Source organism: Pan troglodytes, chromosome 1 (genome assembly GCF_028858775.2).
Source record: "Pan troglodytes isolate AG18354 chromosome 1, NHGRI_mPanTro3-v2.0_pri, whole genome shotgun sequence".
In the NCBI taxonomy this organism is placed as follows: Eukaryota; Metazoa; Chordata; class Mammalia; order Primates; family Hominidae; genus Pan; species Pan troglodytes.
The window spans coordinates 75034615-75156510 of NC_072398.2; the positions used below are offsets into that span (position 1 = coordinate 75034615).

General features: G+C 39.2%; 1 protein-coding gene and 1 pseudogene across 20 annotated transcripts; both read left to right on the forward strand.

Moving 5' to 3' along the window:
• Positions 1-29815: 29815 nt before the first annotated feature.
• RC3H1 (ring finger and CCCH-type domains 1) lies at positions 29816-121671 on the forward strand. Of its 20 annotated transcripts, none has more exons than XM_054673455.2 (20): positions 29824-30189; positions 60420-60799; positions 68593-68713; positions 69556-69795; positions 70311-70486; positions 72204-72404; positions 74587-74719; positions 80262-80380; positions 82273-82385; positions 87766-88047; positions 88694-88908; positions 90785-91155; positions 91635-91802; positions 100737-100889; positions 105303-105516; positions 106049-106139; positions 106277-106409; positions 109254-109427; positions 111518-111633; positions 114023-121671. In XM_054673455.2, exons 2-20 carry the CDS (start codon positions 60569-60571, stop codon positions 114174-114176), a joined length of 3405 nt encoding a protein of 1134 aa, XP_054529430.1. In that variant the 5' UTR covers positions 29824-30189; positions 60420-60568; the 3' UTR covers positions 114177-121671. The 20 variants fall into 20 exon arrangements, with proteins under 20 accessions (XP_054529467.1, XP_054529430.1, XP_054529441.1 ...); XM_054673466.2 differs by having other exon boundaries at positions 109281-109427; XM_054673475.2 differs by having other exon boundaries at positions 109281-109427; positions 114026-121671.
• Positions 83450-83568, forward strand: LOC112207473 (5S ribosomal RNA; annotated as a pseudogene).
• Positions 121672-121896: the final 225 nt, after the last annotated feature.

The following is a 121896-nucleotide window of genomic DNA, read 5'->3' on the forward strand; positions in this document are numbered from 1 at the left end:
GGTCTCACTATGTTGCCCAGGCTGGTCTTGAACTCCTGGGCTCAAGCAATCCTCCTGTCTTGGCCTACCAAAGTGCTGGGATTACAGGGGTGAGCCACTGTGCCTGGCCACTTCATGAAATTAAAACAATATTTCCACACTATATTTAAATCTCTTGAGAACAAACCAAATTATCTACCAGATTCTGAAATTATTGAAGTGATCTCTGTAATTTTTTAAAAATTGGGAAAAATGGGCTAGGTAGTAGAAGGCTGGTGATAGATACACGTATTTGTGATTTTTAAGAAGAATGAACTGTATAATAAGGGGCCATACAACTATGTAGTTTAGTTGTACCATGTCTATAACAATCTTGGCATTTGAAATACCTTTAGACTAGGAACTTCAGTTTGTATATGACTCACCACTTCCAGTTGTCTTCTTCCAGACATTTTACGTTTCAATTTTCTGCCTGGCCTTCAGAGAAACTGCAATGTATAAGCCCTAAAAACTACAGAATTCTGTCCCAGGAGAAATTTGAGGACACACACATTGTTTAGAATCACTTTAAAAAGAAGTAGTAATCAATTGTTAAGCATCAGCAGAGGTTTATTATAAACTCATAAGACTAAATTCGTTTTCTAAAACAAAGCTATTATATATATATTGATTCTTAGAAGGTTGTGGCAGCAAAAATATAAAGTGTATATTTTAAAAACCTACACATTAGAATATTTTAGAGGCAAATAAATACTCCAGAAACTGGAAAAAACGTTTTCCTTAGGGAAAGGAACGGGGAAGTTGGAGGACAGAGGAGGAAGGCTTGTTTTTCATTGCCTATCCGAAAGTACCTTTTGAATTTTATCGGTCCAAGATTTCACAGTTGATGGATCTCTCTTTGATACAAAGACAGGAACAACTGAGCATACGGAATGGAATTCAACTGAATGAGCCTAATCTCCAGGAAAAGTTTTCTGAAGATTCTCTGAGATGATGCTGAAGCCACCCCGCTTCCCACACCATTTTGGAGCCTTTATTATGACACAGAGAAACCAGTTGCCTTTGTTCTCAATTCCCACATGACACTGAATCCAGCTGCCTGTTGGAAGTGAAGCTCAGTTGTTCCAATACATGACGCAGCCACTGCTTGGCTTCACAATGCGTCTTGTCATACTGAACCCAATTAAGTCACCACCAAACGAAAACTTGTTCCCTCCCTCTTTTTTTTTTTTTTTTTTTTTTTTTTTTTTTTTTTTTTTTGAGACGGAGTCTCGCTCTGTCGCCCATGCTGGAGTGCAGTGGCGCGATCTCGGCTCACTGCAAGCTCCGCCTCCCGGGTTCACGCCATTCTCCTGCCTCAGCCTCCCGAGTAGCTGGGACTACAGGCGCCCGCTACCAGGCCCGGCTAATTTTTTGTATGGTCAGGAGATCGAGACCATCCTGGCTAACACGGTGAAACCCCGTCTCTACTAAAAATACAAAAAAATCCCTCCCTCTTTAAACGTCTTGGGTTATTTGATGAATGTTCTTCAGTTTCCCAACAATGGAAAATTGATTCTTAGGCTGTGAAGTTCCTCTCTCTTCTTTTACCTTCTGTTTTCCACAGATTTTAAGCTTAAGAGAGCAGAATTAAAGTTTCAAATCATTGCTTCCCTTAGCTTTTTGTCTTGAATGACTTTTATATATCTTTGCTTAGAAAATATTAAATTGCTGACTTTTTATCAACAACAAAAGATATTAAAAGATGTTACTGCCGGGCGCAGTGGCTCATGCCTGTAATCCCAGCACGTTAGGGGGCCGAGGCTGGCGGATCACCTGAGATCAGGAGTTCAAGACCAGCCTGGCCAACGTGGTGAAACCTCGTCTCTACTAAAAATACAAAAAAAAAAAAAAAAAAAAAAATAGCAGGTGTGGTGGCACATGCTTGTAATCCCAGCTACTTAGGAGGCTGAGGCAGGAGAATTGTTTGAACCTGGGAGGTGGAGGTTGTAGTGAGCTGAGATTGTGCCACTGCACTCCAGCCTGGGCAACACAGCAAGACACCCCATCTGAAAAAAAAAAAAAAAAAAAAAAGATGTTACTAAATTTCCCTACCTTTTCCAAGAAATACAATGTAATCTTAGAGATAAAATAACATACATAAACCCTAAATTGGAGAGAGGGGGAGAATAAAAGAGAGAGAGAGAGAAAAAAAAAAAAAAACTGTGGGTCAGGTTGAAGGTGGAAACACTTTAATATACTAAAAAAAGTTTTGTTCTTCACGTTTGTTTATTTATTTATTTTTGAGACAGGGTCTTGCTATCTCTCAGGCTGGAGTGCAGTGGCTCACTGCAGCCTCAACCTTCTAGGGCTCAAGAGATCCTCCCACCTCACCCCCCTGAATAGTTAGGACTACAGGTGTGTGCCACCATGCCTGGCTAATTTTTTTTTTCTTTTCTTTTCTTTTTTTTTTATAGATAGAGGTTTCATTATGTTATCCAGGCTGGTCTTGAACTCCTGGACTCAAGTAATCCTTCCAAAGTGCTGGGATTACAGGAAGTTCGTGCCCAAACTTCTCTATATCTTTAAAGACTTAACTATTTTAGTATACTTACATCACTATTTTTCTCTTTCTCCTTAAATACAAAGCAAAAAATTAGAATTTTTGACTATTACTTTTCCATACCTGTTAACTGAAGTTAAAATACATGCCGAGTGTTTCTTTCTCCTGTAAATATTGAGAAAAATTTGAACTTCCCCCAACTTAGTACTATAAACCTAAACAAAATGACTTTGGCTTCATATTTAAAACTTAAGAATGATTGCTAAACAAAGGGAATACGCCCAAGATGCAAAAATAGCATGAAATAAAATAGTTAAACTCTTCAAAAGCTTATTCCATTCATTCTGTTTCTTGGATGCTAATTATCTAGTTTGCAGAGTAAACAGGTCTTTTGTTCCTTCTCAGTTCAAACATAGTTTGTTTTCTCCTCCTGTAGATATCTAGAAGAAATGAAAGAAAATACAATATTTCAGCTCATGAACTTTCAAGAGATCAGGTACTACTTTATGTAGTCTAGTGCTGCAGTCCCCAACATTTCTGGCACCAGGGACAAGTTTCATGAAGGCAATTTTTCCATGAACCTGTAGCAGGAGGGATGATTCAAGCACATTATATTAATTGTGCACCTTATTTCTATTAGTATTACATTGTAATATATAATGAAATGATTATACAACGCACCATAACGTAGAATCAGTGGGAGCCCTGAGCCTCTTTTCCCATCTGAGGGTGATGGGAGAAGTCCCATCTGGGGGTGTTCCCATCTGGGGTGATGGTCCCATCTGGGGGTGATGGTCAGTGGTCAGTGACAGATCATCAGGCATTAGATTCTCATAATAAGTGCACAACCTCGATCCCTCGCATGTGCAGTTCACAATAGGGTTCACGCTCTTAAGAGAATCTAATGCTGCCACTGATCTAACAGGAGGCAGAGCTCAGGCAGTAATTGGAGTAATGGGGAGTGGCTATAAATACAGATGAAGCTTCGCTCGCTTGCCCACCACTCACCTCCTGCTGTGTGGCCCAGTTCCTAACAGGCCATGGACCAGTACCAGTCTGTGGCCTGGGGGTTGGGGACCCCTGGTCTAGTGGATGCTGTGGTCTGGCACCCCAGCTGCCAGGTGTATTGATTGCTGGATCACAGCTGCAAAACTCTGGAGACTGCTGTCAGCTGAAGAGAGGCGCTTCACTGAAGTCCTGACCCCAGAAGGTCATGTCCTTTCTTGGGGATAGCTCTTATCCAACAACTGGTCAATGTGAGGTTAGAAAGTTCTGGCCTCTTGCCTCAAAGTGAGACAACTCTGAAGGAATTCCTAGTTCCAGAGCTTCTTGTGGGATCAGCTGAGGCCTCTGTTGTGATTGTGTCACAGGTCAACTTCTCCCCCTGCCCTTACTCCCTTGCGGGTGTTGTCCTTCAGAGCACTCCCCAATAAACCTTTCTCTTACAAACCAGGTGTGGTGACTTATGCCTATAATCCAAGTACTTTGGGAGGCTGAGGAGGGCAGATCATTTGAGGCCAGCAGTTCAAGACCAACCTGGCCAACATGGTGAAACCTGTCTCTACTAAAAATACAAAAATTATCCTGGTGTGGTGGCACACGCATAGTCCCAGCTACCGGGGAGGCTGAGGCAGAGAATTGCTTGAACCTGGGAGGTGGAGGTTGCAGTGAGCCAAGATCGTGCCACTGCACTCCAGCCTGGGCAACAGAGTGAGACTCTGTCTCAAAACAACAACATCAACAAAAAGACTTTCTCTTACCAATCTCCATCTAAAAGTCAGATTCTGGGGAAATGACCTAAGTAAGATAAATGGGCTGATTTTCTCCCCCAGCAGAAATAAATTGATGTATGGTGATATGTCTGTACTATTTTTCTCTCTCTTTTCCTTTAATTTGCCAGTATTTTTTGTTCCTTTTATGTTCCTGTAGTAACACGTAGAATTTCATTAGGACATAGGGTCCTAATAGCAGCAATAAAATGAAAGCTGGATTATTTTTTGCCTATAAAATTGACAAGAAATAATCCAGCTTTCATTTTACAGCTGCTGATAGCTACCCAAAATAACATTTATAGCTTCCCAAAATAGCATTCTTGACCTTCTCTGTGAGTTAGGGGAGAAGATGGAGTCCATGAAATTAAGTAAGTTTAATTAAACTCCATGGAGAGCAAACTCATAACCTTGACATTATTTTGCCATCCTCTGTCCAACTGGGCTAATAGGCTTAGATAGAAAGCTTATTAAAAAGTGAAATTTAAAGATTATTTCTATAAACCTTGCTACTCCTACTAATGACAATCATCAAGAGGAATCTAAAGATTGTATATGTGAAAGCCTTTCTATTTCTCTCGTAGATTCTGGTTGAAGATGGCAGTTGATCACATGAAATTATCTCCTCTCCCACCTAAGACCCCACTAAAATTAAAAGATAACTTATTCCACAGAGCAAAAACTGAAGAACCCCTGAAAAAAGATGGCCCTCAAGTGAAACAGCTGGTTCCCACCTAATCATCCTAAACTAAATAAACAGAACAAAAGGACCCAGGGAAGACAGCAGTAACATAGAAAGAAGAAACTCTTTTTAAAACTCTAAAATTTTCTGAGAAGTAAGAGATTATATGATACCCATTTTAAAACAAAAACAGGATGCTGTTAAAAAAATAAGCAGAGAGCACAAAAGATATCTTAGAAATTAAAAATGTGATCCCTTAAAGTAGCAGTCACCAGGGACTGGTTTTGTGGAAGAGTTTTTCCATGGACGGCGGTTGGGGGGTTGGGGGGATGGTTTGGGGATGAAACTGTTCCACCTCAGATCATCAGGCATTAGATTCTCATAAGGAGCACACAACCTAGATCCCTCACATGCGCAGTTCACAGTAGGGTTCACGCTTCTATGAGAATCGAATGCTGCCACTGATCTGAGCTCAGGCAGTAATGCTTGCTTGCCAGCCACTCACCTCCTGCTGTGCAGCCTGGTTCCCAGCAGGCCACAGACCAGTACCAGTCCATGGCCTGGGGCTTGGGGACCCTTGTAAAGAATAATATGGTTAGAAGGATTAAAAGAGAAAGTGAAATCTCTCAGAAAACAGATAGTAGAGAATAGAAAATAAAAGAGATGTAAAGGATCAATCTAGAAAGGCCAACATCCAAGCTATAAATTTCTGAAAAAGTAAAGAGTAAATAGAGAGGAACTATCAAAGAAATAATACTAGAAATTGCCCTGACCCACAAGACAGTAGTCTACAAATGGGGAAAAAAAAAAACCCAAATACCTTGAGCAATGACTGAAAAAAGTAATTCACACAAGGATTTGTCATTGTGAAATTTTAAAACTCCATAGATAAAGAGAAGATTCTAAAGCTTCCAGAGAGGAAAAATGGATCCTATTCGAAAGAGAACAGTATCAGAATTCTGTCGTCAATACTGAATGCTAGAAGGTAATTGAAGCAATGCTTTCAGAATTCTGAGAAAAAAAAATACCTTTCAAACTGGAAGATAGATTTAAAGACATTTTCATGTATTCGAGGACCCAGAAAATTTATTTCTATCTTTCTCTGACTTTCATTAAAAATACACTTCAATAAAAATAGGATATAGATCAAGACAGAGAAAAACATAGAATCTAGGAAATAGTACAATGCAATAGCAAAGAAGCAGGCCTAGAGAGCAATCAATACAGACAGAAACAAAACAGCAGTTTCCACATATGAGGCTCTAGGAAAATAAGAAAATTGACTGCAGCCAGGTGCGGTGGCATGTGCCTATAGTCCTAGCAATTAAGGAGGTGGAGGCAGAAGGATAGGAGTAGTTAGAGGCTGCAGTGAGCTATGAATGCTCCTATGAATAGCCAGTGCACTCCAGCCTAGGCAACATAGCAAGAACCCACCTCAAAAAAAGAAAAAAAAAAAAGACTACTTTTCTGAGATGTATGAACATTTGGGGGTAAACTAGTGAAAAAATGGATTGGGATTCTAATTAGGTTGTTAACAACCTGCTATAGTCTGAATGTGTTGCCCAAAATTCATGTTGAAACTTAATTTCCAACGCGATAATATTAAGAGGTGGGGCCTTTGGGAGGCAATTAGGTCTTGAAGGCACCTCCTTTGTGAATGGGATTAGGGTCTTATAAAAAAGAAGTTTCACACAGAGTTCAGCTCTTTTTGCCCTTCTGCCTTCCTTCTGCCATGTGAGGATGCAGCAAGAAGGCCTTCACAAGATGCTGAATGCCTTGATCTTGATCTTCCAGCCTCCAGAACTGTGAGAGAGAAATATCTACTGTTCATAAATTACTCAGGCTGTGGTATTTTGTTATAGCAGCACAAATGGTCTAAGGTATTCAAGAGTTGCAGAAAGAAGAAATATGATTATAGTACAGTTTAGAGCACCACAGTGAACAATATCTACACAAACACACACAGATGATTAATTTAACTAAAATTATTATATAATTATAACAGAACTATGGGAAATGGATGGAAGGATTGTAAAAGGGTCTAATCCACTTGACTGCAAGTTCCACAAAATCAAGGCGTTGTCTGTTTTGTGCCTCTGGCACCCCCAGCACATAGAGCAGAATTTGTCATATAGTAGTTGTTCAATTAATATTTGTTGAACAAGTAAACTCTTTCTACTATGCCAGGAAGTCAACTGATAATTTCTAAAAGTGATAAACCAAGAGGCAGTTTTATAAAGATATTATCAAGAATATGGGCATAAGTCATAAAGAAACAGGTAAAATGGAAAAAAAAAAGAGGGGAGATTGTTTCTAGGACAAATATTGGAAAGTAATTTGGAGGAATAGGTCAACAAATTATTGTTTGTTGACCAGGCGGAGTGGCTCACACCAATAATCCCAGTACTTTGGGAAGTTGAAGCAGGTGGATCACTTGAGGTCAGAAGTCCAAGACCAGCCTGGCCAACATGGTAAAACCCCATCTCTACTAAAAATACAAAAGTTAGCCAGTGTGATGTTGCACACCTGTAATCCCAGCTACTCAGGTGGCTGAAGCACAAGAATCACTTGAACTCCTGAGGCGGAGGTTGCAGTGAGTTGAGACTGCACCACTGCACTCCAGCCTGGGTGACAGAGCAAGACTCTGTCTGAAAAAATAATAATAAATAAAAATAAAAATAAAATTTAGCTTTCAGGATTCCATGTGACCCTTTGAGATAACTGTGCTGTTGTCAAACCAAGGGACTGGGAATTTCTGCAGTGTACATTACATGACAATGTTTGAGTAAGAGGAGCTGAGATAACTGCTAGAGGTGGGTGGTGGGTACTTGAGGTTTTTATTAATTCTTTTTTTTTTTTTTTTTTGAGACAGAGTCTTATTCTATTGCCCAGGTAGAGTGCAGTGGTGCAAAATCAGCTCACTGCAACCTCTGCCTCTCGGGTTCAAGCAATTCTCGTGCCTCAGCCTCCTGAGTAGCTGGGATTGCAGGCATGCGTCACCACACCTGTCTAATTTTTCTATGTTTAGTAGAGATGGGGTTTCTCCATGTTGACCAGGCTGGTCTTGAACTCCTGACTTCAGGTGATCTGCCCGCCTTGGCCTCCCAAAGTGCTGGGATTACAGGCGTGAGCCACTGTGTCCGGCTCTGAGGTTTTTATTATATAATTCTATCTACTTTATGTGTACTTGAAAATTTCTAAATAAAAAGCTAGAATAAAGATGAGCTCCCAATAAAAGAAAAGGTGTTAAATCAGTTTCCCTGAGCAAAGCATTTGTTGGTACATATTCTTGATGTTTCAGTGAGTCAACTTAGAAAAGAAGGAAACCATTTTCTTGTAAATATTTTCCTTTATAAATTATATTTCTAATTTTGTTTTTGTTAAAGAGAGTGGCCTAAAACACAATAATGATTTCATCTCTTTTCTGCTAAATAGGCCTTGGCCTGCTACGCACCTGAGTGAGAGAAACTCAGGGGAATCTAGGTAGGAAGCAGAGTGTTGATGAGTCAGCCTGTGGCACACTTTCTTTGACTGATACTAAATCAAAGCTGCAGTTAATGACTAGGCCTGCTTCCTTTTTGCCGAAGTGCTTGTTCTGGGAGTAACAATAAGATTGAAGGTGTAGCTATTAATAGACTCTAACGCCTCCTTCTTTTTCTGATAATGTTTGTTTCTAAACTCCAAGTTTTGCTTGTGGACACTTAGATAAGTCATAATTTGGATAATCATTTTCTTATTGAAACTCCATTTGTGGTTTCAGTTAAATGAAAAATGATGTCTTCTTTCCTGACCTAAACTATTTGAATAGGTTGTTTATATATTAAGTTGTGCCAAGCCTAGTCTTCCCTCACAAAGGCTGTGCTTTGCTGGTCTTTGGGTGATTCATTTACTATATGCACATAAAAATTATAGTTCACAAAGTTGTTGTAAGAATTAATTAATGTTTGCTGTGCAGTTTATGATCCTCAGATGAAAGGCACTAAGGAAGTGCAGTGTGTCTACATAAAATAATAAGACCAGTATACATTATAGAGAACGTTGTGATCTTTCTGAAAGGTACAGCATTAAATCTAAGTAACTCTAGATAATTCTAAAGTTATCTTTGTTAGTGTTTGCGGAAGAATCAAACAATATTTGGGGGAATATAATGAAACTCAAGAGATTTTCAGGTGTACAGGTAACTAGCAAAAAAAAAAAAGTAGTATCCACAGTGGCTCATGTCTGTAATCCCAGCACTTTGGGGGGCTGGGGATTGCTTAAGGCCAGAGGTTCAAAACCAGCCTGGTCAACACAGTGAGACCCTGTCTCTACAAAAGAAAAAAATATATATATGTGTGTATATATACACATATATGTGTGTATATATGTGTATATATATATATACACACACGCATATATATATATATACACACACACACTTATGTGTATATATACACATATATATATATATCTTTGAGACGGAGACTTGCTCTGTTGCCCAGGCTGGAGTGCAGTGGCACAATCTTGGCTCACTGCAAGCTCCGCCTCCTGGGTTCACGCCATTCTCCTGCCTCAGCCTCCCAAGTACCTGAGACTACAGGCTCCCGCCACCATGCCCTGCTAATTTTTTTGTATTTTTAGTAGAGACTGGGTTTCACCATGTTAGCCAGGATGGTCTCGATCTCCTGACCTCGTGATCCGCCCTCCTCAGCCTCCCAAAGTGCTGGGATTATAGGTGTGAGCCACTGCTCCCGGCCAAGAAAAAAAAAATTTTAATTAGCCGGGTGTGGTGGTGTGCACCTGTAGTATCAGCTACTTAAGAAGCTGAGGTGGGAGGATTGTTTGAGCCCAGGAGTTCAAGAGGTCAAGGCTGCAGTGAGCTATGATTGTGCTACTGTACTCCAGCACCAGCCTGGGCAACAGAGCAAGACCAGGTCTCTGAAAAAAAAAAAAGGTAGTATCCAATAATTCTCTTATAGACTAATAAAATACATCCTTTTTGCTTTTGGACACCTAAATATCAAAAAGAAAAAAAGAAAGAAGTGAAAAAAGAAGTATATGCTCAATGTTCAAAGAATGCAGCCTAAAAACAATAACGAAGATTCTTGATTCTTGAGATTTTTTCCTATTGAGATATGCATTTATTAACTAGTCAAAAAGAGTTTATAGGAAGTATTTGAGCCAGACACGGTAGCTAATGTCTGTAATCCCAGTGCTTTGAAGGCTGAGGTGGGAGGATTGTTTGAGGCCAAGAGTTCAAGACTAGCCTGGGCAACATAGCAAGACCCCTCTCTACAAATAATAAAAAATTAACACCAAGCATGGTGGCTCATGCCTGTAATCCCAGAACTTTGGGAGGCCAAGTGGGGCGGATCACCTGAGGTCGGGAGTTCGAGACCAGCCTGACCAACATGGAGAAACTCTGTCTCTACTACAATTACAAAATTAGCCAGGCATGGTGGTGCATGCCTGTAATCCCAGCTACTCAGGAGGCTGAGGCAGGAGAATCACTTGAACGTGGGAGGTGGAGGCTGTGGAGAGCCGAGATCGCACCATTGCTCTCCAGCCTGAGCAACAAGAGCAAAACTCCATTTCAAACAAACAAACAAACAAAAACAAAAACAAAAACTTAGCCAGGCGTGGCATGCGACTGTAGTCCTTACTTGGGCATCTTAGGTAGGAGGATCATTTTAGCCCAGGAGCCCAGGAGGCTGCTGTGAGCCATGATCATGCCACTGTACTCCAGCGTGCGTGACAGAGTGAGGCACTGCCTCAAAAAAAAAAAAAAAAAAGAAATATTTGATCTGATTTCACTGCTGAAAGTTTTACATACGAGTTGGGGGAAGACAGTTCAATGAGAGGGGAGGAAGAGAGAATTGGGTCAACATGGCCAGCACGGTGGCTCATGCCTGTGATCTCAGCACTTTGGAGACTGAGGGGAGTGAATCACTTGAGGTCAGGAGTTCCAGACCAGCCTGGCCAACATGGTGAAACCCCATCTCTACTAAAAATACAAAAAAAATTAGCTGGGTGTGGTGGCATATGCCTGTAATCCCAGCTACTCGGGAGACTGAGACAGGAGAATCACTTGAACCCAAGAGGCGGAGATTGCAGTGAACTGAGATTGCACCACTGCACTCCAGCCTGGGCGACACAGGGAGACTCCATCTCAAAAACAAACAAACAAAAAACTGGAGACCAAAATGCTTGAGATTAGACTTTGGATTTTTTCTGGATTTTAAAATATTTGGGCCAGGCACAGTGGCTCACGCCTTTAATCCCAACACTTTGGGAGGCCGAGGCGGGCAGATCACCTGAGGTCAGGAGTTCGAGACCAGACTGACCAATATGGTGAAACCCCGTCTCTACTAAAAATACAAAAAATTAAGATCAGGCACGGTGGCTCACACTTGTAAACCTAGCACTTTGGGAAGCTGATGTGGGTGGATCACGAGGTCAGGAGTTCAAGACCAACTTGGCCAAGATGGTGAAATCTGTCTCTACCTAAAATACAAAAAATTAGCCAGGCATGGTGATGGATGCCTGTAATCTCAGCTACTCGGGAGGCTGAGACAGAGGATTGCTTGAACCTGGGAGGCAGAGGTTGTAGTGAGCCGAGATTGTGCCACTGCACTCCAGCCTGGGCAACAGAGTGAGACTCTGTCTCAAAAAAAAAAAAAAAATTGTGTATACATAATGAGATCTCTCAGGGATAAGACCTAAGACTAAATATGAAATTCATTTATGTTTCTTTTCTTTCTTCTTCTTTTTTTAGAGAAAAAAAAAAACCCTGTCAACCAGGCTGGAGTGTAATGGCTTGATCATTGCTCACTGCAGTCTTAATAGGCTCTTGGGCTCAAATGATCCTTCTGCCTTAGCCTCCCAGTAGCTAGAACTACAGGTACAAGCTGCCACACCTAGCTAATTTAAAAAATTTTTTACAGATGAGGTCTTGCTACGTTACCCAGGCTGACCTTGAACTCCTGGCCTCAAGCGATTTTCCCATCTCTGCCTCCTGAGTAACTGGGATTATAGGAGCTAGCCATGGTGCTCAGCTCATTTATGTTTCATACATACTTTATACACAGAGCCTGAAGTTAATTCTATACAGCATTTTAAATAATTTTGTGCATGAAACAAAGTTTGTGTACATTGAACTGTCAGAAAGCAAATGTGTCACTGTCTTGGTTACCCATGTGGACAATATGTGTTTGTTCGGCATCACCATCATTCCTGACTCAAAATTTATGTGCTATTGATAAACAATAATTTTCTGACACTTATTTACACAAAAGTGAATTCACACACAAGTGGGAGGGTCTTGTTTCCTTTGAGGATGCTGAATAAACTGTGTTGTGCATCTGCATTTTGACTACAATCCATTACATGAGATCAGGTGTAGGATTGTTCACTTGTGGCATCATGTCAGTACCGAAAATGTTTCAGATTTTGGAGGATTTTCGATTTTGGATTTTCAGATTAGGGATGCTCAACGTGTATTACCTCTCAAATTTTCTACTTCCTTTGCTACAATTCCATTCTCACTAGTAAACTCTGGTTTTCCAGGGCCCCTGATGGCAGGAAGAGAGAGCCCTAGAGAGCAGTAAGAGTTTCCAGATGCTGGAAAGAGAAATGCCTTATGACATTATGACCAGTATATAAGTGTCCTGAGTTTGGTCAGTGCGAATTGCCTTCAAGACACTATTCACATCTGGGTAATGGAGAAAATCCAGTTTACAAATCTCCAAAGCTGAGGAGCAGTCACCAGGCAGTGGTGATCTTGCCAAGTATTCTGCTAAGGAGAGCCTGCCAGAACAGTCAACCCTTAAGCCATACTTCCACTCAGTGCCCCAAATTGTTACACGCTTCCACTTGACAACCAGCTGTCCTGATGTGACCACACTAGAGAAGCCATATAGTGCAGTAGTCAAGAGAGTAGACTTCAGAGCTAGGCAGCTGCAGTTTGAATCATGACTCTGTTATTATTCATTGTCACCTTGGGCAAGTAGCCAACCCTTCTGTGCCTGTTTCCTCATATGAAATAGGATGCTAACTGTGCCTACCTCACAAGGATGTTATGAGGAGCTAGGATAAGTAAAATAGTTCAGACAGTGCCCAGCGTATAAGTGCTCAAAAAATAGCAATTATGCAAAAAGCAAGTTCCGGGTAGGACTATGATAAAACTAGTTTAGGCCCAGTCTATTAACTCATTTTGGTAAAATATTAGGAAAAAATTGTAGAACTTGTTTACATTTTGTGATTATTTGTTGCTTCCCCATTTTCATCTATTTCTTTTGCCTACAAATTTGTTTCCCCATAGCCATTAACAGTGATTCCTTAAAAAGGAAAAGGGCCTCCAGGCTTTTTTTCTAAGGTAATCGAGGATGGTTAGAGAAGGCTGAAGACATGGTTTCTCAGACAGCCTTGTGAGGAGAAACATAGATGGTGTGGTGGCAACTGTGTAGAACAAAGGAATGCAGGACAAATTACATAAACCCCTGAGGGAAGAAATAAGTGTCCAAAGGTGTTACTGGATCTCAAGATCTGTTTTTTTTTTTAGAGACAGGATCTCGCCACATTGCCCAGGCTGGTCTTGAACTCCTGGGCTCCAGTGATCCTCCCACCTTGGTCTCTCAAAGTGTTGGGATTACAGGTGTGAGCCAGCATCACACCCAGCCTTCATGATCTCCTTATGAACAAGAGCTGATTTAAGCTTGGCCCAATGCTTACTCTCAGCCTACAAAAAGACAGTCTCCAATTGTTCAGTAGATAAAGTTGTTTGTAATACAAGTAAACTCTTGGTTAATACCCAAGGATGTGCTTTTTTTGGTGGCTATTTTCCTAGGGTATCGAAATACATTGTATCCCATATATTCTTTGGGTGATTTAGAACACTGATGAATTTTTTAATTCGCTCTAACCTTCAATAAATTTCTATATTTTATTTAGTTTTTAGAGACAGAGTCTCACTCTGTCACCTAAGCTGCAGTGCAGTGGCACGATCATAGCTCACTGAAGCCTCAGTTCCTGGGTTCAAGTGATCCTCTTGCCTTAGCCTCCCGAGTAGCTAGGATTACAGGTATACACCACCACGCCTGGCTAATTTTTTTTTTATTTTTTGTAGAGACAGGGATCTCACTATGTTGTCCAAGCTGGTCTCAAACTCCTGGCCTCAAGCAATCCTCTGGCCTCAGCCTCTCAAATTGCTGGGATTATAGGCATGAGCCACTGCACTCAGCCCAGTAAATATTTCTGTGTCTTCAACCTCTTATGAAGGTCAAAACCAAACTGATCTCTTGGATTGATTCCAAAATCTCCATTGAGTATACTGGAAAATATGTTTTTGCATATTCAACAATATTGGGCAGTTTTTCCTCCTACTCTTTAGCAGGACGACTTCACAGTCCAGATCCTGCAGCAGATTGCCAAGCTCAATTTCCAGCTCTACCACAGTTTTGATGAGTGACTGCTGGGCGATAACTTAACCTTTCTCTTTCCTACATTTCCTCATTTGTAAAATGGTGATAATAATAATACCAATTTATAAAGCTGTTGTAAGAATTTAAATGAGTTATTACATTCAGAACAATGCCTGACACAACCTCAGCACTCAATTAAGATTAGCTGCTAGTTGGGCATTGTGGCTCACGCCAGTGATCCTAACACTTTGGGAGGCTGAGGTGGGCGTATCACTTGAGGTCAGGAGTTCGAGAACAGCCTGGCCAACATGATGAAACCCCATCTCTACTAAAAATTAGTAGGTCGTGGCTGGGTGCGGTGGCTCACGCCTTTAATCCCAGCCCTGTGGGAGGCCGAGGCAGGTGGATCACGAGGTCAGGAGTTCAAGCCCGACCAACATGGTGAAACCCCATCTATACTAAAAATGCAAAAATTAGCAGGGCGTGGCGGCATTCACCTGTAATCACAGCTACTCAGGAAGCTGAGGCAGGAGAATCGCTGGAACCCAGGAGGTGGAGGTTGCAGTGAGCCGAGATCACGCCACTACACTCCAGCCTGGGTGACAGAGCAAGACTCCATCTCAAAAAAATTAAAAAGAAAGAAAAAAAAGGATGGAAAAAATCTAAAGATGCCTTAAAAACTGTTTTAGGTTTTTATATCAGTTGCAGGAAACATAAGCACACTCAGATTATATCAAGTAGTAGACGGTTTACTAAAAAGATATTCAGGGAAATTTTAAAAAGAAAATAAAGACGAATCTTAGCCACAAATCTCAGCCAACCAGGAAAATAGGAAATGGCAAGATCACTGGATCACACAGGAATAATGTGAATCTGAATACAGCTGAACTAGACAGAGTCAATACTGTGGTTTCTGAACTAAAAACTTCTTCAGGATTCAGCACAAATAAAGCATCCCCTCTGCTGCAAGAACTTGCTGACATTTCCTGAGTGCTCAGCTATTGACATCGTATCTTTTCTCTACGATTCTGTTTCTCTCAGGGTGGGTGACTTTCTGCCCTTGCTCCTAATACCAACTAATTGACCCCCTAAATCTATAGATCAAATACCAGATAGATTGTTGCTAAGGACCTGATGACAAAGCTCTCACTCCAAGTTCTTTCATAGGAAGCCAGCCAGTCAATCGTTTGCTGTTCTTGGGCCAATGGCACTCACCTGGTCCAGTCAAGAGGAACAAACACATCCACTTATTCTGATACCCAAGGATATCGCATTGTTAAAGATTTCCTTAGAAAGAGGCTGTGGGTACAATTAGCACTTCCAGTGAAACAGACTGTTCTTTGAATATATATACATAAATATATGTATATGTATATATATCAAAACAGGGTCTCACTTGATCACCCAAGCTGGAGTGCAGTGGCACCATCTTGGCTAACTGCAGTCTTGACCTCCCAGATTTCAAGCAATCCTCCTGCCTCAGCCCCATAAGTAGCTGGTACTACAGGTGTGCGCCAACATGCCTGGCTAATTTTTGTGTTTTTTTGTAGAGGTGGTGTTTCACCATGTTGCTCAGACTGGTCTTGAACTCCTGAGCTCAAGCAATCCACCCTCCTCGGCCTCCCAAAGGGCTAGGATTATAGGCATGAGCTACCATGCCCAGCCCTGTTCTTTGATTATATTTGAAGCATGTAAAAATGTTTGGTGGTATTATCAATGACAGAATTCAAAGCTTTAAGCTAAAAATAAAAATAATAATAATATTTTTAGGCTCTCACCAGTAAGATTAGAGATTAACAGAATGAGAAGAGAGGTCTTTCAGTCCAAACTAGCAATATCCTATCCATGACACTGGCCAAGACAATGTCCATACCAGGGTCCTATCAGGCTTGTGGAAGATACTCTAAATATTTAAAACAGACAATGTTTGATGTACGGAGTTAGTTACATAGGTGTTAGGAGGGGCAATCCAGAGATTAGCCACCAACAACACTAGTTTAAAGGGACAAAGAGAGGAAAATGTTTTACAGGGGCCCAGGGACTAGGGTTACCTGGTGGAAGCCTGCTCAGCCTCAGGTGGGGCCATGAAGGAAACAGCTGTTGCCCAGGATTCCACCTGAAGCAAGAGGAAGAGAATCAGCAAGAAGTAACTTGGCTTCTTTTTCCTCCTTCTTAGCCAAACACACCAGCAAGGCAGCTGACACAGGAAGGCCAGTCCTTACTGTGATTCAGGGATCAAGTAAAGCAAGAAATGGATCTGGAGGTAAACAGTCTCAGGACCAGCCCTGTATCTCATCATTAACTGAGTCAAATTGGTTATTACTATCATTAAAAAGAGAAAGCCATTCAAGCTTTGGATTGGCTAAATTTACTTGAGATATCTAAGAGAGTCAGTACTGTTATAATATAGACTGAGTACATTGGAATGAGTATAACTGGCTTTGAATCCTAGTTCTGCTATTTACTCTGTTTTATTTGGAGTGAGTTATTGAACCATCCCAAACCTCAGTTTTTTATTCTGTAAAACGGCAGTAATAATATCCATCTTCTAGTATTGTAAAGATTCAATATAATGAGTATAAAGCTTCTAGATGTGGGGGATGCTTTCTTTTTATGATGGTGGTCTTAAATACCTGGGCTCAAGAGATCTGTCCTCCTCAGCCTCTCAAAATCCTAGGATTACAGGCATGAGCCACTGCGCCTGGCCAACAGGGAAATCTTGCCATGTCCCTCTTCAGCCTTTCAGACTTTGCTGTTAAAATAGAGAATAGCCCAGTGAGGTGGAGCTTGCCTGTAGTCCTAGCTACTAAAGAGGTTGAGACAAGAGGATCACTTAAGCCCAAGAGTTTGAGGTTACAGTGAGCTATGATCGTGCCACTGCACTCCAACCTGGAGTGAGACAGAGTGAGACCCTGTATCTCCTAAATAAATAAATAAAAATAATGGATAATTTTTTCAATTTATGTTCCATGCAATATTTGGGACATATACTAAAATACTGTTGTTTATTTAAAATATAAATTAGTTTAACATCCTGTATGCTATCTAGCAAACTTATCTTAAAATAAAGCTCAAATGATTTGAAGATATTGAAAAAATAAATTAAATAAAGCTTGAAATTCCTACTTTGGCTTCCAAGGTCTACCTGCTGGCCTCTGTGGCATCTTCTTTGTTTGCTAGGCTCCCTCTGAATCTGTATACTTTCTTCAGCCAAACTGGATTTCTGTTAGTTCCTTAAATATACCACACTTTTTCCTACCTCAGAGATACTGCACATGCTATCCTCTGCCCTGAAACATTTTACCCCTCATTTGCCTAGCTAATTCCTACTCATCTTTTCACTTCAGCTTAAACATCACTTTCTTGAGGAACCTTCTCTGTTCATCAGACTAGGTCAATTCTTACTGCTAAACATCCCCATGTACTTTGGCCTTCAGGACACTTAACATACTTGTGGTTATTTAATTATAAGTCTTCTATCTTCCACACTAAACTATAAGCTTCTGAGGGAGAGACCCTGTCTGTTTTGTTTACTGTTATATCAACATAGCACGGCCAGACGCAGTGGCTCATGCCTGTAATCCCAGCACTTTGGGAGGTTGAGGTGGGCGGATCACCTAAGGTCAGGAGTTCAAGACCAGCCTGGCCAACATGGTGAAACCCTGTCTCTACTAAAAATACAAAAATTAGCCAGTTGTGGTGGCAGGCGCCTGTAATCCCAGCTACTTGGGAGGCTGAGGCATGAGAATCATTTGAACTCGGGAGACAGAGGTTGCAGTGAGCCAAGATGGTGCCACTGCACTCCAGCCTGGGTGACAGGAAAAAAAAAAACAAAAAAAATAGCACGATGTCTGTGGTGTTATGTGGCACATAGGAGGTTACCGAATATTTGTTGTGGTTGTAATAAAGTGAATACGAATTAATTTTGTTCTGTGACTTTTATATCATCACTTGAGAACATTTGTGACTCAATTAGATGTTGCAGAAACAAGGTTAAGTATCTTTGCAGAAAAAAAAACCATAAATGAACATTTCAATTTTGGTAGTTAAAATATTTTTGCAAAAATGTAGAAAATAATTCTTTTTCCATGTAATTTCAGCAAGGAAGGTTTTGATTGCTTGATTGCCCCAGATGAAATGCTTGATTAGAAAAATTCTTCCGAGATCGCGCCACTGCACTCCAGCCTGGGTGACAGAGCGAGACTCCGTCTCAAAAAAGAAAGAAAAAGAAAAAAAGAAAAATTCTTGTTAGGAATTCAAGAAAAAAAACATTTATTTTTTGTAATAGCTTTTAGCCAAGGAAGAGATTATTTTATTCTTCTTTTTCTCCCCTAGGATATAAATCCTGACTAAGAGAGAAATTGATATGGACACTTTCCCCTTGAGAAATTAGTGCAATATTAGTTTTAAAGTAGACACTGAACATTCTTGACAGATGGGTAAAAAGTTCAAATCAAAAGCTTGAAAGGAGGGCTTATTATTTGGGAATAATAAATGAACTGAGTTAACAGAAGGAAACATGTCATTTAGGATACCTTCACTTCAATTTAAGTGAAATGGATATAGATGTACCTTGAAGTTTTGAGACTCTGACAACTGCAATCATAAAAATCAGGGCACAGAAAAAGAAAAAACATGGATAAGTCCTTTAAACTGAGTAAAGGGTGTCTATATGAGAAATAGAAAAATAGATTATTTCTGCAGTCCCTTGATTTCTACACTCTTCCTCCTATAGGTGAAACTATCTCAGTGGCTAACTTAAGCAGAATAGGAATTTACTAGGAGCCAACTGAGTAGCTCAAAGTTTTTTTGTTTTGTTTTGCTTTTTTGAGATGGCGTCTCACTCTGTCACCCAGGTTGGAGTGCAGTAGCCTGATCTTGGCTCACTGCAGCCACTGCCTCCCAGGCTCAAGTGATCCTCCCACCTCAGCCTCCTGAGTAGCTGGGACCACAGGCATGTACCACCATGCCTAGCTATTTTTTTTTTTTTTTTTTTTGGTAGAGAAGGGGTTTCGCTGTGCTGCCCTGACTGGTCTTGAACTCCTGAGTTCAAGCCTCCCAACGTGTTGGGATTACAGGCCTGAGCCACCGCGCCCAGGCAGTTCACAGTTTTGAAGAACAGGAATTGAGAGAACCTAGATAGCCAGAATCACAGCTAATGTCAGCCTTGAAATGCCCTGATAAGAGTACCACTGCCACTGCCAGTAGATGCTGGCCATCACCTCAGGGATTGCTGCCATCAGACTCTGATGTCCCACCAGACTCTTGGTACCAGCGCTGCTAGTGGGATGAATTCTACTTAATTCTGTGTAACTCACTGCAGATTCACAGTCCCAACTAACAGCATCTATAGTCGTCCAAGCTTAGATCACTTTCCTTCAGCCTAGTTGGGTGTATATTTTGTGTTTGGCAGATTGAGGGAGGGCATTTAGGCAAGTATCTGACCTTTCCAGTCCTTATAGTGGGAGAAGAGACCCTGCCATCCACTAAAACTCCCAAATGGAGAATTCCCAAAGAGAGGGAGGAGGAGAGAGTCAGATGCTGGGCAGCCAAAATTACTAATGTTTACAACACTTACACATCCCTCAGGGCTATATAAGAACCTTGCCCTATCCAACAGCTACTACTGCATCCTTTCTACCATTGTAGGCAGTAGGTTACTAAATTACCAATAACTTTATTTAAACATACCTATACACACTTGCGCGCACATCCACACAAACTGATCCGTTGACTTTTCCTTTAAGTTCTATTCCTATTGAGACAGAAGATATTTTTCTTTGTTCCAGATTAAAGGTAATGAGCACTGGTATCATTAAACTTAACCATAATATAGCCCCTAAACTCAGAGGATAAATCAGACAAAAATGTATTTTGATGAAGAAATCAGTGTTGAGAGAAGGTAAATTCAGCCATGTGGAAAGCCATGAAGTACTATTTAAAGGATCCCTTTTTAAAAGATGCTCCCTTACAGCCTGTTGCTGAAAAAAGGGAGCTACTCTGGGGCATCATTCTCCTCTTTACATTGGTTCCTGAATGAGTCCTTATGTTCCTTTTATTTTATCTGATATTTGTAAATGGAAGCATTAGGAGAATCTGGCCATTCCTGAACTCAGTTTCACATGTAGTCTTGTATAGTCATTTGTTTATGTGATAATTACTCATGCAGGATTACGTATAAATATTATGTCTGTGTTGTTGTTTTGAATGACTAATTCCTTGGAAGGCAGGAGCATTGTCTATTTAATTAACTGTGTATTGCACCAAACACTGTAAGGCTTTTAATGCCGCCATTGAATATAATAATAATATACTTTCCCTGGCTATAGCAAATAAAAGAAAATCTCCCTCCACATAATAAAGTTTTGGCAAGCAATTGTCTGGGCACCAAATCTGGCCTGCCACTTCCTTTTGTCTGTTTTTATAAATAAAGTTGTATTAGAAACACTCATTCTTATTTGTTTACATATTGTCTACAGCTGCTCTAACACTACCATAACAGAGTCAAATAGCTGTGACAGAGACCATATGCCATGTAAAGCCTAAAATATTTACTATCTGGCCATTTACCAAAAAGGTTTGCTGACCATTGCCCTATGTCAGTGGTTATCACCCAAGAAGACAAGATAAAATCACCTGTAAAATCCAAAAAACATAAAGATGCCTGGCCCCAAACCAACACTCCAAATCAGAATTTCTAGGGTCAGAGCTGGAGATACATAGTTTTTTGTTGTTGTTGTTGTTTTGTTTTTGTGACAGGGTCTCACTTTGTGTCCCAGGCTGGAGTGCAGTGGTACAAACACGGCTCACTGCAGCCTCAACTTCCCCGGGCTCAAGTAAACCTCCCACCTCAGCCCACCAAATAGTTGGGACTACAGGTGTGTGCCACCACACCTAACGAATTTTTGTATTTTTTGTAGAGACAAGGTTTTGCTATGTTGTCCAAGCTGGTCGTGAACTCCTGAGTTCAAGTGATCCACCTGCCTCAGCTTCCCAAAGTGCTGGATCACAGGTGTGAGCCACCATGCCTGGACCATAGTTTTTAAAAGTTCACAGCAAAATTGAGAACCACCAGCCTAATGCAATGTACAGTACCTAGTATAATTTTAATAACTCTCATTCATCAAGTGCCTAATAGATGTCAGGCATTGTACTAGATGTTCTACATATATTTTCTCATTTTAATCTCCATAAAATAAATTTCACTATCCTTGTATTTTATATTAGATACATTTGACAAATCTTACACTAAAGGAAAGTGAACATTTCTAAGGTTAACTTGTACAAGATCACACAGCTAGTAAGCAGTGGAACAAGGGCTTGAACTAGATCTTTCTGCCTGTCCCAGTTTGACAACTGAAGAAAAATATCAAGATGGAGAAGGACTCTGACTCTCAACCCGAGTGATTTGCTTTTCCTCTGGTGGAGCTCTAGGTATTTCCCATCACTGGTGCTATTCTGGCCCAAGTATGGTTGCAGAACTATCCCATTAATAAAAGATTAGCACTGAGAAAAGACTACAGCACTCAAACACTTTATTCAAACTTAGAGGATAACAAAAAGAAAATAAACTCATGGAGTAACATGAAGCTGAATATTCATCTTCAATGAGGAGCCTACTATACAGACATTTTACTGCATGGTTCGTGAACTGCCTCCAAGTGATAGGGATAATCTTTGATCCCTAACCTCTTAGAAAAACAAAAAACTCTAAAGACTCCCCCAAGTCCAGATCATACAAAGTAAAGTATGGAGCAAAAGGAAGTTTCTCCTCCATATTGCTTAAAGCATTATGTTTCAAATTCTAGTTTCCTGAATGATTTACATATGAATGTCCAACTTTTTCTTAACTGATATTCATGATCGGATAAACCTAATATTGCCCAATAGATATTGAATATACATTTGTGCTAGAGGACATCATTTGGTTACAAAGTATATTGAACTCAGTGTATCTAGAATTGTATGTTTAGATAGACAGAGCCCCACACGAGGTTCCAATAATTAGTTATATAAACAAACAGTCATCTTTCCCTTCACTTTCAGTCTACAAGAGTCCTTTAAGGCAATGATCCCCAACCTTTTTGGCACCAGGGACCAGTTTCTTTGAAGACAATTTTTCCACGGACAGGCCAGGGGTGAGGGATGGCTTCAAGATGAAACTGTTCCACCTCAGATCATCAGGCATTAGATTCTTGCATGTGCATTTCACAGTAGGGTTCATGCTCCTATGAGAATCTAATGCTGCCACTGATCTGACAGGAGGCAGAGCTGAGGCGGTGATGCTTTCTTGCTAGCTGCTCATTTCCTGCTGTGTGTCCAGGTTCCTAACAGGGCACAGACCTGTACTGGTCCATGGACCAGACGTTGGGGACCCCTGCTTTAAGGTGAAGTGAGTCTTATGTAGGCAGCATATACTTTGGTCTTGTTTTTTGTTTGTTTTTAGAGATAGGGTCTCATTCTGTTGCCCAGGCTGGAGTATGGCAGCACAGTCATAGCTCACTGCAGCCTCCAACTCCTGGGCTCAAGCGATCCTCCCACCTCAGCTTGCTGAGTCACTGGGATTACAGGGGTGAGCCACTGTGCCAGCTCCAAGGGTCTTTTTTTTTTTTTTGAGATGAAGTTTCACTCTTGTCACCCAGGCTAAAGTGCAATGCACGATCTGGGCTCACTACAAACTCCGCCTCCTGGGTTCAAGTCATTCTCCTGCCTCAGCCTTCTGAGTAGCTGGGATTACAGGTGCCCACCACCATGCCTAGCTAAGTTTTTTTTTTTTTTTTTTTGAGATGGAGTTTCACTCTTGTTGCCCAGGCTGGAGTGCAATGGTGTGATCTCGGCTCACTGTAACCTCTGCCTCCTGGGTTTAAGCAATTCTCCTGTCTCAGACTCCTAAGTAACTAGGATTACAGGCGCCTGCCACCATGCCTGGCTAATTTTTGTATTTTTAGTACAGACAAGGTTTTGCCAAGTTTACCAGGCTGGTCTCGAACTCCTGACCTCAGGTGATCTGCATGCCTTGGCCTCCCAAAGTGCTGGGATTACACACCTGGCCTCTAAGGGTCTTGTTGTTGTTTTTTTTTAATCTTTTCAGCCACTCTATGCCTTTTGATTAGATAATTTAATCCATTTACATTCAAAGTAATTACGTATAGGTAAGGACTTATAAGTGCCATTTGAAAAATTGTTTGCTGGGTTTTTTTTTCTTTTTTTTTCTATGTTTTTTTTTTTTTTTTTTACTTATTATACTTTAAGTTTTAGGGTACATGTGCACAATGTGCAGGTTAGTTACATATGTATACATGTGCCATGCTGGTGCGCTGCACCCACTAACTCGTCATCTAGCATTAGGTATATCTCCCAGTGCTATCCCTCCCCTCTCCCCCCACCCCACAACAGTCCCCAGAGTGTGATGTTCCCCTTCCTGTGTCCATGTGTTCTCATTGTTCAGTTCCCACCTATGAGTGAGAATATGCGGTGTTTGGTTTTTTGTTCTTGTGATAGTTTACTGAGAATGATGATTTCCAATAAACTGGGTTTTTTTTTTAATTATTGTTTTGTTATTCTGGTTGATTTGTAGTTCCTTGTTCCTTTCTTCCCCTCTCGTTTTCTTCCTTTGTGGTTTGATGATTTTCTATAATGGTATGATTTAAATTTTTTCTTATCCTTTGCATGCATATATATATGTGTATATATATATATATATGTATTTTGGGTTGTTTTTAGACTAAGTCTCATTCTGTTGCTCAGCCTGGAGTGCAGTGGCATGATCTTGGCTCACCGCAACCTCCACCTCCCAGATTCAAGCGATTCTCCAGCCTCAGCCTCCCGAGTAGCTGGGACTACGGGCATGCGCCACCATACCCGGCTAATTTTTGTATTTTTAGTAGAGACAGAGTTTCACTATGTTGTCCAGGCTGGTCTTGAACTCCTGACCTCATGATCCGCCAGCCTCAGCCTCCCAAAGTGCTGGGATTACAGGCATGAGTCACTGTGCCTGGCCTGCATACCTATTATGGGCTTTTGCTTTATGGTTACCCTGAGGCTTACATAAAACATCTTATACTTATCCCGGCCAGGCGTGGTGGTTCATGCCTATAATCCCAGCTACTCAGGGGGCTGAGGTAGGAGAATTGCTTGAACCAGGGAGGCAGAGGTTGCAGTGAGCTCCAGCTGCACTCCAGCCTGGGCAACAGAGCGAGATTCCATCTCAAAACAAAACAAAAATCTTATACTTATCCATTTTACACCAATAATAACTTAACATGCTGCCATGTGGGATTACGTTTAAAAAACAAAAAGCCACCCAGACTATGGCATTTGGTGTGATAGCCCTAGCAAACTAATAGTGAAAACAACAATATTCCAGTGAGTTTTGCCACTGGAAAAGTGGAGCTACTTTCTCTTAACCTAACTGCCTAGAATGGACCACTTTGCTGAAAGTTGTTTGATATCTCTTTTGTAAAGGCATTCTGTTTATCATTGGCTTCAGATAAGTCTCTAAGGGTCAGCTGAAGTTCAGACAGCTCAATGTTGGGCTGGAGGCCTTTATGGAAGGCAGGCCAATTTAGAAGCAATTTCATGTAAGACTCAGAAACATCATTTTACTTAGCTCTTTTGGAATCTCAAGTCTGCAGGAACCTAGCTCTTGAAATCTCAGAACTAAATTGGGCTATATTTGCCATGTGATTAACACCCTGAATCTACAGCAATCCCTTAGGCTTAATTTGCAGATGATGATTTGGGTCTGATTTTGGACTTGACTCCAAAGGTGTAGGGTAGGTCAGACACCATCGGTTTCCTCATATTTCTATAGTGTATTGCATGGGACATCTTCCTCTGCCTCTTATTTTTTAGAGTTTTATTTTTAATGAAATTTTAATAGGAGGGGTACAATATTGTGGACTGGGGAGGAAGTAGGAGGTCATGGAGAATCTTTGTATAAGAATAAGAGATGATAGTAAGGATGGAGAAGACAATTAACTTCCCACTCTTACTTTACCTAAAGCAGTTCAGAAAACCCAAGTGGCTCAGCTCCAGTACCCGCTATTTTGTGTGTGTGTGTTTGAGGATGTCATTCCCTACCCTTACATAAATTATTTAGACTGGAGAGGTCTCAGGTCCCAGCTGTACGTTAAACCAGGTTTTTTAGTTAATCCAGACTCTACTCTCATACCTTTCAATTTCTCCTTCCTTATCCTTCTTCATCCCCCTAGTGTCCCAAATCAAGAGCTGATAGGATTTCTATGCCCCGGGTACACATCTGATACCACAGAATTGCCACCTGTCAGAAGGTAGGTTCCATGACATTAGAATGATTTTAACTCTCAGAGGACTTTGTACTTACTTTCTTTCTTTTTTTGAGATGGAGTTTCATTCTTATTGCCCAGGCTGAAGTGCAATGGTGCAATCTTGGCTCACTGCAACCTCTACCTCCTGGGTTCAGGTGATTCTCTTGCCTCAGCCTCCTGAGTAGCTGGGATTATAGGCACCAGCCACCATGCCTGGCTAATTTTTGTATTTTTAGTAGAGACAGGATTTCACCATGTTGGCCAGGCTGGTCTCGAACTCCTGACCTCAAGTGATCCACCTGCTTTGGCCTCCCAGAGTGCTGGGATTATTGGCATGAGCCACCTCACCCGGCCTGACTTTTTACTTTCTATGCACTAATCACTAAGGTACTTTATATTCTAGTTAACATGAATATCTTATTGCATTGTTCCTACTAGGTTATTCAATTTCTCTAAGGCAGGGATACATACCTCATTCATCTTTTCTCCTCTTTTCCCAGCCCTCTTTGCTCCCTAACCCCCTCCTCAATTACATGGTGTTTATCTATAAAGAAGTAGTTGGGTAGGTAAGTGATCTATCCAGTCTTTCTTACTCTCAGCTTCGACTGTTGAAATAAATGAGTATCTAAGGTCATTTCTAGCCTTAATATGACAAACAGTGTGTTAGGCTGACATTTACACATTCTAGAACAATTTTAAAGCATGTAATAGGTTAAAAAGTCATGCAGCATAACCTAAAAAGCATTAAGTTATTCTAAAAAAAAAAAAATCAGAGGAGGCCAGGTGCAGTGGCTCACGCTTGTGATCACAGCACTTTGGGAGGCCGAGGTGGGAGGATCACAAGGTCAGGAGATTGAGACCATCCTGGCCAACATGGTGAAACCCCGTCTCCGCTAAAATACAAAAAATTAGCCGGGCATGGTGGCACGCACCTGTACTCCCAGCTACTCGGGAGGCTGAGGCAAGGGAATCTCTTGAACCTGGGAGGCGGAGGTTGCAGTGAGCTGAGATTGTGCCACTGCACTTCAGCCTGGTGACAGAGCGAGACTCTGTCTCAAAAAAAAAAAAAAAAATCAGAGGAACAAACAATATAGTACAGGCATATCAGAAAATACAGTACAGGCATATTAGAATATATATTGAAAACATAAGGCATTATTTTAACTGATTTGTGTATGATCTGAAAAGTTGCATTAATCTTTTTTTAGGGGTCATGCAAAGAGCAAAAATGTATTTGATGACTTGTCATTCTTATCTGACTGATTAAGAAACAGAAGACTATAATAACATATGCACAAAATGAATTTGAAAAAAATTGAGTACTTACTATATGCCATGCGCTGATATTTTACATGAAATGACTCATTTGATTTTCATAGTGTATCAGTAGTGGAAGCCAGGGCAGAGTCTAAATTTATGGGTATTGCACATCAGAATTATTAACAAAATATGAGATAAAACAATTTGTTTAAGTTGTCTTGAAGCTACAAAATAGTGATTTTTTTTTTTTTTTTTTTTTTTTTGTGAGACAGGCTCCCACTCCGTAGCCCAGGCTGGAGCACAGTGGCATGATTTCCATTTGCTATAACCTCTGCTTCCCAGGCTCAATTGATTTTTCCACCTCAACCTTCTGAGTAGCTGAGTAGTTGGGACTACACGCATGAGCCACCAATACCCAGGTAATTTTTGTACTTTTTGTAGAGATGGGGTTTTGCCGTGTTGCTCAGGCTGGTCTGGAACAACTGAGCTCAAAGCGATCCGCCCACCTCAGCCTCCCAAAGTGCTGAGATTACAGGTGTGAGCAAAATAGTGATTTCTGAGCACAAATGGCTATGAAACATATAAGCTGTTTATCTTAAGTAATATACTCTTAATTAACATATAATCTAAGCTCAAGACACTTCTCAAACACTATTTCAGTGTATTAATATGAGTTTCAGTGGATTAAAACAAATTTTAAGAGTTCTGAGGTTTAAATCTATATAATTTAAATTTCAACATAGTGTCTCATTAATCTTTTTTTTTTTTTGAGACAGAGTCTTGCTCTGTCACCCAGGCTGGAGTGCAGTGGCGTGATCTCGGCTCACTGCAACCTCCGTCTCCCGGGTTCAAGCAATTCTCCTGCCTCAGCCTCCTGAGTAGCTGAGATTACAGGCATGTACCACCATATCCAGCCAATTTTTGTATTTTTAGTAGAGATGGGGCTTTGCCATGTTGGCCAGGCTGGGCTCGAACTCCTGGCCTCAGGTGATCCGCCTGCCTCGGCCTCCCAAAGTTCTGGGATTACAGATGTGAGCCACCTCGCCTGGCGTCATTAATCTTTTATAAAAATTTTTTTTTAATTAAATAGAGACAAAGTCTTCTATGTTGGCCAGGTGGTCTTGAACTCTTGGCCTCAAGCAATCCTCCTGCCTCAGCCTCCTAAAATGCTAGGATTACAGGCATGAGCTGCCATGCTCAGCCTCATTTAATCTTATTTATATTAATTCACAACAAATCTCAATACTCTAACAAGAGTAAAAACATTTTAAATAAAATTTTTAAAAAGAGCTTATTTCCCTAGCTAAATTTTCAAATAATTGTTAATTTAGGAATAAAACCCAGAATATCTTTTTTCCACCTTGCTGAATATTCATATTATCTTTATTTTAAATAGACTCAGTTTCAAGAGATAAATTATCCTCTGTGTCTTTTTTTTTTTTTTTCTTTTTTTCTTTTTTGAGATGGAGTCTTGCTCTGTCGCCAGGCTGGAGTGCAGTGGCGTGATCTCGGCTCACTGTAACCTCCACCTACCAGGTTCAAGCGATTCTCCTGTCTCAGCCTCCCAAGTAGCTGGGATTACAAGCGTGCACCACCATGCCCAGCTAATTTTTGGTGTTTTTTTTTGAGACGGAGTTTCATTCTTGTTGCCCAGGCTGGAGTGCAATGGCACGATCTCGGCTCACTGCAACCTCCGCCTCCCAGGTTCAAAGGATTCTCCTGCCTCAGCCTCCCTAGTAGATGGGATTACAGGTGCCTGCCACCACGCCCAGCTAAATTTTTTTGTATTTTTAGTAGAGACGGGGTTTCACCATGTTGGCCAAGCTGGTCTTGAACTCCTGACCTTAGGAGAGCCACCCTCCTCAGCCTCCCAAAGTGCTGGGATTACAGGCGTGGGCCACAATGCTCCGCCAAGACCGAGTCTTGCTGTCATCCAGGCTGGAGTGCAGTGGTACAATCTTGGCTCACTGCAGCCTCTGCCTCTCAGATTCAAGTGATTCTCCTGCCTCTGTCTCCTGAGTAGCTGGGACTATAGGCGCGCGCCACCACGCCGGGCTTTTTGTATTTTTGGTAGAGACGGGGTTTCACCATGTTGGCCAGAATAGTCTGCATCTCCTGACCTCGTGATCTGCCTGCCTCGGCCTCCCAAAGTGCTGGGATTACAAGCGTGAGCCACCCGCTCCCGGCCTTATCCCCTGTATCTTATACTTCTAGTCTGACTGGGGAGTTGAAAACATATGACTTCTCACAGATCAGTTTTTTATTTTTTATTGTAAGCATAAGTGTTTTCTTCAAAGCTGCTCTTCTTTTTCTGTCAAATGCATCTTTATATCACTAAAATGAATTTGGGTTTGGGGAAGCGCCTCCATTTTTAACTTTTTTTTCTTTTCTTTTTTTTTTTTTTGTTGAGACAGAGTTTAGCTCTTTTTGCCCAGACTGGAGTGCAATGGCGTGATCTCGGCTCACTACAACCTCCACCTCCCAGGTTCAAGTGATTCTCCTGCCTCAGCCTCCCGAGTAGCTAAGACTATAGGTGCACGCCACCACACCTGGCTAATTTTTGTATTTTTAGTAGAGATGGGGTTTCTCCACGTTGGTCAGGCTCCGGACCTCAGGTGATCCGCCCCCCTCAGCCTCCTAAAATGTTGGGATTACAGGCGTGAGCCACTGCATCTATCTGTCCTTTAACGTATTTTTAATTGAAATATTGACGAGATAAAAATAAACAACTTAAAAATCATACTGCTTAAGGGAACCTTTAAGGAGCCTTACCAACTGTGGTACAACTATTAATAGTTCAAAGAAATTACATTATCTAGGTTACTTGCAATGGAAGTTGAGTTACTCGCTTCACCTAAACAAGGAAGTTGGCATGTTTGCCTAGCAACAGTCGCTAAAACCTTCTGTTGTGGAAGGTTCCCTAGGAGTGAGAAGAAGGGAGGAGGAGGAAAAGCAGGAGGAGCAGATTAATCTGTTTTTCCTAGCAGGGTACAGAGGCCTGGTCTGAGAAGGGAAAGGCTTTAAGAGATCCCTTTAGATTGGCACATGCTAACCTAAATCCCCCTGTGGTAGCTAGAAATTCACTCTCTGTAGAACTGGGGTTACTATTTAGTAGGCTGAAAAGACGATTACAGATTAAACCCAGTTCAGAGGCAGCAAATTCCAATCAGTGGAAAGACAACAATAGGTCTTCTAAACAGAAGCTGAGATCTCAGTAGCAGGAGGGTGTTAACAACTAAAAAGAATTCTTCTCTGCCAAGAGTTTAGGAAGGTGTGTGATATTTCTTAAAAATAATACAAAAACACTATCTGTGATAGCGATTCCAATGTATCAAGTTAAAGGCAGAAGTGCTTCTCTTGGGGTACTGTGATGTAAACAGTGAAGAAAGGACAGAAAAACATAATCTCTGCTCTCTTGGTCAAATCCTGAAGCAAAAAAGGTGATAGCGCCGAGTAGAGAGTATTAAATGGTTGTTTATTTGGGGACTCTCTCTCTCCTCTATTCTAGATGATTTATTTTGAAATTAGTACTGTATGGTGTTACAATAATCCCATTTCTTCCCCTTCTCAAAAGCGAGCGTTTGGCTAAAATGAATTGTCTGAAGGGACCTCCCATTCCCCAAAACCAAAACGGCACCTTTTCCACAAGGGACAAGAAACTTTTAAAGAGTCGCAAGGTTAGATTTCAGGAGCCCTTCTATGGGCCATATCTTTTCCTGTCGTCCCCAAATAGCTCTTATTGTTCACACAGCCCAGGAGAGACGTTTTGGAGTAGCGTGTCCGGGCCTTTTGGGCTGTTTCACAGCCTTAGGAGGCTGAACTCCCAGAGGGGTGACGAGGACAAAGCTGATGAGATCCAGAACCTGGATAATATGGAAGAAGAAAAATGGGGTGGGGGACAAGAAGTGAAAAAGAAACAAGAGTTGGGGGACAACGGCTGAGAAAGCCAAAAGAGTAGACGTAGTGTGGGGTTCGATGGAAACGAAAGAAATTCCCCCAATTTACTCTCGCCATCTGGCCACTGGCCCGCTGAGCCCAAAGGCGCCGGTGCGGGAGGGCAGACCGGACCGAGGGACCGGTTCATCTGCTCAGGGCGTGTGAGACTTTCGGTCGCGGCGGAGAGCGTCGCCGGTCTCCCTCCGGGCGTTTGTGGCCGGTGACTCAGAGCTTTGCTCCCGCGCCCGCCCCTCCCCTCCGCCCGCCCCGCCTCCTGAGGGAGGATCCTCGCCCTCGTCTCCGCCCCAGTCTCCGGGGCGGGCCGGAGCCTGAGGAAGAGGAAGGGGACGAGGACAACGAGCGACTGGGCGGCGGAGGACGAGGAGGAGGAAGAGGAGGCCGAGCAACAAGATGGCCCCTGCTGCAGGAGCAGCCTCAGCAGCAGCAGGTGGGAGGCCGGAGGCGGTGCTGGCGGTGGCGGCGGCAGCCGTGGCCCGGCGGCCTGGGACAGAATCAGAGTCAACGGTGGCCTCGGCGGCGGCGGCGGCTGCCGCGGCGGTGGCGACGGCCGCGGGGACTCGGAGCTGAGAGGAGCTGCTGCTCGGACCAGCGCGGTGAGCGAGCGGCGGGCGGCGACTTGGGGAGCGGGGCTGCCGCGGCCGGGGCCTCAGTCGGGAACAATAGGCAGCTGTGGTCGGGAAGGGTTTGTCCTCGCCCGCCCTCTGCTCCTCCGCGGCAGCGGCAGCCCGGCCGGCCCCAGGCTCCTCAGGGCCCCCGCCGGCTGTTCTGGGGCTTGTCAGTGGCCGGCGTCCTTTAGGCCTCAGGCCTCTGCATGCCGCCTGTAGGGCCTGTCGGGGTAGGTAGGCCGAGAAGAGGACGAAGGGAGGCTCGGACGAGAGGGAGGGGGCGAAAGGGCTACCTGGCTCCTGTGGTACTCCCAGGGCCTGGGCCAGGCGGGGAGTGCGCACGGGAACTGCTTTTTGGACCCCTAGTCTGTGGGGGTGGGGGAGGGCGAAGGCGTCTGTAAACAGGCGCCGCCTCGGCCTCCCAGCATCTCAGGGCTGCTTCCTCCCCCAGCCCCTGAAGCGCTCCCCTTCTTTGGCCAAGTGGATTTCACGGTGTCTGTTTCCCTGAAGTCCCTGGAGATCTAGCCTGGTAGTCTTCTCCCTGCTGGCGATGGGAAAATTGTGTGTGTGCAGGTGTCTTTAAAAAAAAACAAAACAAAACTTAAATGCAACAAAAACATATAAAATGTGGTTATCGGTAAAGGATGGAGTGGTAAGGGATGCGCCTCTCTAAACATCTCTAAGTATCAGTTCTATAAACATCAGTTATGCCCGCATCCCAGGTGAGAGTGGATTGAAACAAGGACTCTTTTGGAACAGTAATAACACAACTCTTGACATACCAGAATAGCCTATGAAACTGGAAACAAACACTGGCAACGCGGAGACAAACTGTAATGTTTAAAGAGGACTTTTATTCCAGCTAGGCGTTTTGAATTACTAACATGCAGTATAAGAAGCAACATTAACTAGCATAAAGTGGACCTCAGGAAGCACTTCTAAAGGAGACAGGTGGTTCATCTCCGGCCATAGAGCTTCTTGTGCCTTGTCTCGTGTTTCAGTAATTTTTCCTGAAATTGTTCAAGACCAGTCTTTTCTCTGAGTTTGAAATTTGATTTCGTTTTTGTTTGTTCTTGTTTTGTTTTGCGACGGAGTCTTGCTCTGTCACCCAGGCTGGATTGCAGTGGCACAATCTCGGCTCACTACAGCCTCCACCTCCCGGATTCAAGCGATTCTCCTGCCTCACCATCCGGAGTAGCTGGGATTACAGGCGCCCGCCACCATGCCCGGCTGATTTTTGTATTTTTAGTAGAGACGGGGTTTCACCATGTTGGCCAGGCTGGTCTGGAACTCCTGACCTCAAGTCATCTGTCCTCCTCCGCCTCCCAAAGTGCTTGGATTACAGGCGTGAGCCACCTCGCTCAGCCTTAAACTTAATTTTTCAAGGCTTCTACCACATTTTCTTACAAGTGAGGGAAAAGGTAGATTTATTTCTAAAGTACTTTCTACCTAGGTATGCAGAAATTTATATTAAAATCGCTTGGATACATCCAAGGAGATTGCTTTTCACTTGTTAACATTCAACTGCAAAGCCTAAGGGTTATAGGTTGTGTTCTTTTCAGCACTGACCTGTGCTGAAAAGATGCCAGTTAATATCTTTCACCTCTTCTAAGGGTAAATTTCTAAGTAGAATTGGTCCAAGTCTGTTCTAATTAAAAACATTATAAGCAGCACTAGTCTAGTTCTTAGTTCTTCCACAATTGACACTGAATAGACTAGCAATTGAATAAACATAAAGGTTGAATTTTCTTGTTTAGAATTTGAAGTATAGTGAATGAATATCAATACTGACCTTCATTTTATGCTTAGCATAAATAATGTTGGAGATGTTTTGATTTTTTGAATGATGGAGAAATAACAACTTTCTATGGCTCCTGATGTTGTGACTTTTTTGCAGATATTTCAGAAAGGACACCGTTTTTCAGGTGCTCAAATCTGTGATTTTTTTTTTTTTCTGTGCTAATTTTGTTAGGTCAGCACAGATTCCAAGTAAAGTCTGTGTTATAATGATACTTAAATTTATGTATGGCCCTAAACCTATTAGAACAATTGTAGTAATTTATAGGTTGTAAGTTTTAAGTGGTTCATGTGCTGTGTTATGAAAACAATCTCACCGTGTTATGTCAAGGGCAGATTTACCTCATATTTAATATCATTTTCCTGAAAATAAATATTTTTAAGTGGTAAGGTTTTGTATTTCAGATTGGTTATTGACCCAGCAATTTATGGGCTTAATCTGGGTCCGTATTTCTGTTTAATAGGAAAAAAATTTAGGGAATTGTTTTTATTTATTTTGTGTCAAAACAGTTTTAAGTTTTGACACAAACTCAACTGTCCGTTCTTCAGTATCAATACTTATTACTTAAGTTCACATTTTCTCAGGTAATAAAAATTTACTTCTAAGAAGTTTTGGAACCAGAGCTTAAGAATTAGATTTATATTTTCTTGGTAATATTAAAAGTTAATATATGCTTGATTTATTTGAAGAAATAAAAAAGGGTAATTTTGTACACAACACCTTTCAGAACATATTTGTTGAATGAATAAAAATATTTAAGCTTCCTCATTATGCTGCAGTATTAGTTCTGTTGTCCTCATTTTTTCATATGAAGAATGTGAAGCTAAGAGTAGCTATGTAACCAGCAAAAAGATCACATAATTAATAGGTAAAAGAGCTTACTCAGACTCAGATCTTGTGACACAAATTAGATTCTTTGCCACTACCACATGTGTCACAGTTAAACTTTGAAGCATCTTCTGTGTTGACAGATTCCTTTTTTTGCCTGTGAACTTACCCTATTATCATTATTTGTATCCTGTCAGATATCTACTTGTAAGACCAAGAAAGTATTTGTTCATGTGAATCACAAAAGAAACACTTAAATTTTTGTTTTTAGCATATCTGAATGCTATAAAATATAAAAACTCATACTGTTTACATAGGACAGATTTATCATACTGCTGTAATTGTTTTCATGGTTAATTTGTTATATAGGCAATTACTAAATTGTGCCTTTGAAATACTTTATAAATTTTTTTAAATAATTAAAGATATTCAATGATGTTAAAGTTGGGTCAGCTAATATTTGAAGTTCTTAATTTATACTTTTTTTTCTTTAAGCCATAGATAATTTAGAATTCTGCAGTATTTTTCATCTCCAGATCTTAGGGCTTGAAATGAATTTTGATGGGTCTAATCAGTCCACTCTTGCATATATCTTGAAAATGGTCAGCATCCAACAAAGTGAAGAATAAACTGATAAATGATCCCTGTTTGGTGAACACCTCAGATCAGGATGTTCCTTGGCAGGGTATTCTGACCTGGTTTAGCTTTGGCCCCGTCTGTACTCAGGGTTCAGGTATTCTTCAGGATTGGGTTCAGAGGGATTAAAATTCTCAGATTGGCCTGTATCAAAACAGTCACAGATTTCGGTCAGCCTTTTCCCAGAATCGTCTCCAAGATTTTTTCTTTTGTGTAATTCTGGAATCTAGGCTGGATTTGGACTAGCTTTAGAGGTTATGATAAAAGATTAATTTTGTCAGGCATTTATACAAAGGAGGTTTTCTTACTACAGAGTTTCTTAAGGTAGATTCCTTCTATTTTTGAAGTCTGACATTTACCAATCTGAAGTAATGTTGCCCTACATCCCCAAGACAGTTAACTTTAGCATATTTATTTCTGTCCATTTTTGGTCAGGATTGTGCCTGTTTACTTATATAATATTCTTGTTTACTTTTTGTTTATTAGATACTTCTTATTAGTTTATAATGTTTTCCTGATTGAGGCTTGGGGAAAGAATTTTCCTCAAATTTAAAGTCACCTTACTTATTTACAGATGTATGTCAGAGCAATATTCTTTTGACAGTTATCAAGCATTTTAGCAATGCTGTATGTATATATTATGAATGAATGACAGAGTCACTCATGGTCTGTCACCCAGGCTGGAGTGCAGTGGCATTATCATAGCTTACTTCAGCCTCAAACTCCTTGATTTAAGTGTTATTCCCGCCTTACCTGGCTACTTTTTTTTATTTTTATTATTTTTATAGAGATAGCATTTTGCTATGTTGCCAGGGTGGTCTCAAACTCCTGAGAGCAAGGTGATCCTCCCACTTCTGCCTCCCAAAGTGCTGAGATTACAGGCATAACAATGTTTTAAACTGACACTGGTATACCTTCACTGATTATTACTGTGCACATGTGGTAATAATTTAACTTATAAGTGCATTTTATCTAAAAAATTTCCAAGATCTAAATAGCATTTGAACATGGTAGCAGGTTTTTTTTTTTTTTTTTTTTTTGAGCAAGAAAAGAGTTCTAAAGGGGTCAGTTTTATCTACAGATTAACATAATTTTTTTATTGAGGTTAAGTCACATAACATTAACCATTTTAAAGTAAACAGTTTAGGTGGCACTTTATACATTCACAATGTTGTTCAACCACCAGCTCTAATTCCAAAACGTGTTCATTACCCCAAAAGGAAACACTGTACCCATTAAGCAGTTACTCTTTATTCCCCTCTTCCCTAATCCCTAGCAAACGCCATTCTGCTTTCTGTCTCTAATTTGAGCCAACATCGAGGAAGAGTACTCTGTGCAATTGAAATTGCAGAAAAAACTTTGGGATGTGATTGTTAGGAATAAAAAACCACCTAATTCTTTGCATGCTTCTCTAAGTACAGTAGACATGCTGCCAGGGGCTCTTTATGGAAGAAAAGTTGAGACTCATAGAAGTTTGCAGTTTTGTTTTGATCACCCCAGAGGGTTTTGCTCAAACTCTTAGACTCATTTGTATTTCTTCATTGGGTTATAAGAACTAAAATTTAATGTTCTATACAAATGTGAACAACTAATACTTGGTCTCCTATCTAGAACTTGTTTGCCTTTTAGGTTTTCTTAATGTATAGAAGAAACTAGGAATATTCACCAAGGATTTATTTGAAGTTACACTGGGAAACGATTTTTAGAATTTGAAGCTCTTTGATCCCTGTGAATCTAACTTTATGACTATTTTATTCAGCTAATCTTTGAGAATATTTAGTTTTGATTTGCGTGGCACTCTGCTTTTAATCCCTTGTTGAATAAGTGTTAGAAACCTTGATCTTGGCCCTATACCTGATCACTTCTAAAAACATGAACAGTGTTACAAAGGCAGTTGTTTAGTAAGCTTTTTTGGATTGTTTTAATTGGCTGACTGAGGGAGACAAAATTGGTTTTTTTTTTTCTTTCTAGAATAAAGGGTAATAAACTTGGACTTTAGAGTTACTGCTAAGATTGACATTTCCATTTGGGGCTTTAGAAATATATTGTTATCTTAAATTCAAAATGGTACTTTATCTAATTGAATTGAAATCTTAAAATTTATGAGAAACAAAAGTCACTTTATGTTCTTAGTAAATATTTCTAATGGGGTTATAGGAGATCTAAGTACAAAAAAAATTAAAATTTTGTTATTAATCTCCCCTCAAGGAAAATTTTATTAATATACATAATTATAATTTAGTTATAAGAACAACTTAAGTTGAGTACAGTGGCTCAAGCCTGTAATCCTAGCACTTTGGGAGGCCAAGGCAGGAGGATCTCATGAAGCCAGGAGTTCCAGACCAGCCTGGGCAATAGAGTGAAACCCCACCTCAAAAAAAAAAAAAAAAAAGAAAACTTAAAAAATGATAAGGAAAAGGATTATGTCAGAATATTTAGAACTCTGCAGTAAAATTTCTGGTTTTCTGTAATTTTTTTCAGGAAAATGTCAACTTTTTGTAAATACATGTTTCTGTGTTTTTATATATGCCTCATTAATTTTTTAGACTAACATTTAGTGGAAAGCTAATGTACTCAATTAATACATTTAAATTATAAAAATAACTTTTTTTTTGAGACGGAGTCTTGCTCTGTCACCCAGGCTGGAGTGCAATGGCATGATCTCGGCTCACTACAACCTCTGCCCCCTGGGTTCAAGCAATTCTTGTGTCTCAGCCTCCCAAGTAGCTGGGATCACAGACTCATGCCACCATGCCCGGCCAAATTTTGTATTTTCAGTAGAGACGGGATTTCACCACGTTAGCCAGGCTGGTCTTGAACTCCTGATCTCAGGTGATCTACCTGCCACGGCCTTCCAGAGTGCTGGGATTATAGACATGAGCCACTGCACCCGGCCGAACTTTTATCTTGAAGTAGATAGTGTCAACAAATACAAAAATAAAAATAATGTCTTTAAATGAGGTGATGTTTAGAGCTATATCCATGAAAAATATGGGATAGGCTAGGAGGCGGTGACTCATACCTGTAATCCCACCACTTTGGGAGGCCGAGGTGGCAGGATCACTTGAGGCCAAGAGTTCCAGACCAGCCTGGCTAACATAGTGAGACCCCATCTGTATTAAAACATATATATATATAAAAAATATGAGGCCAGGTGCAGTGACTCACGCCTGTAATCCCAGAACTTTGGGAGGCCGAGGCGGGTAGGTCACAAGGTCAGGAGTCGAAGACCAGCCTGGCCAAGATGGTGAAACCCCATCTCTACTAAAAATACAAAAAAATTAGCTGGGCATGGTGGCAGGCACCTGTAATCCCAGCAACTCAGGAGGCTGAGGCAGAGAATTGCTTGAACCCAGGAGGCGGAGGAGGTTGCAGTGAGCTGAAATCATGCCACTGCACTCCAGCCTGGGCGACAGAGCAAGACTTGTCTCAAAAAAAAAAAAAAGTGTAGTGGAAAACTTTTGAATGAAACAGAATCACTAAATTCTTAGCTTTATTATAGAACAGTATTTAATTTGTCCAGGTCTCAGTTTAGATTAAGAAGTAGGCCAAAAAAAAAAAAAAAGGCCTATAATTATCAGAAAAATTAATGAACTAAATCATCTGCACTAACATATTGGTTTAGAAGTTCTCTTGCTTTGTACATAATTCAAGGAATTTGATTATCTATTTTCTCGTCCCACAGCAGATTAAAAGGTGCAAATTAGATGTTGGAGTAGAGCCATATAGGTAGGATGGAGGGCCAGCTGGGTGGCAGGAAAAAAGTCACATTAGCCTGAGGCTGTTTAAAATAGGGACAGCAGTTACCTATACAACACCTCATTAGACTCTGAGTATATCATTAACTGTTATATTGTGCTATATATAAAGTATTGCTCCTGATGGAAAATTCTCTGTGGGAAAATTATGTTTGTAATTTTGGGAATCATAAACATATATACAGTAGAGTGGTGTATATTAGAATATAGACCTCGCTAAAAAAAATTGAACATACACTTTGGAGTCCAGTATATCTAGGTTCTCATCTTCTATGACTTAAGCATTATAATTCCTCATCTCTAAAAACAGAAATGGTAATACTTTTCTCTAAAGGTTGTTTGGAAATGTAAATAATAATATCTTTAGTATAGTACCTGACACCTTTAATAAATGTTATTTTCCTCCTTAAATTCTTTTTAACAAAAATTAGAAAGAGATTCATCCAGAATATTTTTGATCAAGTTCTACTGTAAAATGTTAATATAGAAGCTACATATAAAACCTTATATAGTTTAGGGTTAACTGTATGTGTACTTTTGGGAGTGGTAGTCAGAAATGAAGTAATTCTTCATATACCATTCTCATTTTCTTCTCACATCAGTCTATTTATATGGGCCTATGCTGTTCAATACTGGCCACTAACTATATGTGGCTATGTAAATTTGAGTTTTTTGAAAGATTTTTTTTTTTAGAACAGTTTTGGATTTACAGAAAAATTGCTCAAAAAAATACACAGTTCCCATTTATACTGTCCCCCACGGTTTCCTCTGTTAGTATCTTGCATTAGTGTGGTGTGTTGGTTATCATTGAGGAACCAGTGTTGATACATTATTAACTAAAGTCCATAGTTCACATTAGGATTCACCCTTTGTGTTGGACAGTTCTATGGGTTTTGCCAAATGCATAACATTATACATCCACTATTCTAGAATCGTGCAGAATGGTTTCATTGACCTAAAAATGTCCCATGTTCCACTTACTCATCTCTGCCTCATCCCTCTGAACCTCTGGCTACCACTGATCTTTTTACAGTCATAGTTTTACCTTTCCAGAATGTCATGTGGTTGGAATCATAGTATATAGTCCTTTCAGACTGGCATCTTCACTTAACAATATGCATTTAGGTCTCTTCGTCAGTATCTTCTTCTTTTGTTTTTGTTTAAAATAGAGATTGGTCTTGAACTCCTGGGCTCAGGCAGTGCTCCTGCCTTGGCCTCCCAAAAGTGCTGGGATTATAGGCGTGAGCCACCGCGCCTGGCCCTCTTCATGTCTTTTCATGGCTTCACAGTTTATTTATTTTTACTGCTTAATAATATTCCATTGTGGCTGAGCATGGTGGCTCGTGCCTGTAATCCCAGCACTTTGGGAGGCCAAGGATCACGAGGTCAGGCGATCAAGACCATACTGGCCAACATGGTGAAACCCTGTCTCTACTAAAAATACAAAAATTAGCCATGCGTGGTGGTGTGAACCTATAGTCCCAGCTGCTTGGGAGGCTGAGGCAGGAGAATCGCTTGAACCCGGGCGGCAGAGGTTGCAGTGAGCTGAGATCGCGCCACTACACTCCAGCCTGGCGACAGAGTGAGACTGTGTCTCAAAAAAATATATATATAATAATAATAATATTCCATTGTATGGATACATTTAAATTTTATTTAAAATTTAATTCCTCCGTCTCACCAGCACATTTCAAGGGCTCAATAGCCACATGTACCTAGTGGCTACCATATTGGAAAGCACTGGTATATATGATTCCCCCAAGGTTCAATTCTCCACTTCCATTCACTCTCATGGAGAACTTTCCTGTTTATATGATCTCAATTTTTCCTCAAGCCTACATTTTCAATGCATTATCTATTTTGTTTTGTTGCTTGTACTATCAGCAACCCTCAGTTGGATATTTAAAATCCTTTACTCCCCCAAAGAACCATTATTTTCAAATGTTGTCCATTATAGTATGGTTTCCTAGGTTTTCCATCACAGCATCATCTCTTTTTAGTCTGCTCTTCTTTTTTTTAATTTTCTATAATTTTATTTTGTTTTTGATCCTTCTTTTTTTAAAGAATTTATTTTATGTTGCAGCATTCTATAATAGTCTGATCCTTTTTGTCCTTAAACTCTGGAATCATCTTTTTGTTTTTTATTTTCCTCTAAACCTTTTGAATATTTAGCAGAGGTGTGCAGATCTCAGCACTAATAAATGGCAGAGTTGGTATTAGAATCTAGATCTCCTTATTCTAGTTCTTTCTTTTCTTTTCTTTTTTTTTTTTTTTTTTTTGAGACAGAGTCTCACTCTTGTCGCCCAGGCTGGAGTGCAGTGGCGTGATCTTGGCTCACTGCAAGCTCTGCCTCCTGGGTCCACGCCATTCTCCTGCCTCAGCCTCCCGAGTAGCTGGGACTACAGGCGCCCGCCACCACACCCGGCTAATTTTTTTGTAGTTTTAGTAGAGACGGTGTTTCATCATGTTAGCCAGGATGGTCTCGATCTCCTGACCTCATGATCCGCCTGCCCCGGCCTCCCAAAGTGCTGGGATTACAGGTGTGAGCCACTGTGCCCGGCTCTAGTTCTTTCTTGGGATCACCACTAGTTGGGGCTACTTTTAGAAGTTATTTTGAAGAGGGTATTGGAGACTGATTATGTATTATGTGATTTAAAATATCTTTATAAGTTAAATCTATAGAAGCTATAGCTATAGATTTCATAAACATATTATTTATAATTCTTTAAACAATTAGAAACTAAAATGAGGAAATTTATCCTAATCAGCTAAATAGCTGATTCTCTCGATGCAAAAATATTTGTCCCTTCATATGTTACCTATTTTTTGTTTTGAGACAGAGTCTCACTCTGTTGCCCAGGCTAGAGTGCAGTAGAGGGATCCGGGCTCACTGCAGCCTTGACCTCCCAGGCTCAAGTGATCCACTCACCTCAGGCCACCCCTGCCACCTCATCCCCACCTGGTAGCTGGGACTACAGGTGCATGCCAGCACACCCTGCTAATTTTTGTATTTTTTGTAGAGACGGCGTCTTGCCGTGTTGCCCAGGCTGGTCTCGAACTTCTGGGCTCAAGCTATCTGTCTGCCTCAGTCTCCCAAACTGCTGGGATTAGTCATGAGCCACCGTGCCTGGCTGTGACCCATTTTAGATGACAAAAACTAATTTTCAATGCTAATACGAATTGGTTGTTAAAGGTGAATATAATTAAACTGAACAGTATTGGCATCCTAAATCCTTTTTTGGCCATAATTTACCTTTGGATTCTATTCAAACTACACTTTGATCTGTAGAACCCAAATTGGTTACTATGTGAACTTGCATCTTCCTAAACTCATCATGTTAAAAATTTTCACAGCTTGAAAAATGGAGGTCCTCATATCAGTCTCTTGATTTTCTTTTGAGGTAAGCTGTCCCTCTGTGCTTAGTCCTTGACTAAAAATAATCGTACTGCTTATGGTCTTGATTTGACTTTTCTGTATACTGGTTACACTGGCTCAAAAGTCCATTTTTGTGGAGACTCTTTTAAAAAGTAGTAGTCTTCCACATTCAAATACTGTACTTGAAAAAAAAAAACACCTGGATTTCAGCTTTCATTTAGAAATGCTTTCCCTGTAATTACTACTTTTAAAACCCATATTTTATATGTCAATTTTTACATTAATTACCCCATTGATAGCAGTTTTTGAATGGTTTTAGTTAAAACTGTCAATCTTCTTTGCTTGAATCTAGCCTCTCATTAAGTTTATCAAAAACTTTAAAAAGTAAATGTAAGACTCTTCATATAGTGGTTTTTTTTAAATTGAGTTATGGATTCTTTGGATTTATTCATTATCTGAGTTAGTTTTTTCAGAAATGTCTTCTTATTTTGTAGGTCTGTGGTTGATGAAAACCTGTTCATGAGGGCACAAAAGACTCTTCCAGTTTATTCTATCACTATAAAATAGAATTTGATGGATTTCGAAGTAAGAAAATTCTTAGAATAGAAAATAGGATGGTAAATCTTTAAATGCATATGAGTAATTAGAATATCATAAGGCTAGTACAGATAATATTCTTACAAAGGCATCCATAAATAGTGAAGTGGTAGCACCTATTCCCCCATGATTGACATTCATTAATTAATCCATTGTACCCAGAGTTTTAAGATGAAAAGCTTTAAGTACCTTCTTCCCCTCATGAGTAATCGCTCCTCAGTGAACATACTATATGCTTATTGCCATTTGAATATCCTTTTCTGTTCAAGTGTATCATCCTTTTTAAAAATTGAGTTGTCATGGAAGAATTTGATGTAGGTAAGTGACTATCAGCTGTGAGGAAGGTAGAGGAAGGCAAGAACTATCCTGAGGACAGAGATCAGTTAAACCGTTGCTGTGTGGTCAGGTGTGATGGCTCACAATACCAGCACTTTGGGAGGCCGAGGCAGGAGGATCGCTTGAGTCTAGGAGTTTGCAACCAGCCTGGGCAATATTGTGAGACCTCGTCTATAAAAAAAATTAAAAAAACAGCCAGGCATGGTGGCGCATGCCTGTAGTCCAGCTACTGGGGAGACTGAGGTGGGAGGATTGCTTGAGCCTGGGAGGTCGAGGCTGCAGTGGGCTCTGATCATGCTACTGCATTCTAGCCTGGGTGACAGAGTGAGACCTTGTCTCAAAAATTAAAAAAAGAAAAAAGGTTGCTTTGTGATCTAGGTGATAAGACTGTATTCTGTATGAGAGCAAGGACTTTATTTCATTCAGGACTATATCAGTTTCTGGGACACTGGCACGTAGTAGATGCTCAATAAGTAGTTTTTGAATGAATGACTAAGGGCCTCAATCAAGAAAGTGGAGATGAAAAGGAAATTATAGATACAAGAGGTAATTTATTATTATCATTTTACTTATTTTTAATTTTTGTGGGTACACAGTAGGTATGTATATTTATGGAAGATTTTTTTTTTAATGGAAGATAAAAGTGAGGACATCAGGCATGATTACCAGAAATGTGCATTGTCTAGTGGTATCACTAAAGAAAGATTACAGAAGGAATCACCAGCTCAAAAATAAGAATAAATTTAGTTGCCAAGTGACCAGCATATTACCTAACATCTCTGTTACAGTGTTCTCGGCCCTAAAATTAATAATGAGACCAAATAGGCTCATTGCGAGGATGAAGTGTTTGCATGTGATCTGCATAAAAGACTTCCTGGCACATAGAGTGTACTCAAAAATAGTTAAAGATAGAAACAAAAATCTGTTTGTTTTTGAGACTGAGTCTTGCTCTGTGGCCCAGGCTATAGTGCAGTGGCACGATCTCGGCTCACTGCAACCTCTGCCTCCTGGGTTCAAGTGATTCTCGTGCCTCAGCCTTCCAAGTAGCTGAGACTACAGACGCGTGCCACCATACCCAGCTAATTTTTTGTGTTTTTAGTAGAGACGGGTTCACCATGTTGGCCGGGCTGCTCTTGAACTCCTAACCTCAAGTGATCTGCCCGCCTTGGCCTCCCAAAATGCCGGGATTACAGACATGAGCCACCATGCCTGGCCCACTTTTAAGGAGCTAATATTTCAGTAGCGATGGGTATACACTGTAACAAAATAAATATGAAACATAGATGTTGGATGAGAAGTATTATTGAGAAAAATTAATCAGGAAAGAGATGGGAAGCATGCAGTTTAACATGTGGTTGGATAGCAGAGGGCTGGGGAGGGATTGAGATTGGGGCATCTATTTGAAATAAGGTGATCAGGGAAGGCCTTCTCTGAAGGAATTCATATATTAATGCCTATATAGAAGTGGGGAGAAGGTTCAGGGTTGGAGGAAGAGTAGGACAAACTATATTCTTAACCAGGGTCCCTGTTTTTACCAAGCAATAAATAGACTTATCTGTTTATTGTGCAATCCACAGTGGTTAGACTTATCTCAACCTTTCATTTCCTCTTCCCTATAACATGCACACTATACAAACCTAAGCATGAATTTAATCCCTGAAAGATCATCATTACATATTTTGGAGGAAGTGTCATATTTGATTCTGATACAGCAGCAGCCAGTCAGTAGGTTCTCTAACATTCGCAGCTACTTGGGAATCAGCAAAACATCTCTTTGTTTTTTTTTTTTTTCAGACAAAGTCTCACTCTGTTGCCTAGGCTGGAGTGCAGTGGTACGATCTTGGCTCACTGCAACCTCCGCCTCCTGGGTTTGAGTGATTCTCCTGCCTCAGCCTCCCAAGTAGCTGGGATTACAGGTGCCTGCCACCACGCCTGGCTAATTTTTGTGTATTTAGTAGAGATGGCGTTTCGCCGTGTTGGTCAGGCTGGTCTCAAACTCCTGACCTCAGGTGATCTGCTGGCCTTGGCCCCCCAGAGTGCTGGGATTACAGGTGTGAGCCACCACACCTGGCCAGAACATCCCTTTTTACAATTTATTTCCTGTTTTAAACCGCTTTATATAAAGATAAAATAATAATACAGTATAAACAAGATACATTGTGGCTATAGGATTCTGTGTTTGGAGTTCATGTAGCAATTTTTTCGTTCTTTTAAACCCTTCAAAATGGAATTTTGCTTGCAATAGTAGTTGAGAAATAATTCTAAAATGGAAAATGAATCAGCTCCTCCTCTTCCTCCTTCTCCCTCCTCCTCCCTTCCCCTCTTCTGCTTCTTCCTCTGCTGCTGCTTCTGCTTCCTTCTTTCTTCTTTTCTAAGCACTGTTTTTCAAGTATCTGCAATTAAAAGTCTCTGTGACATTGTTTTCTGGAAATAGTTTGAATTCTAGGAGGCATATTTCAAAACAAAACAAATTAATGAAATGTCCTTAAGACCTAAGAGATTATGGGGAAATACATTTTAAAAATATTGATGTTATTGCTATTATTAAATATACTAGGTTTTTAATGCAAATAAAATTTCTAGGTCAGAATATATAATTAGATATGTACCTGTTGTGAATACATCTACATGTTTCTAGAATTAGTCAGAACATGATGGCAGCCACCAAATGCCACAAGGAAGTCTAAAGCACAGGATCATAGGGAAAAAGAAATAGAAGCAAGTAATAGGAGCAAGAAGCAAGTAATAAGAGACTATTAGTGTGTGACACATATGCTGTGTGATGCATACACTGTTTTCTTGAGTAAAGAGGAGATTTTTGTCTACTTTTTTTATTGACATTCATTTTTGTTCCTTCCAGTTCAACATGAGAAATCTGCTGCATTCAAAATCTACAAGTCATCATTGCTCCAAAAATAAGTTCACAAAGGGTAGCTTCCTAACTGTGATCATTTTAACTGGAGTGCTTTGTAACAGTTTAAAATGTAGTAAATGCTGGGAAAAAAAAATCTAACAAAAATAATGTTGTGTGGGCCGGACGCGGTGGCTCACACCTGACATCCTACTGATCTGGGAGGCTGAGGTAGGAGGATCACTTGAGGTCAGGAGTTTAAGACCAGCCTGGGCAATATAGCCCATGTCTACAAAAATTGTAAAAAGTTGCCCGGCATGGTGGCCCATGCTCATAGTCCCAGCTCCTCAGGAGGCTGAGGTGGGAGGGTCGTTTGAACCCAGGGGTTTGAGGCTGCAGTGAGCCATGATCATGCCACTGCACTCCAGCCTCGGTGATAAAGCAAGACCCTGACTCAAATAACAACAACAACAAAACATTGCATGAAAGAAGCCAAGTACAAAAGAATACATACTGATGATTCCGTTATATAGATTTTTTTTTTTTTTTTTTGAGATGGAGTCTCGCTCTGTCGCCCAGGCTGGAGTGCAGTGGAGTGATCTCAGCTCACTGCAAGCTCCGCCTCCCGGGTTCATGCCATTCTCCTGCCTCAGCCTCCCGAGTAGCTGGGACTACAGGCGCCCGCCACCACGCCCGGCTAATTTTTTTGTATTTTTAGTAGAGATGGTGTTTCCCCGTGTTAGCCAGGATGGTCTCAATTTCCTGACCTCGTGATCTGCCTGCCTTGGCCTCCCAAAGTGCTAGGATTACAGGCGTGAGCCACTGCCCCCGGCCTGTTATATAGAATTTTAAACCGGGCAAAACTAACCTATTGTGTTAGGAGTTGGGATAGTAGTGATATTTGGGGAAGAATAAAGGAGTAATCATTGGGAGGGATAGTGAGGGGGGGCCTTTTGAGATGCTGATAATGTATGTCTTAAGTATGCAGGTATGCTCACTTTGTGATAATTCGTTGAACTGAACACTCTTGATCTGTATGTATGTTATACTTCATCTTAAAATATCAGTAAGGCGTCTTAAGATATATGATTCATTTTATTTTAGTTCCCTTCTCATTTCTCAGTGAAATATTTTAATAAAATCTTCAAGACAAAGTTATCCTTTTGGTTCTCTTCAAAAGAAATACAGTAGTTGCTGCTACAACCTAATTTTTTCTTTTTAATAAACAAGTAGGTTTAAACAGTTCCAGAGTTCCTACTTAAAACCAGTCATGCTCAGATTAAACCCAAAACAGGCATCATTTAATTTATATCTTTAATTATGGCTGACTAATGATTATTAAAAAGTATAATAAAAAGTTACAAGTGCTCAAAGTTGGAAGGCATGGTGTTATAGTGGAAAAAATACAGGTTTTGGAGTCAGATAGATGTGGGTTCAAATTATGACTAAATCACTAAGTTAGCTGAGTAACTGAGTTTTCTTTCCTTCCTTCATCAGTAAAGTAGAGGTAATAATATCTATGTCAGAAGGTTGTTGGAAAGGTTAAATGAGATAGTGATTGGCAGTCAAACGCCCTTCTTTTCCTCCTACAGTTTCAAGATAGAGAAAATATTTGGGGAGTATATGAAGATAGTTGTAGGTAGGTAAAAAAGTATAACTTGCTGAAGATGACCAACCTTAGCTAATGATGGTAAAGAACAGTCTTTATTTATTTATTTACTTATTTATTTATTTTGAGATGGAGTTTCGCTCTTGTTCCCAGGCTGGAGTGCAGTGGCGTGATCTAAGGTCACTGCAACCTCCACCTCCTAGGTTCAAGCAATTCTCCTGCCTCAGCTTCCCAAGTAGCAGGGATTACAGGCACCCACTACCATGTCTGGCTAACTTACTGTATTTTTAGTAGAGACGGGGTTTTGTCATGTTGGCCAGGTTGGTCTCAAACTCCTGACCTCAGGTGATCCACCTGCCTTGGCCTTCCAAAGTGCTGGGATTACAGGCATGAGCCACCGTGCCCGGCCAGGAATAGTCTTCAGATTGTCACCAGTAAGGACTAACAACATCTAACTTGGAAACACATGAAACATTATCAGTATTAACAGTTAGTAATGCTACTTTGGCACATCAACATAGAGGACTGTTGCATGGATCACAGCTTAAGTATGTTGAGCTGGATTATGATACATTTTAGATAGGTTTAAATTAAGCACAAATGGTAAATATTTTTAAGTCAAGAGGGGTTCATTGCCCATGTTGTGCTTTGAAAATGTATCCTTTTGCTTTTCTGTTACTGATAATTTATGATGCAGGATTGAGGAGCCAAATTTAGGCATGTTGTGTTTGTGAAGGTCCGTCAGTATCTTTGTGATTTTTAGAGCCTAAAAAAAGATAAATATGTTCTGTCAAAAAGGTTATGATTCAATTGAGACAACCTTTCAAATTCCTACATCAATAGTATATGTTTTCTCAAAAGACTATAATGAAATTTATATATGTAAAACTATCTTAATTATATAATCACCAGATAATCTATTATTAAATAACAAACCACTCTAAAATTTAGCTGCTTAAAACAACCATTTTATTCGCTTACAATTCTGTGAGTCAGCAATTTGGACTGAGTTTAGTTTGGTAGTTCTGCTAGTCTCCCCTGAGGCCACTTGTGTAGCTACAATCATCTGACAGCTCAAATTAGGACTGGTTTTAGGGATCTGAGCTATTATAAAACAGCTCTTCTTTGTTTCATGTACTCTTGTCCTCAGACAAGCTAGTTCAAGCTTCCTGCAAAGTCTCTTGAGACCTAGGCTCTGAAACTCTCCCAGCATCACTTCTGTTGCATGCAACTGTTGAAAGTAAGTCAGGGCCACCCAGGTTGAAGGATGGGGGAAATAAACCCCATGTCACTATTTTCTCTATGGTTTTTAATACTTAGGAAGCTGTCCTATATATGTTAGCAAATCTATCAAGCTGGAGTATTCACGTATTCTCTAATAGAAAGTCAACTGACTCCTGTCCCCCTGCCCACCCCCCTCTAAAAAAAAGCTTTTGGGCTAGTGGGAAACTGTTGGGGAAGAAACCTAGGGCCTTTGCATGTTACTCTGAATGGTAAGACCCTATCTTCCCTGGCAGCTTCCCATTAGCCCGATAGACTTTTTTCTTTTCTCTCTTTTGTGATCTTGGCTCACTGCAACCTCCGCCTCCTGGATTCAAGCAATTCTCCTGCCTCAGCCTCCCTAGTAGCTGGGATTACAGGCAGCTGCCACTATGCCCAGCTAATTTTTTTTTTTTTTTGTATTTTTAGTAGAGATGGGGTTCCACCATGTTGGTCAGGCTGGTCTCGAACCCCTGACCTCAGGTGATCCACCTGCCTTGGCCTCCCGGAGTGCCTGGATTATAGGCGTGAGCCACTGCCCCTGGCCCTGCCAAGTGACATTCTCTTAGAGAACACATAAATACTCCAGCTTGATTGATTTGCTAACCTATATAGGATAACATACGTATTTGTGTATTAAAACCATAGAGAAAACAGGGCCAGGCACAGTGGCTCACGCCTGTAACTTCAACAATTTTGGAGGCTGAGATGGGAGAACACTTGAGCCCAGGAGTTTGAGACTAGCCTGGGCAACATTGTGAGATCTCATTTCTACTAAAAATTTTTTAAAAACTAACCAGGTGTGTTGGTGCACACCTATAGTCCTGGCTACTTGGGAGGCTGAGGTAAGAGGATCACTTAAGCCCAGAAGGGTGAGACGTGAGGCTGTAGTGAGCAGTGATTGTGCTGCTGACTCCAGTCTAGATGACAGAGCAAGACCCTGTCTCAAAAAATAATAAAAATAAAAATAATATATAATTAATAATATATAATTATATATGATATATTATATATGATATATAATAATATATCATATATAAAATAATTTTAAAAGAAAGATTAAAAAAACTTCAGTGACTGAGTGACATACCAGTTACTGTGATAAAAGCATGGGGAATTGCCGGGCGCAGTGGCTTATGCCTGTAATCTCAGCACTTTGGGAGGCCGAGGTGGGCGGATCACAAGGTCAGGAGATCAAGACCATCCTGGCTAACACGGTGAAACCCCGTCTCTACTAAAAATACAAAAAATTAGTAGGGCGTGGTGGCGGGTGCCTGTAGACCCAGCTACTTGGGAGGCTGAGGCAGGAGAATGGCGTGAAACCTGCGAGGTGGAGCTTGCAGTGAGCTGAGATTGTGCCACTACACTCCAGCCTAGGGGACACAGAGAGACTCCGTCCCAAAAAAAAAAAAAATTCTCTGATTTTTCAGGAACTTACAGTCTAGTTATTATAGCCTAGCTTTGCTGTATTAGGGATGTTTGTTACCAGGGATACCAGTTAAGAAATTGTCACAGTGATCCAGGTCAGAGATGTTGGTATTGGGAATGGATAAGAAGGTTTTAAGAAACATTAAAGAAATAATATGTACATGGCGATTGATGAGTTGATGGGTAGGGGTGTGAGAAAAGAGAGTAGTCAAGGAGGATTCCCCGTACGTGTGTGTGTGTGTGTGTGTGATGGGAGTCTTGCTCTTGTTGCCCAGGCTGGAGTGCAATGGCTCAATCTCGGCTCACTGCAACCTCCACCTCCTGGGTTCAAGCAATTCTCCTGCCTCAGCTTCCTGAGTAGCTGGGATTACAAGCGCCCACCACCATGTCTGGCTAATTTTTGCATTTTTAGTAGAGACAGGGTTTCACCACGTTGGCCAGGCTGGTCTTGAACTCCTGACCTCAGGTAATCCTCCACTTCAGCCTCCCAAAGTGTTGGGATTACAGGCATAAGCCACCATGCCTGGCAGTTCCCCATGCTTTTATCACAGTAATTGGTATGTCACTCAGTCACTGACAAAGAGAACAAAAGGTTTGGTGGGGAGGAGATGAACATGGATGACTTAGTAGTCAACTGGTTATATGGCCCTGGCACTCAGAAGAGAAGTCTGAACTTGAGAGAGAGATTTGGAAGTCAGCAGGATCTAGTTGGTAGTTGAAAACATAAAAACAGATGAAATTACTCAGGGAAACTTTCTAGGGAAGAGAACTGGGGAAGGAATTCTAAGAACCAACACTATTCCAAGGATGAATAGAGAAGAAGAAGCCCTCAATAGATATGGGCAAGGAGTGGCTTGCCAATCATTGGACAGTATGTTGTATAGAACCTAGAAAAGGGCAGCTTTTGTAGGAGTAACTTTAATATTATTAAATGCTATATAGAAAGAAGTAAAATAAGAATTGAGATATGACTCTTGAATTTCATAAGGTTCTTAATGTGCTTGTTAAGAATTATTCCACAATAGTGGTGGATGGAAACAGGGACAAGGATTGAATGACTTTTTTAGATGAGACAAGTTGGAGACAGATTTCTTTCAGCTCCTGAACAAAGATTTAAGCATGCCAGTGGGGAAAGAACTAATAATGAAGGACAAGTTGAAGAAACAGAATATTAGTGCCACCCTCTAAAATGTCTTAATTTCATCATATTCCTGAGGATTCTATAGGATAGTATTTAACAACCTGAAACATAAATTTATCAGGCACAGGTTAGATTTTCTTTCCATTGTGATTATTTGTCCCTGCATCCCACATGATTATTTGCCAGTCAGATTTGTGTGTCTCAAAATAACTGGACAAGAGGAGTAAACTTCCTTTATAAAAATGAACCATTATTGCAGCAAGAGGACTGATTTCAAAAGATGACCTGGAAAACTGTTTAGTCTTGTTAAAATATTTGGCCTCATCTTCAAAATGTATACATGAATCTTTCATTTTGGGATTGAAATATCTTTCTGATTTAGAAAAGAAGCTTGATTAAGAAGGAGATGTCAACTTTTACCTCCCCCGCCCCCAACAAAAAAACAGTTTCAGAAATTTATGATTAATTTAAAAGCAGTTAAGATAATAAAGCAAACAATTTTGTAAAATTTTTTGAGGGTAATGAGTAAACTGGAATGCTCAATGTATACTAAAAATACTCCTGATCTTAGTAACCAGTTTTTATTACATCCTTAGTGTTTGTACTAACACTAAATTGGTGATTATAAATTTATTTACTTGATAGTATAGTATATGTAATATTCAACAGAGTGTTAATGCAAAAACTGAAAAAATTAAAACATTTTGATTTTTTGCTTAATTGGTAAATTTTCCTTTCTACTACCTTTAAAGATGATGCTTTTGGCTGGGCGTGATGGCTCATGCCTATATAATCCCTGCACTTTGGGAGGCTGAGGCTGATCACTTGAGGCCAGGAGTTGGAGACCTGGCCTACATGGTGAAACCCCATCTCTACTAAAAATGCAAAAATTAGCCAGGCATGGTGTTGCACATCTGTAATCCCAGCTACTCTGCATGAGAATGGCTTGAACCTAGGAGGTGGAGGTTGCAGTGAGCCAAAATCGTGCCACTGTACTCCAGCCTGGGCAACAGAATGAGAATCTGTGTCAAAAACACAAAAACAAAAAAAGATGATGCCTTTGAGTCTGGTCACATCATTCTGCCACCTCTTTGATAATTAATGAGGGCTAATGCCCTCTTTAGTGTAGCACATTTGTATGTAATGCATAACTTGAACCTGGAGATTCAAACTACATACGTAAAGTTAAAGACTGTCTTATTTTCTCAGGCACTCTGTTTCAAACTCAGGTCAGGCGGCTTCTCCATGAATGATTTTGTCCTTTCTTACTACTTCTCCTCAATCTGGTATTAGGTTGGAGATAGAAATTTTTCTTTTTGCCTCTGAACGCTGAAAAAGTAAGCAACCTGAATTAACCCCTTGAACTTTCCTCGACCTTTCTTTATCAAGTTCTATTTTTCAAGCTATTTTTTCCCTCTAACTCAGAAGCCCTTCTCTTTATGCCTGTCCCAAGTATTTATCCATTTGTACTAACATAATCATATTAAATTATTTATATCCAGGATTTTGTATATATAGGGTTACAATTCAGTCCATACATTTTGGGAAGATGTATTTTTACAATCAAAACTGGGTCTTTGTTCACAAGATATTATTGCTGGAAAAACCTTGAGCCTCCTCAAATTTTAGACTCTATTTCCACTGTAAATTAGTTGATGCTCTGCTGAGGATTAAAAAATTAAGTGTTATAATAGGCCTTCCTTAGTTTTCTTCTTTGTGTTTTTATCTCCTGCTTCTAGCTTCATTTTTCAAGGCAGTGAAACATTTTCTCTTCTCTGATGTGGCCCTACATGCTGGTTGCTATGGAAATGTTCCAGAGAAATGAAAAATTAAGTTAAGGTCAAGAATAATGAGTTAAAATCTCATCTCATCGGGCATAGTGGGAAGAGAGCCAAGATTTTCTTCTTACAGACAGTGTGGTTTTGTTTGATAAAACATTTTTCACAGGCCAACTTATACTTCAGATATGTTAATCCCAGCTCAACAGTTTATTGATTTGGGGCCGTTACTTAATGCCGCCAAACCTCGAGTTATCTTCTGTAAAATGGGCATAGTAATGCCTCAGAAGAGTGCCTGGCTCAGAGTAGATAGTTGAATTTTAATTTCCATTTTTCTCTCTCTAAATCAGGAACATATAAAATGAACCTATAATAAAGGAGATGGTAATAAATGTGTGATATGTTTAAATGAAATCTTCACAGCAATGTAATTTAGCTATTTAATAGGGCTATTGCTGTGCTCATAGAACAGATTCGAATAGTTTCTATGTTTCTACATTATTACTTAACATTTTTGAAAACTAAGACTATTAAAAAGCCCTTAATGACTATTTTAACAGCTTTATTGAAGTATAATTTACATACCATAGAATTCACTTATTTTAAATACACAAATGATTTTTAGTAAATTTACAGAGTTGTGCAACCATTACTACCATACAATTTTAAGGCATTTCTGTCACTCCCAAGAGCTCCCTTGCCATAATTACTATAAACTTTTATTCGTGTGGTGGCACAAATTATAGTTTCAAAGTACCAGCCTGGGAGTTTGGCTGGCCTGAGTTTGAGTCTTAGTCGTGCCACTTTCTAGCTTTGTGACTTGGGTACTTTGGTTTCCTTATCTTTAAAATGGGCATAATAACTACATTAGTGTTACTGTGAACATTAATTAGATACTGTATATAGAGCACTGAAAGTATAATGTCCTAGTTTTTGCTTCACAAATGTTGGTTATTGGTGGTAGTTCACATTGTGGATATTTAAATAAGAGGAAACATCTGAAAACACCTAGCACAGTGACTGACACATGATTGATTTTCAGAAAACAAAGCTGTTCTACGTCTTTCCAGATGCATCATGTCATCACAATTTTGTCTGTAGTTGCTCATTGACAATGTTTTAATCATACTTAAACATCGATGCTCACAATATGTAGTTATTTGTTATTTTGCAGAGGCATACATTTGAATTTAACAGCTAAAGGAGCTGTAAGACTTGGAGTTTGGTATCTACAAACTAGTTACTTAGCTGGTGGACCCAGGCAGTAGCCTTGTTGTTTATAATTCATATCTTTCTTTCTCTCTCTTTTTTTTTTTTTTGACGGAGTTTTGCTCTCATTGCCCAGGCTGGAGTGCAATGGCACGATCTCGGCTCACCGCAACCTCTGCCTCCCAGGTTCAAGTGATTCTCCTGCCTTGGCCTCGCGAGTAGCTGGGATTACAGGCATGTGCCTGCTAATTTTTGTATTTTTAGTAGAGACAGGGTTTCTCTATGTTGGTCAAGCTGGTCTCAAACTCCCGACCTCAGGTGATCTGCCATCCTCAGCCTCCCAAAGTCCTGGGATTACAGGTGTGAGCCACCACGCCCAACAGTTTTTTTTTTTAGAGATGGGGTTTCTCTGTGTTGTCCAGGCTGCAGTGCAGTGGTGCGGTCATAGCTCACTGAAACCTTGAACTCCTGGGATCAAGCATACCTCCCACCTCAGCCTCATGAGTAGCTGGGACTACAAGTACGTGCCACCACACTCTGCTCATTTTTTATTTTGCTTATAGAGACAAGGTCTTGCCTTTTTGGCCAGGTTGATCTCAAACTCCTGGTCTCAAGTGATCCTCCCACCTCAGCCACCCAAAAGTGCTGAGATTGCAGGCATGAACCACAGCACCTAGCTGAAATAATTTTTTTATTTTGATAATAAGATCTTTATTTCTTTGTTAAGAAAAAAAAACTGAGTAAAGTCAAATGGTAATATTAGTGATAAAAGTTTAGAGATTCAAGAAAGTGGTGGTTCTTAACCAGAATTTAGACATTGGGATAAATTAATAGTGAAATGTCAGATGTAATATTCTGTACTGTAGCTTCAGTCAATGCCATGAACAAGGCATATAACTGAATAAAGCAGTCTTTTCAGTGTTTTCTGTGAGCACTCTTTAGTGGTGTAAAAATGTGTATATATAATTGGGGAAATTATATGGTATTTTTGAACTTGGGTCTTCGGTCAGACCCTTGAACTGATTGCTATTTAATTATCATGTATATTCTGTATTAGCAATTATCAACAGTAAAATCTCGTCATTTTTGTAGGAGAGGTGTCCTTATTTAAACTGGTGGGGAAACTAATCATTGCTTTCATACTTGAGCAGCAGTGTCACTCTTTTGAATCTTTTTGGAAATAAAGAGGGCTCATCATTTGTCTTCTGTTTCAATTGGAAGGTTCCAATAGAAATACTCCTAATGAACTAGATTTGGCCTGACCCCCAACAGTTTATCTGCAGGCCTTGAATGCATGTGCTTTGATTAGTAGAATTATTTACAGCTGTTTTTGTTTTGTGGCCTTTTTTAGTTTGCTGACATACCTTTTTCTGAGGAAGTTCAAAAAATCTGGATGTTGGTATATTAATAATTTTATTTCATATGTTTACTTTTGACTGAAAGAATGCTTATTGTATTTAGTAAATCATGTCTTTTGTGGTTTAGATACATGTTGTGGTTGAAGAGTATATAAACTGTCTTTGAGAAGCTTGGAGAATGTTTGGAAGAATGCGTTTAGAGAAAGATACTTAAAGAATGAGGAAATGGAAATTCTTCTTAGATCTACGATCTACAATTAACTGACACTTTGAGTCTCAAAAAAATCTTTGCCTTGTGATTTTTTAAGTCCTGAAATAGGGTCATCTAAGAGTGACTTTCTGTTATTAATCATCAAATTTCCCAGAAAAAGTCAAGCTTTAATATTATTTTCCCCTTGGTCTCTCAAACCTGTATTTATGGTCAAAATAATGCTTTTATTTTTAATGAAGAACTGATTGCTGATTTTTGTATTTTTATTCTATCAAGTTGTTTATAGTTGTGTCAAAGAACTATTTTACTAGAAAATTTAAGAGATTAACAACTACATACCTTACTTTACAAAGTTAATAGAGATGGAGGTGATAAACAAAATTAAAGGAATGCTAATTCTTTGAAGGGATAAGTTACAAACTATTTTAAGGTTCTTAAATTTTGAAAAGAACTAATAAGTTTTGATATTTGGCTATCTAAATGCGTAAAAGAAGATTAATAATATTAGGACAAATGTTTTGAATCGTTTTAGAGTGATTATCTTAAGAAGCTTAAATTGTCCTCTAAGTGTACTCTAGCTTTGTGTTACTCTTTCAATTTATTTGTACTTATATAAGTAATTCATGATTACATACTTTTGTAAGTTGCCCAACTGTGTAACTGCCATTAAGTTTTTTTGTTTTGTTTTGTTTTAGACAGGTCTCGCTCCGTTGCCCAGGCTGGAGTGCGGTGGAGCAAACATGACTCACTACAGCTCCGACCTCCTGGGCTCAGGCAATCCTCTTGCCTCAGCCTCCCATATAGCTGGGACTACAGGTGCCCATGTCCAGCTAAATTTTTTATTTTTCTGTAGAGACAGGGTCTCACTTGATTGCCCAGGCTGGTCTCAAACTCCTGGGCTCAAGAGATCCACCTGTCTCCACCTCCCAGAGTGCTGGGGTTACAGGCGTGAACCACCATGCCTGGCAGTGCCGTTAAGTTTTGTTACCCAAAAAAAAAACAGAGTTCCTTTGCCTTTCAAGTAAAAAATGACTCCACAAGAACACAGATTTTGATCAATGGAAGTTTTATTACTTGTCACAAGTAAGGAGAGCACTGGGAGTATTCTCCAAAGCAGTGGGTCTCTGAGGGAAAGTGAGAGGAGGGTTTTATGGGGCGATGGAGAGGGAAGAGAGGGTATGTCACTGCATGTAGAGGAGGGGTCGCAGTGGTGCACATATAGTGAGTCTTTATGCCCGGACGTAGGTCACATGCTATGGTAGTGAAGCTATAGCTTCTCCCAGGATGGAGACTTTAGCATGGTAACGAGGAAAGTTCACTCAGGTTTATCTGTGAGTGGCCAGGGTCTGTGAGGAACTGGTTCCAGCTGTCTAGGTGACTGCATTCTACACACGGTTTAGGCAAAAATAGGCTGCAAGGCAGGAGGCTATAAAACAGGCTGATTGTTCAAGTTGATTAATTCCTATAGTCCATGAAGACCTTGCTGTCTGCTTACAGCTTGTTGAGTGTCTTTTCAGACCTTTTTCTTCCATTCATTTACATATATTAATACGTAGACTAATATGTAAGGGTTCTTTTCCCTCAGCACAAATGATGTCATATATATTGGTCTGCAAGGCTTGTTTTTTTACTTAATGTATTTTGAGTCTCTTTCCATACATTTTCATAGCACTGGTATGTCTCTGTTTATCTAGAGTGCAACGGCGTGATTTCGGCTCACTGCAACCTCCCCCTCCCGGGTTCAAGCAGTCCAACTGCCTCAGCCTCCCGAGTAGCTGGGATTACAGGCGCCCATCACCACACCTGGCTAATTTTTGTAATTTTAGTAGAGATAGGGTTTCACCATGTTGGCCAGGCTGGTCTCAAACTCCTGACCTCAGGTGATTTGCCCAACTCGACCTCCCAAAGTGCTGGGATTACAGGCGTGAGCCGCCACACCCAGCCCAATTTTTTCAATTACATCGATTTCTGGTCTTTTAAATCTTATTATAAATACCTTGGTAAAGTTTATTATCTTCCTGTAATATGGACAATCACTGTAATCAATCTGTTTTCCATATTAGAGTTTTTACATATCAGGTTTTCTTAAAATAAGCATCATGCTGGTGTAGCAGCATATGAGTGCTTTAGGGCCCAAGAGTGAGAAAAGACATATAGTTGTTACTCTTCCTAGTTGAGCCTTGAAGGAGATCATAGTGGACTGTGTGTGATTGGTGAGAATAATATCACAGGAGAACATTCAAAACAATAAAGTGAGTCACCTCCTGCCCCTTCAGTGGCTTTACACTACTCTTCATATAGTAACCAAATACCATCATATAAGTTAGAAGATCCTGTGTTCTTTGGTCCTTGCTAATTCTTTTTTTCTTTTTCTTTTTTTTTTTTTTTTTTGAGATGGAGTCTTGCTCTGTCACCCAGGCTGGAATGCAGTGGCACAATCTTGGCTCACTTCATGTTCTGCCTCAGCCTCCCAAGTAGCTGAGATTACATGCATTGTGCCCCCATGCCTGGCTAATTTTGTGTTTTTAGTAGAGACGGGGTTTCTCCATGTTGGTCAGGCTGGTCTCGAACTCCTGACCTCAGGTGATCCACCTGTCTCGGCCTCCCAAAGTGCTGGGATTACAGGTGTGGGCCACCATGCTTGGCCTCATCTCTACTATATTCTATCTAGTCTCAGAATCTATGGTTATGCTGTTTCTTTACCTAGAATCTATACCACACATATTAAACATTATTCTTCCCTTAACTTTCGTTCAGCAGTCATCTTTAAAATCTTACCATAAATATCACTTACCTGTACATCAGCTCCACCCTAATTTGGTCAGGTTGCCTCTGTTATATATGCTTGTATCTCCCTGTACTTTACCTACATATCACTTACCATAACTTGCACTTATATATTTAGTTATGTGATTGCTGTTTATATGTTTAGTGAAAGAAACAGTGCAAGCTCCATGTGGACTTAGAATGACTTATCTTTTTTTTATCGTTAGTACTGAACACATAGTAAAGACCAATAAAACATTTTTTTGTCATTTAACTAAATTTAATTTTTCCTGGGAATGGAATAAGGTTTCTTTTTTCTTTTTTTCTTTTCTTTTTTTTTTTTTTGATATGGGGTCTTGCTCTGTCACCCAGGCTGGAGTGCAGTCACATGTTCGTAGCTCACTGCAGCCTCAAACTCCTGGGCTCAAGCGATCCTCCTACCTTAGCCCTTAGCTTCCTGGGTTGCTGGGACCACAGGTGCATGCCACCACGCCTGGCTAATTTTTGTAGAGACAAGGTCTCCCTATGTTACCTAGGCTGGTCTCAAACTCCTGGGCTCAAGCAGTCTTCCCATCTCAGCCTCTGAAAGTGCTGGAATTATAGGCATGAGCCATCACACCCAGCCTGAAAAATTTGTATGAGTCTGTCAAGATTGTGGTATAAATACAGAGGAAACATATGTTTATATAAATTGTTTCTACTTTTAAAATATTCTTATGTTGTCAAAAGTTTTGTTTGTTTGTTTGTTTTGAGATGGAGTCTCACTGTGTCGCCCAGGCAGGAGTACAGTGGCGGATCTCGGCTCACCACAACCTCCACCTCCTGGGTTCAAGCAATTCTCCTTACTCAGCTTCCCGAGTTCCTGGGATTACAGCCACGCACCACCACACCTGGCTAATTTTTTATATTTTTGGTAGAGACGGGGTTTCACCATGTTGGCCAGTCTGGTCTCGAACTCCCAACCTCAAGTGACCCACCCGCCTCAGCCTCCCAAAGTGCTGGGATTACAAACCTGAGACACCGCGCCTGGCTGTCAAAAGTTATTTATGTCTTGTTCAGTAATTCTTCCCTCCCTCTACCCCCTTCCCCAACAAAGCTTTTTTTTTTTTTTTTTTCTGAGATGGAGTTTCACTCTTGTTCCCCAGAGTAGAGTGCAATGGCGCGATCTTGGCTCACCACAACCTCCGCCTCCCGGGTTCAAGCGATTCTCCCGCCTCAGCCTCCTGAGTAGCTGGGGTTACAGGCGCCTGCCACCACGCCTGGCTAATTTTTGTATTTTTAGTGGACATGGGGTTTCACCATGTTGGCCAGGCTGGTCTCGAACTCCTGACCTCAAGGAATCTGCCTGCCTTGGCCTCCCAAATTGCTGGGATTACAGGCGTGAGCCACGATACCCAGCCAAGATTATTTTTTAGATATATTTATTTTTTAAAAATTAGAGATTTAGCTGGGCATGGTGGCTCACACCTGTAATCCCAGCACTTTGGGATGCCAAGGCGGGAGGATCATCTGAGGTCAGGAGTTCAAGACCAGCCTGACCAACATGGAGAAATCCCATCTCTACTAAAAATACAAAATTAGTCAGGTGTGGTGGTGCATGCCTGTAATCTCAGCTACTTGGGAAGCTGAGGCAGGATAATCGCTTGAACCCAGGAGACGGAGGTTGCACCATTGCACTCCAGCCTGGGCAACAGGAGCGAAATTCCGTCTCAAAAAAAAAAAGACTTAGATAAACTTAAGAGACTAGGGTCCTGGATGGAACTTTATTACTAACTTCAAGTTTCCTCTTAGGCAGGGGACTACTTCCCATCTCTAAAATGAGGGAATGGAAATAGATGTTCTATCATGGCTCTAATTCTGTAAAAGTGTAAAAAGATGGATTACAGTGATACAAATGTGGTATAAAAAGTTGTGGAATAAGACTGGACTTGTGGTTCTTTTTCAACAGTTTAATTGAAAAGAAAGACACTCAATTTTTTTCCTTTTTCTTTATTTTCAGGTTATATTTCACACTATGTGCTGACTGTATCTACAGAAGATATTTAAAAAAAAAAAGATAAACTTTTTTTCAAAGATTTTGATTCCAGTGGAATCTTTGCTTTAGATTTGTGTGTGTGTTTGTGTTCGTGAATTGTAACTCCAGAAGCAATGCCTGTACAAGCTCCACAATGGACGGATTTCCTCTCCTGCCCAATTTGCACTCAGACTTTCGACGAAACAATTCGAAAGCCCATCAGTTTGGGTTGTGGCCATACTGTCTGCAAGATGTGCCTGAATAAACTCCACCGCAAGGCTTGCCCATTTGACCAGACCACTATCAATACAGACATTGAGCTCCTCCCTGTGAACTCAGCATTGCTGCAGCTCGTGGGTGCTCAGGTAGGATGGGTGACTTAATACTTTTAAATTTCTCCCTCTCTCTCTCTCTCTGTGTGTGTGTGTGTGTGTGTGTGTGTTGTGCGTGTTTTTCTCCTGAGAGAAACCTGTTGAATTAAAATTGGGTAACATTGCCTTCTATTTAAATAGGTATAATTCTGTTTGGTACTGTAAATCCTTTATTTCAGCATGTTAGATTTATTGTGGTAGTCCAGTGCTTTTTAGTCATAGTACAGTAACATCCATTTAATCTTGTCAGATATTCAATAAACCTAGCTATGCAGATCACTAGAGAAACCTAAGGCCGGGTGTGGTGGCTCATGCCTGTAATACCAGCACTTTGGGGGGGCCAAGGCGGGTGGATCATTTGAGGTCAGGTGTTTGAGACCAGCCTGGCCAACATGGTGAAATCCTGTCTCTACTACAAATACAAAAAAATGAGCTGGGTGTGGTGGTGTGTGCCTGTAATCCCAGCTACTTGGGAGGCTGAGACACGAGAATTGCTAGAACCTAGGAGGCGGAGGTTGCAGTGAGCCGAGATCGTGCTGCACTCCAGCCTGGGTGACAGAGTGAGACCCTGTCTCAAAAAAAGAAAAGAAACCTAAGAGGTAAGTCATAAGGACCTTTTTTAACATTGAGAAAACTATTGTTCATAAAACCACTGCACTTTACTCAGTAGAGAAGGTGCAGCTGCTTCAGGCAGTTTTACTCAGTAGACATTAACTGAAATGAAAGATGAGAAAGGTGACAAAAACTATAGCACAACATTTGGGAACCATTAGAACGCACTTAATGCTTTATAAACCTAAAAATGGTTGGGATGGTAAATTTTGTGTTATGTATATATTATCATAATAAAAAAAATAAAATTTTCCCAAATTTTCCTTTCATCTAAAAGGAAAAAGAAAAAATAAATTAGACTTTAAAATATATAATCACCAATTTCTCCTAGGAATATAAGTTTGACTTAACATCTGCAAATCAATTAATGTAATTCACTATATCAGTAAAAGTTGCAAAATTGCACACATATGATCATCTCAATAGACACAGAAAAAGCATTTGGCAAAATCCAATACCTTTTCATAATAAAAGCACTGAAACAACTAGGAGAAAAACTTCTTCAACCCAAAGGACATGGATGAAAAACCCACAGCTAACATACTGAATGGTGAAAGACTAGATGCTTTTTCTGTAAGATCAGGAACAAGTCAAGGATCTCCACTCTTAACTATTTCTGTTCAACATCATACAGGACCTTCTAGCTAGGGCAATTAGGCAAGTAAATGAAACCAGTGACATTCAGATAAGAAGTAAAAAATAAAAACAATCTCATTCACAGATGACATGGTCTTATATATAGAAAATGTTAAGGAATCTGCAAAGGAAAAGCTATTAGAAACAAAAAACTAGGCAGAGTTGCAGGATATAAGATGAGTATATAAGTATCAGTTGTCTGAAAAAGCAAAAGTCTTTCTAAGGTGTAAAAATGCGTTTACAGTGTTTCATAATTTCTTTCTTTCTTTTTTTTTTGCTCTGTCACCCAGGCTGGAGTACAGTGGTGTGATCTTGGCTCACTGCAATCTCTGCCTCTCAAGTTCAAGTGATTCTCATGCCTTAGCCTCCCAAGTAGCTGGGATTACAGGTGTGCACTACCATACCCAGCTAATTTTTGTATTTTTAGTCGAGACAGGGTTTCGCCATGTTGGCTATGCTGGTCTCAAGCTCCTGACCTCAAGTGATCCACCTGTCTCGACCTCCCAGAGTACTGGGAATACAGGCATGAGCCACCGTACCCAGCTAGTGTTGCGTACTTTCATCCACAGTATGTTAATAACAGTTTTCTTAGGCCGGGCACAGTGGTTCACGCCTGTAATCCCAGCACTTTGGGAGGCCGAGGCGGGTGGATCACGAGGTCAGGAGATCAAGACCATCCCGGCTAACACAGTGAAACCCTGTCTCTACTAAAAATACAAAAAGTTAGCTGGGCGTGGTTGCAGGCGCCTGTAGTCCCAGCTACTTGGGAGGCCGAGGCAGGAGTCCCAGCTACTTGGGAGGCCGAGGCAGGAGAATGGTGTGAACCCGGGAGGCGGAGCTTGCAGTGAGCCGAGATTGCACCACTGCACTCCAGCCTGGGCAACAGAGCGACACTCTGTCTCAAAAAAAAAAAAAATAATAATAATAATAATACTTTTCTTACACACGTAAGAAAGACTGTCTGGTACATAGTAGGCCCTTAATAAAGATTTGTTAAGTAATATATATGTTGTATTTCTATACGCTAGCAATGGACAATCTGAAAATAGATCAATTTCATCTACAAGAGCATAAAAAAAATTAAGAATATATTTAACAAAAGAAATGTAAAATTAGACCGGGTGCAGTGGCTCATGCCTGTAATCCCAATAGTTTGGGAGGCCGAGGCTAGCAGATCTCTTGAGGCCAGGAGTTCCAAGACCAGCCTGGCCAGCATGGTGAAACCCCGTCTCTACCAAAAAAATAGAAAAATTAGCCAGGTGTGAAGGTGCCCACCTGTAATCCCAGCTACTCGGGGCTGAGGCATGAGACTCACTTGAACCCAGGAGGGGGAGGTTGCAGTGAGCTAAAATCACACCACTGCACTCCAACCTGGGTGACAGAGTGACTCTGTCAAAAAAAAAAAAAAAAGTAAAACTATATTTTGAAGACTACAAATCGTTGTTTAAAAGTAGCTTAAAACTTGAATAAACATTTACTCTATTAACTCAAAATGGATCAAAGGCTAAATATAAGAACTAAAACTACAAAACTCTTAGAAGAAAATATAGACATAAGTCTTTCTGACCATGGAGTAGGCAGTGGGTTTTTTCAAGATGTGACACCAAAAAACACAAGGAACAAAAGAAAAAGATAAGTTGAACATCAAAATTAAAAACTATATTTCAAAGATACGAACAATTGGCTGTTCACAGTGGCTCACGTCTGTAATCCCAGCACTGTGGGAGGCCAAGATGGATGGATCATTTGAGACCAGCCTAGGCAACATGGCAAAACCCCATCTCTACAGAAAATACAAAAAAAATTTTTTTGCTGGGTGTGGTGGCACATGCTTGTAGTCCCACCTGTCTGTGAGGCTGAGGTGGGAGCATCACCTGAGCCCAGGAGGCCAAGATGGATGGATCATTTGAGACCAGCCTAAGCAACATGGCAAAACCCCATCTCTACAGAAAATAACAAAAAAAAGAAAAAAATTGCTGGGTTTGATGGCACATGCCTGTATTCCCACCTATCTGTGAGGCTGAGGTGGCAGCATCATCTGAGCCTGATCACCTGATGGAGGCTGCAGTGATCCTCGATCGCAGCACTACGCTGTAGCTTGGGCAACAGAATGAGACCCTATCTCAAAAACAATAGCAACAACAAAAAACAAAGATACCAACAAGAAAGCAAAAAGAACAACCTACAGAATGTGAGAAAACAATTGTAAAATCCTATTTCTGATAAAGACTTATATGTAGAATATATAAGGAACTCTTACAACTCAGTGATAAAAAGACAACCCAGTTTTTAAAATGGACAAAGAGCTGAACAATCACCTCGTCAAGTAGATTATACAGATGGAAAATTGGCAAAATGAAAAGTAGCACTCAGCAGTTTGTCTTTAAGTAATTGCAAATTAAAACAAGTGAGATACCACTACACACAAATTAAAATGGCCAAAATCCAAAACATTAGCAACACCAAATGCTGGTGAGGATATGGAGCAACAAAAACTCTCATCTTTTTGGAAATGAAAAATGGTATAGCTACTTTGGAAGACAGTTTGGCAGTTTCTTTATAAGCTTAACATAGTAGGTATTTACCCAGTTAACTTGAAAATTTATGTCTACACAGAAACCCTCACATGACTATTTATAACAGCTTTATTCATGATTGCCAAAAAATGGAAGCAGTTGAGATATCTTTTAATAGGTGAATGGATAAACAGTGGTATATCCATACAATGGCACATTGTATAAAATGAAATAATGAAAAGACATAGCTGTCAAGTCACAAAAAGACATAGATATATCTCAATGTATATCATTGCTAAGTGAAAGATACCAGTATGAAAAGGCCACATACTGTATGATTCCAATTATGTGATATCTGTAAAAGGTAAAACCATAGCAACAATAAAAGTATCAGTGGTTGCCATGGATTCAGGAGTAGGGAGGGAGGATAGAATTGGTGAAACAGTATTTCTTAGGGCAGTAAAACAGTTCTTTATGATTCTGTAATTGTGGCTATATGACACTCTGAATTTGTCAAAAACTGTAGAACTTTACAAAGATTATGGAAGACAATCTGAAGTATATGAAACAATTTCACTAAAGGGGTGTAGGAGAAAGGTAGATTGTGTAAGATTAAAGATAGAGAAAGATATTATCTATAAGCAGTGTACTCTAGTCTTTTCCCATGGGGGTACGAATTAATTCTGATACTGCTGTATGTATAATACATATTAGAATTGAACAGTTAAGTAAGTGAATGGGAAATGATTGGAGCCAGTTAACAGATAAACAAGGAGGAAGAGGTTAGAGTGATTCATGTGATAATGGATTGGAGTTGGAGGCATCAGTATGAACTCATTTTTAGCTTGATATGGATACAGATGGTTATATACAGAAATAGATATACGAGATATCTCGTGTATATCTCGGGTTATTACAATGTATATCTCGGGTTATTACAGTGACATATTTCCTTGCTCTGTCATCTAAGATGGCCTAGAAGGAACAACACCCCAATAGTAATGTGCATACATAGCATTCATATCTTGGTTTCTAATACCATTCTCCAATAAAAGGAACCAGAGTTCCTTGGAGAAATGGCTAATTCTAAGACTGGGACAGGAAATACACGAAATGAGTCTGGAGTAGCTTGTAGCACTGGAAAGTATAGAGAAGTATTCAAAACACACACAGACACATACACAGAGTAATGGGGGCTATATCAAAGGCACACAGGAGCCAACTGAAAGAGCTCTCAATGGCCAAAGCTAAAACAGTTTGAACAACAAAATAAATGGAATTGGATCATAACCCAGGTATAAGATAAATATCCTTGAGTCTACACGATAAAATTAAATGATTGAATAAATAGATGGAAGAAAGAAACAAATCTCCCATGCAGAATTCCAAATTAATTACATAGATATTCTGCTCTCAAGGATGTAGAATGTGTGTGGACTATGCATAGTGACTGCTTCCAAAAAGTACAGTTTGTGGAGATTATGTAACTTTATAGTGGAGAAACCTGGTAAACACTGACTAAACCAGCTGTTCAAATTTAACATCAGCAATAATAAGTTGTGTTGGTGGTGTGTGGCTTTGATATGATGTGATAAAAAATGGCACTTTTCCCCTATGATCTTCCAAAAATCCATAACCCCAATATACTCATGAGAAAAATGACAGATCCTAGATCCCAGTTTAGGGGCATTCTACAACATACCAGACCAGTGCTCCTCAAAACTGTCAAGGTCATTAAAACAAGGAAAGTCTGAGAAAGTGTCCAAGCCAAGAGGAGCTTAAAGAGATATTGAAGGGCTAGCGCAGTGGCTCACACCTGTAATCCCAGTGCTTTGAGAGGCCAAGGCAGGCAGATCACTTGAGGCCAGGAGTTGGAGACCAGCCTGGCCAACACAGTGAAATCCTGTCTCTACTAAAAATACACAGAATCAGCCAGGCGTGGTGGCGCATGCCTGTAATCCCAGCTACTCAGGAGGCTGAGGCATGAGAATCTCTTGAACCTGGGAGGTGGAAGTTGCAGTGAGCCGAGATTGTGCCACTGTACTCCAATCTGGGCGACAGAGTGAGACTTTGTCTCAACTTTGAAAAAAAAAAGAGGGAGAGACATGGAGGGAGAGAGGGAGGCCAAGGTGGGTGGATGGCTTGAGCCCAGGAATTCGAGGCCAGTCTGGGCAATGTAGTGGGACCTCCATCTCTACAATAAAATACAAAATTAGCTGGGTATGGTGGCGTGAGCCCAGATGCTGCCACGGCACTCCAGCCTGAGTGACAGAGCGAGACTCTTTCTCTGAAGACTAAGTGTAATATGGTATCCTGGATGGGATCCTGAAACTGAGAAAGAACATTAGGTGAAAACTAATATCTGATTAACATGGATTTTAGTTGTTAATTATGAATATGTTGATATTGGCTCATTAATTTTAACAAATGTACCATACCAGTGTAAGATGTTAATAATAGGGGAAACTGTTAGTCGAGTGTGGTGGCTTGCTCCTGTAGTCCCAGCTACTTGGGAGGCTGAGGCAGAAGAATCGCTGGAACCCAGGAGGCAGAGGTTGCAGTGAGCCGAGATGGTGCCACTGCACTCCAGCCTGGGTGACAGAGGGAGACTCCGTCTCAAAAATAATAATAATAATAATAATAATAGGGGAAACTGAATACAGGATAATGAGAATTCTGTGTACTATCTTTGCCATTTTTCTGTAAATCTAAAACTGTTCTACAAAATAAAGTTTACTAGGCAAAATGGGCAAAGGATCTGAATAGATATTCTTCCAGAGAAGATATACAAATGGATAATAAGCATATGAAAGGATGGTCAACATCATTAGCTATCAGGGAAATACAAATCAAAACCACAGTGAAGTGGGAGGAAGGTAGATGGGAAGAAGAGATAATTATCAAAGAATACAAAGCTTCAGTTAGACTGGAGGAATGCCTTTAGTGATCTATTGCACAGAACAGTGACTATAAATAGTAATACATTGTATGTTTCAAAATTGCTAAAAGAGTAGATTTTATTTAAAATCTACAAAAAAAAAGTGAGGTGATGGATTTGTTAATCTGATTTAGTCATCTCACATCGTCACATTGTACCCCATAAATATATGCAATTATTATTAATTTAAAATAAAATTTAGACAAACCACAATGAATTACTACTTTTCACCCAACAGGATAGCTATAATAGAAAAAGATAATGAGTAGAAGAATTATCATTCTACATAAAATGTAGAAGAATTGGAACCCTTATACACTCCTGGTAGATATATAAAATGCTACTCTGCTTTTGGAAAATAGTTTGGCAGTTTTTCAAAAGGTTAAATACAGACTCCTAGGTATATACCAAAGAGAAACAAAAACTTTTGTCTACACAAAAAAAAGCAGCATTATTCGTAGTAGTCAAAAATAGAAACAATCTATATGTCTGTCAATGATGATTGTGTAAATAAAGTGTGATATATTTATACAATGGAATTTTATTCAGTGATGAAAATGAATGAAGTACTGATACAACCTGGAAGACCCTTGAACACATTGTTAAGTGAAAGAAGTAAGTCAGAAAAGACTATTTATTGTATTGATTTTGCTTATATGAAATGTCCAGAATAGGCAAATCCATAGAAAATAGATTCGCCTTTCCAAAGGTTGGTGGATGGTTGGGAAGAAATAAGGGGTAATTGTTAAAAGGGTACTGTGTTTCTTTTTGGGGTAATGAAAAGGTTCTAAAGTTGATTGTGGTTATGTTTGCACAACTGTGAATATACTGAAAACCATGGAATTGTATGTACTTTAAACCAGTCAGTTGTATGGTATGTCGATTATATCTTAATTAGGCTGTTAGAGAAACAAAACAAAGGAATGCAAAGATACATGTTAATAGGAAAGATCTTTTGAAAGAATTCAGTAAATTTAGTGGGCGTTTTGATGTTACCAGTGTTAGCATTATGAGTGCATAAACTATACTAAATAAAACAATTAATGAATTGAGCACTCATACAGATCTTTTCTTTTGGCCTCCAGGTCCCTGAGCAGCAGCCTATTACTTTGTGTAGTGGGGTTGAAGACACAAAGCATTATGAGGAAGCCAAGAAATGTGTAGAAGAATTAGCATTGTACTTAAAACCGCTCAGCAGTGCTAGAGGTAAGTTTGTTTTTGTTTCTTATTTAAAGAGTAAAATTGCTTTTTTAAATACTCAGTACATAATCCTATATAAGTCCTGAGGAATTCCCAAAAAACCTAACTAGAGGTAAATTTGATGCAATTATCCATACTAAGTAAATGTCTACTAAAGAGACTTGTTACCATAAAAATTGTGAGCTATTAAGCAAATGTTAATGAAATTTATCTATTGTAAACTAAACTCATTTTGTGCTAAATATCATTACACAAACCACATCAAATAAAATAGTGAATTTTTAGTTTATGTGATGATGGAAACATTATTCGAATGATGATAATAGCAAATATAACTACTTACTTCAGCAGTGCTTTCCATCATTTGACAATTCTGAATGGTTTGCCTTCTATCCAGTTTTATATGCTATGCTATAGGCGGTATAATAAATATGGAAGTTGCCATTACTGCACAGAAAGGGCTTGCTATTTAATTAGGAAAATAAGGTTAACCACTGTGAAATAATATACCAGAACTCTTAGGACCTCAAGATTTACATTATAAACTAATTATCAATGTTGTCTACTCCTTTTTTCTGTCTTCCTCTATGATTAAAATGAGTAATGGTATATTTAATGTCATAATGAATGCTAAGTGCACATGAGATAACTCATGTATACATTTGTATACTTTAAAAATGTATACTTAAGTAAGCTTTACATGTGTGGTTTTATTTGTTGCTTATTTTAAATACTCTAGTAAGTCCCAGAACTAGTCACATACCCACAAGTTAACCCAACAGAAGAATTACTCCTGGACTGTAAAATTGCATTGTGAACCTAGGAATAACTTCTTTACTCTTTTAAAGGAGTGGGTCTGAACAGCACTACTCAGAGTGTTCTGAGTCGCCCAATGCAGAGGAAGCTTGTGACTCTAGTCCACTGTCAACTCGTGGAAGAAGAAGGCAGGATTCGTGCCATGAGGGCAGCTCGATCTTTAGGTGAACGAACAGTTACAGAGCTCATTCTCCAGCACCAGAATCCTCAGCAACTCTCTTCCAATCTTTGGGCAGCAGTAAGGGCTAGGGGATGCCAGTTCCTTGGACCAGGTACATAATTAACTTTTGGTATTTATTCTGCTGGTAATTCTAAAAGTATGATGTAGGAATTATAAGTGATGTACAAAGCCTAGTTCTTTGCAGTATTTTATTGTTACCAAGTAATATCTTGTTTGATGTTCGTGGCTTGGGCAATTCCATGTAACTTAGTGGACTTACTAGGTGAACTTAGTGAACTTAAAACTTTTCTCTTAATGCCAAAAGTTGTTTCTTTTTTTAATTTTTTAATTTTTCCTTTTTTTCACACCTGTAGCAGGAAGTTCATTCATTTTGATAGAAGTTTTTCTTAAATTTATTAATCACTTTATCTGTTTTCTTTATAAAATATATAGAATGTAATACAAAATTGCTCACAAAAATGGTGTAAAAGTGTATTGCTGGTTAATCTTAACTGTATTGCCAGTTAATTGAATAGCTGCAGAAATGATTAAATATTCCCCTTCTAATAAATGGATTTATCTTATCTATGTACTTGATAAATTTTGGTTTTGCCCAACTTTCCCTAGCAATGCAGGAGGAAGCTTTAAAGTTGGTTCTGCTGGCCTTAGAAGATGGTTCTGCTTTGTCAAGAAAAGTATTGGTTCTCTTTGTGGTGCAAAGATTGGAGCCACGGTTTCCTCAAGCCTCTAAAACTAGCATTGGGCATGTTGTTCAGCTCCTTTATAGAGCCTCCTGTTTCAAGGTATGAACCTACATTAAAGCTCAGCTTGAAAGGAAATATTGTTCTTTCCCCAAAGTTAAGTAGTAAAACTTTGAGTTTAATAAAGTTGCCTGTATCTTTTCAGAAAATCTCAGCAATTTTTCTTTATTCTTTTAAAGAATGTAGATGGGGTCTTATTATAGTTAAATCCTATTATATTGAATTTTTGTATGTTCAATATGGAACAACATAGATCAAGTCAAGGTTTATAGATTTTTGTATTTGAAGAGACTAAGAAACTATATCAATTTCTTACCAAGACTGTGCAGAATTGGTCTGAAGAGAGAGTTATTGAAGCACAAATAAATTTTATTTATTTATTTTTATTTTTTTGAGACAAAGTCTTGCTGTCGCCCAGGCTGGAGTGCAGTGCACGATCTCGGCTCACTGCAACCTCTACCTCCTGCGTTCAAGCGATTCTCCTGTCTCAGCCTCCCGAGTAGCTGGGATTATAGGCAGGGCCACTGCACCTGGCTACTTTTTGTATTTTTGGTAGAGACGGGGTTTCGCCATGTTGGCCGGGCTGGTCTCGAACTCCTGACCTCAGGTGATCTGCCCGCCTCAGCCTCCCAAAGTGCTGGGATTACAAGCGTGAGCCACCGCGCCCAGCCAAATAAATTTTATTCAGAGATTTTCTCCTAGTGTAATTCCACATATACAATAATGAAGTTCCATTTGCCATTTCAGTTTATATGGTAATGCTGGACATAGTCTCTTATCCCAAATTGAATAAGCACCGCCTCAAACATTGCTACTCACTATGTATCATTTATTGTACATCCAGTATTATTTTTCTGACTTTTTTTTTTGAGATGCAGTCTTGCTCTGTCGCCCAGGCTGGAGTGCAGTGGTGTAGTCTTGGCTCACTGCATCCTCTGCCTTCTGGGTCAAGCAATTCTCCTGCCTCCAGCCTTCTAATCATAATCATTATGATTATTGTAGTCTAGCATCTCACACTTTACACTTTCTGGTAGTAGCCCATCCCACAAAACTCCATGAAGAATTAAGCCAAGTACAAATTAAATCATTTTTAGAATTACACCGGCATCTGAAGCTCTACAGTCATCAGTCCCACCTAGCTCATTGTCAGGCAATCCCAAGAGTCATAATCCACATTTATGGAGAAGAAACATATTGTTTTTCAGAATATAGAATTGTATTAGTATTTTTTTCTTTTCAAAAATACATATACACACACATACACCTTAAACTGAATGTATATGTTAAAGTATGTCAAATCTTTGGATTTCATTCCAGCACATACAGATTGACTATACAAAAATCCAAAATCCAAAACTTTTTGAACACCAACATGATGCTCACATGCTCATTGGGGCATTTCAGATTTTCAGAGTAAGGATGCTCAAGTGGTTTAATGCAGATATTCTAAAATTTGAAAAAATCTGAAATCTGATAACACTTCTGGCCCAAGCATTTTGGGTAAGAGATTCTCAGCCTGTATTTATTCTTTCTGAAAGACCTATCCAGAAAATGTTGGCCTAAATCCAGCTTGACTCAGAATGGGATGATAGCAATATACCTACCTCAACAAGTTGAGGAGAAAGTATTTTGCAGGCAAATGGTATATTCATTTAATCTTGCTGTTGCTGCTAAATTTGTTACATTAAAAATTATATGTTCGTATAAAGCATAAACTCATTTTTTTTACTTCATTATGAGATTATTTGTGTCTTATTAGGTCACCAAACGTGATGAAGACTCTTCTTTGATGCAGCTGAAAGAAGAATTTAGAACCTATGAAGCTCTGCGGCGAGAACACGACTCCCAGATAGTGCAGATTGCTATGGAAGCAGGCTTACGAATTGCACCGGACCAGTGGTCCTCTTTGCTTTATGGAGACCAGTCTCACAAATCTCATATGCAGTCCATTATTGACAAGGTAGGACCTTTTTTGTTCCTTACTTCTTAGATTAATCTTGGCATTTTGGTAATTCATTTAACAAATGTATATTAAAGTGAATACTGTATAGCTTTTGTAAATTGTATTTATAGCCAGTGTCATGTCATAACCAATCACGTTATAATACCACTTTGTTCATTTAAAGATTTGATTAGTTTATATTTTTTATTTTACTTATTTTATATTTTATTTTATTTTTACTAGAATCACAGAGATGAAGGCCAACTCTAGAGACCACTCTACATTTAATTTAGAGAAATAGAGTCAAATAGTAAGAGTAACCTAAAAAAAAAATAATGAACATTTACTAAAATCTTAATATGTATCTAGTGGTTCTAAATAATTCATTTAATCCTCTCAACAGCCCTGTATTATCCATTTTAGACAAAGACAAAGGGAAGTTAATATGTTTTTCCAGCATCACATAGATAATAAATGACAGAAGTGGATTTGAACTTGACCATTCTCAGTGTAGAGTACACTAACCTTTTACCAGACTATTCCTCCCCACCTTTTTTTTTTTTTTTTTTCCTATTTCTAAAGATAGAATTCCTTGAATGGGTAATACAGTGAGAATTGGGAAATATGTTTTTTAAATGCTTGGTGTAGGGTGGGCACAGTGGCTGATGCCTGTAATCTCAGCACTTTGAGAGGCCAAGGTGGGGGGATTGCTTGAGGCCAGGAGTTCAGGCACAGCCTGGGAAACATTGGGACACTCATCTCTACCAAAAAAAAAATAGCCAGGTGTGGTGGTAGGCGCCTATAGTCTCAGCTACCTGGGAGGCTATGGTGGGAGAATCCCTTGAGCTCAGGAGTTTGAGGGTGCAGTGAGCTATGTTAGCACCTCGGCAACAGAGTGAGACCCTGTCTCTTTAGGGGGGATAAAAAGGCGGTACATAATTTTCAGTTACAATGTAGGTTGTTTGCTCTGCTCTATAAGTCTTCCCTGGATACCTTTAACCAGACTTTACCTGCAACTCTTAGGTTTGGACAGGAGCTTGTATCGGAAGTTTTGCAACTGATTTATAATTTACGGAAACGCTTAACGCTTAGTAATGATCTATTAAAGGAGTACCTTTCTACCTCTGAAGAGAAACTTGGCTTTTTTTGTTTGTTTGTTTGTTTGAGACGGAGTCTCACCCTGTCACCCAGGCTGGAGTGCAATGGCACTATCTCGGCTCACTGCAATCTCTGTCTCCCAGGTTCAAGCGATTCTCCTGCCTCAGCCTCCCAAGTAGCTGGGATTACAGGCACGCGCTACCACACCCTGTACCACGCCCAAATTTTTTGTATCTTTAGTAGAGACGGGGTTTCACCATGTTGGCCAGGCTGGTTTCGAACTCCTGACATTGTCATCTGCCCACCACAGCCTCCCAAAGTGCTAGGATTACAGGCGTGAGCCACCGTGCCTGGCCTGGCTTGGCTTGTCTTTTATAAAGATTCTACAAGGTGGTTAATCTTGTCTGAACTGAACTGTGTAACTAGGTGTATATCCTACAGTAATTTTCTCATATCACACGCAGTGCTTTAAATTTAATATCCAGAGACCTTTGTACAACAAACTGGTAAACTTTGCAGTGTGTGTGATATTTTTATAGAGCAATAGAACTTTCTGTAATCATGAAAATGTTCTGTGTATGCACTGTCCAATATGGTGATCACTAGTCACACACGGCCATTAAGCATTTGAAATGTGACTTTTGCAACCGATGAACTGAAATTTTTATTTCATTTAATTAACTTAAATTTAAATAGCCACATATTGCCAAGGTTACCATATTGGATAATACAAAAGAGAATTTATTAAAAGTGATGAGGAAAGCACTAATTCTAGTAAATTAATGGGGAGAGAAACAGGAATTAACAATTCACAAAGAAGACTCATCAGTATATCTAATTGATGGTAGGCTGAATTGAGAGCGGTCTCACATTTGAAGAATGTGACAGCAGAGGCAATACAGTACACAATGTGCCAAGCTCTGGATGCAGAGAAGTACAGAATTTATTTGGGTAGCAAGTAATCTACTCTGGCCAAAGTGTAGGGTATATGGGAAGATAAAAATTAAACTTAATAAATCGCAAAAATGATTGTGATATAAATAATCTTTATATTTAAAGGATTATCTGACCTTTGGGAAAGTTAACATTTATCTTTTTTAAGTTGCAGACTCCAGCCTCTTTTGCACAGAGTGTTCAGGAACTAACAATTGCTCTCCAGCGGACTGGAGACCCAGCAAACTTGAACCGACTAAGACCCCATTTGGAGCTGTTAGCAAACATTGACCCTAGTCCAGGTAAACCCACGGGAAATTAATGGACTATCTTATATGTGCCTTTCGTGCTGCTCAATGATTCTTTAATTATCTTTTGTTGTTCCTCTAGGGTTTCCCAAAGTAGTTACTCCAGATCTTTTTTACAATATTTTAAGTTTCCATTTTAAATCTTTTCCCTCTTTATCTCAGGTTAGTTCACTTTAATATTTATTTAATACTTTTTATACTGTTGCTCATTTCATCAGGAAAATAGATTTATCTGGGCTTCTTTATGTTTCTTCTTTCTCCCGTCACAAAATTGTGTTGTATTTTACCATTCTTACCTCTTCCAAATCTCATTTTTCTCATTTTTTTCTGTATTATGTATCCTTAGTTGCATTTCCTTGATCCTGTTTTTGCCCTCTCCATGATATCTTGTTCCTTCAAGTATCCTGTCTTGTATATCTTTACTTAGGCTTTTTCTGCTCCTTCTCCGTAACCTGAAAATATACCCAACCTTCATTTTTCAACTTGCACTTACATCTAAGTTATTTTAGTTTCTCTGTGTTTATTCCTACTACTGATCTGAAGCTCTCTTAATATTCACTAGTAGATTCCCAGTCTCTGATTCCAAAAGCTTTGTCTTAGTCTTTAAATCACTCCCATTTGTTTTCAGCATTTGGATAATGTTGTTGAGCACTTTTTTGATATCTTTCTGTGATCTCATAGTTCTCTTCTGACCTGAGTGCTACTTCTGTCTTATTTGTACCATGCTTTCCCCTCCTACCCACTAAAGAGTAGGCAGGTTATGCTCTTGGAATTTTGTTTTCTCTACATGCTCTGATGGTGGTTATTCATTCTTAGCATCAGGTATTACCTTAGTGTAGAATATAGACTCCCAAATATCTCTATCACTATTATCTCTGCATCACTCCAGATACATCTCCCAGTGCTTGCTGAGATTCCCCATCGTGTCCTCTGAGTGCTTCAAAGCAAGCCCATCATTTCTTGATACTTCCTCTTCCTTTAATGTTTCCTCTTTCTGATAATGACCTCATTCTCTGAGGTATGTAAGTTTAAAACCTTAATGTTTTGTCTTGTCTCATCTTTTCCTTTCACTTGTTCTACATACTGTTTCATACAATAGGATTTATCTGTTCTTCTTTCACAATACCCCTATATCCCCTGCTTATAATTAATTCCTTTGAGAGCCTCCTTTTTCCTGAGACTGAATGTCTTCCAAGTTCCTCTACTATGAGTTCCTCCAATCCAGTCTACTTACTGCTGTAAAAGAAATCACATCCCTGGCCGGACACAGTGGCTTACGCCTGTAATCCCAGCACTTTGGGAGGCTGAGGCGGGCGGATCACGAGGTCAGGAGATCGAGACCATCCTGGCCAGCACGGTGAAACCCCGTCTCTACTAAAAATACAAAAAAAATTAGCTGGGCATGGTGGCGGGCACCTGTAGTCCCAGCTACTCGGGAGGCTGAGGCAGGAGAGTGGTGTGAACCCGGGCGGCAGAGTTTGCAGTGAGCCGAGACTGCACCACTGCACTCCAGCCTGGGCAACAGAGCGAGACTCCGTCTCAAAAAAAAAAAAAAAGAAATCACATCCCTGATCTTCCTTCCACACTCATAAACTTTCATTGTTTGTAGAATTGCTTATGGAATAAGGTTTGACACTCTTGACTATGGCATTCAGAGCCCTCTTAGTTTTTTATCAGCCTACTTTTATAGATCTGCTCCCAAAATTGCTTAGTAAACCAGATCAATGTTACTAGAATATATAGTGATTTTTTTCCCGACTGCTGTGCTTTGATCATCCTGAGCAGTCAAAAGAGAACTTTCACAAGTTCCTAAACCATTTTTGACCCCATTTCTCATCTACCTACCACTTCATTTCTTTTTTTGGCACACTCTTGAACTCAACTCCAGTCAGGCATTTATCTCCACTGCTCTATCCAAACTTATTTTGTCAAGGTCATAAATTACTTCCATGTAGCTAATTCCAAAAGTCAGTTCTCAGTTCTTACTGTACTTGATTTAGCAGCATTTAACTTTTTTTTTTTTTTTTTTTGGAGATACAGTTTCACTCTGTCCCCCAGGCTGGAGTGCAATGGCAAGATCTCGGTTCACTGCAACCTCTGCCTCCCAGGTTCAAGCAATTCTTGTCCCGAGTAGCTAGGATTACAGGCGTGTACCACCACATCCAGCTAATTTATTATTCTTATTATTCTTATTATTTATTTTTAGTATCTTTAGTAGAAACAGGGTTTCACCATCTTGGCCAGGCTGTTCTCAAACTCCTGAACTCAGGTGACCCGCCTGCCTCAGCCTCCCAAAGTGCTAGGATTACAGGCATGAGCCACCATGCCTGGCCATTGTTCTGTACTCTCTCTTCCTTGAAATGCTTTTTTCTTGGCTTCTAGGCTACTAATTCTCTTCTTTATTGGACTCTCCTCAGCATCCTCTGCTTTCTCATCTTCATATCCTGTACTCTTTGGAGTGTTCTCAGAGTTTAATCCTATACCTATTTCCTAGATAATCTTATCTATCCCATAGCTTCAAATATAATTTATGTAACTCACAAATTTACTGTATTTTTATCAGTTCTGAGGTTCATAATTATTTCAGATCTTAGCATTTCTGAAATTGGAATGCATTTGTATGAAGACATATTATAATTAACAACCTTTTTTTTCTTTGTTGGCACATAAAGTAGTACGTATTACAATTGATAGTCTTTTAGAATTTGAAATATATATCCAGCCCATGCCTTTTTCCTGAACTTATATATAAAACTGCTTTCTCGGCTGGGTGCAGTGGCTCACGCCTGTAATCCCAGCACTTTGGGAGGCCAAGGCGGGCGGATCACAAGGTCAAGAGATCAAGACCATCCTGGCCAACATGGTGAAACCCCGTCTCTACTAAAAATACAAAAACCAGCTGGGCGTGGTGGCAGGCACCTGTAGTCCCAGCTACTTGGGAGGCTGAGACAGGAGAATTGCTTGAACCTGGAAGATGGAGGTTGCAGTGAGCAGAGATCATGCCACTGCACTCCAGCCTGATGACAGAGCGAGACTCCATCAAAAAAAACAAAACAAAACTGCTTTCTCAGCATCTATCATCTTATATCTGATAAGCATTTCAAACTGAATCTATCTAAAAATGAGCTCTCCCCTGCCATCCTGTTTGTGGCAACTCTGTCATTCCAGTTGCTTAGTCCAAAAACCTCTTCTTTCTCTCATAATGTATACCTGATCCATTAGCAAATTCTGTAGGCCCTACCTTTAAAATCCATCCAGAATCCATCTACCTTCACTGCTACCATCCCCATCTCTCAGGGGATTATGGAATAGCCTCCCGTTGTCTGTCTGATTTTAACAAAAGAGCCGGAGCGACCCTGTCACCCTCTGCTCATAAATTCTCCTGTGGCTTTCTATCAACTCAGAGTAAAACCCAGTATCCTTCCCATGATCTATAGGGCCTCATGTGATCTGGTCTTCTACTACCTCTCTCAAACCTCATTTCCTACCCTTTTTTTCACTTAATTCCCTCCTCTCTGATTCCACCTCCATGCAACATGCCAGGCACACTTCTTACATCAAGGACTTTGCACTTATTCTTCCCTCTAACTTGGATGTTTTTCCCTTGGTATATTATTCTGCATGTCAAGAGGAATTAGTTACAGAATATTCTTTGATTATAGGGCCTTTTGTGGTTTTTGTGGTGTGTTGTATGGAAACATACATATAGCTGTATTGAACATTATACAAAACAAATATTAGAAGATAATTTATATATTTGAAAGTCTCCAGTAGGCACACTTAAACCCTTCTTTCAGGTCTTTAATCAAATGTAACCTTCTCAAGGAGGACTTTTCTGGCCTCTGTCTAAATTTTTTTTTTTTTTTTTTTTTTTTTTTTTTTTTTTGAGACAGTCTCCCTCTATTGACCAGGCTGGAGTGCAGTGGTGCAATCTCAGCTCACTGCAACCTCCGCCTCCCAGGTTGAAGTGATTCTCCTACCTTAGCTTCCGGAGTAGCTGGGACTACAGGCGTGTGCCACCATGCCCAGCTAATTTTTTTGTATTTTTAGTAGAGCGCAGTGGCTCATGCCTGTAATCCCAGCACTTTGGAAGGCCAAGACGGGTGGATTGCCTCTGTCTAAAATTTTACACATTGGCCCCACTTCTCTTCTTCGCTCTATTTTTTGAATTCAACATTATCTAAATACTACTGTATATTTTGCTTATTTGTCTTGGTTATTATCTGGCTCTTCTCCTTGAATATAATGGGGATTTTTGTTTTAATCACTATTGCTTACCCAACAACTAGAACAATAACTCAAGATTTAGCAAGTGTTCCAAAAACTACTTTTTTGAATACTTGTTTTCTTCACCTTTTTTCCTTTTCAGTTTCCATGTGTCCTTCAAAGCCCAGTTCAAATGCCATCCCCTAGAATTCTTTCAGGGTGTCTGAGCAAGAAGTTATCTCTACATCTCTCTTCTTGTTTCATTTTACATATTTCTTTTAAAGAATATATTTAGCCTTATAGTTAATTTTTCTTTTATAAATCATAGTGCTGACACTGGGCAAATACCTACTAAATGAAGAAAACATGTAGCAGAGTTACTTTATATGATAGTTCTTCTATTAAACTTTTTTTTTTTTTTTTTTGAGATGGAGTTTCGCTCTGTCACCAGGATGGAGTGCAGTGGTGCGATCTCGGCTCACTGCAACCTCTGCCTCCCAGGTTCAAGCGATTCTCCTGCCTCAGCCTCCTAAATAGCTGGGACTATAGGCGCGTGCCACCATGCCTGGGTAATTTTTGTATTTTTAGTAGAGACGGGGTTTCACAATGCTGGCCAGGATGGTCTCCATCTCTTGATCTTGTGATCTGCCCACCTCGGCCTGCAAAAGTGCTGAGATTACAGGCCTGAGCCACTGTGCCCGGCTTATTAAACTTTTTAAGCTTTTTGTTTACCAAAACTTTATTTATATAAAAGTTCAAAATAAACATGCAAATTGACTAACTGTAGGCAGTCCTCAGTTTTGTTTAGTCCACACAGTGTTGATCTGAGCAATGGTCTAAATTTCTTAGATGCCAACATTTTAAAACTGGGAAATTTTTACTTAAAAATCTCAAGTTTCAGGTTTCCCTGGGAAACAGTGAATGTATCTGGCAGTGCCAGCCTTGCATCATCACATAACAACAATCATCTAAAGCTGAGTTATAACCATACTCTTAGATGAGGGACATGCTCCCCAGTTCAGCAGTCCCTGTCACTCGTTGTTGTCTCCTCAACACTGAGAGTCTAATGACAGTTACCACTATTGTGTGGCCTATTTACCTCTTTCATGTTACCTTTCTTGTTCCTATGGTTATTTCAGTTTGCAACCCCAGCTTTGAAAGAATATGTCCATTCCTTTAAAATGATGGTTAGGTGAATAAGCTATTATCTAAAAGGCTAAGGTGTGAAGCTTGATTTCACTGAAATGTTGTCAAGTAACTCTTATTAATTTGATATTAGGGAAAATTTTGAGTAACATTAGAGTTTAAAACATTATCATTGGTTGTATAGATGCTCCTCCTCCTACTTGGGAACAGCTGGAAAATGGGCTGGTTGCTGTGCGTACAGTGGTACATGGGCTGGTTGATTATATCCAGAACCACAGCAAAAAAGGAGCAGATCAGCAGCAGGTAAGGAAGCTGTTTAAAACTTAGAGTTAACCCACTGTGGATATGCCTTAAAACTATAGGTAAACCACTGTGGATATACCTACAGATACAAAGCCAAAAAGATGACATGAATATTTTGAGACTCTGAGTATAGAAACTGTAAATTACCTTGGCATGGTTAACAGTTTACTGCATTAGGCTGATAACTTTATCTGACAATATTGACATTAAATAATCCTTATTGATCTGATGTCCTGCTGGGGTCAGTCTTCACATTGGATATGGCAGCATTTGATGGAGAAAATGGATTCAGTGCTGAAGTTTATTCCATTTATATAAGATTATTATTCTCTTTAGTTTGTTTAACATTTTGGTCTGACAATAAGTATCACTTTTTAGTGCTAATACTGTGTCTTTCCAATACTGTTCAAATTTCTATAGATTTTCTTATTAATATTTTAAGATTTTTTTCATTCATAATGTCTTATGCCATTGGGCCAAATTTCCCTCAAAGTTTTTAGATGAAAATACGATGGTAGAATATAATAACTTCTTATAGCTAGAGTTTTAAATTTTATTCCCAGTAATTTTATTTTGCTCTCAGGATTTATATTAGGTTCATTAGATCTTTTATTTTGCAGTAGTAAGCCTGTGAACGTAAAACTCTTAATTTACCTGGTTCAGGTAAATATAAATAGGTTACTCAGTATTCCTTTTTGCTTAAGAGGCAAGAAATATAAAAATTATCCTGCTAAGTAAAATAATCTGGATATGATTTTCCTAACCTATCTAACACAGGTCAAAGCTTTATTTATGAACAGGCATAAAAGAAAGGAGAACCTACAGTTTTTAACTCTCTGTTTCATTAGACATCTTGAAGAAAATAACAAGCGTAATGAGACTAACCTTTAAAGTCTGCCATATAGTGATAAAATACACTAAATTTTGTCCAGTTTAGTGTTGTGTCTCATATTTCATTAACTTTCAAATCCATCCTCCTGCCTTATCCTTGAGTTATAAATAATAAGTGTCATTTGTACTTTTGGAACTATTTTAAGTTCTTCGTATATTATTCTGCATGTCAAGAAGAATTAGTTACAGAATATTCTTTGATTATAGGGCCTTTTGTAGTTTTTGTGGTATGTTGTATGGAAACATACATATAGCTATATTGAACATTGTACAAAACAAATATTAGAAGATAATTTATATATTTGAAAGTCTTAAACTACAGTGGTTTGTTTTTTCATTATAAAATGTGGAAATGGGCTGGGCACAGTGGCTCACACCTGTAATCCCAAGCACTTTGGGAGGCTGAGGCAGGCGGATCATTTGAGGTCAGGAGTTTGAGACCAGCCTGGCTAACATGATGAAACCCTGTCTCTACTAAAAATACAAAAATTAGCCAGGTGCGGTGGTGGACACCTGTAATCCCAGCTACTCAGGAGGCTGAGGCAGGAGAATCGCTTGAGCCGGGGAGGTGGAAGTTGCAGTGAGCCAAGATTGCGCCGCTGCCCTCCAGCCCGGGCAACAGAGTAAGACTCCTTCTCAAAAAAAAAAAAAAAAAAAAGTGGAAATGAGATCATAGTGTCCCCATGAGCTTTTTCTTTTTCCATGTAATACAAGTATAAGAATGCCCATGAGATTTATTCAAGAATTTATATTATGCTACTTGTTTGAGAATTAATATCAACATATCAGAAAAATTAGGACTACCTTCTTTGTTTTTGCTTTATTTACATTTGGACTTTGAAACTTCAGACAGAATGACTTTCCAGCACTTTTGCTCTTGGTAATCTAAATAAATATGTGAATTACTTATCTAGATTATCAAGATCCTAAAATGACAACACAAAATTTATGTTTTTTTGTGGGGGGTTATTACACATCTAATGTTTTGATTTTGGTTTTAGCCTCCACAGCATAGCAAATACAAAACATACATGTGTCGAGATATGAAGCAGAGAGGAGGATGCCCTCGTGGGGCCAGCTGTACATTTGCACACTCACAGGAGGAACTGGAAAAGTAAGTGTGAAAGTCAGGAGACTTTGGAATAAGGTGTAAGTGGAATAATTCGCTGACATACAGAAATACAGAAAGAGTAGCTGCTTTATCTTAAATGAATAGGACATTTTTAGAATGTAACACAGCTTGAACATTCCTATTCTGAAAATCTGAAATGCTTCAAAATCCAAAAATGCTTGAAAGCCAACTTGACACCACAAGTTGAAAATTCCACACTTGACCTTGTGATGGATAGCAGTCAAAACTTCATGCACAAAATTATTTAAAATAATGTATAAAATTACTTTCAGACTATGTGTAAAAGATGTATATGAAATATAAATGAATTTCGTGTTATATATTTGGGTCTTATCCCCAAGACATCTCCTTATGTATATGCAAATATTCCAAAATCCAAGACAAATCCAAAACTTGAAACACTTCTGGTCTCAAGCATTTCGGGTAAGAGATATTCAACCTGTACATAATTTTTAAAAATGAAAAGCAGTTTCTTCAGCTTTTATTGCATCATGCCTATAGATAGGAAACTATTTTATGATTAGCTAAATCTAAAAGTGGGTCATTTTCACTACAAAAAAAATTAAAATTATAATAATTTTAATCAATTTTAACTTAATTTAACTAATTGCATGATGTATTTCCAGTGGAAAATTTTGCCCTTGGCTCAGTTTAACAGATTCTTTTAAACTTCAAGGACAAGATAATTTCAGGGATGTTAAATTTTTCAGCTCTTTGAAGAAAGAAAGGAAAAACCTCTTTTTTTTATTTTTATTTTATTTTATTTTATTTTTTAAAAATAGAGACAGGGTCTCCCTATGTTGCCCAGGCTGGTCTCAAACTCCTGGGCTTAAGGGAGCCTCCTGCCTTGGCCTCCCAAAGTGCTAGGATTACAGGCAGGAGCCACCACACCCACCGCCTCTTAATTTATTTATAAATCCGATGTAACACTTTCATTAAATTTGACAAAGATAACACAATTAAAACTGCAAATCTACTGCAAGTATTAATATTAAAAATCTCAAAAATTTAAATATAATTCAGTAATACATTATAATAGATGCCATGTCTATGGGCATAACACCCTGAATCCACCTGAGCTCATCTGATCTCGGAAGCTAAGCATGGTCAGGCCCAGTTAGTACTTGGATGGGAGACTACCTAGGAATATTGGGTGCTGTAGGTTTTTTTTTTTAAAATATAAATAATATAATTTTTTTTTAAAGAAAAGAAAATAGATGCCATGACTCTGCAAAAGTAGTACAATATAATTATCACAACTTAGAAAATAACATGATAATATCCAAAAAATGCCAAAGACCTTTGAATACAATTGAATGTCAATTAAAAATCAAATTCCAGCCAGGCGCCGGTGGCTCCCAGCACTTTGGGAGGCTGAAGCGGGCGGATCACAAGGTCAAGAGATTGAGACCATCCTGGCCAACATTGTGAAACCCCGTCTCTACTAAAAACACAAAAATTAGCTGGGTGTGGTGGCATGCGCCTGTAGACCAAGCTACTCGGGAGGCTGAGGCAGGAGAATCGCTTGAACCCGGGAGGTGGAGGTTGCAGTGAGCCGAGATTGCACCATAGCACTCCAGCCTGAACGACAGTGCGAGACTCTGTCTCCAAAAAAAAAAAAAAAAAAATCAAAATTCCTTAATACAACAGAAATGCCATACTTTCTCAGCATGGTAATAAATTATATTGTAAATCAGAAGCCAACATAATAGTATGATGCTTAATTAGTAAAATATTCTATTCACTCTCATTAAAGTCAAGGATAAAGCAAAATTTTCTGCTAGTAATTAGTAGTAAAATTTTCTACCACTGTTATTTAACATTGTGGAAGTAGTAGCTAATGTATGTAAGAAAGAATAACATAGCCATAAAATTATTGGGAAAAACTTTAGTACTAGAAACAAAAGAAATGAGAATTTAGTAAGATGGCAAATTTTAAAAATCACAAACATGAATTGCCCTCATGTAAACTAAAAAGAGAAACATAACCAGTTTAAAAATAAGTTAAAATTAAGGATCTCTTCCAGGGTGTATATAAATTGAACCAATAAATTACCTAGGAACATAAGAGAAATATTGAGTAAACATACTGTGTTCTTGGATAAGGTTTGATGCTATAAAAGTTTCATTTTCCCATAAACAACAAATTCCAAGAAATCCGAATTTAAATCTCACCATGATGATGTTAAGATCCTATCAAAAATTCACTTGTAAAGAATAAATAGGTACAAATAGCAAGGAAAATTCTGAAAATTCTGGAAAAGAAGTTTTAGACAGGAACTAGACTAATAACTATTTACCTGTATTATGGACTACAGTGAATAAAAGACTTTAGTCTTTTGCGTAGGAATAGATAGATTAATGAAATGCAATAGAGAATCTAGGAGGAGTTTGAGATGCATATAGGAGCTTAGCATATGTGCTAAAGGTGGCATTTCACATCAGTGACCAAATGAATGATGGAAAATAACTGTCACCTATTTGAAAAATAGAGCTGGATTCTTACCACAATCTTTATACTAAAATGAACTCTAGATGTATAAGAGATTTAAATATTTAGGAAGGCAAGAAACCACAGAGTAGTTAAGAGGATTTTTGTTTGTTTGTTTTTAGTTGTTAAATAAGGAAAGAAGGAAAAGATTTTTTTAAGAACTGCAACCCAGCATCCATAAAGGAAAAGATTGATAAATTTGATTACATAAAAATTATAAAACTAAGGTATGGTACAAATACAGTTTTTTATAAAAAGCTTGGTGAGGAAATGACACACAGAGGGCTGATATCCTAACATAAAATGAGCTCTTACAAGTCTGTAGGAAGGAGAAGAACCAATAGATTTATGGATCATAAACATAGTTTACAGAAGAAATACTAAGGGCCAATTATCCTGTGAAACTATGTTCAATCTCACTAGTTGTTAAAGAAATGCAAATTAAAGCAACTTAGTATTTTTGGACTACCAAATTAACAAGACCAATGCTACCCAGTATTTGATGAGGTTTTGAAAGACATTTTTCTTCATGATCAGTAGGACTTAAAATAGTTTTAGAGAGCAGTATGACATAAAAATTTCTAATTTGCATGCTCTTTGACCTCATTCTGCCTTTGCTTATTTGGTTATTCACACAGGGTGCAAGTACATGTTCATAATTATCTGTTACTTTTTTTTTGAGACAGGGTCTTACTCTGTCTCCCAGGCTGGAGTGCAGTGATGCAATCATGGCCCACTGCAGCCTCGACTTCCAGGCTCCAATGATCCTCTCACCTCAGCCTCCCGAGAAGCTGGGACCACAGGTGCATGCCACCATGCCCAGCTAATTTTTGTATTTTTGGTAGAGACAGTTTTCCCATGTTTCCCAGGCTGTTCTTGAATGCCTGAGCTCAAGTGAATCCACCCACCTCAGCCTCCCAAAGTGCTGGGATTACAGGCGTGAGCCATTGTGCCCAGCACATTATTTTAATAGCCAAAAAAACCCAACCAGCCTAAAATGAACTGACATAAAGGGATGTCTAAGATTATTAAGTGGAGGGAAAAATTAGCAGTAATATATGACTCAACTGCTGCAAATAATAATCTTATATGAATATAAAGCTAATGTATAAAGGAACAATTCCATATAATGATACACTAGACTTTCAACAATAATTATCCCTGAGGGGTAGTTTTCTCCCCAACCTCAGAAATTTGTCAGTTTTGGGAAACGTGGAAAAATAGCATTATTACTCTGATGGGGTTTTATTTATTTTTTTATTTACTTTTTTTTTTGTTTTTTGAGACAGGGTCTCGCTCTGTCGCCCAGGCTGGAGTGCAGTGGCACAATCTCGGCTCACTGCAACCTCCGCCTCCCGGGCTCAAGCAATTCTCCTGTCTCAGCCTCCTGAGTAGCTGGGACTACAGGTGCCTGCCACCACACCCAGCTAATTTTTGTATTTTTAGTAGAGACGGGGTTTCACCATATTGGTCAGGCTGGTCTCGACTCCTGACCTCAGGTGATCTGCCCGCCTCGGCCTCCCAAAGTGCTGGGATTACAGGTATGAGCCACCACGCCAAGCCGAGGTTTTATTTTTCAAAATAAAAATGCATTAGCAGTTGTAAATGGACTTGCTTTCATTGTTGAGGAACAAAGATCCTGGAGTCTGATGGCTTATATTTTTTCCTTTGGTTAGATTTCAGAATCGATGTGCTTGTTGTACCACAGCATCTCTTTAAACCTAGGCAATTATTCTGTATTGGTTCCATTAACCTACTTTTAAAATAACTTTAATTTTGTATTGGCATACATAACATCAGCATCTCTGAAGCAGTTCTAATAAAAGTCACTATCCTTAATTGCTTAAATTTTTTTTTGAAACAGGGTCTCACTGTGTTGCCCAGGCTGGAGTACAGTGGTGCAATCTTGGCTCACTGCAACCTCTGCCTCAGGCTCAAGTGATCCTCCAGCCTCAACCTCCTGAGTAGCTGGGACCACAGGCATGCACCACCACACCCGGTTAAGTTTTTATATTTTTGGTAAAGACAAGGTTTCACCATGTTGCTCAGGCTAGTCTCAAACTCCTGAGCTCAAGTGATTCGCCCGCTTCAGCCTCCCAGAGTACTGGGATTACTGGTGTGAGCCACAGTGCCTGGCTGCTTAAATTTTTTAACAGAGTAAATGATAAATGTTTCACAGTGCATACTGGCTTTGTTTTTCTTTTATTCCTAATTTTTTAACATTGGCTCATTGTATCCCAAGGCATTTGAGGGAGAGCTGAAGTAAAATATTTCAGAAACTATCTTCTAAAGATTTTTCTACTAGCTTCTCCAATAAGTTTTAGAAATACAAATGTCCACAGAAATATAGCAAAAATATTAATAGCATAATTTATAATATGACAAATGTTACTCTTTTTTTTGAGACAGAATCTCGCTCTATCGCCAGGCTGGAGTTCAGTGGTGTGATCTCGGCTCACTGCAACCGCTGTCTCCCAGGCTCAAGTGATTCTCCTGCCTTAGTCTCCCTAGTAGTTGGGACCATAGGCACACGCCACCACACCCAGCTAATTTTTGTATTTTTATTAGAGACGGAGCTTCACCATGTTGGCCAGACTGGTCTCGATCTTAACCTCGTGATCCGCTTGCCTCGGCCTCCCAAAGTGCTGGGATTACAGGCATGAGCCACAGCACCCGGCCTATGTTACACATTTTTATGAGGAATTTTATACTTAATATGTCTTGCTGTTAGAGATTTTATGCAAAATATACACACTGATAGAGTTAATGTTTCAAGAGAGAATATTTCTAGAAAATAATATTAAGTACATTTTAGTTCTTGGCTTTGCTTTTATATTTGCTTTTTGATATGTGCCTATGCTTTTTATATAGATTTCGTAAAATGAATAAGCGCCTGGTTCCGAGAAGACCCTTGAGTGCCTCTTTGGGTCAACTTAATGAGGTGGGCCTGCCTTCAGCAGCTATCCTTCCAGATGAAGGTGCAGTGGATCTCCCTAGCAGAAAACCTCCTGCTCTGCCAAATGGAATTGTATCAACAGGGAATACAGTAACACAGCTTATTCCGCGAGGGACAGACCCCAGCTATGATTCTAGTCTGAAACCAGGAAAAATAGATCATCTGAGCAGTAGTGCTCCTGGATCCCCTCCTGACCTGTACGTCATTTTTCTAACTCTTATTTCAAAATTTCTTCTTCATAAAGTCGAAGGAAGATAGAATAATTAATGTTTGGGATTTAAAAAAAAAACAACCCTGATTATTTTTTTTTGGCCTTTATTTTGTTGCTTTTTTATTTCCCATGCTAGTGTTTTTTAAGAAACAATTAGCATAGCCAGGCATGGTGGCACATGCCTATAATCCCAGCACTTTGGGAGGCTGAGGTGGACGGGTCACTTGAGGCCAGGAGTTCGAGACCAGCCTGGCCAACATGGTGAAACCCATTTCTACTAAAAATACAAAAATTAGCCAGGCATGGTGGCACATGCCTGTAATCCCAGCTACTTGGGAAGCTGAAGCATGAGAATTGCTTGAACCCAGGAGGCGGAGGTTGCAGTGAGCCGAGATTGCACCACTGCACTCCAGCCTGGGTGACAGAGCGACAGAGCGAGACTCTGTCTCAAAAAAAAAAAGAAAAGAAACAATTAACATAGGGGAAATAAGATTAAAAAATTGCAAATTTTGTAGAAGGGAGGACTATTAGAATAAGTGAGTTTCCCAAATTGTAGCAATCTTTTTTACTTGTAACAATTTATGCACATGAGAAGTATTTTTTAAACAACTTCCATAATATTATTCCCTTAGGCTAGAATCTGTTCCTAAGAGTATTTCTGCCTTACCTGTGAATCCACATCCTATACCTCCAAGGGGGCCAGCAGATCTGCCTCCAATGCCTGTTACCAAACCACTTCAGATGGTACCTCGAGGTTCTCAGTTATATCCAGCACAACAGACGGATGTTTATTATCAGGATCCTCGAGGAGCGGCTCCGCCATTTGAACCAGCACCTTATCAGCAGGGTAACGATTTTAAATTTATATTGCTCACTTTTCTTAGGAATTATCAGAACTGTTCTTCAGGTGAGAGTGATCATTTACACAGTAGCCTCTTTAAGATAAGTAAATGTATAAATGCATTTTTTAATACTTTGGAAAAATTGAGATTTTATGATTAAATACTATGAAATAAATGAAACAAAGTAATAAAAATCAAACCACCATATCTACGAAAAGCAGTTGCATAATACATGTGTTCATATATAATATTTATGGAAATAACAAGTTACACAAGTAGGCAATGGAAATTTGCTGAGTAAGGTAGCATATATTCTCCTGACCAAAATTTTCTTCAAGCATGAAAAAAGAATTAATATTATAGTGTGTGTAAATTAAACACCCACAGTACATTTTTCTTCTTTTAATTATTATTTTTCTGGGCCCTGTAATATATATGAAAAAATGCAGCATACACACCTTTAGAGAGTTTACAGAATAGAATAAATAATGGTAAAGAATAGAAAACTATATGCATGAGTAGTAGATGCATGTGTGTGGTGTTTATGTATGTGTTAAAAATTAAGTGATCTGTTGTGGTTAATATTAGCTTGATAGAGATTGACTGAAAGACTCAAGGGAGATCATTGAGAACTTGAGGAATCAAAAAGACTTAATGGAAGAAATGCCCTAAATAGAGGTATTTGGAATAGAAAAAAAAAGTTATGAATGGATTGGAAAAATGAGAGTTGAGTTAGGAGGCTGTTAATCCTGGTGTGAGTACTGACGAATTAGTGTGGTGGGAAAGGAGAAGAAGGGATTTCAAAAATAGACAAATTTGAAAATTAGCCAGCTTTAATGATAATACCAGGTATGGAGAATGAAGGAAAGAAAATAAACTAACGTTTTACATATATAGTTTATATGTAAAATAAACACTGAATGATTTTAAGTGTTGGATCTCTCTGTCAGAAGCAGTATAGTACTATAATTTTTAAAATGGCAATAGATTAAAAGTGCTGTCTTCTTTTTCCGAGTCTGTCATTTAATTTTGAATCATGTTGTCTTCTCTACATTCATTCATGAGAATGTTTTTTAATTGATATGGCATTACTAATTCATGCAAAATATGATAAAACGTGATTTGTATCTTCCTTTGACCATCCATTATAGGAAAAAATGCAACTCTTTTTGTAGCCTGGTTTCAATTTTAGGTAAATTATTTTAGCTATATTAAGCAGAAAGAGATTTAGTGCAGGAGTTAGGTGCCTGCCATATTGGTGGAGGTACTAAAGAAGCAAACAGTGCTCCAGAGTTAGCTGCCAAGAGAACTTGTTACAATGAGGAAGCAGTAGAAGTAGAAACTTCTGTCCTAACTGCTTAATTCCAAGATCACGTCATTTGAGGCAAAAGTTGGAAAACTGAGAAACTATTGCCACAACTGTTGCCTCAAGAACTGTAGAGCCAAGCAGTAGCTACTAATCTGCGCCAGCAAAATTGGCCTTTTGTGTTCCATGTCTCCTCCCAGTTATTTCAGTTTCAAATTCAAAACTCATGCAAGTGATTGATTTGTGGAACCTGACTTCAAGAATATCTGGGAAATGTAGTTTTTTTGTTTTCCAGTGTCTTCATTGCATTAAGACACACCAGAAAGAGGGTCAAACAATGAGAGCCAATCTACTATTATAGATTATAAGTAGGGTAGTTTTTTCAATGACTTTTACAGATAATTTTTGCTTATTTTTTAAAAAGCTAACCTGATTATATAAGCAGATGGAAAACTCCTAAAGAAATAAGTAGATTATCAATACTTTAGTGTTTCAGTATTTTAAAAGGTAAAATCTTACATAGAAAACTAAATTGGCTCATTATTTGCTTTTGGGTCCTCTTTTGTATTGTGCAGGTATGTATTATACTCCACCACCACAATGTGTGTCCCGCTTTGTCCGACCTCCACCATCTGCTCCTGAACCTGCTCCTCCCTACTTGGATCATTATCCACCCTACCTCCAAGAACGTGTTGTAAACTCTCAGTATGGCACACAGCCACAGCAGTACCCACCTATATACCCATCTCACTATGATGGCCGTCGAGTGTACCCTGCTCCGTCTTACACAAGAGAAGAGATATTCCGAGAAAGCCCTATACCCATTGAGATTCCACCTGCAGCAGTACCATCGTATGTACCAGAATCCAGAGAAAGATACCAACAGATCGAGAGTTACTATCCAGTGGCTCCTCATCCAACTCAGATCAGACCTTCGTACCTCAGAGTATGCTGTATTTTTTTTATTACATAGACTTAATTTGACTGTTGCTTGCTGTGATTCCTTACTTTTTATGCAATGACAATAACCCTTTGATGAATTCTTTTTTATAAGAGAGCTTCTTTTTTTTTAAATCTTTTCATAATTTGGGTAGTTTTTTTTTTTTAACTATATAATGAGAAAAAAAATCTGCCTCCTCCCCCCAATTAACCTTTCTTAGTTTCTGAACTTTAGATGGTTTAATTAACAATTCTAGATCTACTTGGTAATTATGACCAAATAAAAGAAACCTAAATTTAGCTATTTGGAAGATCTTGAGAGTTTGGGGGGTTTTGTTTTACTTTGTTCTGTTAAGTGTTGGTGTTTCCAAATGTTAAGAAGGGTATACAAGCTGTTTCATAACTTAAAATATACGTTGAGTATATTAAATGAATTAATCTGTCCTGAAATTCTCTTTCAATTTTAACTAATCTTTCTATTTTTAGGAACCTCCTTATAGCCGGCTTCCTCCTCCTCCCCAGCCTCATCCTAGTCTAGATGAACTACATCGCCGACGAAAGGAAATAATGGCCCAGCTAGAGGAAAGAAAGGTTATCTCTCCACCTCCTTTTGCACCTTCACCAACCTTGCCTCCTACCTTTCATCCGGAAGAAGTAAGCAAATCATTTTTAGTCTCATTTATCCGTGTTTTTTGGTGTGTGTCCGGTTTAAGTCATCTTTGCCTATTCCCAATGGTGTGAAGATTTTTTTTCCTGTTTTCTTCTAAAAGGTTTTTTATCATTTAACTCTACAATCCATCTAGAACTGATTTTTGTATGTATGTAATGTAATGCATTAGGAGTCAAGATCTTTTTTTTTTTGTTCCTGTAAGGCACTGACTCAGCACAATTTAATGAAATCGGCATGCTTTCCCTGGTGTCCTGCTTTATCATAATCAGGTGACCACACATGTGTTTCCTGACCCTATTCTTTTCCGTCAGTCTATTTCTATCCTTGAACTGATGCCACATTCTCTTCGTGTAGTTTTATAATAAGTCTCAATATGTGGTGGTTATATTTTCTAGTATTGTTATTTTTCAAGAATCAGCACGTTGATTTCCACAAAAACATCTGCTTCAATTTTGATTAGGATTATATCAGATCTGTAAATCTGTGCTGTCCAGTATGGTAGCCACTAGCCACATGTGGCTTTGAACATGTAATATGTGGCCAGTTTAAGTTGAGATGTACTATAGTTATCAAATACACACTGAATTCAAGGATTTCATACCAAAAATGTAAAATTCATTAATATTTTTGATACATTGGATTAAATAAAATTATTAAAATTAATTTCACCTGTTTTTGTTGTTAATGTGGCCACCAAAATGTTTTAATTTTATATGGGGATCACATATTTCTATTAGACAGTGTTGCTTTATTTTTATTTATTTATTTTTTTGAGACAGAGTCTCACTCTGTCACCCAGGCTGGAGTGCAATGGCTCATTTTTGGTTCACTGCAGCCTCTGCTTCCCAGGTTCAAGCAATTCTCATGCCTCAGCCTCCCAAGTAGCTGGGACTGCAGGTGCACACCACCATTCCTAGCTAATTTTTGTATCTTTTTTTTTTTTTTTTTTGAGTCGGAGTCTCATTCTGTTGCCCAGGCCAGAGTACAGTGGTGCAATCTCAACTCACTGCAACCTCCACCTCCTGGGTTCAAATGATTCTCCTGCCCCAGCCTCCCGAGTAACTGAGATTACAGGCACGCACCACCACGCCTGACTATAATTTTTGTATTTTTAGTAGAGACACGGTTTCACCACGTTGGCCAGGCTGGTCTCGAACTGCTAACCTCAGGTGATCCTCCCACCTCAGCTTCCCAAAGTGTTGGAATTACAGGCGTGAGACACCACGCCAGGCCTAGACAGTGTTGTCTTAGATCAATATGATGAGAAGTGACAGCTTTCTTTTTTTTGAGACAGAGTGTTGCTCTTTCGCCAGGCTGGAGTGCAGTGGTGCGATCTCAGCTCACTGCAACCACCGCCTCCTGGGTTCAAGTGATTCTCCTATCTCAGCCTCCCAAGTAGCTGGGACTACAGGCATGAGCCACCATGCCCGGCTAATTTTTTGTATTTTAGTAGAGACGGGGTTTCACCATGTTGGCCAAGATGGTCTTGATCTCTTGACCTCAGGTGATCTGCCCGTCTTGGCCTCCCAAAGTGCTGGGATTACAGGCATGAGCCACCGCGCCTGGCTGAGAAGTGACATCTTTCTAATATCAAGTCTCTATGAACATGATATACCCCTTCATTTATTTGGATTTTCTTTATACTTCATACTTCAGTGTCTTGCGCATCTTACATTGAATTTTATTCCTCGATAACCAATGTTTTTTGAAACTATTTTAAATAGAATTGTTTGGAAATTTTTATTTTCTATTATTAATATAGAGAAATTAAATAGATTTTTATGTATTGACCCTTCTATTCAGCAGGCTTGCTAAATTTCTTTATTAATTATAATAATGTTAGTAGATTCTTTTGAATTTTCTGTGCACACAATTATGTCCTCTGAATAATCTTTTTTCCCCTTTTTAATCCTTTTGTTTTGTCTTTGTCTTATTATTTTGGACTCCAGCATAATACTGAATAGAAGTGATGATAACACATATTCTTGACTCCTTTCTAATCTTTGAGTAAATGGAGCTTTTAATAATAATTTACCATTATCATGTTTGCTGTAGGCTTCTTGGTAGAAAATCTTTATCATATTTATGAAGGTTTTCTCTAATCCTAGTTTCAGATTTATTTTAAATAAGAAAGAATATCAAAGATTTATTTAACTCAGTAATGAGGAAACCAGCCAGAAAAGTTGGTTTAATGAATAGGAAAAAACAGGTAAATATAGATAGTGAAAATCAGAAAAAAAAAAACAGTCAAATAAGATTGCTTAAAAAAAAAACTGGTTAATGTATCACAGGGCAATAACCATAATTTGGGGAGTCAACTTCTTTGTATTTCTGTATGACAATGCTAGTAGTTATAGTGAATAAGTGTTGTCTTATTATCTTAATGTCTAGATGGTCTGCAGTGATGTTCGTTTTTCTATTTCTATATTGGTAATTTGTTTTTGTCAGTCCTGCTAGGGATTTATCAATTTTATTTGTCTTTCAAAAAGCCAACTTTTTTTTGGTTTTGTTTTGTGAGACAGAGTCTTGCTCTGTCGCCCAGGCTGGAGTGCAGTGGTGCGATCTCGGCTCACTGCAACCTCTGCCTTCTGGGTTCAAGCGATTCTCCTGCCTCAGCCTCCCCCAGTAACTGGGATTATAGGCATGTGCCACCACACCCAGCTAATTTTTTTGTATTTTTAGTAAAGATGGGGTTTCACCATGTTGGCCAGGCTGGTCTCAAACTCCTGACCTCAAATGATCTGCCCATCTTGGCCTTCCAAAGTGCTGGGATTACAGGCGTGAGCTACTGTGCCCTGCCCAAAAAATCCAACTTTAAAGTAATCGTATTTGTTTTGTTGATTGTACATACTGCTTTAGCTTATAGTTTGTATTTTTTTTTTTTAATAATCAAGTAAGGTTTCTCAGGATTACAGTTGATACTATGTAAGGAACTTGTCTTGCATCCTTTATGTATAGAATTATGATTCTAAACATTGCTAACTGACAAATCATGAATAATAAATGAAAATTGAGAAGTACATCACACATAGTAAATAGTATCTTGTTGGGTATATGAAGGAAGTCTACTAAATAGAAGTTGTTCACAATATCTAGTTTTCCCATCTAAACACTTTGGATGAGTTTTCCACAAAAATGTAGGTTATTAGTAAAGTCACAACATCTTCTATTAATGTAGTTTTATTTGTAAAGTAAAAACAGCCAGGTGTGCATTAGCTCACACCTGTAATCCCACACTTTGGGAGGCTGAGGTGGGAAGATTGCTTGAGCCCAGGAGTTCAAGACCAGTCTGAGCAACATAGTGAGACCCCATCCCTACGAATTTAAAAATAAAAATGAGCTAGGTGTGGTGGGACACGCCTACGGTCCCAGCTACTTGGGAGGCTGAGGTGGGAAGATCGAGAGGATCGCTTGAACCTGGGAGGTCCGTGCTGTAGTGAGCTATGATTGTGCTACTGCACTCCAGCCTGGGTAACAAAGACCCTGTCTCAGAAAAATTAGAGGGGGGGAAGAAAACAGGTGTGATATTTTTTCAAAAATTCTTTATTAGAGTACACCCTGGAACTTTGTTATGCCATATTGTTTTATAAGAAATATGGAAAACAATATGACATTGTAAAAACTGAGCAGTTTTTGGTATCAAACATTCTAAACTTTGAGGTTCAGTTGTGTCCTTCACTGTGTGATCTTTTTAAAATTACTTAGCCTCCCTGAATCCTGAGGTGCACGTTTCTTCATTTATAAATCAAACATAATAAAGCCTACCTCATAGTGGTGTGGTGAAGATGAAACATAAGGCATCTGGTATGTAGCAGGCATTCAGTAAATAATTCATATTTATTATTGTTATTTTTACTCCTAATAAAAATTATAATAATGTCTGAGTATTAAGGAACATTATCTAGAATCATTTTAGTTACTGAGATGCAAAGACATATATTTAAACCTCAGTTCTGATTATAAACAACCTGAATACAAAAATTAGCCAGGCATGATGGTGGGCGCCTGTAATCCCAGCTACTCGGGAGACTGAGGCAGGAGAATTGCTTGAACCCAGCAGGCGGAGGTTGCAGTGAGCCGAGATCGCACCACTGCACTCCAGCCTGGATGACAGAACAAGACTCCTTCTCAACAAAAATTTAAAAATAAATAAATAAAACAACCTGTGTATAGTTGTTTTATTCATACAGAAATACATGATATAGAAAGAGAAGTTTCTCCAAAATCTCATTTTCTATAACCGTTTATTATGTATTTAAACTTCTTATATATATTTCACCTTCTTTCTGTGCATGAACTAACATCTTTTTAGTAGACACATTATAATTGTACAAGTTTATGGGATACAGAGTGATATTTCTTTCTTTCTTTTTTTTTTTTTTTTTTTTAATTTTTTGAGGTGGAGTTTCACTCTTGTTGCCCGGGCTGGAGTGCAATGGCGCGATCTCGGCTCACCGCAAACTCCGCCTCCTGGGTTCAAGTGATTCTTCTGCCTCAGCCACCCAAGGAGCTGGGATTATAGGCATGCACCACCACGCCCAGCTAATTTTGTATTTTTAGCAGAGATGGGGTTTCTCCATGTTGGTCAGGCTGGTCTCAAACTCCCGACCTCAGGTGATCTGTCTGCCTTGGCCTCCCAAAGTGATATTTCAATACACATATACAATATGCAATGATGAAAGCTGGGTAATTAGCATATCATCTCAAACATTTATCTTTTATTTATTTTGGGAACATTCAAAATCCTCTCTTCCTTGGACAATTGTGTATGTGATACTCACTGCTGGAAGGTCAAGGTTACAGAAATGCAGGATGCTTCCAGAGAGTTTCAGGTCACCCTTTGACTGGTAGGTAGGTAGCATTTAAGTCATTCAGAACAGTCATCCAAATTTTCTTTTCTTTTTTTTTTTTTTTTGAGACAGACTCTTGCTCTGTTGCCCAGGCTAGAGTGCAGTGGCACGATCTTGGCTCACTGCAACCTCCACCTCCCAGGTTCAAGTGATTCTCCTGCTTCAGCCTCCTGAGTAGCTGGGATTACAGGCATGCACCACCATGCCAGGCTAATTTTTGTATTTTTAGTAGAGGCAGGGTTTCACCATGTTGGCCAAGCTGGTCTCGAACTCCTAACCTCAGATGATCTAGCCACCTCGGCCTCCCAAAGTGTTGCGATTATAGGCATGAGCCACTGCACCCGACCAGTCATCCAACTTTTCTTTGAAGAAGAGAGCAGTGTTATATTTTAATTGTAAATTTTTGTATTATGTAACATTGTAGAAATAACATTCTTCCTGTGGGCTAAATAAATATCTCCTTATGATTTTCAGATTTTATTTCAAGGAAAAATGCTGGGTAGATCTACTGTTGTCCTTGCTTTTTGTATCTACAACATTGTTGACATAGTGTTTATCTCAAGATTCCTTTATAAATTGGCCGGGCGCGGTGGCTCACACCTGTAATCCCAGCACTTTGGGAGGCTACAGTGGGCAGATCATGAGGTCAGGAGATCAAGACCATTCTGGCTAACAGTGAAACCCTGTCTCTACGAAAAATACGAAAACAAAACTAGCCGGGCGTGGTGGTGGGCATCTGTGGTCCCAGCTCCTCGGGAGGCTGAGGTGAGAGAATGGCGTGAACCTGGGAGGCAGAGCTTGCAGTGAGCCGAGATCGCGCCACTGCACTCCAACCTGGGTGACAGAGCGAGACTCCTTCTCAAAAAAAAAAAAAAGCCAACATCTCTTACTGCAAACCTGATGTTGTTGTTGTTGTTGTTGTAGTATGAAGATTGTGGTTTCTCTTTTTTTGTGTGTGTGTGACAGAGTGTCACACTGTTGTCTGGGCTGGAGTGCAATGGCGTGATCTCAGCTCACTGCAACCTCCGCCTCCCAGGTTCAAGCGATTCTCCCGCCTCAGCCTCCCGAGTAGCTGGGATTACAGGCGCCCACCACCACGCTTGGCTAATTTTTTGTATTTTTAGTAGGAACAGGGTTTCACCATGTTAGCCAGGATGGTCTCGATCTCCTGACCTCGTGATCTGCCCGCCTCAGCCTCCCAAAGTGCTGGGATTATAGGTGTGAGCCACCATGCCCAGCCTAAGATTGTGGTTTCTTTCTTCCTCAAATCGAAAATCATTTTGTTGATATTCCTTTCTTTTGTCAATCTATCCTAGATACTTTCCATTTTATTTTGACTTTCAAGATCCTAAGTAGAAAATTTTAAATGTTTCTGTTTTCTTAAAAAAGAGACAGGGTCTTGCTGTGTTGCCCAGGCTGGTGGTCTCAAACTCGTGGGCTCAAGCAATCCACCCACCATGCCCCGTCCAAATTTTTTATGTCATTTGTAAATAAGTAAATAAACCTGGATGGAATTGGTCTATAGAAATAATGGATAAAATTGTATATAAAGATCAGTTTATGATGTTAAAAGTTTTCTTCAAAAAAAAACATAATTTTTTCAAATCAGGAAAAACAATCCTCTCTTCTAGTTTTTAGAAAATATATAGTAAATTATTAACTGTACTCACCCTGCAGTGCTATAGAATGCTAGAAGTAATTCCTCCTGTGTAGCTATAATTTTGTATCTGTTAACCAAGCTCTCTCCCCTTCCCTCCCCCCATTCCCTTTCTAGTCTCTCATAACCACAGTTCCACTCTCTACTTCTGTGACTCAACTTTTTAGCTCCCACATTGAGTGAGAACATGAAATATTTATCTTTCTGTGCCTGACCAATTTCACTTAATGTGATGTCCTCTAGGCTCATCTATGTTGCTGCAAATGACAGGATTTATTTTTTTATGTCTGAATAGTATTTCATTGTATATATACCACATTTTCTTTATCAATTCATCTGTTGCTGGATACCTAGGTTGATTCCATATCTTGGCTATTGGGAATAAAACATGAGAGTGCAGATATCCCTTCATATACTGATTTCTTTTCCTTTGAATGAATGCCCAGTAGTGGGATTGTTGGATCTCTGCATTATTATTATTATTATTATTATTATTATTATTATTATTATTTGAGATGGAGTCTCACTCTGTTGCCCAGGCTGGAGTGCAGTGGCATGAACTTGGCTCCCTGCAACCTCCGCCTCCCAGGTTCAAGCAATTTTCCTGCCTCAACCTCTCGAGTAGCTGGGACTACAGTCATGCACCAACACGCCCAGCTAATTTTTGTATTTTTAGTAGAGATAGGGTTTCACCACCTTGGCCAGGCTGGTCTTGAACTCCCGACCTCAGGTGGTCCGCCTGCCTCAACCTCCCAAAGTGCTGGGATTACAGGCGTGAGCCACCTTGCCCAGCCTCATTATTATTTTTTAATAGGATCATTTAGTAAATACATCTTGGTTTTATGTCTGTCTTGCCTTTGTTTTTGTTTTTACCTAATCCATTTTCCTGGCCGTCTTTGTATGTCAGTATATAAATTTATCTCATTCATTTAAATAGCTACATATAATACACTACAGAGATTTAAAAAAGGAGCACTCTTGGCCAGGCGTGGTAGCTCACGCCAGTAATCCCAGCACTTTGGGAGGCTGAGGTGGGTGGATCACCTGAGGTCAGGAGTTTGAGACCAGCGTGGCCAACATGGTGAAACCCCTTCTCTACTAAAAATACAAAATTAGCTGGGTGTAGAGGTATGCACCTGTAATCCCAGCTACCTGGGAGGCTGAGTCAGGAGAATGGCTTGAACCTGGGAGGCAGAGGTTGCGTGAACAGAGATCATGCCACTGCACTTCAGCCTGGGTGACAGAGCGAGACACCATCTCAAAAAAAAGGAGCACTGTAATTGGTAGGTCATGTGGTTTAAAAGTTGGCTGTTCTATCTAAAGTTAGTAAGTAGAAGAAAAATAAAAAAGGATAAAAATTTTTTAAATAGTAGTAGGACAAAGAAAAGGGAAGAGGTTATGAATAATAGAGACAGAAGAGTGATTGACAATGAGTGATATTAGTGAGCAGCAGACTCTATGTCAATGCAGAAGGCCAATAATGATGACTCAGAAAAGAGATGTTTTTAGTATAGCGGGAGGCATAGATCCACTTAAATGAACCAATACAAATGAACACTGATACCCCTAGATATCAGTGTATGTATGTCTTGTGATAAAATGAAAGAAACATTAAAGTTATAGTCCTAGCACTGCCCTATACTGGTATAGCCTTGGTCATATCATCTGTGTTGTCTATCATGGATTTAGGAGCTTATTAGGTAGTATACATGAAAACACTTTGAAAATGTAAAACATTTTATAAATGTGAATGTTGCAATTTTAGTGAAAATACATTAGCCTTAGAATAGCTATTCTGTTATTAGACTGGAGAACTTACCTTGAGAAGATAAAAATTAGACATCCTTTTCATCTCATTGAATCAACCTAAGGAACAGAATTTATTCAAGATATGAATTATTGCTATTAAAGAGATTTCAGTAAAAAGTTACTACATCATCATGTACTATAAAAATCAAAATTTTTAATGTTCTTGTTTACCTTGATTTTATTGAAAGAAACGTTGAGGAGGGTCTAGCAAAACTATGGCTTGGTACATATATGCTTAAATGTTTACTGATCTAATGAAGAAAAGGATGAGCAAACCCATAAAATCCTAGTTTGATTCCTGGAAGGATATTGAAATACCTTTTTTTTTTTTTTTTTTTTTTTTTACCTTCTGCTAAGGTAAAAAAAAAAAAAAACCTGAAAGCTAAAAATCACTCTTCACTTATTTTATATTTTTCATAGTAGTTTACAAAAATCTTCTATTGTGGCACTTAAAAATCAAATAATCATCATTATGTTGCTTCAGCACGATGCTCTAAGAAATTCCCTGCTTTCTCTGTCTTGTTACTCATAGACCCATTTCCTGTTTTGTTTCTTTCTCTTTTTTTTTTTTTTTTTTGTTTTTTTTCTTTCTCCATCTGTAGTTTTTGGATGAAGACTTGAAGGTAGCTGGGAAATACAAAGGAAATGATTATAGCCAATACTCTCCCTGGTCATGTGACACCATCGGCTCCTACATTGGAACCAAAGATGCAAAACCCAAAGATGTTGTGGCAGCAGGGAGTGTGGAAATGATGGTATGTGTAATAGCTAAGCAATAATTAATACAAATTAAGATAAACCAAATAAATTTTTACCCATTACCATTTAGGCACAAATAATTCAGCTTTGCTTAAGAGTTTCAGACCATATTCTATACTCTGCAGTTGAGTTATCTTTAAACGGTATAGGTTTTTGATTCATTTAGGTGTAAATAAAAATATTTTAATACTTACCAAGACAGAGCATTTATTATATTTCTGTGCAAATAACAATTTCTCAACAATTGTTTATAACCCAGATTAAATTATTTTACATAATTAATTAAGATCTTGGACTTCTTCACCAAATAAGTTAAAATTCTTTGTCACGGAGAATGGCATGAACCCGGGAGGCCAGAGCGTGCAGTGAGCCAAGATCGTGCCACTGCACTCCAGCCTGGGTGACAAAGCGAGACTCTGTCTCAAAAAAAAAAAAAAATTTTTTTTCACAGCTCTGAAGTTTAAATAACAAAGTTGAATGTAGTGAACAAAAGTAGTATTTGAGTCAGAATTATAGCTGCTCAGCTTCAAGTGAACTCTGAGATACTGAAATTTAATGTTTGGGTTATTTTATTCTTTAGTGAAAAATCATGTAACACCAGTGTTTCTAATAACCAAGTTGAAAATATTATCAAAATCTTATCTCTTTTTTTGGGGGGGGGGACGGAGTTTCACTCTTGTTGCCCAGGCTGGAGTTCAATGGCGCGATCTTGGCTCACCGCAACCTCCGCTTCCCAGGTTCAAGTGATACTCCTGCCTCAGCCTCCCGAGTAGCTGGGATTAGAGGCATGCGCCACCACGGCCAGCTAATTTTATATTTTTTAGTAGAGATGGGGTTTCTCCATGTTGGTCAGGCTGGTCTTGAACTCCTGACCTCAAGTGATCCACCTGCCTCGGCCTTCCAAAGTGCTGGGATTACAGGCGTGAGCCACCGTGCCTGGCTTCATCTTATCTCTTTTTATAGAGATAGGATCGATCTTTGTCACCCAGGGTGTAGTGCAGTAACATGATTATGGTTCACTGTAACCTCAAACTCCTGAACTCAGGTGATCCTCCTGAGTACCTAAGACTACAGGTGCTTGCTACCACACCCAGCTAATTTTTTTTAAAAAATGTTATAGAGATGGGGTCTTGCTATGTTTCCAGACTGATCTTAAACTCCTGGCCTCAAGTGATCCTCCCGCCTCTCCCTCCCAAAATGCTGGGATTACAGGCATGAGCTACCCTACCTGGATAGTATCTTAATTCCCTTTTTATTTTTTAAAGAAATAAAATTTTCAAGAAGTAGTTATATCCCCCTGTATAAATCCCCCAAGTCTCATTTTTCTCCCTCTTTCATTCCCTCTAAGTAATCTCTATCCTGAGTTTAGTATTTATCATTTTCATGGATAATTTTATTTCCCCTAAGACAGGATCTCCCTCATGCTGGAGTACAGTGTCACAATCACAGCTCACTGCAGCCTCACACTCCTGGACTCAAGTGATCCTCCCACCTCACCCTCCCAAGTAGCTGGGACACAAATGTGTGATACTATGCTCAGCTCTTTTTTTTTTTTTTTTTTTTTTTTTCTGGTAGAGATGAGGTCTTGCTATGTTGCCTGGGCAGGACAGGCTGGTCCTGAACTCCTGGGCTCAAGCGATTCTCCTGCTTCTGAAAGTGCTGTAGTTACAGATGTGTGCCAGTATGCCTGGCCATGGATAATTTTATACTATTCCTAAACAATATTGTTTTATATGTTTATAGACCTTATGTAAATTATACACTTCAGCTTGCATTTTCATGTTTTCACTTAGCATTGCTTTTAAGATGTGTACTTTTTTTTTGAGACGGAGGTCCACTCTGTACCCAGGCTGGAGTGCAGTGGCATGATCTCAGCTCACTACAACCTCTGCATTCTGGGTTCAAGTGATTCTCCTGCCTCAGCCTCCCGAGGAGCTGGGACTACAGGCACATACCACCATGCCCGGCTAATTTTTTTGTATTTTTAGTAGAGATGGAGTTTCACCATATTGGTCAGGCTCGTCTCGAACTCCTGACTTCAGGTGCTCTGCCCTCCTCGGTCTCCCAAAAGTGCTGGGATTACAGGTGTGAGCCACCACGCCCAGTCTGTATTTATATCTGTAGCTCAGGATTATTGATTTTAGCTGCTTTTACGAGATATTCTGTGTAACTGATACCATACAATGATTATTTTTTGTATTGGTGGACATTTAGGCTATTTCTGACCTTTCACTGTTAGGTATGGTACTCCAACAAACATTCTTCAAACATTCTTATGTATGTCTTCACGTGTTTGAAAGTTACACTTAGAAATGGTATTGCTGGCTGGGTACTGTGGCTCATACCTATAATCCCAGCACTTTCAGAGGCCAAGGCAGGCGGATCAGTTGAGGTCAGGAGTTTGAGACCAGCCTGGGCAACATGGCGAAACCTCATCTCTACTAAATACACAAAAATTAGCTGGGCATGGTAGCAGGAGCCTGTAATCCCAGGTACTTGGGAGGTTGAGGCAGGAGAATTGCTTGAACCTGGGAGGCAGAGGTTGCAGTGAACCGAGATTGCGCCACTGCACTCCAGCCTAGACAACAGAGTGAGACTCCATCTCAGAAAAAAAAAAAAAAGAAATGGTATTGCTGAAAGGTATGCCTTCACTATTATTCTTAACCCATTTGTCCTTATTAACTCTAACAGAGGTTTCCTAGGTTATTATATAGATTTTCATAGATAAATACTTTTCCAGGTGGTTAAGAAAAGACCAATATTTGCAATAAAAAAAGATTTGGATGCTGATAACCACTGTAAATGAGTGAAGTGATATCTAATAGCATAAATACGATTATATGCCAGCCCCCCCCACCCAAAAAATAGAGAGTTTTAGAGGAAGAAAAAGCAAAATACATTTTTTTTTTTTGCAGTAGAATTACAGAAGCATTGTTTTTAGGCTGTAGTAAGGCTCTTATTGGAACGAAATGAGGGGAAATTAGGCAGGAATCTTTGCCTTGTACTTGGCTTTCAAAAGGAAAGGGTTATTATATTAAAGTAACACGAGTATTAGCAAAATAAAACTCATTTTCTTAAATCAGTAAAGAATTAAAAAGTTTGGGCCAGGCATGGTGACTCAAACCTGTAACCCCAGCACTTTGGGAGGCCAAGGTGGGAGGATTGTTTGAGCCCAGGAGTTCAAGACCAGCCTGGGCAACATAGCAAGACCCCATCTCTTCCAAAATTTTTTTAATTAGCCAGGTGTGGTGGTGCACGCCGGTCCCAGCTACTTGAGAAGCTGAGGCAGGAGGATCGCTTGAGCCCAGGAGGTTGAGGCTCACACATCACTGCAGTCCAACCTGGTGACAGAGCAGAACCCTGGCTCAAAAACAAACAAACAAAAAGTTGCAATCCAATCTAGAGGTAATTGAAAACCTCCCAAATAGGTGAAAGAAGTCTAACCTAGTATTTCTCAAATGTTAATGTGCATACAAATTATATATTTGTGTGTCTATATATATGTGTAACATTATATAGGGATAAATATATATTTGTATGCATATATATATACTAGGTCATTATATATATATTTCTTCAAGATTGAATTGGCTTTTATTAGTGATTGATTAATCAGGAAGCATTTCATCTGTGAAATAGAAAGATGCTCTAATGAGCTAAACAGAGAAAAGGAACAAAACTCAGATTAGTTGTTTCAAAGTTATTTTCCTTATAGGACTAAAGCAGAAGGGACTTACCAGTTCAAATTGAGTGGTCCTCTTATGATTGATTGCTGTGAATCTCCTGTTTTTTGGAAAACTGGCCCATTTTCAAGTTCAGTTTGATTTTGTGGCATCTAGCATAAGTGATTACATTCTGCTTTGATCTGGTGTCTTGGGGCTTAGTGCGGGAGCTTAGTCCAAAACAGTGGCCTCCCATACATTTAAAAAATATATCTCTTAGGCCAGGTGCAGAGGCTTATACCTGTAATCCCAGCACTTTGGGAGGCTGAGCTTGAGGCAAGAGGATTGCTTAAGCCCAGGAGTTTGAGACCAGCCTGGTCAACATAGGGAGACCTCATCTCTATAAATAATCAAAAAAAATTAGCTGGGTATGGTGGTACATGCCTGTAGTCCCAGCTACCTAGGAGGCTGAGGTGGGAGGATCACTGGAGCCCAGGAGGTTGAGGATGCAGTGAGCCATGAGAGTGCCCCTACGTTCCAGCCTGGGCCACAGTGTGAGACCCTGTCGCCCCTCACCTCAGAGGTTTAAAAACCAATGTTACATAAAAACAACCAAAGGTAACTAATGATTTTAGTCTTACCAGTAAGAGTGCTGTACTCTTCTTTAACCTTATTACAGATCTAGAAAAAATTAGGTTACAGAGCGATCTGAGTGTGGGGTAATTTCTCATTTTGCTTTTTTATCAGAATGTGGAGAGTAAAGGAATGAGGGACCAGCGATTAGATCTTCAGAGAAGAGCAGCAGAAACCAGTGATGATGACCTCATCCCATTTGGAGACCGACCAACAGTGTCTCGGTTTGGTGCCATCTCACGAACTTCCAAAACTATATATCAGGGTGCTGGTCCAATGCAGGCTATGGCACCTCAGGGAGCTCCTACAAAATCTATTAACATTTCAGGTAAGAATCTCAGAGGTAAGCTGACCTAAAGGGTTCATAATCTTGACTTTCAGCATTACCCCTGCTCTCCATTTACTATCAGTGTTTTTAGTAATCTTGCAAGGCAGTAATTTTCAAACTTTCCATGGAATCATCCCTGTAAGAAAGGTAATATAACCCAGAGAATTTTAGGTATATAAACTGAAATTAAATGTCTATATGTGAAGCTTTCCTAATGTTTCTTCCCCACTCCACCCCCACCCCAAATAGCTTAATTGTTATTTGGGGGAATAACATTCTCATTATACAGTAATTTGGAAGAAAAACTACAAAGACTGAAAGTTCATTGGGGAAGAAACAAACATATATCAGCACCCAGCATCATGCTGCCTGATATTTAGAAAAACAAAGTTAAAGAATTTTAAAAATCTGGACATTTAGGGTAGATACCAGATACCTGTGTATGCAATACACTGATGTCTTTCAGATTATGAATACCTTAAAAGAAGAATCAAATCTGTGAATTATACCATAATAAATCATTCTCTTACAGATTATAGTCCATATGGAACCCACGGTGGCTGGGGAGCTTCTCCATATTCACCTCATCAAAACATACCTTCTCAGGGACACTTCAGTGAGAGGTATGAGTCATTCTTTTTACTTGAACAAACATGTAGAAACCTTTAAAATTAGGCAACTTCTTTTTGTTTTTCTGGTCAGTAATATGTTAACAAAATGAAATGTTAAAATTTGATTCACACTTTCTTTCTAACCAAAGGGAGAGAATATCTATGTCAGAAGTGGCCAGTCATGGAAAACCCCTTCCATCTGCTGAGAGAGAACAGCTACGACTAGAATTGCAGCAATTGAACCATCAGATTAGCCAGCAGACCCAGCTACGTGGACTAGAGGTACCAGCCTAGAGAGCCATTTTATTCCAATTTTTGAAGGGTTCTCAGAGATTTTAAATAGGAACTTTTGAGGCACTGTGAACAAAAAACTTTAAGGTCTATTTCTTAGGAGTTAGTATAGGTTTCCATTCTTCAAAGAATTCAATACTGGATTTAGCTCTGGGACAACAGAAAACGTAAAATTTCTGCTACCTAAAAATAGAAAACAGATTACGTAAAATTTCCCAACAGGAGCTTATATTCCCTGATGGCACATTTAAGGTTTTGTTTGTTTGTTTGTTTGTTTGTTTTGGTTTTCTTTTTTTGAGACAGTATTGCTCTGTTGCCCAGGCTGGAGTGAGGTGGCGTGATCTCAACTCACTGCAACCTCCATCTCCTGGGTTCATGCAATTCTCCTGCCTCAGCCTCCTGAGTGGTTGGGGTTATAGATGTACACCACCATACTCAGCGAATTTTTGTATTTTTAGTAGAGATAGGGTTTCACCCCTGTAATCCCAGCACTTTGGGAGGCCGAGGCAAGTGGATCACAAGATCAGGAGTTTGAGAACAGTCTGGCCAACATAGTGAAACCCCATGTCTACTAAAAATACAAAAAATTAGCTGGGCATGGTGGTGTGCACCTGTAATCCCAGCTACTCAGGAGGCTGAGGCAGGAGAATCGTGTGAACCCAGGAAGCAGAGGTTGCAGTGAGCCAAGATTGCGCCATTGCACTCCAGCCCAGGCTACAGTGTGAGACTCCGTCTCAAAAAAAAACAGAACTTTGACTTAAAAAGTAAAACATAGTTCCAGTGTAATAAGAATAATAACACTTTTCATTTACATAGTTCTGTACCATTTAAAAATCACTACCACTTATCTTATTTGACCCTTAGAATATCCCTGATATTTTAGGCAGGTGGTATTGTCCTCCTTTTTTGATTGAAGTATATGAGTTTCTCAGAAGTTGAAACACGAACCCAAGTCTTCATACTCCAGATTCAGTGTTCTTTCCATCATGCTGCCTGACACTTAGAAAAACAAAACTAAAGAATTTTTAAAATCTGGCTGGACATGGTGGTTCATGCTTGTAATCCCAGCACTTTGGGAGGCCAAAGCAGATGGATTGCTTGAGCTCAGGAGTTTGAGACCAGCCTGGGCAACATGGCAAAATCCCTTCACTACAAAAAGTGCAAAAATTGGCCAGGCATGGTAGTGCACGCCTGTAGTCTCAGCTACTCAGGAGGCTGAAGGCAGGAGGATCACCTGAGCCCAGGGAGGTTGAGGCTGCAGTGAGCCCTGATGGTGCCACTGCACTCCAGCCTGAGTGACAGAGTGAGACTCTGTCTCAAAAAAAAAAAAAAAGGAATTTTTAAAATCTTTTAAGTGCCACATAAGGAAGACTAGATTTTGTTTATACATCATCCTTTACGTTGGAACATATTCTTTGAATATGGAAAACTGAAGACATTCTAATGATAAATATATTGTCCTTTCTGGAGGAAGAAATGGTACTGTTAGAACATTAGTCTGTCTTTCTACCATAATCTTTAATAATAAGTAAGCCATCACTTTAGGGGGGAAAAAAAGTTATAAGACAGACTTTCTTAGTAGACTTTCTTTTTAGGAAGACCAGTAGGAGATTGTTTTTGGAACATATAGCTGGCTTGTGCCCCTATGTACGCAATTAGATTTAGGAATTTTAAAAATCTATGTAATACTTAGATTTTCTCTGCTTTCGCCATTGCTTATTTACATTGATTCAGAACGTCTTGCTGATTCCTGTCATAGAAACAGAATGCCATGTTTGCTTATGGCAATCTTTCGTTCATTAACTTTTTAAAGATTCAGACCTTCAACCCAATAAGGCATTACTCCATATCTTCAAATGCATGGTTTTTTGTTTGTTTGTTTGTTTGTTTTATAGACTTTAAGTTCTAGGGTACATGTGCACAACGTGCAAGTTTGTTACATGTGGTATACATGTGCCATGTTGGTGTGCTGCACCCATTAACTCGTCATTTACATTAGATATATCTCCTAATGCTATCCCTCCGCTTTCCCCCCACTACATGCATGATTTTTTGTTTTAAAGTTTCCAGGAGCATTTTCTGTCCAAAAAGACTATCAGTATTATTTAGAAACTTGCCACATATTTAACTCGGTACAGTTAAAAGTCCTTGCCATTACTGAGGTTTCATTGAAATAAGTTATAGGATTTACTTCAGAGAAAATTACCATTAAAAACAGAGGGGGAAAGATGCACATCTGTAGTTGACTTGTTTTTCTTCCATTTCCTTTTTTTTTTTTTTTTGAGAGACAAAGTCTCACTCTGTTGCCCAGGCTGGAGTGCATGGAGTGCAGTGGCATGATCATAGCAGCTCGCTGTAATCTTAAACTCCTGGGCTCAAGTGATCCTCCCTAGTAGCTAGGACTACGGGCCCACACCACCATCCCAGGCTAATTTTTTGGTTTTTTTATTTTTTTGTAGAGGCGAGGTCTTGATATATTGCCCAGGTGGATCTCAAATTCCTGGCCTCAAGTGATCCTCCCACCTCAGCTTCCCAAAGTGCTAGAATTAAAGGCACAAGCCACCATGCGTAGCCAACTTCTCTTTCAAATCAGAAAATACAAGGAGCAATTTATACATAAGATGAAATTACTGTTTACTAAATTTAAATGTCCCTATTTTGTTATTTTTTTGTTCGAATGGTACTCAAAGAGAACAGCACCTTACAGTTGCATTATTTTGTTGCAAATGGCTGGGTGATAAGCTACTCAAGGCTGTGGACTGGAATTGAGCCTGGTTATTCTGTGCATGGTGTGAAGTGTGTTGAGTTTTCTGTGTGCTTGGCTTTATGCACTAGGCTGTTAGTAACAGGCTGGTGTTGCAGAGGGAGGCAAACACCCTGGCAGGCCAGTCACAGCCCCCACCACCGCCACCTCCAAAATGGCCTGGGATGATCTCAAGTGAGCAGTTGAGCTTGGAACTGCACCAGGTGGAAAGGGAAATCGGGAAGAGAACACGGGAACTGAGTATGGTGAGTGTTATGGTGGGGAAAGAGAGGGAAGGTGAAATGAAATCTTTCATGTGGCTCTAGAATTATCTAGAGGTACAGAATCATCACTTCAAGGCACTCTGATGAGTGGTTAATATTTAAAATAATTCTCATGCAGGTGGGCTACCTTCCGATTTTATCATTCCCTTCCTCATTCTCTTGGTTTGGGTGTGTTCTTTGTCTTATAATTCTTCGTTAACTTTTAGGGAAAACAAGGTTTTAATGCTTCTGTAATTTAAGAACTTAATGGAAGTCTTAAATTTCTGTTTAGCATACTGATTAGGGAAGCAAATAGGATGGTGTTTACTATTTTGCAATGACAACATGTTATATAAAGATGTATTCACCAAATAACATTCTAGTTTCATAGCCTTTATAATGATGACCTATTTTTGCTATGAGTGATATGCAATCTGCACATTGTTTCCTGTATCCATTATGTATGCTTAGGAAAAACTATATCCATTAATATGCTTAGGATTTGCTTCATAGTGCACAGACATTCATTTTAGTAAATTTTGAATCTTAGGGGCTTCCTCAGGTTGCATGATATGATTTTTTTTGTTGCTTAGTTTTCATAATCTTTCTTTCTTTTTTTTTTTTTTTTTTGAGGCGGAGTCTCTGTCGCCCAGGCTGGAGTGCAGTGGTGCGATCTCGGCTCATTGCAAGCTCTGCCTCCCGGGTTCACGCCATTCTCCTACCTCAGCCCCCCAAATAGCTGGGACTACAGGCGCCTGCCACCTCGCCTGGCTAATTTTTTGTATTTTTAGTAGAGACGGGGTTTCACCGTGTTAGCCAGGATGGTCTCGATCTCCTGACCTCGTGATCCGCCCGCCTCAGCCTCCCAAAGTGCTGGGATTACAGGCGTGAGCCACCACGCCCAGCCAGTTTTCATAATCTTTCTAAGCAAATAAATTGAGCATGCAGGTTTTTTTTGCTTTCAGTAAGTATGTTAAAGATATTTATTGTACTTTGGTTTTCTTTTCTTTTCTTTTCTTTTTTTTTTTTTTTTTTTTTGAGACTGAGTCTCTGTCACCCAGGGTGGAGGGCAGTGGCCCAACCTCAGCTCACTGCAACCTCTGCCTCCCATGTTCCAGTGATTCTCCTGCCTCAGTCTCCCGAGTAGCTGGGATTACAGGTGCCTGCCACCACACCAGGGTAGTTTTTGTTTTTTTGTTTTTTTGTGTTTTTTTTAGTTTTTTTTTTTTTTTGAGACGGAGTCTCGCACTGTTGCCCAGGCTGGTGTGCAGTGGCACGATCTCAGCTCGCTGCAACCTCTGCCTCCTGGGTTCAAGTGATTCTTCTGCCTCAGCCTCCCAAGTAGCCAGGATTACAGGTGCCTGCCACCACACCCAGCTAATTTTTTTTATATTTTTAGTAGAGACGGGGTTTCGCCTTGTTGGCCAGGCTGATCTCAAACTCCTGACCTCGGGTGATATGCCCACCTCAGCCTCCCAAAGTGCTGGGATTACTGGTGTGAGCCACCATGCCTAGCCTTTTTTTTTTTTTTTTCCTTTTTTTGAGAGGGAGTCTCACTCTGTCACCCAGGTGGGGAGTGCAGTGGTGCAATCTCAGCTCACTGCAACCTCCGTCTTCTGGGTTCAAGTGATTCTCCCCCTCAGCCTCCTGAGTAGCTGGGATTACAGGCGTGTGCCACCACGCCCAGCTGATTTTTGTATTTTTAGTAGAGACGGGGTTTCGCCATGTTGGCCAGGCTGGTCTCGAACTGACCTCAGCAGTCCACCTGCCTCAGCCCCCCAAACTGCTGGTATTACAGGCGTGAGCCGCCATGCCTGGCCGCCTTTCTAGGTCATTGTTTTTTTCTGAGAAATTTTTTTTCATGTTAGCTTGAGGCATTGTCTGTCTTATTGTCCAGCTTGGTTAGTGAGCAAGTGGATTGTATTCTGTTATGTTTTTATGTATGTCACTCTTTTAGTCTGCCAGTTTCTTTGGTTATTTTACAAAATTGAATATGATTTCTGGATCATCACTTTGTATTATCTGTAATTTGGTCTCTCCCATTAACACCATTAAATAGATGATAACTGATTTTATTTCCTTCTCTTTCAAAGGAAAACCAGTGTTCTCTGGACATGAAAAGCAAACTGAATACAAGTAAACAAGCAGAAAATGGACAACCAGAACCACAAAACAAGGTTCCGGCTGAGGACCTTACATTGACATTCAGGTAAAGAAAAGGAGATTGTCATAGCCATATTAAATTACACACAAAAGAGAAACTAATATATTATCCAGTCATATCAGAAATACCCTCATAAATATAATTTGATTCTTAAAATATCATTATTCTGTGTACATAAAGAATATTTTTGCGGCCAGGCGCAGTGGCTCACGCCTGTAATCCCAGCATTTTGGGAAGCCGAGGTGGGCAGATCACGAGGTCAAGAGATGGAGACCATCCTGGCCAGCATGGTGAAACCCCGTCTCTACTAAAAATACAAAGATTAGTTTGGTGTGGTGGCATGTGCCTGTAGTCCCAGCTACTCGGGAGGCTGAGGCAGGAGGACCACTTGAACCTGGGAGGAGGAGGTTGCAGTGAGCCAAGATCGTGCCACTGTACTCCAGCCTGGCGGCAGAGTGAGACACAGTCTCAAAAAAAAAAAAAAAGAATATTTTTGCATAAATCTGGAGTTACAAAACTTAGACCCAAGGTTGAATTATCTATTAATACCTAACAAAGGAAAATTTCTGGTTATGTTTCCATCTTCCCCTTGTTTTTAAATTTATTTCGAATACAGCCTTATATCTTTACATTATAAAAATACTATATGCTCAATGTAAAAAAAAAAGAAAAAACATAAAGTCACTCCCCCATCTTAAATATATTATAAAAAATTAGCTTTAGGAAATGGAAAATTTTAGAAAAGGGCAAATTTTAAAATTGCCTGTAATTCCAATATTCAGAGATACCTCTTGTTAACATTTTGGTGTATTATATTATCTTTCCAGTTTTTTTTTTGAGACGGAGCTTCACTCTTGTTGCCCAGGCTGGAGTGCAATGGCACGATCTCGGCTCACCGCAACCTCCGCCTCCCGGGTTCAAGCGATTCTCCTGCCTCAGCCTCTCGAGTAGCTGGGATTATAGGCATGCACCACCATGCCTGGCTAATTTTGTATTTTTAGTAGAGACAGGGTTTCTCCATGTTGGTCAGGCTGGTCTGAAACTCCCAACCTCAGGTGATCCACCTGCCTCGGCCTCCCAAAGTGCTGGGATTACAGGTATGAGCCACCGCACCCGGCTCTTTCCAGTCTTTTTAAAGTGTGTGGGCATTTAGCCTCTTGCTAGTTTTACAAACCCAGCACTCCATCTCCCTGGTTTTTAATTCAGTCTATCCTATATCATCCAATATTATTCTGTAGATACGGAAAAATACATATCAACTACCATGAACAACCCTACAATAAACAGTATTACAATTAATGCTTTGTTTGCATATCTTAAATTATTTTCTAAGGCTATTGTGAGGCTTTTGAATGCATAGTCCTAAGTTGCCCCCCTGATGATATATAACAAAAATTTCTAATGCTTTCAGGCTTGGATTTTGACTGTTTTTTTAATTCATGCACTATCTTGGATTCTTTTTTTTTTTTTTTTTTTGAGATGGAGTCTCACTCTGTCACCCAGGCTGGAGTGCAGTGGCATGATCTCGGCTCACTGCAACTTCCGCCTCCTGGATTTAAGTGATTCTCCTGCCTCAGCCTCCCGAGTAGCTGGGACTACAGGCGCGTGCCACCACACCCGGCTAGTTTTTGCATTTTTAATAGAGACAGGGTTTCAGTGTCTTAGCCAGGCTGGTCTCAAACTCCTGACCTCATGATCCACCCGCCTCAGCCTCCCAAAGTGCTGGGATTACAGGCATGAGCCACCACGCCTGGCTTTTTTTTTTTTTTTTTTTTTTTTGATAAAATCTCATTCTGTCACCCAGGCTGGAGTGTAGTGGTGTGATCTTGGCTCAGTGAAACCTCTGCCTCTCAGGTTCAAGTGATTCTTGTGCCTCTGCCTCCCTAGTAGGTTTTTACAGGCACACACCACAAGGCTAATTTTTGTATTTTTAGTAGAGACAGGGTTTCACCATGTTGGCCAGGCTGGTCTCCAACTCCTGAGCTCAAGTGATCCACCTGCCTTGGCCTCCGAAAGTGCTGGGATTATAGGCATGAGCTCAAAATTATTTCTTGTAGTAGCAAACCTGCTAAATCAGGGATAAGTACTCTTCTTAAAGGCCAGGTAGTAAATATTTTAAGATACGGGCCTTACAGTTTTTGTCGCAATTCTCAACTCTGCTCTGTGGTTTGAAAGCAGTGGATAATACGTTAAACAAATGACCAGGCTATATTCCAATAAAACTTTAGTTACAAAAATATGCACCTGAAAAAAAAAAATACGCACCTGGCTAGCTTTAGTTTGCCAACTGTGTGCTAAAACATGGATAAGGGGCTGTAGATTAAAATGTGGAAGCCATTTATATATTTTTAATCATGCTAAATTACATCCCCTGTTGATTTTATTGTACTAATCATTTTTCTCTCTCTCCTTTTTCAAAATTTTAAAATGTCAGCAGTGATGTACCAAATGGATCAGCCTTGACACAAGAGAATATCAGCCTCCTATCAAACAAGACCAGCTCTCTGAACCTGTCAGAGGACCCTGAGGGAGGAGGGGATAATAATGACTCCCAGAGATCAGGAGTTACTCCCAGTTCTGCTCCTTAAAATATGAGGAGTCCTACTTTTATCTTCTGCTCCTAATCAGTTTGTCGGGCGTAGGGGTAGGAGAACACATAACTTCTAAACTTTTTCTCTTAAGAGCGGTCAGAGAAATCCAGGAAATTCACCAGAGGCAATGTGCACAAACACCACTACTAAAAACAAACCCTGCACATAGTTCACATTAATGCATTTTTTTAATTTAAAGAAAAAGAAAATTAGCAGTATCTGCAAGCAATTCAGATTAAATTTGTTTTTGTTCTGTGAATGAACTTTATTTTAATAACTTTGGACGCCTTGGATCCAGGGCTTAAAAAAAAAAAGATATTATATATACACTCTGTTTGATTAATTGTATGATCTTAATGAAGTAGGTTTTCTTGTATTTTGGTATTACATACCCAGTGTATAATTTGTATAATTCCTCACCCCCAATCCTTATCAATTCTCACCACCCCATAAACTTAAAACAGACCAAAAATGTCAGCTTTCAGAGAATTCTGTGGTGCTTGAGAAACAGACAGTACTAGACTGAGTTATTAGAAAATGTGCAGCAAACCAACTTTTCCCAGAGCTGTTATTTGGAATTCTTTATCCCTTTCTAGATCACTAGCTTCATTGGATACGTATATTTTTCTTGACATTGAAGCTTTTTGTTTGTTTGGGAGGGTTTTATTTCTTGTTTTTATTTTCAACTTTTCAAATAGAATTACCAATTTTGAAGTCCTCATTTTCATATTAAGGATCATTTGCATTCTCTTAATATAATCAGAAAGCTGATTCAGTGTTTAATTAGATTTAAATGTTGATCAAGAATTAACTGTAACTTACTAGCACTGAAAATACATGTTTGGTGTTTCGCCTGCGTTCAGCTCATGGTTGGAAATTTGAAGCAGTGCTTTTCAAATTAAACTTTTGCTGACATCATAGGATGCTCAAAAACAAGGACAATCAACTATGTTTTAAAACTGCGACATTTGATTTGAACTTAAAATGAATAGAGCCACATTATTTTAATGGATGTTTTGTTTTACTTGTGAACTGGTTGAGTCTTAAGGATAGTTTATGAATTGATCACTTGTTGCTCAGAATCATTAGTATAAGTAGGTAGGAAATAGTTTGAAGTCATTTTTCATAGACTTAACTGTCCAATGTTGCAAATGTTTCTTCATGAAAATATTGAAAAGAGTAAGGTTTTTTTTTTTTTAATTCTGCTGCACATATTCTGATGCCATGTGTCTGTGCTTAATTAACTAAGACCCTATAAAACGTGTTTAGTGGGGACTGTTTGATATAGTTGCCCTCTCCATTCCTCTATTTGCCTGATTTTTTCAGTTTCCCTTTCTGGATTTTACTACTAAATTAGAAAGCACTGGTTATGTAATAAGTTACTACATTGCTTTGGTTGGGTAAAAACAAGAGTTTATATTTTTCTTGTTTCTTATTTTCTTAACCCTTAACTCCTGCTGAGGTCATAACAACCTCAGTCTAAGCTCTGTGTCCATCATACTGTTAACTTAAACAAATGGGTGGTGGGGGTGGGAAGGGTAATACAGTCCTGCCATTGCCTACCAGTAGGAGAGTCCAAACAGAACACTCTTTTGAGTAGCAATTATTTAATTTGCCCAGTCAAGGCACCGTGTTTATATACTATTTCACATTGAATTTGATTATGCCCTACAGACCTGGCTGGTCAAGGATTTGATATACACATATTGGCTTGGGATTCGAGCTTTCTTTTTTATTTAAATAAAAATTTATATATATTATATATATACATATATACATAGCTATATCTGTATATATATTGGGTATGTTTTAAGGATTTTTTCACATGAGCGCAGCTGTTGCGATAAATTGACCGATTGGGAGGTGGTAGAAGCACTGAATGAAGGTGAGGCTTTTTTTTTTCCAGTTTTCTTATACATTTGTCTTCTTTTTAAAAAAAAAAAAAAAAATATATATATATATATATATATATGCTTTTTCTCTTTTTTTGGCTTTTGTTTGCTTTTTGACTTTTACTTAAAACCCTTTTACATTTCCACTTTAAATGCCTATTGTTTATTGGGAGAAGGAAAGAAACTTTTGTATGTCTGACAGAGTCCCAAGATTTTTCATTTCTCTGCATAACAGTAAAAGGCAACATTATTGGCCTCCAACCTCCTTTTTTTTTTTTTTTTTTTTTTTTTTGGAGAGGGAGTCTGCTTCTGTTGCCCAGGCTGGAGTGCAGTGGGTTGATCTCGGCTCGCTGCAACCTCCACCTCCCGGGTTCAAGCGATTCTCCTGCCTCAGCCTCCTGAGTAGCTGGGACTACAGGCACGCGCCACCACGTCCAGCTAATTTTTGTACTACAACCTTCTTATAAGCAGATTTGGACCGATCTTCTCCTTTGGGTATGTCAGATCATCCTAAATTTTAGAAGCAGTTGATTCACTTTGGAATTCAGAATGATTCTTGTATTAGAAGATAATTTGTGGGTATTAATTTTTGTTTAAGTTTAAAATAAAAGTAAAGATTCATTTTGGATATCAGTTGAAACCCCTTAGTAACTCAGTTTCTGTTATTCTTGTTCTCATTTCCTTTAAATACACTTGTTCTTGGCTTTCGCCATTTTGATTCTGTGAAGTAGGCAGGAGCAGGGATTAATTTATACAGTATTCCTGTTCTGAACAAAACCAGAAAAGTCACTGTATAAACTTGACTTAAAATAGTATCTTTCTCTTTTCATGTATTTTCATTTGGGGGAAAAAAATCTCTTTAATTGTAACCTGAATTCAAGCTGTACCCCTCCATGGTCCTACACTCTAGAGCTAATCTGGTTGGGCAGAAAGGCAGAAGGATGGTATATTGTCCCATTGTGCCTATAATGTATTTTAAATTGGTCATTCCACCTTACCTAATGGAAATTCTTGCAGCTTTCCTAGTGCTCATCAGCGGTTTTAGGAATTCACTAACACCCCCAAAATTTGTTTTTTGTTTTTTGCTTTTTTTCCTTTTCCTTTTCTCTGTGATATCATGAGCCTGTAAGGACAAATGGCATATTTGGGCATAACTGCTTGACTCTGTAACTACTTTTTTAAAATCAAAATTGAAAAGGTATTAATTGCTTCTGGCTTTTTAATTTTTTTTTTTAGAGACAAAGATGAAACCAGATAGGAAATATGGTTTTTATGTTTTCTACTTACTAAAATATTAGTTTCTTCTAAATATTACTTTATTTGTATTTCACTAAATTCCAAAGCAAAAATCGGATATCTGAGATGAACAATTTTGAATGGGTTAAGGTAGGAGTAATAAGCATTGTGTTCACTCATACGTAGGTGAGGGAATTTTATTTATAGCGAGAAATATAAAAGTATTTTGACTTACTCTTTTTTCAAGGAGTCGCTAGGAAAGGGTAGAAGAACTGAGAATAAGACATCTAGATTCCATTTCTGGTTTATATGTAGCTCTTTTGCCTAATTTATATATAATTTTGTCATAAGATAAGTCCAGTAACTGTCATGTCTTAGATAACGTACAGAGGCTGAAGTGACCAAAGATCCATTCCTTATTACTTTTCTAATTAAAAGAAGAGTTAGCTAGATTTCTAGTAGTAGTATTCTAGATATTGATAAGACATTATTCCTAATGCCAACTACAAATATTCAACTACTCAGAATGTATTTAAAAAATTGTTTGGTACAGCATTAATGTTGGTGATTCCTTTCTCCCATCTTATTTCCCTTCCCTTCTATTCTTTCTCATGTATTTCTTTTGCCTAAAAGAATATTGGTATGATTCTCATTTGCTACTTTGAGTATATAACTCCATCAGACTTTCCAGAGTTCTTCAGGGATGGAGCTCAAAGTTTACATTTTTCCATATATGTCTTTTTTTTTCTTGACCTTTTTCCACCCTGTAATTTCCCCTTGACTTACCCACTGCCCTCCCCAATCTGCAACAGTGACAGTTTGCTGCCTCAAAACAGAGCATTCAAATGAATTCGCTTAGCCAATAACTTCTGTGAAGTTGCCTTTTCTAATGGTGTTATTACTCAGTGATGCACAAATGTGGTATTTGCCCTACTGGTAGGCAAACAAAGGTCTGGTTAAGAATGGTAACCTGCTGTTTTCTTTAAAGGAGAGCCAAAGACTTGTGCTTTACTCTGTTTTGGTTTTGGGGGAAGTAGTAGCCATTTTGATCATGAAACCTTTTAGTATTTGTGAGTTGATTGTACTGTGTAAGTAGATTTATCTAAAGTTAACTGTTAAAGTTAGCTAGCCTTATAAAATGTAAAAGTAATGAAAATTCATCAGTTTCTCTAAGCCAGTGAATGTCATCTTTTGTAATATTGTGTATAAGCATTTGTGCCCACCCCAGCTTCTGCTATCACTGTGGTCAAGTCATGGGTCTGAGTAAAAGAATTCTTGAGTATGTGACTGGTGAGAAATAACTAACTATAGTCAGTACATGTACAGATTGTTAAAATTCAAGACAAAATACTTTCACTAAAAAAAAGGATTCGTCTCAGTAAAGAAGTATTCAGTTGTTGTCACTTATATACAAATGGTGGTGGGTAGCAGTCTCACCATTTTTCTACTCTCTTTTTGCTCATTTTAAATAATTGAGTAAAGGTTTTATTTGTAAAATCTATCTGTAAAAAGCACCTGTAACAATTTATATGTCATTGAAAGGAATGGCCCAGTTACTTTTTAGGAGAGATTAATAACCTACCTGGAAATTAACTGCAGTGTTTACTTAGATTTTTTCCCCCTAATAAGAGTCTAAGTGTGTTAAATTTTTAACTGATGATATGGTTACAGTGTTGCAAAGTGATCTCTTCCCCTGAAAAATCTGCCTATCCTTTTAAGAAAAATTAGACCTACCAAACTAAAGCAAATTTTACTTTCATCATTAGCACCTAAACAAGCAAGCAGTCTACTACTGTCATCATTTTACCTGAGTGCCCATTTTGCTGATCCACATTCATACCTTTCTACCTTGGACAGCTATGATTTTTATATTTATTTGTTGCTTCAGCTCAGGTTTATGAAATTTTCCTGCTGAAATGACTTATTGGGAGTTGTAGGTTGATTATAGTTACTATTAAACATTTTCTCAATTTAGCTTTTCTGAGCCACTTCAAGAAGAAAGCTGTTTTTGTCAAAAGGTACTATTAATTGTAGCAAGTAAATCTTAAGATTTGAATTTTTAAGATTTTATTTCTGTGTTCACTAAAGATCTTTCCACAAGTAATAGATTATAATTGATAAGTAATACTAGCTATAGTGTTAATAAAGAGTAAGACTATCACCACCAGGAATAAGTAACACCTTTTAATAATAAATCTATTCCTAATAGGTATGTTTTCAATACTGCACTGAACAAAGTGGGTAAAGAGCCCTTTGAAATCTTATTGTAATAAAGGGACTTACCTCACCACTGGAATCCTTGTTTTCAGAGCCTCTGGATTTTCAGCCAAACACTGAATTTCTCCTAAACTTTATCCCTGAAACATCCCTAGAGAACGAACTTTATTTTCACAAGAAAATAAGGCACAATAAGGGGGAAGAACTTAAACCTCAACATAATATCGTGTCCAAAAATGTGTATTTAGAAAAATAAAATCCTGTGGAGTTTGTTATCCTAATGTTTATTTTATACTAGATAAGGTGACTTGTTTTCTTGTATTGAGGTCTTACTGTTTCAGATTTGTTTTTGTTTCTGTTCTAACTCTAAGCAGACAGAGCTCACAAGTCTTTGGCATCCATTTTAGGTTGTACACTCAGAGTCATCTTATAACTGGAAACTGTCAGGTGGTCCCCCACCCCAGTGAGTGTATGAAAGAGTCAAGAAAAACATTGGAAACAAACTATTGGGTGAATAATTGGTTGCTCTATTATTATCATTATTATTATTATTTGCCTGTTTTTTTAAATCACCATTTGTGTAATCTTTCTCCATTGATTGGCTGTCATTCTTATAATATCTGAACTACCCCATAAAATAGTTCTCTGATTTAAACGCATTTAGCTTTTGCTTATCGTTTTTACATCCTCTATTCAACTAAGACACTGTCTTGAGAGTTATTTTTTCCAGATGGATCGTTGGCCTAAATTTTCACACTTCTCCCCTGTTCATCCTTTTTCCTCTTCCCTGCTTCCTGGGAATAAAAGGAACTTTTAAAAAAAAAATTAATTAGTCCACAGGTCTCATTATCTTTCTTTATGATTAATCTATGACTTTTTGGTACAAGAACAATGGAAAAAGTGAATTAAGGTAATGAACAAAACCTTTCACCCACTTAAACATTTTCCAGTTTTGAGATTCCTCTTCGTGTTTGTGGTCTCTTCCCCTTGTTACCCCTTCTGCCCTTTTTCTCTGACTATGGTAATTTGGTCTTTAGGCTCATACCAGTCTCCCCGAGACATTCTGCAGTCATTATCACCTTTTTGGGTGGATTTTATTTTGTTTTATTTTGTTTTTTTTTTAAAAAATAACTTTTTAACATTGGTGCATATTTGCTTGGGATAGAGCTTGTGTAATTTACCAATCGTATTGATTGTAAGTGATTGTGCCCTGCAGAGGTATATTTAACAAGACAAAAATAATCTTGGTTAATAAAGGAGCCCATGAGATTTGAGTCAGGTTATAAGTGACTATGAAATCACTTACACTTTTGGATAGAATTTATACTCCTGCTCTTATAAATCAGTGGTAGACTTACCATTTTTTAAAGTTTTCTTGCATTTTTTGTTTTTTTATTGCCACAGCTCCCTATTCTTTCTTGCCTGCCTCCACCCACCTGTTCAGGAAAAAAAAAAATTGAGCCTTAAAGTGACAGCTGATTTTTTAATTGCTGAATTTTGTGAAATTTTACTTTTTCCAAGTGTTTCCAACTTTAAAAAGAGAAGTGAAGACAAATAGGTTGGAATGGTGAAGACAAATGGATTGGAATTTCACAGGCTGTGAATAATTCCTTAGGATCTGGCAAACTGTGAAGTCTTATTTGAAGACCTTATCTCCTGAGAGTTCTTTTGGAGTAGGAAAAGAACCCTATTTGAAATAGACCGTTTTTCTCTTGTTTTTAATCTGTTTAATATTTCTGATTTTTAAGCAGCTTTCAAAACAAGTGTGGTGGAAAAAAAGAAATAGTAGTAGGAAGATGTTTAGGGCAGCAGAACTCTGGGTCTAAATAAGTACGTGTTCCCACTTGTTGCCGATTTTTGAGAGTACTAGGGCCATCTTTCTCAATTTTGTATTATTTGTGTGCATGTTTATATCAAAGATGCCCATTTTGTTAAAATGCTATTTCCTTTATTACCTTGGAAACTGACTCAGCCTCATGTTGCTCCTAATTAGTGTTTAAGTCTCCCATGAGTTGCAGATAAAATGATTTATTTTAACAAGTAGAAGGAGGTGATTCACCTTTTGGATTGTAAATATATGAAAATGTCTACAAGGTCTTTATCTGCTTTCTGTCAGCATTTATATTAAATGATAAATTAATGAGGAACGTGTGTATTTTGTAAATGAGTGTGTGCCATCTTATTCTAATCTTGAGATTACTTTCTTACACGTTTTTAATGGAGGGGGCTTTTTTAGGTGAAAAATAAAGAAATGGCTAATCTGCATGAGCAAACACATACTTGGAGTAGCCAATTTTGTGTGGACATCACAGGAATTAGTCCAATCTTAAATAAGCTACAGTCATATTCCTTCATTTGTCACACAGTGATTG

Coding starts and splice junctions, on each gene's coding strand:
- RC3H1 (XM_054673455.2), top strand. CDS start 60,569: ATGCCTGTACAAGCTCCACAATGGACGGATTTCCTCTCCTGCCCAATT. Junction 106,140..106,276: donor CAGGGACACTTCAGTGAGAG/GTATGAGTCATT, acceptor TTCTAACCAAAG/GGAGAGAATATCTATGTCAG. Junction 106,410..109,253: donor CCCAGCTACGTGGACTAGAG/GTACCAGCCTAG, acceptor TTTATGCACTAG/GCTGTTAGTAACAGGCTGGT.